General features: G+C 32.6%; 5 protein-coding genes across 17 annotated transcripts; 2 read left to right on the forward strand and 3 right to left on the reverse strand.

The window, feature by feature from the left end:
* Positions 1-5163: 5163 nt before the first annotated feature.
* Positions 5164-11579, forward strand: LOC132719285 (uncharacterized). Its single transcript, XM_060703040.1, has 2 exons — positions 5164-5670; positions 9972-11579. The coding sequence occupies exons 1-2, from the start codon at positions 5435-5437 to the stop codon at positions 11173-11175; spliced, it is 1440 nt and encodes a 479-aa protein (XP_060559023.1). The 5' UTR covers positions 5164-5434; the 3' UTR covers positions 11176-11579.
* Positions 11580-22623: 11044 nt separating this feature from the next.
* LOC132719291 (caspase-3-like) lies at positions 22624-29114 on the reverse strand. Of its 2 annotated transcripts, none has more exons than XM_060703048.1 (4): positions 29072-29114; positions 26322-26797; positions 25330-25379; positions 22624-23487 (listed from the first exon to the last, which is right to left on the reverse strand). In XM_060703048.1, exons 2-4 carry the CDS (start codon positions 26782-26784, stop codon positions 23026-23028), a joined length of 975 nt encoding a protein of 324 aa, XP_060559031.1. In that variant the 5' UTR covers positions 26785-26797; positions 29072-29114; the 3' UTR covers positions 22624-23025. The 2 variants fall into 2 exon arrangements, with proteins under 2 accessions (XP_060559031.1, XP_060559030.1); XM_060703047.1 differs by having other exon boundaries at positions 28987-29114.
* An 81-nt stretch (positions 29115-29195) lies between these two features.
* Positions 29196-48974, forward strand: LOC132719290 (uncharacterized). 2 transcript variants are annotated; one of them, XM_060703045.1, is made up of 11 exons: positions 29196-29468; positions 35259-35481; positions 36232-38818; positions 39993-40143; positions 40811-41000; positions 42065-42158; positions 43214-43369; positions 43809-43915; positions 44402-44584; positions 46937-47177; positions 47772-48974. In XM_060703045.1, exons 1-11 carry the CDS (start codon positions 29196-29198, stop codon positions 48016-48018), a joined length of 4452 nt encoding a protein of 1483 aa, XP_060559028.1. In that variant the 3' UTR covers positions 48019-48974. The 2 variants fall into 2 exon arrangements, with proteins under 2 accessions (XP_060559028.1, XP_060559029.1); XM_060703046.1 differs by having other exon boundaries at positions 35262-35481.
* A 4602-nt stretch (positions 48975-53576) lies between these two features.
* LOC132719292 (J domain-containing protein DDB_G0295729-like) lies at positions 53577-94303 on the reverse strand. Of its 6 annotated transcripts, none has more exons than XM_060703054.1 (6): positions 94225-94303; positions 77096-77184; positions 61630-63455; positions 60797-61375; positions 60144-60174; positions 53577-55496 (listed from the first exon to the last, which is right to left on the reverse strand). In XM_060703054.1, the coding sequence occupies exons 3-6, from the start codon at positions 62915-62917 to the stop codon at positions 55448-55450; spliced, it is 1947 nt and encodes a 648-aa protein (XP_060559037.1). In that variant the 5' UTR covers positions 62918-63455; positions 77096-77184; positions 94225-94303; the 3' UTR covers positions 53577-55447. The 6 variants fall into 6 exon arrangements, with proteins under 6 accessions (XP_060559037.1, XP_060559038.1, XP_060559032.1 ...); XM_060703055.1 differs by having other exon boundaries at positions 60140-60174; XM_060703049.1 differs by lacking the exon at positions 60144-60174 and having other exon boundaries at positions 94225-94302.
* Positions 94304-101403: 7100 nt separating this feature from the next.
* On the reverse strand, positions 101404-139530 carry LOC132719293 (splicing regulator ARVCF-like). 6 transcript variants are annotated; one of them, XM_060703059.1, is made up of 22 exons: positions 139492-139530; positions 137630-137760; positions 122790-122825; positions 118321-118480; positions 117722-117882; positions 114801-115025; positions 114385-114600; positions 113772-114067; positions 113305-113469; positions 112819-113075; positions 112118-112234; positions 111527-111678; positions 110118-110359; positions 109093-109168; positions 108411-108567; positions 107810-107960; positions 107236-107368; positions 105319-105412; positions 104798-104895; positions 104126-104313; positions 103486-103628; positions 101404-102687 (listed from the first exon to the last, which is right to left on the reverse strand). In XM_060703059.1, exons 1-22 carry the CDS (start codon positions 139513-139515, stop codon positions 102562-102564), a joined length of 3348 nt encoding a protein of 1115 aa, XP_060559042.1. In that variant the 5' UTR covers positions 139516-139530; the 3' UTR covers positions 101404-102561. The 6 variants fall into 6 exon arrangements, with proteins under 6 accessions (XP_060559042.1, XP_060559040.1, XP_060559039.1 ...); XM_060703057.1 differs by having other exon boundaries at positions 114400-114600; positions 117554-117882; XM_060703056.1 differs by having other exon boundaries at positions 117554-117882.
* Between the last annotated feature and the right edge of the window lie 4649 nt (positions 139531-144179).

A 144179-nucleotide genomic window follows, 5' to 3' on the forward strand; every position in this document is an offset into this window, starting at 1 on the left:
CATAATATGAAACCGGTATCCAAAAACTGGGCTTAAATTGGTGCCCAAAATGAGTTAATTTGTTTGGGGGCTAAAAGGCATTAACATAATGTATGTATTGGTATGCACATAAATATGTTGCTAATATATAAACATATTTAAGAAACCGTAATTTATCTTCTAAAGGCACTGACTGGTATATTTTCTTATTTTTTGTATTTGTTGTTGTTTTTATGGTAACGTTGTTCTTTGGGGTGTTTTTCTTTTGTTGTTTTTTTCGAGGGGGGTTTAGCTTAATTAGAGTGAGGGTTTTGGGCGAAGGGGTTCATTTTTACTCGTGTGACCAGTGAATGACTTCGAGACTTCATTATCTTTTTTTAAATTATTCCAATATAAAGGAAACTTGTTTATAACGAGACAGGAAAAATTTCTCGGCAGTAAAAATAATGTCTTTATATACAGTATATAAATGTATTTAGACAACATACAAAGCAAACAAAAAGTCAAATGTGATCCATAGTCCTTTTGAAATGTTTTACAGTTTACAGTGAAAAGAGGACCATTTTTTCTATTCAATAATAGAAATATTTTAAAAAAAAACAAATAATAAAAAAGAACGTTACAGACATTATTTAAAGCCAGCTAAAAAATAGAGAGAACACCGTTTTCAAATAAAAAAACATACATACGCAAGGTGAATTTTTTGTACTTGGTCAACAGTACGATTTTTGTTATAGACATATCTGCTTTGGATTAGAACAGGCCATTTGAAGTTTAAAGGATTTTAATTAAATAAAAGATTAGCAATCGACAAGCCTGGCCGAATGTGCATGCATGCTTGGTTCTATAGTGGTGGAAAATGCTTATCACTTTCTATTCAAGTAGCTTATTTGTAAAACAAAACATGTTTTTGTCTAAAGCAAAGCTATACATTTCTGCGTGCAATTTGCAAGCGTTATTTCATTTCTCTACCTAGTGTCGTAAAATTTTAAGCCCGATTCTATTTTAACAAACATCTGTACATCGAATCAAGACACAGAGAGGGGAAAAACAGGTCCGCGTGCTACTGTGATTGTTTTGTACCTAAAAGCCTAAATTAAATAAGCCATAAAAGCGTGTAAACTGTTTACTGAAATGACAATAATATATATTTCGCCCGATCGACGTTTGATTGATAGAGTTCCTAAACAATCTTTAATTATATAAAGGCAATACCGCAATTATAATTTGTAATAGTTCTCTTGTAAATAAATCTAAATCTAAATAAACGCTTACAAGTCAAATGTCCAGAATACCTTCTAACATAAATATATTAGAATATTTCCTCATGATTAAATGTTGATATTGAAAACTTAGTTAGATCTAGTCCATTACAGTTTTTCTCCCGCTTCACTTTTCATATATGTACATTTATTGCGAGCACCATGTCTCCGGCTAGGCCAAGTGTTTATTGCATTTCCTATCTCAATATCTATTGTTTTGCTGACTTACAATTTATCTTAATTTTCGTTAACACCGCCTCTGGTCACATGTCTCTATCATAAAACTTTTTATATTTCTTGTTAATACATTTTATCTCATCGCAGAAAGATAAAAAATATTTAAACTGAAAATAAAATTGCATTAAAACTTGCCAATGTTCTCCGATGATAGTAACATAGTACATGTTTTGGCTTTAGGCATTAAAAAAGATAAAGATCAGCAGTCAGGGTAGGCAAAGGTTCACGCATGTACCCTCATATAAGGTGAAACGACAAATAAAATATTGCATGTTCCCATGATGAAAAGTATGTACTCGAGATGAAAAGTGAACAAATGTCTTCCTGATGGCTTTTTATTTTACCATCTGTCAAATTCAAAACTCAAAGTACACAGTTACAGATTGGCTGTGACTATGTCATTATGTTTTGCATACATCAATACGAAAACTTAGAATGTCTTTAATAAAATACAATCAGATGGTTTTAGACATATAAATCAGACTGCAGAGAATGTAAAAGTTATTGTAGAATTGGCATCGGAACGGTATTTTAAATGACATATGACAATTTGTCAGTTTAGGTTGTACATACATTTTTTGGAATTAACAAACCTCAAATTTACCAAAATACGTTGTTTTTGTAACTTTCGGGAAAACAGAGATTCGCACATCACATGAACAGGCACACATCACCCTAATAGAAAATATTTCCCGGGCGATATTTCTTATATCACCCTTAGTGTGTAATTTTTTCAATAAATAAGAAACTTATGACTTTCTGACAAGTATACTGCATAATGTGTGTTATTTATAATATTAAAGAAACAGAGACGTTAGAGATTGTATGGACAGGTTTGTTCAAGAGGCTCACGTTATCACGTTATTTAAGCTTACAACCCTTTACAATGTGAAAAAGAAATAAAGCTTTATAACCAATAACAGCATACTAGATCCCAATATCAGTGAATAATCTGATATTTACCAATTGTTTAACAAGCAGACTAAGTCTAGGTTAAATAACAGTCCTACTAAATGACTTGTGTCTGAAACTGTTAAATGTACGGCAATATTACATATGATTAGAACAAATTATTCTTATGGAAAGTTTTAACACTGCTATCATGGTCATGATTATGTACATGTACAAATAAGTAATAAGCAGATAAGTTTATGTTACTTACCAAACTGTTCCTGTGTAAGGCAATGGTTTGTAGATAATCCAAAATGCACGAGTTTTCCGTGCAGTGACAACTATGCTATGATGTACTGTCAATTTACTGGTGCATAATTAATAGGTTAGTAAACATTTTTGATATCTCAATATCATGTAAAACCGGTTTGATTTTTATCAATGTGTATAACCATGCGGTCTATTGTTCGGGTAATAGTTGAGTTTGGGGAATTTGGCGAGTTTAATGGCGGCGCACATACGTTAAACAAGGTCCCAGTCAACATTACCGCTCGTCCAGTTATAACAGCTTCTTTTTCTTTTTGGTTATAGTACAGTTATAGTGATTTAGTATGAATGTCAAAATACTACTTTGTTTACATTTTGCTACTTTTACGACAATTTTTTTTAAGAATCTGCTCTACTTTTTCAGGCGATACGGTGCATCATTCATGAAATCGGCGAAACTTTGTCTTAGTCTTTATATATTCGTTATTGTATTATCACAACGACAACTCTCAAAAATTGAATAAATGCACCCGCCGGGTCATCAATTACATCATTTCACGAGTGATGTGGAAACATAATAGCTTGGAAATATCTTAATGAGGTTTAAAATATAATATGATACTGGTTCATTTACCTAGCGTGGGTTCGTTTCGGCCATAGACTTACACGAGTTTGCGTTCTTTTTCATTGTTTTCACATTCCTGTATTACTATGTACAGATGTACGCGCTTTCTGCATAAAGTCTAGTGGAACGGTAGAGAAAAAGTACATTAAATTCACGATATTTTACAGAAATGATAGAATATCAAACATGAAAGAAAATGTTAAGAAATTGACATAAAGAGATAAATAAATCGAACAAGCAACTTCTGCAGAATCCTTGTATTAACAGAATACTTATTCAATGATAATTTATCGAAGTTCTATATTAAAACATAAACATGGCTTTTTAACATAATATTTACGGTAGTTTGAACGTCTTTTTGATGCTGTATAATTTGACAGACATTTCAATTAAAGTAAATCTGTAAACTATCACTTGAAACAATCTTCTGTATAAAAAAATCAAACCAGTTTTTCAAGTTTTGTAAATACAGCTCGATGTCGTACATTATAAAGTAGATAAATAATTAACCGATATTTAAACCTTAATTATATTTTTTTCATAGTGAAATTCAATTTTAAACTGTACTTAACTTCTTTGGTATTTTAGTTAATGCGATATGTTCCGTTGACTAGTACATAAGTATTAAAACATAAGTATTATTCTACTTTCATCCTCTGGCCTCTTCTCTTATATCATATACATTAATTGTTCAAAATTTTCAATAATAAAAATCTCTTTCCATTTTAAATCTTCATTAATGATCGTGCTTTAAAATGTAATTTTAATTTTGTATTGCATATCAAAAGGATTTAAATGCCCATTTAGCCTCAAAATGCTCTAATTTTATTTCTGTAAAGCTTTTTACTTTTGGTGTTCTGTTACCATTTTCGTCATAGTTTGTAAAGCTTAACCATAGTTTGCTTCTTCTGTTCTCTGACAATAAGAACAGTTATAGTGATTTGGTATTTTGTATGGAAGTCAAAATATACCACTTTGTTAACATTTCACTATCTTTATTACAAATTATTTTACATTCAGCACTACTATCACCAGTGGTAAAACACGAAACACGCAATAAATACATTCCTTTATTAAAAAAATAATTAAATACATATGAGCCGTGTCACGACAAAACCAACATAATGCGTTTGCGATCAGCATGAATCCAGACCAGCCTGCGCATCCGCGCAGTCTGATCAGGAATCATGCTGTTCGCTATCAGTTTCTCTACTTGTAATAGAGTTGGTAAGCGAACAGCATGGATCCTGATCAGACTGCGCGGAAGCGCAGGCTGGTCTGGATCCATGTTGGTCGTAAACGCACTATGTTGGTTTTGTCGTGACGCGGCTCATATATGCCTCTTTTTATGAAGAAAAAGATGTATGTGTATAGCTAAAGTTTTGAGACATAATGTGCAATACGACCAGGTCACTTTTGCCGTAACTACTTTCTTTACAATCTATAAGTATTTAAACATCATTCAATAGTGCATCAAAATGTATCTTTGTTTAACATATTCGTACTAACCGCGCCTTTTTCCATTTCAGTGAAAACATCTGATAGAGAAATATTTGTATAAGGATAACTAAAAATTCATGGCTTTAATAGAATATAAATATTAAAAATTACATATCTCATTCATGTGAAAAAAGCTTATTTTATTATTATTTTTTTTTTGTATGCATTGGTCTATTTTTGACCTTTAATTCTTCTTTACTAAGATACGTTATTCAATTCATTACAAAATTAATTTGAAATTTTTTACCCAAAATATCCGCTTAATATATAGTTAATACAAAGGTATTAAAAGACCATAACTTAACAATGGGATTATTCGAATTAATCCGCAATGAAATACATGTCTCAAATATATTTCAATACCAGTATTTGATCATATCAAAAGTTCAGACTTTAAATTCGTCACGGGTTTTTTTCAAGAGACCATGATTATTTGCTTAACAAAGACTTAACAATCCGTGGATTTCGGCCAGCATCCTGAGAATATTTTTTCTTTTCGTGGGAAATCATGAAATATAATGGATAATATTGGAATATGAGTAAACATTCAATGTTCTGATATGTTTAAATGCAGACGATAATATAATGTGAAACCTGTTAAAAATGGATATTTATTAGATATTTGGCTGGAGGGATTATTTTTTTCGATTAGAGATATAAACATTTTATTAAAATGTCAGAGACGGATGTTCAACGGCTTTCACTCGTGGGAGTAAATCCGAACAGCCGCTCATTGAAGTTTCTTAACACAAAGAACAACATAGCGGCAATGTCGTTAAAGAAACAGATTGCTTTATACGAGAGACAGAAGACATTCAGCATCTCACTGATTGACTCAAAAAGACATGACGCACAGGCTTTACTAAAACAAGTGAAAAAGCTGGAACAAGATTCAGAAGAAAATCAAAGGTGTGTTGCTAAATCAAACGTCATAGCGAGAGTGATGGTGATAGAATTTAAATAAATACATAAATATCTCCCTTAAAGTAAAAAAAAGACAATATATATACTGAAAAATCACAGTATTCTTAAGAATCAGCTTTCACTGTTGTAGCATACGATATGCATGAACAACTAAATCACATTTTGTAGAAATATGAAAAAAAAATATTTTGTTATTAAGACAGCTTGATATTTTAACAATTTTATTTATTTCATGACTTTCATAAAAACATTCACAAGGTAAGATTATCAGATATATCTCACTGTGATGTTATTATTCTAAATATTATAAGTATCGTTGCTTCTATTGATGTGATGAAAAATGTAATCAAACTTCAACCAAGAACTGTCTAGCCCTGCCGTACAGAATTCAGGGTTGAGAATTTTTATTTAGTTCAATAGATCAGTTTAAAGCATAACCATTCCAGCTTATTTTATCAAATTTCAAAAAAAAATATTGTGCCAAATATCTTATCCATAAGCTTTGAAGTTTCTGATAAGAAGTCTTTTAGTTATTTCACTATATAAATTAAGTGATCCCCGGGTTGCAGCGAATTTTGCCACCATGTGTATGATTTATATAACTTTTGTAGAAGTCCGTTTGACTATGTTACAAACTAAATATTAAATCTTTATGCATTGCGGTTTTATAAAACAAGACTTAATGTGTATTCCTATATAACTCAAAGGGCATAATTTATATAAAGGGGACCACAAGGCAATGAATGATACATGTACAATATCTAAGCTTTTGTCATTTCAGTTTTCTAAGAAGAATTAACTTTTTTTTTTTGGTTAAAAATTTGGTCAAAATCCACTGGGTATTTTAGGCGGAGATGTTGTTTAAAGAAATTGTGGGTAAACGACGGACGATGAACGACGGACACAATTTCAATGCCATCACAGAAATAAAAAATTATCAAATTATTAAGCAATGTATCTCTATAGTCTCATTTGTAGAGAAATATCAGAAATCAATTTATAATATTCAATTACCTTCCTCAGCTGTAGAGATATCGGAAGCGTCGCCTTGTCTATTTCTCTAATATATATAGGTAAAATTCTTCTAAATTATTTATCATTTAAGGATTTTATATAACATTTGAAGTGCTTATCTTTATAAAAGCATTTCCTTTTACCTGACTCCACAAACACGAGGTTAACGTGTTACCTGACTCCACAAACACGAGGTTAACGTGTTACCTGACTCCACAAACACGAGGTTAACGTGTGTATGATAAGAGGCTGATACTAGACACTTTTAAACTAGCAAATTTTTGGTCACGCAAACAAATTTTCTCGAAAACTGTGTTAATAAAACACTGGAACTATATATATGTATAGTTTTCATCTTACATAACACAGCCATTCAGGGGAATTGACTGGATTGAATACTGACAATGTCTTGATATCTTTTATGAACAAATGTCGACAAATTATAAATTGTAATAGTTTTGAACGAGAATTTGACGAGGAATTCACCCACGTATGTAAGTGACGCGACATGCACAAGTAGTCCCTAAGGAACAATGTTAGACTTTTAATATCGTTTAACTAAAGTGATTTTATCATTGACATTGAACATTGAAACTATAGTAACATAAAATCATGGTTTGAAGCAGACAAGCTTAAACGTCGTAGTTCAATAAACTTGTAACACATTCAGTTCAATTACTTTTCAAAATATATTTGTATTACAATTACTGTCTGCTGTCTGATTCTAATTCTCATTAAGGGGAGCGGTGACCTAGTGGTTAAGGTGTCTGCCTATCAACCCAGGGATCATGGGTTCGAGTCCTAATCGGGTCACGACCATGTTTCTTCATATGATATCAGTACTGGTTGGTTCCAGGAAGGTCGAAAGTGATTAATATAAGTTGCAAGAACTTGTTTAGCAATCGAGCCTAAATAAATATGTTTAAACCATTCACATGATTATTGAATATAGAAATTATTTGTTATTTTCAACTGTATTAATGTTCACAGCAGCTTGCATAAATAGTAATTTTCTTTTTTTATTACTGTATTATTTTAATATTTATGGAACTATTCAATACGATATCGAATGTTTCTCTTGTAGCAACCGCATAAATCACAAATGAAAACTAAATCTCAGGAGTTAATCAGTGAGAAGGGATTATCATTTGGATTAGGATTTATAATCTAACATTTAATACAATCTTGAAGTATTACCAGGGTCTGTTTGATTTAACCGTGCCATGGGCACATGTCAGGGCTAAATGACGAAATCTTCTCATTACACGTTGGTTTTTGTTGTTATTTTTGAGTGTGTGTGTTTGTTGTTTTTGTTGTTGTTTTTGATATATCGTGACTTGATGATAATGATACATTTCCGATCCTAGAAGATCGTGCAGCACGACATTGTTGTCGTGTTTCTCCTATTTGAGTTTTTTATAGTCGGTGGTTGCAGTATTTTTTCTTGGATATTGTATAATCAGGATATGTTACCAGTTTTTTAAATGTGTCGTTTGACGTGTAATCTGTGATATTCAGGCTTCATAATCTCTGATGTCCTTTCAAAAGTTTCGCCAATTGTTTCTCGTTTGGGCCATACGCAATCTTTTACTCGTGGATCATGCGCCACTTTTCATGGTATGACACAAACTTGTCACACTGCTTGAAGGTTTTGCAACATTTTCAATTTTTCCGTTTTTGGCGTTTTTTATGGAATCTCTACATTTTTAGGTCAGAAAGTAGAAGGAAGCAAGTCCTTATAAGCATTAAAACTTTTGTTGTTGTTATGTTTTTTATGGTAACTTTAAATAATTTGCATAATGAGCAGATAAAACATTCATTATTTTATACCCCACACACACACATGCCTCTCATTTATTGATGTTTTTCTATCTATTTTACATCGGATATGTCGACTTTTAATGAAGTAATGTTATATAAGCAGTGGCGACGTCCTATTACCTCAAATGGTAAAGCGTTGGGGTGTTAATCGAATTTGGCAACACATGTTCTTTTACCAGACGGTGCAGGTCACTTTTGTTGTGATTTGTGATTGATCATGAAATCTTTTCTACTGTCATTCGAATTGTACCTCTGTCCTGGCAGATACAGAAATAATAATAGTTCTTGCAAAATTGAAGCATCCAGTACTGGCAAATGTCTTGACAGCCTGCCCATGAATGATCCAGTGGCCGAACTGTGCTCTGGTGAATTCAAAGTGGCCTACATCCGTAATCTGGAAGGTAAACTTCAAATACTACCACCGAAATGTTAGCAGTAATTTTTTGTCTGTTTTTAATGTATGCATTCTATCTATTTGGACATGAGATACCATTTAAAAACAAATCATTAGTTGTTGTTTTTTCAACAGCAGGTTATACTTTGATAAAAGTAAAACACACAAGCTAGGAAAGATATTTTTCTAACTTCATTGAACTAATTTCGTAAACTTGTTTGCAAATCAATTATCTGTCAAACATATCAAGAACAGAACTGAACAGAAGAGAAGTTTTATCAAAGACATTATTTTCATTTTTATTCAATGACATATTTTAATGTTGAATAATGCCTAAGCCGGTGCTAGGGGGCGTGGACGGTTCTTTACACTTACCACTACCGTCCATGAACAGGCTCAATCAAACTGAGCCTGCAACAGTTTAAATTCTGTCGTTTTGAGCGTTTTTTGAGGATTCTGTTTTTCTCCATCTTACAACAAGAAATTTCAAGACAGCAACATTACAAGTGACAAAAGTGGTTTTACCAATACTCTTATATAATACAGAAAAAGATGTATCATTAAATTCTTAAAACTTAAATTTCATGTAATAAATTAGAAGGAAATTGCTATAAATATAAACTAGTAAAAAACAGACCTTTCTTTGGAATGTCATTGATATAAGAAAATAAGCTAAAAATTTTAGTTTTTGGATATTTATCTACTTATAACATTAAGCCGAGAAATAGATACATATCTTCTAAATTGATACTGGTATATAATATTTGACTAGCAGCCTTTATGAAATGTATAATGAAATTGAATATTTGAATTAATATGTTTACATACAACAAAATGCATTGACTGGGAAAATAAAGACAACTGAAATTATATTTTTCTACCATGCATCTAAACATAATTATGAAACTTAAGGTATATAAAGTTATATAAAGTTAATAGTATTAGACAAGACTAAAAAATCCCTAATTCATAAGTTATTGGTCTATGACCGATTTTGCTGCGAATAATGTCTAGAGCAATGATTTATATTTTAAATGACACTTTTCTTTTATTGCAGGTTACTGGGTCGTGATTGCGGTTCTATCACTCCGCCACAAGTGACGAAGCAGCGACGACGACGAAAAATCCGTCTCGCACGGACTGCTCCGGCTAACATGCACCACTCCGATGATGAAATGCAGCACACGGCCTCAAACAGAAGACATCAAGAAATTAGATCCGGTCCAGAAACCCAGGCAGAAAAAGATCACGTGCTTAAACTAAACAGAAAACAATCCATGTTTTTACAACTACCTGGCAAAGGTAAACAAACGCATGCCTACTATGATATTGATGTACCTAAGAGACCAGAACTGCCTAAACCTAACCCTAAAACATTACTAGATGTAATGGTTGGACTCAATGCGTTTTCACATTTACCAAGAGCGCGAAGTAATTCCAATGAAATGAGCGATACGTACCGCGGTGATAGCCGGATGTCAATTATTGACGAGGATTCCATGTATGGAAGCCATGAAAATATTGCAAGATCTTTTATGACGCAGTGGAAAAATAAAGTAGCATCTCGAAAAATAAGTATAATAAATAAACTCGATACTCAAATGGCAGTCCCAACTTTACAACGATGCGACTCTATAGCTCTAAGCAGCGTACCGGAAGAGGACATATCATTACGCGGAAATTCGCGCGCACATCGGAAGTCAAAATGGACGTTGCGTCATCAGATGAAACAGCCATCTCTACCAGCTATTGATGATGAAGAGGAAAGAAAGGAGCAATTCATGGAATGGATGTCTGAGCAGAAAGCTAAGTTTAGAATAGAGAAGGAGTCAATATTTGCAAATTATCCGAAAGATAAACAGGCCCAGAGAAGAAGGTCGTTTACGTGTTGGCTACAAGAAAGACAAGAAAATAACCAGCAATATGAAAGTAGTGATGAAGAAGAAGACGAAGATATAGCTGATGGTCTGCAGGAATTTCTTAGAGAGGGAAATGATGATGATGATATTGGAAAACCTACAAATATCGGTGATTTAATGAAGACATTATTGAAAATAAAGACTAGATTTAAAGACCCTCTTGATGCACGCGTTAAACGATTCAATAAAGAAATCGATGCTAAAAAGGCAAAAGACGACGCTCTAAGAAATAAAGAACCGTCGGCGTCACAAAAACGCCGATGGAAAATGTTAATGTACGGAATTGATGCAGCCCTAGCAGATTCTAGCGACGATGACGATAATTACTACAACACTATATGATTGTTCTTCTTGGACATAATAACTTCATTTTCAAACGTCACTGTAAATATATCTTTTAAGACTTTAGAGTAAGGAAAGAAGAAGTGTAAGAAATTGGAAAAACAGGAACGTTTGTTTATATGTTCAAAATAAAATAAATAAATAAATAAATCGTCACATTTAATAGTTATAATAACTTTTAAAAAATAATTTTTAGTTGGTCATTTTAGATTTTTGAAATAACATGTATGTGATTCACTTATTCCGATCGGTCTGTCTTAAAAGCTTATTAAAATAATAACCTTGAAGGTTTGATGTTGTCATAATTATGACGTTGGCACTGTCAGTTTGATTTATCAAATACGACGTAAAAGAAAAAAAATGTTTAAATGCAAGTGAAAATTTCACGGTCATGTAGAGACATATTCGAAAATTAAAATACGATATTAACATTTGTGTTACGCTTGAATTCAATCCAAATAATAACTAGAACTGTATCCAAAGGACACGGATGCCCCCACTGTGCAGATGTGCTCGTAAACAAGAGCATGCATATCTGTATGTAAGGTTTTTATGTGGAACTTTTTATTAAAATCTGCCATCCGGTTTAAGAGGAGTTGCGTTCACAAAATTCTATATGGTATATAGTGAAAAAATCAACAAAGGGCCATAATTCTGTTAAATTTGGTCGCAGCAAAAATTCATTCCTTAACTACCATCTACACATTAAGGTTGTTCATCCCTGGAAGTTTAAGCAAAATCTGCCATCCGGTTTAAGAGGAGTTGCGTTCACAAGATTTCGGGACGTACGGACAGACGAACGGACGGACGTAATCTGGAGGGTCTGCAACGCTATAAATATAATAATAATAATAATAATAATAATAAAATCTTTTTTATTTATAGAAGGTAACATACAAAGTTTACACAGTAAGAAGTATACTTATTTTCAGTATGGCCTTCTGATTTAACAATAACAAACAATAAAAAAGTAGATCTATACAAAATTTAAAATCTTTTTGTATAAACAAAAAAAAAAAATAATATATATATATATATATATTATATTCTTGAATGTAAAGGTTAGATATTTTTATTTATTCATCCGACTGACACTCATTAATTATAGTAATTGTAGATAAACTCGTAGTGATTTATAAACAAGAGCGATCAGTGATCTCATGATGGCAAATTTTATGTTGACTTGGTGCTAATCATTCCTGTAAAGTTTGGATAAAATTGCACCAGTAGTTTATGAGGAGTAGTCCGGACAAGCTTTTGTGTACCTGGCAACACACAGAAAAAAACACCTTTTTATCAAAGGGCCATAACTCGGCCAAAAATCATTCAACCGGAAAACCCGTGCAATATGCGCAAGGACTTGAGCTACAGATCAATCCTGTAAAGTTTCATCGAAATTGCATTAGTGGTATAAGAGAAGTAGTCCGGACAAACTTTAAAAATAAAAATTATTAAAGGGCCATAACACTGACAAAAATCATTGAACCGGAAAATGCTGACAATATGCACAACTAGACTTGGTACTGATCATTCCTGTAAAGTTTGGATGAAATTGCACCAGTAATTTATGAGGAGTAGTCCGGACAAGCTTTTGTTTATCTGGCAACACACAGAAAAAAACACCTTTTTATCAAAGGGCCATAACTCGGCCAAAAATCATTCAACCGGAAAACTCGTGCAATATGCGCAATGACTTGAGCTACAAATCAATCCTGTAAAGTTTCATCGAAATTGCATTAGTGGTATAAGAGAAGTAGTCCGGACAAACTTTAAAAATAAAAATTATTAAAGGGCCATAACTCTGACAAAAATCACTGAACCGGAAAATGCTGACAATATGCACAACTAGACTTGGTACTGATCATTCCTGTAAAGTTTGGATGAAATTGCACCAGTAGTTTATGAGGAGTAGTCCGGACAAGTTTTGTGACGGACGGGCAGACGGACAGACAGACGGACAGACAGACGATCGGACAGACAGACGACGGAGAAGTGATCCCTATATGTGTTAACTACTCCGTAGAGGCGACACAAAAAAGGAGAAAAAAGAATCATATCAGCATTTACAACAATTAAAATATAAATTGGTTAATTTTCATCATGTATCTAACTGTAGACTTAGAAAATAAATTTTACAGGTGTTTTTGAAGGATTGTAAAGTCGAACATTGTTTGATAGTAATAGGTAATTTATTCCAAACGTCAATACTGAAATAAGAAAAAGAATCCTTTAAATAATTTGTATGAGGTATACTTTTCAGAACAAGATCTTTATGCGCGATTGAGCGTAAATTGTGTAATTTATTGTGAGAGAAACTAAAAATTTCACTCATATATAACGGTGCCAGATTGTTTAAAGATTTATACACCATAATTGCTGTGTGGTATTTCACTCTAAAATTGAACTTCAGCCATTTAAAAAGATCTAATGTTGGTGAACGTATTGGTCTATTAAGTGTAATTTTTGCAGCTCTTTTTTTAATTGAGTTTACTTTATGATGTATGAGTATGTGTCCTTTCCCCATACCGTACAACAATAGTCAAGCTCAGGAAGGATGTACGCCTTTTTACTTCGTAAGGTAAAAAGTGATATGTTTGAAGAGGGCAATTTTTGTATTTAGTTTTTTGCAAACAGAGTCTATTTGATAATGCCAGTTTAATGTATTATCTATATAAATGCCCAATAACTTATGAACTGTAACATTTTCAAGAGTTGTATCATTTACTTTCAGTAGGAGAGGATTACATTTTTTCACCTTTTTTGAAGAACCTATCATCATGCATTTTGTTTTTATTGGGTGCAAAGACATATTATTAAGGAAACACCAATCATTTATAAAATTTAATTCTTTTTGTAAATTATCTTGTATTTCCAGTAAATAGTCACCGGATTGGTAAAGTGTAGTCATCCGCATATAAGTCTATATTAAGATCATTACGGAGTATAGATATATCATTTATATTAGGTATTGTGGGTAAAAATGGCGGACGTGTTTTCAATTTTGGATCTATGTTGAAATATTTTTGGATTTATATTCAATATTATGGACATCAATTTTAGCACATTTCTAGCAAAATCAAGTATGATGCCGACAGACCGATATTCTAATAGGTTTGAGCCTCTCTCTGATAGTTATGAAGAGCAGCGCGGCAAGAGAGTTCGCCGCTCAACAGGTGGCGGATCATTACATGGACATCAGGTAGATACACCTGTTTTACAATCATTTGAAAACCTTGAAGAATTGAAGAAATTACCGAGTGACGAAAAATTAAATGTTATTCTCGAAGGTATGTCGAATATGGGTTTACTGAAATACAGACTAGATAGCATTGAATCTACAGTGTATATTAATTGTGCACGAAATGAGGTCACTGACCAACGTGTAAAACTTTTAGAATATAGGTCGATTGATTTGGAGGCCCGGGCAAGAGAACAAAACGTAATACTAACTGGTGTACCCGAAATAGCCCGAGAAAATTGTATAGATGTCGTTGCAGACGTTATTAAAAATAATCTAGATCTTGATCCTAAAACTTTTAATATTTATGACGCCTATAGATTAGGTAGAGTTTTCAAGCCACGTGCACCACATCTTTCACCAACGAAACCGCAACATAGATTTATACTTGTGTCACTTAGCCATAGAGTTGAAGCAGAAATTCTTATGCGGAATGCTCATAAACTAAAGGACACCAACATTGGTCTAACGCGTGACTTGCCTAGAGAAATCAGTGATGCGAGGAAAGCTCTGTGGCCTAAATTTAAAGCAGAGCGGGCAATACACGGTCCAAAGGAAGTACAGATAATATATCCAGCAGCACTTAAAGTCAAGGGCAAAATCATTCATGACATGTTTCCCGATTGGTATGAGACATTGAGAGGATCACGCCATACCAGCGTTCACAAACGGGTTGCAGAGACAGTAAAGCAAAACTCAGACACAATGCGCCAGGCCTTTGATACTCACTATAGAGATCAACATGTAGAGCCATGTGAATCTGAAACTATAGAGGATATATGCCCAGACACTGACCAGAATATCACCGCCACAGTACCTCCTTGCACAGAAGAGACCCAGACACGCGAACGCCCACTTATATCTGAACCTTATGTACATACTTCATGTGACAAAGAATCTAAGAAAGCAAGCCAAAATAATGGACAACCTCTGTTGAGCGACCGTTTAACAAACAGTCGCACGGACAAGAATAAGTCTCCGCGAGGCAAAGGTCCTTCGTTTCGAAAAAATGTTTCCGCATCTGATGGTTCCAATTCTACGGACGTTAACCGGATTAAATCAAGCAGATACGTGAATAACAATAAAGGTCGTACTAGTTAGCACGTGCCGGGGGCAGAGACAGAGACTATCGAACATGTACAAGCAAGTACTTTTTTAACATCTGAAGACTATGAAAGTGTCACATTCGAGAATAATGTTATTTATTTATGTGCAAAATGTATAAATTTACCTAGCACGTCAAAATTCAAAATTTGTGAACATTATAAGCCACACGTCTTATCTGACTTTGATAAAAGGAACACTGAAGATATAGCTTATAGCCCGAATATCTCGGAAGATTTTATATCTCATTGTGAAGGCTATTCTAAGCATACATCTGAAAGTTTTACATGCATTAAAGATTTAAATATTGGTAGTCTGAATGTTTGTGGTCTTAAACAAAGATGTAATTATCCTGATTTTTTAGATTTAGTGAGAAGCTATGACATTTTTTGTGTTCAAGAGTCAAAACTTGATATCTATGATGTTATAAATGTACCAGGATATAAATTTTATTCTAAACCTAGGTCTAAAGGATACTATAGGAAATCAGGAGGGCTCGGTATTTTTGTTAAAGACTGTATTTCTTTAAATGTTGAAGTGCTAGAATCCAATAGTGATTATGTTTTATGGATAAAAATTGATTGCATCATTTTTGATAAACAAGAGCACTTGATATTAGGAGCCGTCTATGTACCTCCACTACAATCTCGTTTTTTTAATGACGATGATTTTTTCAATTTTGAAAATGATGTTTCTGATAAATGTTCTTTGTATAAATATTGTATTCTCATCGGTGATGTTAATGGTCACACAGCATCTTTACCTGATTATGTAAGCTTTGATAACTTTTTAACAACATTTTTTGATTTAGATGAGTCTTTTCTCAGTGAATTTAACTGTATTGAATATTTAGAAGAAAATAATTTCCAAGCGAAAAGAAACTCTTCTGATAACAAAACGAATGCTACTGGTTTAAGATTTTTAGAACTGTGTAAAAGTAATAATCTTTTTATTGCAAACGGTCGTATGTGTGAAGATAAGGTTGTTGGTAAATGCACTTTTAGAGGAACTTCCGTTATTGACTACGTTGTTTTTTCGCACAATTGTTTTAGTCTTTTTTCTAATTTTCAAGTTCTTGATGTAGACAATTTATTTTCTGATGGCCATTCTGTACTAGCATTATCACTGACAATGTCCGTCAAAAATCAAGACTGTACTGCCGAAACCAATAAAACAAGTATGTCAAACTTAAGGCCTCCTAAATGGGAAAATGATAAAAAAATCGAGTTTATAGAAAATCTAAGCAAAAGCAAATTAGCAGAAATAAATGCAAAAATAAAACGGTTGACTATAAATATCACGAAATCAGAAATAAATGAAATCGCAGATGATATTGGCATATTATTTAACAATTCAGCTAAGGATACCTTTTCACGAAAACAATATACATGTACAAAAACAATGCGTAACTCTTCTTTTACAAAACCATGGTTTGGGCCTCAATGCAATAAAGCGAGACGGCGATATCATATCGCACGTAGAAATTATTTCATTCATAAAAACGACCAATACAGGTGTGAATTGAACCGCGCAAGTAAACACTATAAACAGACAATAAATACATATACATGTAAGCATAAAACAAGAAATGAGCGAAAACTTAGAGAATTGCATTCTAGACGCCCAAGAGATTTCTGGAAAATTCTAAATAATTTAAACGCAAATTCAACACCAGAAAACTCACCCGACGTCGAAACATTTTATAATTATTTTAAATCGGTAAATTCGGATAAAAATTATGATGACAGTGATAACTTTGACATGCCAGACGCCAATTTAAATCAAAACGAAATTTTGAACTGTAAAATCTCAAAGGAAGAAATAATAAAAATGATTGATAAAAGTAATAATTCAAAGGCAGCATCTCCTCAGGATTTTATATATAATGAATACCTTAAAAGTACAAAAGAGTTTATGGTTCCCATTTTGTGCGATTTTTTTAACAAAATTTTTGATTCGGGAATACTACCTGATTGTTGGCTAATCGGTACTATCGTCCCGTTATATAAAAAGAAAGGTTCGTCACGTGACCCTATGAATTATAGGCCAATAACTTTACTTAGTTGCTTAGGTAAAATTTTTACGGCGGTATTAAATGAAAGAATAAATAAGTATTTAACCAGCAATAACATTTTAAACGAGAACCAAGCCGGATTTAGGCAAAAGTATTCAACAACCGATCATGTGTTCACCTTAAAATTTCTCATTGATAAACTTAAAGCAAAAAAGAAAAAACTGTTTTGTTCATTTATTGATTTTTCAGCCGCTTTTGATAAAATATGGCGTATAGGCCTCTGGGGAAAATTGCTTAAAACGGGTATTAATGGCAAACTATTACAAATTATATATAATATGTACCAGGACATTAAATCTTGTGTATCTATTAACAATAGTATTTCTCCATTTTTCAAGAGTTACTGTGGGGTCCGTCAAGGGGAAAATTTGTCCCCAATTTTATTTTCTATATACCTTAATGACCTAGAAGAACATTTGTCTCGCAATAATCAAGGCATTGATATTGAAAACATTGACGACAATGGCCTTACATATTTAAAATTGTTTGTATTATTATATGCCGACGACACTGTCATTATAAGTGAAAACGAATCTGTTTTTCAAAATTTACTTAATGATTTTAATCTGTACTGTTTAGAATGGAAAATGACCGTGAATATTTCTAAAACTAAGATTATTGTGTTTGGAACTAATAAACCAGAAAACTTTAAATTTTATTTAGGAGGTTTAAATATTGAAATAGTTAAAGATTATAAGTATTTAGGTATTCTCTTTTCTTCATCGGGTAGTTTTCTAAATGCCCGTAAACTGATTGCAAGTCAGGCAAATAAAGCAATGCACCTTCTGTATACGCGAATCTTCAATTTGGATTTGCCACTTGATATTCAATTAAAACTATTCGATCAAACGATTCTTCCAATATTGACATATAATTGCGAGGTCTGGGGTCACGAAAATCTAGACATGATTGAAAGAATACATACCGATTTCCTTAGAAAAATTACTAAAAGTAAAAAGAGCACCCCACTTTACATGTTATATGGTGAACTTGGACGATATCCACTTGAAATTGTAATCAAATCGAGAATGATTCATTTTTGGAGTAAACTATTATCAAGTAATACAACGAAAATATCTCACATCTGTTATAATCATATGCTGAACTCTACTGTTAAATACAAGTGGTTAAACCACATAAAAACATATTAAACCAAACGGGCCATACATATATTTGGACATATCAAAACTCGCTCTTATTAACCAATACGTATAAGCATGTAAAAATGGTATTAATTGATCAATTCGTACAAAAATGGCACAGTCAGCTTGAAAACTCATCTAAAGGAATAAACTATAGGCTATTTAAAAATGATATATCATTTGAAGCATATCTAAATATACTACCAAATAATCTAAGGTTCACTCTTTTCCATTTTAGAACAGGAAATCATAAATTACCTGTTGAAATAGGAAGGTGGCGCAACTCACATCTTCCATATGAAGCGCGTAAATGCAATCTTTGTATGTTAAATGAAGTCGGTGATGAATTTCACTATATGTTAGTGTGTCCTTTTTTCTGTCTTCAAAGAAAGCGATACATCCCAACTTACTTTTTCAGTAGACCAAACGTGTTGAAATTTAAGGAATTATTATCAACAGAAAATTTTGATCTTCTTAAAAATATTGTATTTTTAGCACGTTCTATTATTGAACACTTTAAGACTAATAGCTAGAACAAGACAGGCCTAACGATTTTCTAAGTTAAATCCAAATGAATTCAAGTTCTTCATCATTTTCATATATTGCTCCCTGACTATCTTAGTAACGAACGATTTAATATTTATAGCCTTTCTTAGCGGTTGTAAATATTTGCAATATCGTAGTATTGTCTATGTACGTGAAAAGCGTGCACCTGTAGTGACGTATTAGTATTTTTCTCACGCCACCTGATATTACTTTGCATTAGTTTTCATTAGTATGTATGATAATTTGATAAATAACTATACAATTTATAGAAGAAATAATAACAAAATGTGTTAATTATTATATTTTTTTTAGTATCATAATGCTCTACTACTCTTTTGTTACACCTTTTCTAGAAGTAAACATATATATTGTATTACATACATGTATGTACATGTACTAACTATTTATCAGTTAATCATAAATGTATATTTGGAAACATAAACAACATTTCAGCAGTTTTGACAATATAATTACTGTCCCCATGTGATGAAAAAAGTTTAAAGTAGAATTTGTATTATGTATCATGTTACCCACTCTTTATTTTATGTTAATCAGTCATATTGTTACTATTGTGACGTGGCTTCTAATAAAAGTGATTGTTGTTGTTGTTGTTATATAAATCAAAATAGTAAGGGCCCAAGAATGGATCCTTGGGGAACTCCTGATTTTACCAGTAAAATGTCAAATTACCTACTTGAACTGTCTGTTTTCTGTTTGATAAATAGGAACGAAAAAAAAATACAGCTTTTTTTGAAAAATTATATAATTTCAATTTGTGTATTAAAATTTCATGATCGACAAGATCAAACGCTTTTCTTAAATCAAGGAAAATAGCACCTATCATTTTACCATTATCAATATCTTTGATCCAGGCATCAATTAATCTAAGTAATGCTGTATTACAAGAATGTTTTTTTCGAAACCCTGATTGTCTGTCATGTATAATTTTTTTTTTTTTTTTTTTTTAAAAATGCCTGAAGATGTGACGCAATATGTCGTTCAAATATTTTTGAGATGGAGGGTAGAATTGAAATTGGGCGATAATTTTCAGAAAAGTCTCTAATTCCTGATTTAAAATAGGTAAGACACGAGCTTCCTTAAGTTTATCAGGAAAAATACCCAAGTGAATACTCACTTTGTGAGGGCATAAAAATAGTACTGATGCGCCTGTCAAAAATATGTATATTTAGATGAATTTTAATGAATTTCTAAACAAATTACTTTTAAGGTCAATGTTATTGCCATCGTCATATTGAAATTTCCTAATTTTCAATATTTCTCGTTTATGGTAAGATCTATTAAGAACCAAAGGAAAAGCATGTAATGAAAAGTTGTCGTCCAAAAGCATCTTTTTTCCATGTATAAAAGCTCTAGCCTACATAGTGAAGATATCATATGTCCGCAGGCAGACGTATTTTATTTGTTTGTTTGTTTGTTTGATTTTACGCCTTTTTCAAACAGTATTTCAGTCATATAGGCGGGTAGTTTCCTAACCATCGTTCCTGTAGAGTTACACCAGTACTTGACTACCTTCCTCGTGCTAAACTACCAAATCATCTCCCGGGGATCGAACCCACGCCAGAGAGGTAACTGGATTAGAAGTCAACGACTCTAACCCCTCGACCACGGAGGCGGTACACAGACGTATTTAAAAGTATCAGTACCAACCTTGATTTGAAAATACCGTATAAAGCATCCATTTTAAATCATTCACGTTCCTTTGAGAAGGTGGAATAATGCTTACTAATAGCATATGCGATAAAGAATATTCTAGCAAATCCGTGGGTAAAAACAAACTGTTACAGTAACAACTTCGAAAATAAGCGCAGCGGCAGCTTTGAAAATTTTCGCGTAATGATGGGCAAAAAACTTTTTAATGCAAGATGCATGGTTAAAGTGGAAACGTGGTCAATCTTATTACCTGCCTTACTCTAAATGATACCGTTAAATAACAGAAATGAAAAATATCCCTTACCCTTTATATTTATAATGCACAAGTCTTTGTGAATATTCTGAAGTAAAGGTCCAACAACGTGATAGTTTGGCATAATTTATATATACATAATCATTATATACACATGTATTTCCGCTGTACATGCGAAATTGTATACATTTTATGATATATGTTAACAAATAAGAGACATTTGAAACTATGCAGTATAGGGGAAGCTGCGCAAGTCACGTCATTTCGACAACATGATTCACGACAGAAAAGCTATAATGGCATTCATTTAGTTTTTGATTAATGGCTGGGGCATCCAGCGTGCCGGATCCGTTCGCATTCAAAGAATGTATGTCAACATTCTACTCGCAGAACTTTGACAGATCCCTACTCTGTAAGATACTGTACACATTTTGTCCGTCTGTCTCTTTCTAGGGTCACAATTTCGCTATGAATTACTGATAGTCCTCCCGTTCGGAAATCGCCTGCATAACTTCATTCAACTTTGCAAACGGTACATAAATATTCACACCGTCCTTCACCTTCACTTTTTTATCATTTTGTCTCATCTGTTGACATTTCAAGAAAAACGCATAATTTTGTGATATTCCATTTTTCGTGAACGCCAAATAACATCATTTTAGTTTACTTTTTGTTTAGCGTGCTGAAAAAAACAAGTTTATGTTCATGTCAAAATTTTGAATGCACTACTCACATAAGCGGAAAATAATGCTTGGATTGAAAGTCAAAGTTTGTACGTGCGCCGGTTGGCAAAATTCCGATTTTATTAATAGTTATTTTTAAATAGAAATATAAAAAAGTAGTAGATCTATTGGTGAATTTTCATTTAAATTTTCCTTGTGGTTATATACCTCGATAATGAATACATATACTTTCTCAACATGCAAAATTACTTACTAATGTCTCACCTCACAAACTATATAGTGACACATATTTTATAACTTTCCTTTATAAAGTATGTCGCACAAGCACCTGTGATAAATGCCCGAAAACACGAGCGCATTTGTCTCACTAGGGATAACTGATTGTTTTTTTGTGTTTTTTTTTTGGGGGGGGGGGGGGGGGTTCGGTTTCACGTTGTACGAACACAGTAAATATTATATGGCGACTTTCCAGCTTTACCGGTAGAAGAAGACCTCAGGTGCCCCTCAGCGCATTATTTCAGGAACCACCGACGTTCCGTAAGCTAGCTGGATAGCTTTCTCACATGAAAAAAATCCAAAGTCCCTGGCATAATTACAGATCTTTCTATTTCATAAGTTTGTTACGCTAGAATAAGACATGCGCATCTGAAGTTTTTGTAAATCATTTGCATGCAATCAACCGGGGAAAACTGTACTATTGTCTGAATGACCGATGGTCAGTTATAACCATAACACTGTTAAATATATATAAGTTTTATTCTAAGTACTTGAGTATATGTTTACATGTTCTACACTGAGTTAAACTCACGTGACTAGAGAGTATATCATATTGCACAACAATGACAAATGGAGATTAAAAATATTCTCTGACTACGTATTTTCTACAAAAAATACTTTAACAGACGTTACAAATATAAACAAATAAACAATAAGTATGAAAATACATACTGTAAAACATATATAAAAATATTGAATATAAACAGTTGTAAATGTGAATATTGTAAATGTGACATTAGCTACAAATATACATGTGTTTATATTGCATTATTCAAAGTTAATGTTATTCCTCGTTCCTGATAAATACCATACATGATTATACATGTATATATATATATATAAATATGAAAATATATTTTGTTTTAAAGAGCCGGTATATCGGAGCTGGAGGGCCCTGCCATTTCATTGCTTTCTGGTGCTGCAAACAATAGTGGACATAGCAGCTTGTGTACAATACAAGGGGAATTCATAAACTTATCCTTTTTTGTTGTTCGCTTAGCTACTTGACCAGCAGTTTTGGTCAGAACTTTTAGGAAGTTCATAGTTGGTTCAGTTTTGAAGTCATGCTTGCAAATAACTTTATTTAAATCGTCTATCAGCCAAGAACCTTTTTTGATATTTCGTTTAGATCTCTTCCCAGCTGTTGTTGGGTACACTATCAGAAAATTATTAGGAATGGCGCATGTTGAATAAAATATGTCATCCTCAGGATCAGCATCAGACTCGTCTTCAGAAGAGTCGTCATTCCCAGCCTGGTTATCGTCATTCCCAGCCTGGTTATCGCCTTGGCCCTGTTCTGGTTCGCCATTGTCACCATTGATGCCCTACAAATTTAAGTTAAAATACACTTATGTTAAAGAGGACAATGTGAGATAACTTATAACGAAAAATTATTTAATCTACCAAACTGACGTCTTTTCGACAAGCTCACCACTCTAGAATTAGCAAAGGCGACTTTACTATTCAACTGTGAACGCTACAATGTTAAATAAATTTTAAAATATAGCAGAGGCAAGTTTGAACAACTATAGGGTTCATGCAAGTACAAAAGAATGTTGAAAAAAACTACCTTGATATTCAGTGTACGACCCCGCAGTTCTGAAAAGAGCGTATTGCCAAACCACCCAGCCCGCAAGTGGTGCTTTGACATTAGCCAAATTTTATTTATATTACAAACTAAACGCGTTAGCATGTGTTTGAGTGGTTATATAAGAGCACAGGAGATTGACATTCTATCAATTATTGAAAAATATAAGCAAATAATTAAAATACAACGGCAAATGTACCCCACTATACTATAAATTATTTATATATAGAGGGGTACATTTGCCGTTATTTTTTTTAATTTTTGCCTATAGAATGTCAATTTCCTGTGATAAGAACGAATTAAATCAACAAGTTATCGAAATAATGGTTTGTTTCGCAGCTTTCGTGCTTAGAAGTACGGTCTTGTTCCATGGTTTCATAAACCACACAAAATAACTGTTTATAAACCACACAAAAATAACTGTTTGTATTGGTATGTTTTCATGTATACAACAATATTGAAACAATGCGATGAAACAATGCGAAGGACTTGCTGTAATGTTGTTGTTAATTCTTTTCAAGACGAATAAAAGGTTTAAATAAATAATTTAGTTTCGAAGCGTAATATAATACAGCCACTGTTGGTCGTATCAGTTGTTATACTAATACAGTTTGACCCACGTCACTTTCTTTCCATTAGATCATAAATGTGGGCTAACAAATCGTATTTGCTTTCAGTCCCAATTTACAGATACGCATGCTAGAGAGATAAGCATGTAAATCACGCATCTTCTTCAGTTAGTTGCTTTATTCTACGACATATGTGCTATTACGGATCGACTTATTTCTCGGAGTTCTTCAGAGTTATAATAAGGAATCCATCTATATAAAATAATAATAATAATAATAATAATAATAATAATAATAATAATAATAATAATAATAATAGTAATTATAATAATAAATCAATCTTCCATGTGGCCTTCAACAAGGAACAATATGAATTTAACATATTCAAACTATTAAAATACATAAATGTAAAAACATAAAGGTGTATACATCAATGTGTGATAATACCTCAAGTATAAGGTTTTAAAATGGTTTACAGATGTAGCAGACTTGATATTATCAGCAAGGCCGATCCAAATACATTATCCAGAAGAAACAAAAGACTTACAAAATTATTAGTATGAACATCTGACGATAAAATGAAATTATTCAATAAATAGGAAGGCGCCTGATTACCCATCATTTTAAACATCATAATAGCTCATTTGATATAAACTTTATATCAAAAGAATATCATACATGTCACAAAACATACGTTGATTCTCAGTTTCGCAGTTTTGATGAATAGACAGAATTTCAGCACCACGCTGATTGGACATCATCAGTAATAATTGCACATGTTATAATGTATAAACCTATTTTTGTGAACCGCCATAATTCAGTCGGTATACAATAGTATTCTTTAACACTTTATGTATTTGTATCTGAAATGTTGATTGTTTTAATGCGAATACTACACGGGTCTTTTGAGATTCTAGTGAAATTGTATTAATTATGAAACATCCCTCGTATATATAAATGGATGTAAATGTACAAGTACTATATTAAGATGAAAATTTTAAAATACTTACGAGTTCTCCTATCCCAGCTGTAACTTCAACCCCTTGATCATCTCTTTGCCCTGAAGAATTCAAGGTATATTAATATTATTTACACATACAATATATAATCTTCTCAGGTATATTACGTTATCTAGTGGCAGCTATAATAATTATGACTAATAGAGATGCATTGAATCTATTTATCACCTTTGTTAGTGAGACTGATTTGCGTCTTAAGGTTCATTTTATTTTTACTGCTGTCTACATCCACTAAGCTCAATAGAAAGCTCATCGGATTTGAAATAAAGAGGTTCGATTCTCCGACTAGGCGAATTGATCTCGCACATTTAGTCCATTTGTCCTCAGTGCTTGTTCAGAAATCAAACCAAAAATGTGTTAAAACCGGCGCAAAAATTCCGCCAATCAAATTAACTCATTATAAACAGTTTACAGAAATGAGATTTTATCATTTTTATCATTTACTTAAACGTTCCTTATTTTTAGCACACACAGTGTAAAAATGTATAGTTACAGGCTACAGGAAAATACAGTCACTTTGGATTGGTAGGGCAGTGTCCATTTTTAGGTTTCAAAGTGCGTGCAGAAAGGATTATTTGTTTTACATGCAATCTATACTTCTTGCTTGACCTATATTTAATCTCAAATGTGACATGTTAATATGTAGTAAAAGTGTAAAAGAAAAGACACAGAAACGTACATTAGACGTTTGGTTACTATAGACCAAGATCGCATCAAAATTGTTCATTTTTAATGTACGTGAAAGACCATTTACCCTTATCTATGAATACACATCAAGTGTCAGTTCCGTCAAAAGTGTCCTTAAAACAATCAGACTGAACTTCTAAATGTGCAGTTGTATCAGATTTTAAACTGGAACGAATCTATAATAACATTTTACTTAAATAATTTCAGCTTTGTTTCAAATTTTGTCTGTAATAGCAATCGAATATTTCGATATGATAGTATCTTGATCAACACGTACATCACCTTGGCATCCTTACCTTCCGGTAATTCATTGTTCGTCCTGCAAACTTGTAATACCACAATTCTAGGTATTCCTACAAGAGACGGACATTTGTCATCACTTAAGGTATCAATCACGTCTGCTAGATAAATCTTCTTGCCATCACTAAATCTGATTATCTGTTGTCCTTTTTCCTCTCTTCCGTGTGTACTAATGACTAGTAGGAAACACTCGGACTTTGAATGGTCTGTTTTCTGAATCTTGCAGGTCAAACAATCGCATTCTTTCGGTGGATCTCCGGAATGAATCCACTGTGACTTTTTCAGATCCCTACTTTGACTTTGATTCAACCATTTAAAACCAAGTTTGTTACAGAAAGATGCTTGAATGAAATCCGAATCATTGGATGCACCTTTCCGTTCTTTAAAGCCGGACTTATCAACCTCTTTTTCATTTACAATAACAACAGCATAGCCCCGTATTTTGTTGCTTGTTGACATAGTGTCTAGTTATCTGAAAAATGTTTAAAAATATGTTGTTGAATGATTAGCTGATAAATGCTACATTCGGGTTGTCTAAAAATTAATTGAGCCGCGTCACGACAAAACCAACATAGTGGGTTTGCGACCAGCATGGATCCAGACCAGCCTGCGCAGCATCCGCGCAGTCTGATCAGGATCCATGCTGTTCGCTATCCGTTTCTCTACTTGTAATAGGGTTTGTAAGCGAACAGCATAAATCCTGATCAGACTGCGCGGATGCGCAGGCTGGTCTGGATCCATGCTGGTCGCAAACGCATTACGTTGGTTTTGTCGTGACGCGGCTCATATTTTTATTCTTTTCTCGTGTCCGTCTATTTATTTAAATACTCGCCAGTTACAACAATATTACTCAAATCCATATGTCTGTGTAGTAATACAATGTGACGATCAACCCTTATTCTTGCAAAAAAACGCAGATTGAAATTGTCGAAATTTTGTTATTATTGAATCAGAAATTACATAAATGAATAAAAACGTTTACTATAACAATGTTTACATGTATAACAATATGTTTCAATACTAGTGTATGGATGAGTAATTCATTATTGATACTTATTAGTAACCCAGACCAGGGTCTTTCAAACCCTGCCCAGTTCAAGGTTACCTTTTTCGTTGGATTCTAAATAAGGAAAATCTACTGAATTTAGTTTCAGGGTCCAATTATTTGCCGATGACACTGCTGTTTATATAGCAGTCAATTACAATTCCCAAGAAAGGATCTTACAACAAGACCTTGACAGGTTACAGCTATGGGAAAGCAAATGGGACATGAAGTTCAACCCTTCTAAGTGTACGGTGTTAAATATTACCAAGTCAAAACAACCATTCAAGTCAGTATATTCACTCCAAGTCCTAGAAAATGTCAATGACGCAAAGTACCTTGGTGTTACTTTCTACTCTGATCTAAGTTGGAACAAAGTCAATCATGTTACCTCTTAGGCTAGTAAAACTAACTTTCTTAAAAGAAATATCCCTTCTAAAAATTCAAGCGTAAGGGAATTTGCATACAAAACCTTGTTAGACCCCAGCTTGAATATGCCAGTTCTGTCTGGTGTCCTTACACTCAGCAGAACATCCACAAAGTTGAAATGGTCCAGCGCAGAGCTACGCGGTGTGTTACTAAGGACTATTCTACATACAATAGTGTCTCCCTTATGTTAGATAAGTTAGGTTGGCGTTCCCTGGAAAATACAAGTAGGAGAACTGATGTTAGACTCCGAATGTTTTCAAGATTGTGCATGGACTGGTTGCAGTGCGCATACCCACAGGCCTGGGAAGAAAATATGACCACATTGATAAAAAAAACTTAAATGTGTCAAAAACCAAAAGTGAAATATATGCCCCCTTATAAATATACTTTAAGTTAAGCCAAGGCAGGAAACTTCAGATTAGAGTCTGCGAGCAAGGGGTTAATTTCCCGGGACGTTGTGAATACAATTGTCCAGATAATTAAAATAAACTTTTATCACGAGTTCACGTTTGTATTAAGCTTCCAAATGAGACTGACCTCTAGTCTCTAGCCCTTCCCGTTCCTGAAAACTGAAACTCTTAACTTATAGTATATTTTTAAGGGGGCATATACATGTATATCACTTTTTTGACACAGAGGTTTTTATTTGTTTGGGTCGTCAGACCAAACAAATAATGTTAGCGAAAGTTCAGAGCCTAATGCTGTTAATTGCAAATGCCTAAAGTAGTCCACTTTTTTGAGGCGGTTACTTCCCTTTATATGTATAATAACACCGAAAAATTCAGGAGAGATCAATGCGTATTGTCAAATGACAGGCGCATTAATTTTCAAGCAAAGTAGTTCCCGAATGGTCGAAGATTTCTAATATTGTTTCATTCTTTATAGATATTTTCTTCCCAGGTCCGATACATGTACTCGTGCATGTGTAAGAAATCTGTGATGTTCTATCTTGACGGTCTTTCAACAACTTGATTCAATATGAGACAGGCCTGTCTTGGGGGGAGGAAACGATTATGGGGAGTAACTTGAAAGGGAGAGTTTGACCATTTGTTTGGCACTGGGATATACGATATAGATATGTCCCAGTTTGGCAGTAGGAAATGAGTCAAACGCCGAATTAATTAAGCTAAGATACATTAAATACATATTGATACTAATTAAATCTAATACAAAGAAGTTAAAATGATAACCTTATCAAGTTATGCGGATCCGTTTTCCAGAATATCTACTTTTGGGATACTAGTTAAACCTAACACAAAGAAGTTAAATGATAACCTTTTCCAGAAAATCTACTTTCGGTTTGTACTTTCGGTTTAACAGTTACAGACTGGTTCGAAAAATTTGGTATAAAAAATACGTAAGACTGACCTTGATTTTAAGTGCAGTCTACGCTTGCAAAATGGCTGACAGGGATCTGCAAGAACGAATTTTAAAGTTTTTAAATTCAAAATCTAAGAAGAAGGAAGCTGCTGCGAAAATTATTCAAGCTCTCAGAGTACCAAAAAAGTCTCTTAACAATCAGCTGTACAAATTACTACGTGAAGGACGTGTTGTCAAATGTGAAGAATCCCCGCCAGTTTGGGCTCTGCCTGGGAGTGGGGCTGTCTCTTCATTGCCAGTCGCAACACGACGTTCTAGGCGTGCTTCTGGGGATATTATCTCAAACAAAAAGGTTCTTTAACATATTGTATTTATAATGGGGGACATTAGTGAATAACCTCCCCTGAGTACTCCCTATAAATAGATAGGTCCTAAGCAATTGGATTACTCGGACTTTATCGCCTATTTCTTTGTAGCAAACTGAATTAATTAGGGCTAATTATTATCATTTGTAATATTCAGATTAAATATTGCGATAAGATGTAGAATCTGTTGACATAAATGAAACATTTTTTTCTTATTGTTTACATATTTGTTGATGCATGTGGAAATAATTGATTAAAACATATCAACCTGTCTTACATAAAACTCAACGATAAAACCAAAGGATTCCAAATATTTGGACCTACTTACATTTTGGTTAACCTTGGTTTTTATCAAGGGAAGATAATCCAATATTGTCCCTCATTCCATATCATATATGTTAGATAACACGTCACTTCGGACCATTGACATTTCGAACCCGACATCTGGACACTTTGGACCATTGATATAAGGCAATTAAAAACTTGATTTTTTTACATATCTATCGTCACTCGGGGCTGAATTGATTAATACATGTATAATGGTGTGAAGGGTCTATCTATCTTCCATTAATGTCAAATCCAAGCAAGGGTTTGACATTAAAGCAGCACGCCTCCAGATTCCTGTTAATGTTCATGAAAATTTTGAAAATGTATTCAAAAGTAAATATTGTAAAGCTGACAGAGAAAATAATATGCACATTTCAAACGGCACTAACAACCAATTTAAATTACAAAAAAGCGGTCAAAATATGCAAAATAAACCCTTACTGCGTTAGTAACGCATTAGAAATATGGTGAAAATTACTGAAAAATTGGCCATCAATCGCAAATAACATGGAAATTATTACCATTATATTAACCAATTCAGACCTGAGTGATGTTAGATGTTGATTTTTTCAAACATTTCAGGGTGTTATTTTGGTCGATTTGATGACCAATATTGGGTCAAAAAATTGAATAAGTAAAATTATTGTCATTTTTGTGTCGCCTTTACAGAGTAGTTGCGACATATAGGGATCACTTCTCCGTCTACTATCTGTCCGTCTGTCAGACCCTCACAAAACTTGTCCCGACTACTCCTCAAACTACTGACTCGTGCAATTTCATCCAAACAGGAATGATCAGTACCAATTTGAGATGTGCATATCGTCAGCATTTTCTAGTTCAATAATTTTAAACAGAGTTATGGCCTTTTGATAATTTAATTTTAATTTTTGAAGTTTGTCCGGACAACTCCTCTTATACCACTTATAAATGCAATTTTTCAATGAAACTTTACAGGATTGATATGTAGCTCAAGTCCTTGACATATTGCATAGGTTTTCCGGTTGAATGATTTTTGGCCCAGTTACGGCACTTGAATGAAAAGGGTGTTGATCAAGTTTGTCTGTAATACTCCCCATTATACCACTAATGCAATTTCCATGAAACTGTACATGATTGATTGGTAGGTTAAGTGCTTGTGCATAATACACACGTTTTGAATGATTTTTTACCTGAGTTATTGCCCTTGAATAAAAAAGGTGAGTTTAAGGATCGTTGAATGTCCATCGTCCATCCACACTTGTTCGTTAACACTCTAGCGGTCACATTTTTGCCTCAATCATCATCAAACTTTGTCAGGATGCTTATCTAGTAGGGGTGCCATCGATTCAATCGATATCGGTGTATCAACGATCTTTGTTATCCGATTCGATATCGATTCCATTTTTGAAATATCGGATATCGAATGCACATATATTTTTAGCTAAAGAAACTTCAGCAAACAGGTTTTATAGAACTAGTTTCAGCGAACAGGTTTTATAGAACTGGTAGATCTGTTTACTGTCGCAAAACGTCAAAATAAAAGCGACATATAAATTTCTAAAATGAAAACGGAAATCAATGCCAAAGTTACCTCCCAGTGTCTCTAACAAATGCTGCCTAATTTCGTTGTAATCTCGATCGTATGCTAAGTGGATGTCAAGACCCCTCAATTCAGATTTTAAAAAAGGAAAATGCCAAGAAAAAATTGTCAGTGTTTATTTGTAAAAATTATGAGTACAAATGTTAAACTTTAATAATTATTCAGGTTCTAAACACTATAATTTGCCAATTAAACCCGGCTTAATTGGAACAGCAAGGACGGGATTTAGCACGATGAGCAACTACGTAAAAGCAACAACAACAACTAAAGTAAAATGGAAAAGGCTTTAAACTTTATAGTTACTAGTCATTAGTTTTCATTTATAGCTATACAATAAAAAAAAGAAACAAATTGTTCAGTTTTCATAGTTTATCTTTTTTGCATTTGTCTAAATACAACTGCTTTGTCAGTGTCATTAGGAAATATTTAAAAAGACTTGAAAGCTAAAATTTATCCTGGCAATCAATATATCGCTGTATCGCCGATAATTCATTACCGATATATCGATACAAAAATCCTTATCGATGACACCTCTATTATCTAGTTGATAGCTCAGATGAGTTCGAACATGGGTCATCTTGGATGAAAAACTAGGTCACAGGAGCTAAAAATAGAAATACCTTGTTAACACTCTAGAGGTCACATTTTTGCCTCAATCATCATCAAACTTTGTCAGGATGCTTGTCTAGGTGATAGCTCGGATAAGTTTGAACATGGGTCATCTCGAATGAACAACTAGATCACCGGAGCTAAAATAGGAAAATCTTGTTAACACTCTAGCGGTTACATTTTTGACTCAATCATCATCAAACTTGGTCAAGATGCTTGTCTAGGTGATAGCTCGAATGAGTTCGAACATGTGTCATCTCTGATGAAAAACTAGGTCACAGGAGCTAAAAATAGAAAAATCTTGTTAACACTCTAGTGGCTACTGTTTTGATCCAAATATCCTGTAAATTGGTCTGAAAGTTTGTTTTGATGATTTCTAGGTCAAGTTCGAATATGGGTCACCTGGGTAAAAAACTAGGTCACACTGCTCAAATATGGATAATCCTTGTTAACACTCTAGTGGTCACATTTTTGACTCAATTATCATCAAACTTGGTCAGGATGCTTGTCTAGGTAATTGCTCCGATGAGTTTGATGGGTCAGGTGAGCGATCAAGGGCCATCATGGCCCTCTTGTTTTGTGTTGCCAGCTAACCAGAGGTTTGTCTGGAATACCTCTCAGAAACTGCTGGTGCAATTTCATTAAAACTTTAGGGGAATGATCAATACCATGTCTAGTTGTGCATCTCTTCAAAATTTTTGCTTCATTGATTTTTGTTACAGTTTTGACCTCTTCATAATTTTAATTTTGAAATTTGTCTGAACTACTTCTGTTATACCACTAACGCAATTTCAATGAAACTTTTCAGATCTGATCTTTACTCAAATTATTGTGCACATTACCCAGGTTTTTAGGTTGAATGATTTTTTGCTGAGATATGGCTAACATGAGGCTGCACATGTCATCACTGATGACCCTTGTGTTACATTTAACTGCACTGTGCCATAGAAAATTATAATCTTGTACTTCAAATAGAAATATGTTCCTATGTTCCTATGAGTGAAATATATAATGAGTATGGATACCCAAATATTTGATTTCTTTGTATTATATCACCAGACACTAGCCTAAAAAGCTTGTGGTTTTCTTGCCCTAAATTCTTTGACTGTTATACAGTTAACACAAACAAGTATGGGTTCAGATGTCAAACTTTCCAGTTAGTCATAAGCTTTCAAGATGGCAGCAGCTGTGACCCCATCCCAGTATCTTATAGTGTCTCCATGGCTCAGTCGTTCAACACCCCTCTTATTTCTTGTGTGTATAAATGACCTACCACATAACATCAATTTCATGGTTCTCCTGATTGCAGACGATACTGCAATATGCATTTAAAATACTTTGACATCTGAAATAAGTTCCCTGAGGCCTTTGAAATGACATACAGTCGACTCTCGTTATCTCAAAGTCATCGGGACCCTCAAAAATATTGAGATAACAAAATATCAAGATAAACTTATAAGTGTTTTACCCAGTCAAAAACTGATTTTTACTTGTTTTTTCAAATTATTATTAGCTTCCGACATTTTCCCACAATGTTGTGAAACAATATTGCAATGTTAAAGGAACTCCACTGGGATTTATAAGCCTAAACATGACATTTTAATTTTTCACATATATTATAAATATGAGCACTTTAAACAGAAATATAAATAAAATATAACTAAGAAATATACAAGAAATACATTGAAAATCATATGTTTGTGCTATTCTCAGTTTGATTAGAGTCAATTTTGGGTCATTTTTCACTATTATAATAATTATTCTGGAAAAAACGGAGCGAGCTAATGATCTGAAATTTTGCACATAAGTTATTAGTATAGATCTACATCAAATGGAGTAATAATCTGAAAAAATTATTTCCAGTCCTGTCATGTCAAAAAACCTCAGTGGAGTCTCTTTAAAGTCATAATGAATTAAATACCGTGTTAGAATATTTTTACATTACGGAAAATTCACTCATTTTAGACATGTTGATAAATAGCTAATTAGATTAACTAACAGCTCGACTTGTTACAAACATAATTATCATTGTGACACGCGCTAATGAGTGATTAACGTCTGCTTTGTGTTTTTCACACCTTTGGGAAACGGACGAAAAGTCGAGATAAACAAAAGATAATAGTGTGAAAATAACTGTTGGTGCTAAAATATAACATCAAGATACTGAAACTATCGAAAGAAAAAATATCGAGATAACAAATATATTCATTATAGATATAGAGGAAAGAAAATTGGGACTTTCAAAATTTCATCAAGATAACGAAATATGGAGAAAAGCGATGTTGAGATAACGATAGCTGACTGTAAATCATTTAGAAAATTGTGGTTGGAGTAGGACATTGGTTGAAAAGAAATTTTGTTTGAAAAGAAGCGTAGATATCTTTTTCTAAAAACCACTGTAAAATTTCTCATTGTAAAATTTAAATTATACCAATTATTTGTAAACCTTCTCCGCTGTTTCAATTGTTTTGTACATTTATGCTTTAGACTGTCTTGTCTTGCCATTTATAATGCAAAGTATATCCTCATGGGCTTTATGGCCTTATGGAATATTGTAATTAAACTTATCTTCAAACTTATTTTAGTAAATGAAAAATTTTTCAAAGAAGTGCAATCTGTTAGATTAAGCTGAACTATGGTCAGACCTCTAGGGCAACTAACATACTCCACTCATACTCCACTCCCTTAATCTCTGCTGACTTGAACTTGTATATAGTCTAATATAGAATTGAGCTGCGTCATGACAAAACCAACATAATGGGTTTGCGACCAGCATGGATCCAGACCAGCCTGCGCATGCACACAGTCTGATCAGGATCCATGCTTTTCGCTTACAGACCCTATAACAAGTAAAGAAATGGATGCGTAGGCTGGTCTGGATCCATGCTGGTCGCAAACCCATTATGTTAGTTTTGTCATGACTCGGCTCAGATGATCTGTTATCCTTTCTACATTAAGCATCTGTTCTGTACAAGTCATCTTATCTCAATTTTGGTAAGAACTGTTGCAGGGTCGTTTTTTGTGTTTTTTTCAGTGGGGGCAGGAGTGTATCATTACAAATTTATATATTACATTGGGCATTTTTAGCATTTTAGTCATTTGAGAACCTCTATTTCTACATTCAAAGAAATCACAGCTGATGAGGTTTTATTGGAAATATTAGAAGAATGAAAGGGTTTGTGAATGTTATATTCATTTTGTTACTCTTAAATCTCTAAAAAATTTGAGAATGTATAATAATGAGTTATATTGTTAATTTTAGCAGAAAGACGATGCAGATCTAAAATATAAGATACTAGAGTATCTAAATGGAAGATCTAAGCCAAGCAAATCTCTTGAAATTGCTAAGGGAACTGGTCGCTCACGAGCAAGTGAGGTTAACACCACTCTATATGGTATGTTAAAAGAGGGATTGATAAAGAAGATTTCAGAGAAACCACCAACATGGGCCTTGGTCACAGAAGTGAAACCTCAGTATAGTCAAGGTAGTTATTTTACTGTAATATACCAATCAGGGTGATTTATTGAGATCTTTCTGGTGTCAGTTATTCACCTGTGACCATTATAAAGATTTAGGATTAGCTGTCAACATAGACAGATACTCTGTTATCAACATTTCATTTATTATCTCAAAAACAATTAGACGATCTTCTAAAAGTTCAAATGAATAAAATGAGGTAAAAATTGTGAGATAAAATTATTTGCTAAAGCAAGAAAACATACTTTATTAAAAGCTGTCAGTCACTTTTTTCATGTTAAGAATATTTATTTTTAAATGTATTCAGATTTCAAATGGTTGTCTTTTCCATTATAGCATAGAAATTTCTGCAAATATTTTCTGTTTCACTTTCAATGACATGGTCACATGCATGTTATGTGATGGGAAAAATATTGGATATTCAAAAAATTGCTTTCATAGTACATGTATAACACAAAAATATATATAATGTATTAATATTATCATTGATTTTTGTTATAGTTTAGGCTTTCTTTTCTGAGTCCAGTATTTAATTAGTCAAGCGTACTTCTCTTACAGCTCTTATTTTTGGTAAGACTAATCTATTGAAAGGTTTAATTTTGTGAACAATAAAAGGGCTACCGTTATGTCCACTATCTTTTGTATATATTTTCATGTATTTAATGTAATTAGAAGTTAAAATATATATATTATCAGACAGGAGGCAATATTTCAGGTGTAGCTTAAATCTGAGATTTTCCTCATGATATAATTACAGGTGCAGAAGGCATTGGATTTGGTGCTTCAGCAGAGAATAACCAGTCTGGTAACTATTTCTCTCAAGGTCAAGGTATCCCAGAATTTCAGGAAAGAGAACTCTTCAAGACAGAGCCTCTTTTTGGATCTGAGACATTTTCAGGATGCGCACATTTGAAAGAAGAAAATGAAGCTGGCTGTAGTAATATAAAGAATGAACAAAGTGAAGGTTTTTTTCCTGCCGAAGATGATATGGATGTTTCATCACAAGGATCAAGTGAAATTAATGAAAGGTATGAAGACAATAACATTTCTGAAGGGACTGGTAACTATGGTGATCTTGATGATGATGCTGTTGAATGTGATGGAGATACATTTGACAAACAAGAGCAAGATGCTGAACAAAGAATGGATATGTTGAATTTTGATGGAAAATTGTCGGCCATTAAAACAGAGAATTCTGGAGGAATGATTGGGTGTACAGGTAATTCTGGAACTGGTCTAGTTAATGAAAATGTTTGTGCAAAGAAACATGCTTGGAATGTTGTAAGAAACCAGAATGATGAAAGTCTTGAAGATGATCATGAGTATGATAGTATAAAGAAACCAAAGACATTTAGGGATGTGTTTAATCTAGATGATCCAATATCTGAGGATTCAAATAATTCTTTCAAAAGTGGACAAGATATTGACAGTGAACTTCCATCAGAACATGATGTTACTGCAAGTCAAGCTGTTAAATCATTAACATCATGTAAGAGTGAATCCAGCATCTCTGAATATACAGAAAACCAAGACACACCAAAACTATCTGCAAGTTCTTCTGAAGTAGATACACCAGTGCAGAAGAATGTTCAGGGTTCATGGAGTACTCCCCAAATACTTGATATTGCCCTTGATTTAAGTGAGATCTCGGGTTCACCTGTAGTTCAGGCATCTCAAGATAGTAAGTCAGATGATCTTAATGATTCACCGGAACAGGAAACTATGGTAAATACTGAACATGATTTAGAAGCAAAGGATGAGATAAGTCAAGTAGAGATGGATGAGGATACTTTTGGAGATCAATTGACGGATGATGTTCAAAATGATATGAAATCTGATGATCTTGATATGGAGGACTGTGATAAAGTTTTAAAAGTTCTTCAAGAACTAAAAGCTATTGCCCAATTTGTTCTAAAAAGAAAAACAGATATTCCTCCTGAACACTTAGATGAAGTTTTGCAAAAATGCTTATCATTGAAGTATGTGTCAGGCAGTTCAAAATTGTGGAAAATAACAGATGAAGGTGTTACTTACATTAGTAAGAAAACAGGGAAAAATAATATTCAAAAGAAATTTGAGCAGAATATTCAGACAGAAAAGAAACTTAAACCTAATTTTAAAGGCCCACCACCATCACCAATGGCACTTTTAAATAAAGAAGGGGCTGATTTAAGTGGAAATAATGGGGTTGGAAATGACTTGAGACAAAATATAAGACCATCTTGTGAGACATTAACTTCTCATAGTCCCAACTCTTTGTTCAAGCCACCTCCAGTTAGAAATGGCAATTCTTCAACCCGTACTGAAAACAGTGGCCCTCAGTCCCTCATGTCCATTAAGTTTGATTCTAATCCATTAGATAGGTCAGATAAGAGAAATTTGTCGAACCAAGGACCATTTAGTCAGGAAATACCTCAACCTTTGATGTCTCTTCAATTTGAACCAAATTTGATAAATACAACAAAACTGATTCCCTCACAGAAACAGGAAAGTGACAAGTCAAGTTACATGGAAATTAATTTTCAAACTGCTTGCAAACCACAGTTGACTTTATCACAAACTTCTATGAGAACAACTCCAGTTACTCAAGAACTTACTAAACGTGATATACCAGATAAATATGCAGACTATCCAAATCGTTCAGCAAGTATGCAATGCCTTAAAACTAAGACACAGTCTCAATCTTCCGACAGGTCAAGTAGTAGTAGAAACCAAAGTAAAAGTGCATTTAATAAAGGTCCGCCACCTTCACCATTAGATATTTTATCTAAGAGTTTGAAAAAGACAGAAATTTCACCTCCAAGTAGTTTTAAGGATAAGATATCTGTAAGTCAGTCAAGTGGACTATTTTCTACAACGTCTTATACTATGTCAAACAAAACTTTAACTCAACCTATAGAGAATAAGTCTATGTTTTCATTAGGACAGTTTGCCTCTCAAAGTCGTAGCTCAGACAGTAAAATTGAACATTCTGTTAACCAGTCTAGTCTCATGCAGACTGGTTCTTTGTTTGGGAGTGAAAATAGACAGACTGTGTTCAAAAAATCAGATCAGATGATGTTGCAGTCTTCTACACAAAGTTTAGAAGGTAAACCAAAATCTAAAGGACCACCACCCCCACCAGCTGTGAAATTAGGGCTACAGTTGCCTCAGTCCACACCCGCACTTGTACCAAAACAAGCCCAAAATTTCCCAAAACCAAATCTTGGTCTTGTGCTCAATACTGAAAGTTTTAATGCTTTAAACAAGAATCCAGTTAGTGCTCTGATGGAATATGCCCAGTCACGAAAAATGGTTGCTACAGTTGAAGTTTTAAACAGGAAGGGATCTTCACATAAGCCAACGTAAGAATAATATTACATTTGTATGTACAATGTTGTTTATTTTTATTGACACCCAATAATCTTAATACACCATATAGTCTGTTAACTTTACATAAATATTATCTCTACTTTAAAAATGTAAAACTTTTCTAAGATTGCTTATATTTCACATGTCAATAATATATACCAGTGATTGTAGAGAGATTATATTTAACATTATTTTCCACAATTCTATCCTAAAATGCATGTTTTAAATCTTTATAAAGCTATGATTAGACTGATATCTATAAAAACATTTAGAAATTATCTTTAATTTTGATTTAAAGAACAAAAGATTATGAGGTCATTGTTACAGGAAAGTAACTTAAAGGGTACTAAAGACGAAAGACCTCAGAAAAGTCAATGACTAAAATTTTATTTCTGCTTGACCTAAATCCAAGTCTCATTTGCTTAGCCTAATAGGATAGAGCTTGTTTCTATCTTGGTTAGACCCAAACTAAAGGTGGGGAGGGGGCATCCGTGGCCAAGTGGTTAAGGTCGTTGACTTCAAACCACATGCCCCTCACCGCTGTGGGTTCGAATCCTGACAGGGACTATGGATTCTTTCAAGTGAGGAAGCTATCCAACAAGCTTACGGAACGTCCGTGGTTCTACTCAGGTGCCCGTTCTTCTTGAAATAATGCACGGAAGGGCACCTGAGGTCATCCTCCACCAATAAAGCTGGAACGTTGCGATATGACCTATACTGTGTCGGTGTGACGTAAAACCCAAACAAACAAACAAAGGTGGGGAGCCCATGGCAGAGTGGTTAAGGTCTTCAAACCACTTGCCCCTCACCACTGTAGGTTTGAATTCCACTATGTACTTTAGATCTTTTCATGTGTGGAAGCTATCCAACAAGCTCACGTAATGTAGGTGGTTCTACTGAGGTGCCCGTTTATGTACTTAATATTACACTGAGAGGCACTTTAGGTCTTCCTCCACCACTGAAGCTGGAAAGCTGCCATATATCCTCTGTTATTTTGGTGTGATGTAAAACCCAACAGAAAAAGAAACCCAAAGGTTTCTTGACATTGGATAATGTAACAGATTCCAGCAATTTATTCAGTTTACATATTTTATTTTCTAATAATATGGTTTATCTCTAGATATTTCTCTTGTTAAACTTTATACTTTGAGTGTTTGTCATTGACAGTTTTGAGATGGCAGCATTTGTAGGGAAGCGTAAGTTCCCATCAGTCACCTGCCATAACAAGAAAGATGGGAGAAAAGAAGCGTGTGATATTGCTATGAGGCAACTGGTAGCAGAGGGACAGTTCCAGGCAGAAAATGCAGCATCTAATGCAGTAATAACTGCATGTTTTGATTATTATCCTAAATTAATACATTTAATGAATTACAATTTTAAATAATGTAAACATAACACAGGATGTCTTTGGAATAAACTTGTCAGGACAAACTCGGAAGTCCTCTTACTTTTATTAGCTATTTTTAGTGGAGGTTCACACCTTGCAATTATGAAATGGTAGATCTTAAACCTACATATTTCCTGCATATCAGACAGGATTCACAACTGTTTACACTGGTACAAGAAAATACTGTAACCCCCTGTGTAAAACAAGTGGGGTGCTGTAAATAATGTCATTGCCATAGTCAATCAAGTGCTTCAGACGAATTTATTTCGCTGTTATGAATGAATTAATAAATTCAAAATATGCTATAAGAAAAAAGAGCTAAATGAAAAAAGTAGTTTTCATAATTTCTTCCAAAATATGTTTAAAACATAATATGCAAGAAAAAAAATCAAACACAGGCTGTTGTCATAGACAAAAATATTTAGCTCTTGCATAACTTTAAATTGTTAAATGGAAACTCGGCTGAGTCTCGTTATGTCTGTAAACAATTACACTTTAGCTGGATATTCCAGTCTATATCGGAAGGTGCTATAAGATGCTTATAGTTTTTCAAATTTAGTTTGTACAAAAATTATATTTATTTATGTGTATATTTCAGGGCTCTATCCCTCCAGTGCCTGCTGCCAATATGACACATTTTGACACAGTTGCTGCGCTCACTCACCGTGGGTTCACTGCCCTTGTATCCCAGATTACCGCTGAATCTTTTGCTGGACGTAAAGTTATAGCTGGACTAGTTATGAAAAGATCAGCAGACGATGTTGGTGTCTTAGTCAGTCTAGGAACAGGTGTGTATTTAAATTTGACTTGTGAATTGTGAAATGTATTTGAACTATTTTCAACATATGGTGTTAATGGTTTAAAAACAATCAAGTTTGGAAAAATGTCAAAAACTGGATGATACAGGTTTGGCAAAAAATTTCAATTATTACCTTATAATAGGAAACACTTCAAGAGATCATGGCAAGGTGACATTTTGAAGGTGATCTCTTCAAATAAAACGAAAGGAATAAAGAAATATACCAACATAAGGTTATTATACATTTAGTGCACAACTGAATTCTATTTGACGTGTATGTTGCTTATAAACCTAAATTGGATGAGATGCTGAGTCCAATATGGGTTTTGCAGCTGTGTACGAGTCCAAAAGTATCAGTACTCAGTAGGATGCTAAACAGTTTATAATGAACTCTTATTTCACACCACTAATTCTTAAGGAAATTTATATTAAATAAAAGAAAACCTCAAAATCAACAGTGTTTTGAATTATATTAAAGAACAATTACTTCAAGTACAATATGGATTTGATATAGGGCATTTGGACTCAGAAAATAAAAATAAGGTTACATATGGAACAATCTGGATTTGATAATTTTGACTTGAGATATTAAAATGAGGCTAGATGGTGTACACTCAATATCAATTTTTAACAGCTTTTCTAGAATTCTTGAAGTGAATACAAAGAATTTAATTCAAACATCAGAACTTGCAGAATGCTGGAAGTTCATTGATGTGAAATAAAAAGAATTATAGAAATCAGTAATGTATTTATGATATAATTACAGTAGAACTTCGGTAAGTCGAAGTTCAAGGGACTTACGTAAAAAGTTCGACACATCGGGACTTCGACTCATATATAGGTCCGAATTTTGCGACAAAATTTCGCCATGACACAACGTTTACAAATGACATTACAAATGGCGTTACAAAGAAAAGGGGCGATAAGTAAATCATCTTATAGTACGTACCAGATACAATACTGTTTCGTGCGTGTTTAAAACAGAACAAGAATATTTTTTTTAACAAAATTTATTTATTTATTCATTCATTTATTTTGTATATAATGTTACAGGTAACAGGTGTATCACAGGGCAACAATTGAGTCTCCAAGGTAACACAGTGAATGACTCGCATGCTGAGATCATAACTAGGCGTGGATTTTTGAGGTAATTTAACTTTGTTAATGTTTATTATATATATATCAAATTCAATTTGGATGAAAATGCTGCTATCTCACCTTGGCAAAAGCATTAATGTCACATTTGTTGAAGGTTATAGATGTATTGCTATATCTCATTAACTATTAAAGGTATCCATTGAAACTTCAAAGATGTCCTTTGGATCCAAACTAAATCATAAAATTAAAGTAAAGTAGGTAACTTTTCAGGAGGTATAACTCTGGCCTGGAATTTTAGTGAATTACACCCTTTTGAACTTTGAAATGCCCTTGTTTATATTTTACATGCATGCAAGTTCTTTTACAAGAACAATTGAAAATATTCACTTGAAACTTCTCAAAAGTCATCAGAATCATAACTGTTCAAGATCATAACACCAGAATGAATTTATAATGTAAAACACCCTTTGTTGAACCTGAAAACTTTCCAATGTAAAGGTTGGTTTTGTATTCATGCTTTGTTTCACCCACCAACTTGTATGAAAGGCCTTCAAGGTCATAATTTTAGGCCATCTACCAAGACTCATAACTATCAGTAATTAATTTAGATGGTAAAGTTTAAAATAACCTTACAAGATCATCAATCTCTGAGAACAGTGGATACTTTTCATAATTTTGGCTATTATCTTGGACGCCATCTTAGATTTCTCTGTTCGCCACCATTTATGCCAATTTATGCCAGCAGATTTGGAAACTACAAACATTTGTGAACAATTTTTGTATTTAAAAAATGGGTCCGGATAGCACTTATAAATAGGTTAGTTTTTTCGTAATTGTCACCCTACCATGTCTGTCTGTCAGTTTTAATTGCATACTGGCACATGATATGTAGTGAAGGAAAAACAAAAGTGAGAAAGTTGCAGCAGTTGTACGCAAGATTTTGTTTTGTATAATTAAAACCATTGTAATATTCTTTTGAATAAAAATGGTAAGAACCATATGTTGCTTGCACAAAACTTTTAATGTTTTAGGATGAATGTGCTTATTTACATTTATTGACACTTCTTTGTCTAGATGACTGATATGGTTTTATTTGTTGTTCAGGTTTTTGTATAAACGGCTTATGGAGTTTGACCCTAATAGACCCCATCCGATGCTGGAGAAATCTCCCAGGGGTAAATTACAAATAAGACCAAATATATCCTTCCATCTGTACATCTCTACAGCACCTTGTGGTGATGGAGCTTTATTTTCACCAAGGTAAGTTTTGTTTAATCTAAACACATTTCAGCTTCATTGTTCTGAAAACTTGTAACTAAACTTATTTGGACCTCTCTTTAGTCGACTACTTGGATTTTTAAGTACAAGTGTCATATGAAATTATTGGACTTTAGGACTTTCAAGTCCACTTCCTGGTGTTGAATGCGGAAACATGGTTGTAACACCATTTGGACTGGAACCCAATACCCCTGTTGTTAAGATGGTCAATGTTAATACATTCATTGTGAGAACACATCTCTCTCTCTCTCCCTGTCTCTAGACCCACCGGCCCACTGCGACTTTTCAAAAAGAATAAGAGACATAAAAAGCTAAATGTATGAATAAGTCTTTCTTCAGAAAAAACATAAAAAACTCAAACTTACATTCACAAAAAAGAGAAATTAATGTGTTTACTGTTATTTTCTTGTTATATCTGCAGGGATGTTGAGTCAGCTAAAGCGCCGTTAGATACCCGTATACGACCCCCACATGAACCTACATTCTCTAGCAATGTACAGGGACTACTGAGAACTAAAGTTGAAGGAGGTATGATATTTGTAACATTACTGTATTGAATGATAACTTAACAAAACATTCTGACAATTCGTAAATTCTTACCAACATGACTGATTTGAATCTAAAAAACTGAAGGACAATACGTAAAATTTTACATTCATTACTGATTTGAATCTACAAACTTAGGGAGAAGAATTCAATAAGACTTGTTATTCGTTTTCATCCTTTTCAGTTTGTAAAAATATTTGTTTGTTGATTATTTGTATGTACATTATATGTACTATTCAGAATAAATATGTTTAAACCAATTTACAAACTGTAATATGTTGGTTGATCAATGAACTAACTGATGTAAAAAAAAACAACATACATTTCAATGGTGCAAATTCCATTGTATACCACATTTGAGATGAAAAACTTATTCACTTTACTTGGAAGTTAAGTATTTTACTTCAAATCTGGTGAAATGTTACTTTATACTATATTTCTAACTGTATGTTTGGATTTTCATTGTAGGTGAGGGCACAATTCCTGTAGAGCCAGGGTTCAAAGTTCAAACATTTGATGGTATACAGAGGGGTGAAAGGTTACGAACAATGTCCTGTACAGATAAAGTTTGTAGGTGGAATGTTGTGGGTTTGCAAGGGGCATTACTAAGTCATTTCCTGGAACCTATATATTTGGATTCTCTCACTTTAGGTATTGTTTACCTTTTATAGCCAACTAGAGCTGTTAATAGACAGAATTAGTAGTTATTATTATTTTTTTTTTTTATTGATTATCAATACATTTTAAAAAAAAATCAAATGTTGACTTGTCAAAAAAATGTATAAAATTCATAAAAACTCAATCAAAATATTAATGTAATTAGGTGCTGTGTCAAAAAATTATGCTGCTGTTACTGTATTGTCATAATTCCTAGCAGTGATGACAAAGGATAGTGAGAAAAAAACATTTAGAAGGCAATTATTGAACATTAAATACAGATGAATAATACTAGATATATTGATGTACATGTAGGGTGGATATTTGTAATTATCCCCCGCCGATGGAATCGGGAGGGGGATATAGTTTTGGCGTTGTTCCGTCCGTCCGAATTTCGTTTCCGGACTAGTTCTCTGCAACTACTGGCTGGAATTCAACGAAACTTTATGGGAATCAACAATATCAAGAGGAGATGCGCATATCGCTAGCTTGTTCCGGTCCGACCCTTTAACTCAGAGTTATGGCCCTTGATTAGTTATGTACCTGTATGCATATAGAGTAAAAATCATTTCCGGAGTAGTTCTCTGCAACTACTGGCTGGAATTCAACAAAACTTTATGGGAATCATCAATATCAAGAGGAGATGCGCATATCGTCGGCTTGTTCCGGTCAGACACTTTAACTCAGAGTTATGGCCCTTGATTAGTTATGTAGTATGCAAATAGAGTAAAAATTGTTTCCGCACTACTTCTCTGCAACTACTGGCTGGAATTCAACAAAACTTTATGGGAACCTTCAATATTAACGGGAGATGCGCATATCATCGGCTTGTTCCGGTCAGACACTTTAACTCAGAGTTATGGCCCTTGATTAGTTATGCAGTATGCATATGGAGTAAAAATCTTTTCCGCGCTACTTCTCTGCAACTACTGGCTGGAATTCAACGAAACTTTATGGGAACCTTCAATACCAAGAGGAGATGTGCATATCGTCGGCTTGTTCCGGTCAGACACTTTAACTCAGAGTTATGGCCCTTGATTAGTTATGCAATATGCATATGGAGTAAAAATCGTTTCCGGAGTAGTTCTCTGCAACTACTGGCTGGAATTCAACGAAACTTTATGGGAATCATCAATATCAAGAGGAGATGCGCATATCGTCGGCTTGTTCCGGTCAGACCCTTTAACTCAGATTTATGGACCTTGATTAGTTATGTAGTATGCATACATCTCATTGGCATTTCCAGATTTTACTTTTTAACTCGAAGTTATGGCTCTGTTATTGCCCTGAATATTTATCAAGTTCAAAGAATATTACTGTTTATGCCATGATTAATATATAAATAAAGCCTTATGTCTTCAGTTGTTGTGTTAATAACAACCAGTACTCGGCGGGGGATATAAATTCAACGAATTTGCTTGTTTGGACTGAATCAATGACAGCTTTATAGACAACAAGTAATTTTTAGGTGATTTCCATAGCCAAATGGTGATAGCCACTTACAGGGAAACACTTTTGCCTCTATTCACTGCTAGTTTGGTTCTGCTATGGACTTCGAATTGTTTCATTTGATGAAGCTCTCTGGAACTTATGGAAGGTTAGTGGTTCTACTCAGGTGCCTATTTCTGTCTGAAATAATGCTTAGAGGGGCAACTGAGGTATTCTTCATTTAGAAAAACTGAAATGTTTTAAGGAATCTGGAATCAAGGATCAAAGTATGTTATGAGAATCATAAAATGACTATTTAAAAACATATAAACTGTTTGTCTGTGGTACATTTGAATTTAAAAACAGTGCCCTATAAAAGGAAGACTTGAATGGAAAATTTGATAATATTTTCTTGATTTTACATTGCAGTTTAAACTATTTTTAGAATTTAGAAATACAGATGTAATAAGCAGCATACTAGTATATGCAATTTGTATTAAAGAGTTTTTTTTCCCATGGAAGAGTAATCTGCCTTGGATACTCTTAAAAAATGTCTGTTATGTTGTCAATATAACAGTAAGTTACAATAATTCATAAATAAGTCATATTTTTGCCACTGATTGAAAAGGTGAAAATAACACACAACAGTACAAAAGCTATACATTTTGGACTAAAAGGGCAAAAAAATGTTGCCAAGGAAAAATTCTAAAGTATTATACAACTCGGTTTATATCAATGAATATAACACTCAATAAACTTGATGTATTTGTCAGTTAGTATGAAATTTATAAATAGTCTATTGTGAATATGGAATATTTACCGGTAAGTAAATATGTTAATGTGAATATGGAATATTTACCGGTAAAATCCTCCTTTTCGCTACATGCTTAACCTTTTGCTATGTTTTTGTTGTAACAGGTTTATTATATGATCATGGACATTTATGTCGGGCGGTGTGTTGTAGAGTGGGCCGTGGTAACAGGGATGTAAACAGTGAGCTACCGCCAGGTTTCAAGCTGAATCACCCATGGTTAGGCAGAGTGACTGCGTGTGATCCTCCTAGAGAAGTACAGAAAACTAAAGCTCTCAGTATAAATTGGTGTTTTGGAGACAATGCACCGGAAGTCACTGATGGTACACAGGGACTTTGTTTCACTAGGTTTGTAACTATAATAATATCTTCATGCATGCTAGCTAGTATCTTAAATAATGAACAAAAGGGCATTTGAGGTTTCCCTCCACCAGTAAACATTGAAAGATGAAAAAAAAAATGAAAAACAAGAAAACCAAACTTTACCTGCATCTATAATGAAGTGTTGAGCATAATTATTGCTTTTCAATTTTTGTTACAAGAAATTTCTATAATAGAACATAAACACTTACAAATCAGCTGTTGTGCAGTCATCTCAAAATTGAGATTATTATAACCTGTTTTAGTAAATTCACCTAAGTCCTTGTAAAGGTAGTGTTTATGCCCCAACTTAGGAGGGAGGGTACATAAAGATTTGCACTTGTCCATCCTCATGCTGTGTTGCTGACACACTGTCCATAGACTAGGGGCTATGGACACATTTCTAGTTTTCCTTTATTTCCAGTTGCTTTTAGGTTAGCAGGGTTAAATGTGATTGAAAAGGTGAATTATAAGGAATTCAAAGTTTGTGTTGTTAAATGTAAACCAAATAATTGTTAAATTTAGTTTTTTGTAATGAATTTTTTTTTTCAAATACAAACTACATTTATGTTTTTATTTCAGCATAGAGAAGGGTTTTTTCTCACGTTGTTCCAAGCATAATTTATTCACAAGTTTCAAGTCATTATGTGAGAAGTTTGGTCGGCAAGATTTACTCTCTGTAAACTCTTATAACGAGGCTAAGATGGCAGCACAAGATTTTGTGTCGGCAAAAGAGACAATGTTGAGACGATTTAAAGAGAATGGATTTGGTAAATGGGTTTCTAAACCAGTGGAGGAAGAAATGTTTGGATATGATGAAAAGAATTGATATGATGGTAAAAAGCTATGGACAAATGTTCTTGGAAATCTATAGACTTACAAACAGTTATTTTTTTAACCATCCAAAGCAATATATTTTTTTACTAAAATGTTGCAATGCTGTACAAGTCATTAGAAAAGAAAAGCTTGCTATGAATCACATTTTATATTTAAATGCTGCAGTGTTACATGGCATGTTTGCAAATACATGTATAGATTGATTTCAAAAGTATTACAGTGATAACAAGTTTTATTGTCCTTTGAAACACATTTTTGTTGAATAAGTAATTAATCATGAATGACAAATCTTTACAGGTAGAAATTTTATAGGTTATCTATGAATAATGTTTGAAAATATGTAGCTGTAAGCTTTCCAGTTTTTAAAATTGATTAATACATACACTAGTAAGTCTGCCAAAATGAAAACAGGATAAATACGGAGCTTAGCGTGGTGGAGTTCTCTCAGCATTTAGGGGCATTGAGCAAGCTGAACTGTATTATTATAGCCTAATAAATATTACAGAATTTAATATATGTAAATAGATATAAGTGCAATAATTATTTTGTTAAGGCAAGTTCTAGGTTGTCAGTACAAGTTTTATATTGTTCAGAAATTATTTGATAATGCATATTAATTCATGTATATATTACTTTGTTGCTGTTTTTGTTATGTTGTGGGTTTTGAGAAACTAAAATTCTTCTTACAGTAGTTGGTTTTTTTGTGTTTTGCTCTCGTGCAGGCACTAAGTGCTCAAAGGTGCGTTTAAGTGATATCATGATGTCTATTATCACATTATCCACAATTTCTATAAACAATATATCCCTTTAACCCATTACCCCATGAGCATTTTGTGAAAAATGGCTGTTTTCATTGAAAAGTGTCCTGTTTCAAGTTCAACTTGCTATGAAACTATAAAAACTGCTTCAATACTAATCAAACTTTGCACAAATGTTGACTGGACCATTGCCTTTCACGGCTTTGTAACAACATGCTTAGTCTGAAATTTCCTGTTACCATGGCAACTAGGGGACATCTCAAAATTGCCAAAAATCACTATTTTGCGTTGATTTTTTCCATCAAAATTGATTTCAAAGTGCTGCCACTTCTCAATGGATTGAGATAGAGTCAAAGGCTTTTCAGTATTGGTTACACGTTACCTTATGATTGACCTGGGGCCATTTTTAGCCTCCCACAAGTCCAAAATTTTCTTGAAAAAGTGGTCAATTTTTTAAACAACATTTCTCAAACAAAAACAAGTGTTTGGGGGCCTAAATAAGGCATTTTTTCACCAGTTGAGAACGCAAAAAGGGGGGGGGGTGAAAAAGGCGTAGAAAGGCGTATATATCTGGTAATGGGTTAACACTGCTAGATTTAAACCAAACTTCACTTGAATGCTCCTTAGAGTTACATAAACGCCTCCAGTCTAATACCAAAATAGGTATAGTAGCTGTTGTAGGTCACTAAGTTTACACAGAGTAAAACGTATGTAAACCTTTTCTTCGACTACATCTTCAAGAGCTTAGATATTTGGCACCAAAGTTAGCCTTGCCTTGTAGACTTCTACCAAAGTTACATAATTCATGCCTTGTTAAAAAACAACAACAAAAATTCATGTCTTGTTAAAAAACAACAGGACATGTCCCAGATTGGCTTATTTTACAATAGCTTTTATACGAAATAGCTAACAACAGAGCTTAGATATTTGGCATGTTGCATCACCTTGTCGTCCTCTACAAAAGTTGCATAAATCATGGCCTCTGTTCAATATTAGTCACTTAATTTACATAGACCTTTGTAGGGAAAATACATTTTAAATTTAATTCTCTGAAACTACATGTCCTAGAGCATTGCCTGTTGCACTTCTACAAAAGTGAGGACTAAGAGTATATGAAATATGTCTCAGGGCTCAAAAATGGCCCTGACCTGGGTACACTGTACATAATACTTAAATTTACTTGCAAGGAAAACAAACTTTCAAAAACTTGTAAAATCTTTTCTTTACAAAATGCAACTTTCAAATTTAGATATTTGGTGTGTAGCACCACTTTCTTGCACTACAAATGTTACATAATTCATGCTCCTAAAGTCAAAATTGGCGAAATGGTCACTTATTTTACATAGCCGTTTAAAGGGAAATACATTTAAATCTTTTTATGTAAACTACATGGCCTTTACCTTAGATACTTTGCATGAAGCATTGCCTAGTGACTTCTACATACTCGTATAAATCATGGCACAATGCTATAAATGTCCTCACCTGATTGTGACTCAATAACTTTCTGCATTACAGAAATTATGACATTTTCTAGCAATGGAACTTAGATGAGCAATCAAGGGTTGTCACGGCTCTCTTGTTTGTATGAACGTGTGTTTTGTTGTTATTGTTGTTGTTGTTACACATGTTCAGAGGGTAATCCTAATTGTAGAAGATTAAATATTTCCAGGACAAATGTTATGCATAATGAAATATTCCACTTGTTAAAAAAATTTCAGTTATCATCAGTGTTTGCTTTCATAAATCATTTTAGTGTGTTTTAGCACTCCATTATATAATCTGTATACCTTACCCCAACTAAATAATTGGATAAGATGTACAATGTATATGTCTCTTATACTTATTAATGAGATATAAATTTTCACCAGTGAGATATTTTTGTATCACTCATCACTTATTGTCAAAACTTATTGTCAATCAAAAAGCATGAAATAAATTTGATTTTTTTTTGTGTGTTTAACCTTGCTTCATAGTGTGGTTCTAAAGTGTCACCAATTTTTAAATACCAGGCCGAAATTGCCTTTCAATTATTCTAAAAAAAGGAACATTTAATAACTTAAAAGTAAACATACACGGTTCCATTATCTCAATTTAGAAGTATGCTGTATAGTACATGTAGTAGATAACATAACTGTAACAATGGTTTGATTGGAGTGGTTTTGAATATAGCTTTAACAGCAAGCTTTTTATATTCCGTTATTTAATTTCTATTTAGCCCAAAGTGTTCAAACTTCAAAAGGATGATTGTCCATATTGGGTAGAAGACCCCTATTGATTTTGGGGTCACAAGGTCAAAGTTCAAGGTCACTATTACCTCAAAACTGAAAACAGTTTCCAGAGCATAACTTATGTTCCATTTGGCCCACAATGTTCAAACTTTATAGGAGGATTGCTATTTGAAGGAGGTAATACTTTATTTAATTTATGTAATGTTTTACAAATGCTTCATCCTTACTCAAAAAAAAAGCATTTTCGGGCATATAATGCTCCGCCTAGCGGTGCTCTTGTTTGAAGTATGTATTCTACCCAGATGCCGAGACAATGCATTTAAGGGGCATTTAAGCTTGACTGGTAGAAGCAAAGTAACTATACTATGACTAAATGTGCGAGTGTGAATGTGTAATTAAATTGCATCCCTCGCCCTCTTGAATAAAACTGATTTATTTATTGTTTTCATGACTCAGATTAGAAAGTTTAACTTATTTGTTGTGACTTGGATATTTTATTTTTATGAAGGAACACAATGTTCTATGTATATATTTGTTTTTGACATAAATCAGTTTAAGTAATGGGAAAAATGTTTGTTAATATTATTATTATTGTATTTTGTTTAAAACATGTTTGAATGTGAATTTTTATCATTTTAACTGATTTGGGCATAGAAAATGCTAAGAATATTGTAAATGTTAAACTATAAACAATAAAAAGATCTCAAATAACCTGCTCTATTTATCTATGTTGTCTGGTGAAAGTGAAGCTGACGTTACAGACCTCCAACAAATTTATCCGACAGGAAGATGGATTCATCAAGCTTGAAACCGTTTTAAGCTAGGGATCTTGAAGACTTGTTCTCAGTATCAAGTTTATGTAGAGAGGGTAAATTGGTATACTGACATAAGTAATGAGGCATATGTAATAAATTTGTAGTGAAATAGACATGGTAGTTTCTGTAGTAATGATTATAGCCTCATTGTAGGATATGCCTCTTGGTGCAGTGTAGTATTGATGATATGAAGAAGTTAGTCTATTGCTGCTCTTGCCACTCATTGCTGTGTGCTCAATCTCAACAGGGAATTGGGGCCCTTGGTTCCATTTATGAGTAGAAACTATCCAGCAATGGTACAGAAGGGTAGAAGGTGTTTATTGTCTGTTTGACTAAAAACAATAACAAATTTATTTGTCAATTTACTCAATATAGAGATCTAACTGTAAGCTTCACCAACTTGTTACACCAATGTAAAGTTTGACAACCCAGCATGTCTCTACAGACTGATCAGCTCTCAAATTTCATTATTTTGTTATTTATACCAAATAAGTTCCAAAGTCAGTGACCAACAGTACGTAATGTTGGAACTTCATTATAAATACATATTTGCATTTTTAGACAAACAAAATAGAAAATACAACAAACAAATCTCACATTTACATAAATATATTTTAACATGGCAAAATTGCACAGACCCTTGACAAAATACAAAAAAAAACAATGATGATGATGTTGTTACAGTATTCACAGATAATGACTGTGTTTCCATGGAGACAAATTTACCATCATATCAGCATACTTACTTATCACAGGATATGAAATATTTCTAATTTGGGGAAAAAGAAATTAGAAAAATTCAACCTTTGCAGTAATGTTGCCATTAAAATACAGCAAATGAACATAGACATTTTGTAAAGCCAAACTTTGCTGAGTTTTAAATTTAGGCAAGTAATTTAGGCTTGTTCAGTGCAGAAAATGGTTTGTAATTTTCATTTAACAGACTGACAAATAATTAATACCATAACAAAATTCAGAGAAAGGAAAATGAATAAAATCAACTACAACATTTTTGTGGCTTTTCTGAAGTAGATTCAGTATGGGGTAAGCTAGATGTAATGGTAAACCTGTCTGCAGGGAAAATCTACTAATATCTGTACACTAATGACTGTATTGTGAATCTCTGAATAAAAGATTCTAGATATTATATGTTAACTTCCATAAAATATATGTTAACTTAGATAAATAAACCTGCATAATTTATTCTGTAATCTGATGACTTCGAGAATATAGAAATATACTTGTATGAATTCAACACATACAATCACTAGATTATGTTTCGAGTCCTGTTAATGGAATGTTGTTTTTGTTTTTCTTGTCATAAAATGATGATGCTATTATGTTAAACCATTTACAATGCTGAAATGGCTTCTATACAAGTGTAATGAGAAGAAAATATAACATGGTAAGGGAAGTAACTCTGTCACGTATATATAAGTATATATAGAAGAAAAAAAGGCACATTCTATATAAGAAGTTATATGACTATAATGTAAAAACTATAAATAGTAAAAGGTTATACCATTACAGGTAGATTATATGCAGTAAATAAAATATAAAGAATGTAATAGAATAAAATATATCTATAATATAAAGATTAAGCCAGCATTTTAAAAAAAGCACATAAAATAAGATCAAAAATGTTTGAGTTGATACTAGCATTATCTTTCTCTACTGTAAATAACAAGACCTCTATATTCAATCTCATTAGAGAATTCAGACAGAAACATCAGTAAAAGTCCTTTAGTGTAAACAATTAACAGAAAGTCAAAGAAACAGAAATGCTAGAACAAGCTTGGTAGTACAGTTTGCCAAAATCGACTGGACTCCATTTTTCTACAAACAAATAATATCTGGATTTCTTATATTAAAGAAATATGACCCCCAAAAAAACATTGATTATTTAATCTTCACTTTGTGCTGCTTAAGAGGCAGTAAATTAAAGATTTTGTACAAGAAAAGCCAGAAACAAAATTAAAATAATCATGTATTTTGTTAATTAGCAGATAGAAGTTAACTGTGGCTGAGGTTTGCTTTACTTAATGTGGAATCAATATAAACAATATTAAAGAATATTCCTTTTGAAATATTTCAATTCATGTTACAAACTTTTACCACACTTGTTCATAAAACGTTGAACACTGAATCATGCTGCATTGTGTAATTGATCTGGCTTGGATTAGTATATACATACATGTAATAATTTTAACTTGATTGCGAAACAAGTTTTGTAACTCATATTAATCATGTTTGAGTGTGCTTACTGGAACTAACCAGTGCTGGTATCATATCAGGAAGCATGGTTGTGACCCTAGTAGGGCTCGAAACCATGATCCATTGTTTGAGAGACTGACACCTTAGCCACTAGGCCACCACTCTGGCTTCGATTACAATGGTGCCTTCTAAATTTTCCATTTCATCCAAATAAAAATGTTACCGCTCTATCACTCTGCCCTTAAAAATAAAATAATTATTATGTGGAGAGAACGGGATATAAATATATCATAAAATACTTTTCTTCTTATATTACTTCAAAATTTGTCGCAAATCAGAGGACCTCTCTTCCTCATTTAATATACGCCACCTGTTATACATTATAATATTACATAATTATACATAACATTTTTGTAAAAATGTAAATCTATTTCATACCTTGACAATTATAAAACAATTAAAATACCTGTCTTATAGAAGTGTCGGAAATAAAAACTTGTGTGGATGACAAATAGATACAGAAAAATAAAACATTAACATGTGGTTATTTACAGTGATGGTAACTGTCATGAACAAGTTCCTTACTGGTCACATGACTTGAGGTAATTTAATACAAGATGTATAATCTTAACATATTTCATCATTTTACCTTTCCAAACTGTGTAAAATATATTAACATCTTATGAAAGGGAGACAAACTATAGTAAAAACTAATTAATTCTATCTCCTTGAATCAAATCTACAAAAATGTGAATTCCTCAGAACATAAGTTATATCTTGTAAAAAATAAGATCGAAAATTATTTTGTTCAAGATCAACGAAAAATAGAATAACTACTTCACAGTTGGAAAGGTATTTTAGTACAATTTAGTTGGTACTGTAAACTGTGCCTGGTAACAAAGTTCTTCTCACTTTGATTGATCCAATCCCTTGATGTATTAGATCAAGTGTAACGTTAAGTTGCAGGGATTTATTTGGGCTAGATGTTTGATTTCACAACCTATAAATGCAGAGCACATATTATGATCGTCAACCAATACAAAGTAGATTTGGAAGGTATTGTTAAGTTATCTGCCCATGTATAGTTGTCTAGAAACACTGATATGCCATTCTTCTGATGTGCTGTACTTGAATGTCTATTTCACAGATTTAGATTGTGATGTCCAACTTTCTTCACCAAAATATCTTAAGACGAAAGGGTCCTAATTAACATTCAATGCAACTAATCTTAAAAATCTAGCCATTGATTTGATTGTTTCTTGACCATCATTTGAAGTTGACCAATGACAAGGCTTCATTTGTTTGACTGGTGCATAAAGTCTAATTGCATAGATATACATCAGACCCATACTCCTGTTTCTTTTTTGGTCATCTCTAGAACAGCAAGGGGACTAGGGGTTACCCGATTACGTTTCAACTTTGGTGTGACACTTCCCTCCAGGACCTTGATGACTGCTGTAAATAAACAAACAAAACAGAGTTTGAATATCATTGTGGATTTTTTTCTTCAGAAAAAAATTGCAGAAAAAAATTGATATGCCATGAGATGGCGCAATATATATAATAAGTGTCTAGCTGTTTTAGTAAATGTTTAAGATAATATAAATATATGTGATGTGATACATTTGAGTAAAAATATTTTTTTGCGTTACAAAGTTAAAGAAAATGTTTTTCCTTTTTTTAATAACTAGCTATATTTACATAATACATATTTACTATAATAATTGTTTTGATGAACACAACATATAAGGTCTATCCAAGCTATGGAACTATACTAAGAAACCTCTCAAGATTTTCTCTCAAAATGAATTTGGTGCAGTTTTGATTTTTTTTAGTTGTCTAACTAATTCAAAACAACTACATGTACTTGACACACTTTAATACTACCTCACACAAAAAATACCATTAGTGAACACTACTTTTCTCTCTAACATGTTAAAGATTCTTGAACGAAAATCATTTGAAACATTGAACAAAAAAACAATTTCAACAGTTCATTGCAAAAGATTTTTTTATCAGAAAAACCTTTTACAAGAATTTACAATGTTGTTTGCAGGTGAGAAACTAAATCTATCACAAATAACACACTATCACATCACTATCTTCTATACATTAAAATAACAACAAAACAAACTTTTGTGAGTTACTATTGTTCTAAATGTTTGTGTTGCCCATGACAACTGTGTGCCAGCAGCCATCCAGTCACCTGACAGAACTCTATACTGCTGGCTGCTTCATATTGAACTCTCTCTAACTTACAATAGAAGACATACTATGTTAGCTGGGCAATGCTTCAGTCATTAGTATACCTGCTCACCAAACCCCAGGTGCTGTGTACTGAATAGCAGGAAAACTTGGACAAGTTTTTACTCTGTCTGTTGGCTGAGACAAAGAGAGGTGGTTATTTCCAAGTCACAATGTCTGGTATTCCAATGGGATTTTACCATGTGACTAATGTAACCAACTACAGGGTAGGGCATCTTGAGGGGATTTTACCATGTGACTAATGTAACCAACTACAGGTAGGGCATCTTGAGAGGGATTTTACCATGTGACTAATGTAACCAACTACAGGGTAGGGCATCTTGAGGAGATTTTACCATGTGACTAATGTAACCAAACTACAGGGTAGGGCATCTTGAGGGGATTTTACCATGTGACTAATGTAACCAACTACAGGGTAGGGCATCTTGAGGGGATTTTACCAATGTGACTAATGTAACCAACTACAGGGTAGGGCATCTTGAGGAGATTTTACCATGTGACTAATGTAACCAACTACAGGGTAGGGCATCTTGAGGGATTTTACCATGTGACTAATGTAACCAACTACAGGGTAGGGCATCTTGAGGGGATTTTACCATGTGACTAATGTAACCAACTACAGGGTAGGGCATCTTGAGGGGATTTTACCATGTGACTAATGTAACCAACTAAGGGTAGGGCATCTTGAGGGGATTTTACCATGTGACTAATGTAACCAAACTACAGGGTAGGGCATCTTGAGGAGATTTTACCATGTGACTAATGTAACCAACTACAGGGTAGGGCATCTTTGAGGAGATTTTACCATGTGACTAATGTAACCAACTACAGGGTAGGGCATCTTGAGGGGATTTTACCATGTGACTATGTAACCAACTACAGGGTAGGGCATCTTGAGAGGATTTTACCATGTGACTATGTTAACCAACTAACAGGTAGGGCATCTTAAACCAACTACAGGGTAGGGCATCTTGAGGGATTTACCATGTGACTAAATGTAACCAACTACATGGTAGGGCATCTTGAGGGGATTTTACGCATGTGACTAATGTAACCAACTACAGGGTAGGGCATCTTAACCAAAACTACAGGGTAGGGCATCTTGAGGGGATTTTACCATGTGACTAATGTAACCAACTACAGGGTAGGCATCTTGAGGAGATTTTACCATGTGACAATGTAACCAACTACAGGGTAGGGCATCTTGAGGGGAATTTTAACCATGTGACTAATGTAACCAACTACAGGGTAGGGCATCTTAAACGCAACTACAGGGTAGGGCATCTTGAGGGGATTTACCATGTGACTAATGTAACCAACTACAGGGTAGGGCATCTTGAGGGGATTTTACCATGTGACTAATGTAACCAACTACAGGGTAGGGCATCTTAACCAACTACAGGGTAGGGCATCTTGAGGGGATTTTACCATGTGACTAATGTAACCAACTACAGGGTAGGGCATCTTGAGGAGATTTTACCATGTGACTAATGTAACCAACTACAGGGTAGGGCATCTTGAGGGGATTTTACCATGTGACTAATGTAACCAACTACAGGGTAGGGCATCTTAACCAACTACAGGGTAGGGCATCTTGAGGGGATTTTACTATGCCCTCATTGTGCTTTACAGCACAGGGGGTCTGATAATCATAAAGTCAATGTCCCTGCTATTTCATAGGAAATGTGAACTGGAATTACAAATGACTGGAGCATAACTGCTGAACTATTCTTAGGCATTTTGAGAAAAAAAATAATGGTGTGTATACTTCAAGGAAAGGGAAGATTATGATAAAATAATAGCAGCTTATTTCATTAACCAAACAATAAAGTTGTGCAGGCCTTGTTATGTTCAAACATTGTAATGTCTCTATATACCATCATGTTGCTACATGGGAACATTGAAATCCTGACCACTTCAAAAGGTTGCAAATAAAATTTTGAGAGTAAACATTGTATAAATACACCAGACACACAAAAGATCAAAGAAAAAATCATGTTTATATAGATAAATAAAAAGTGAAAAATATGCAGTACATTTATTGTATAGTAAAAATCCACCATCAAAGAAAATATATAATTTGTGTACCAATGTTTCATTATGCAGACGGTGAAAATAGTGTTACAATATCACAATGGTAGGAATGTAAATTGACCACCAATATTGGAAAAAAATCAATTATCCATTATAGAATACAAAATATAATTTATATGTATATAATTTTAATAATATCAGTGCTATAGAAAATGAATAACTAAAAATCAGCCATTTCTATTAACTGGTAAATGTAAGCCCAGTAACCGAAATGAGAGAGAAAAAAAATCAAATACTTCCACATTTTATGTGCTTTAAATCTATCTCACAGTCTTCAGTTAAATGTTTCATCCATTTTTGAATTTATTAAATTAGTAAAATTTATTTTAATTTGTTTACTCTGGATGCTTGCTGTTTTTAGCATTTGGCAACTATTAAAACAATGGTCTTTACAGAAAGGTGGTCTTTAGATTACAGGTTTGGCTGAATTTTATTCATGAAATCTGTGATTTTATTTAAAGCAACATAAAAGTGGTAAATTACCAAAAGCCCTAGAAAAAACCAAACACTATAAAACACATATATCATTAAAGCGACAAACTCACATTCCTTCTGACGGTATTAGCTCTATGGTTATAGTGCGGATAATTATACCAAACATTCGTATCTGCAAAATTACGAGTTAAACATGAGTCAAACATTTACTGTCGCCTCTTTTAAAAAGACAAAAAGCAATAAAAACACAAAATTGATGTCATCACATTCAACCCAAAATTAGCATGAGCCTCAACAAACATATAGAGCCTGGTCTTGTAAAACATGTTACATGTATTTCACATTAAAGTTGCCCCAAAAATACAAAATAAATGACTGCATTCACCGCCTTTATCAGTTGAAGCAGAAAACATGATATGTAAAATGGCTGTTTTTCCCATGCAGCAAAAAAGAGAGCTTTTTTCATGCTGTTATTGACAAATATTTTTTAATGTAAATTAAAGTTTTTATTTATTATTTAATATCAAACATTTCCGCAGCCATTATAGAGCATTTTATACTTTACTGATCTAAGATGACGTAGAAATATCAGAGTCATAGTGAAGTAACATTTCAAATTGTCTATAAACATCTGTAAATTATCAAAATAAATCGTACAAATTAATAATTTTTTTGTCCTATTAAATCAAGAGAAGTCTAATTTATAATAGGATTTACTTGTCAATCCTAAGCTCAGTACTTAAAATTTGCAAGTAAATGCAAACGTTGCATAGCAGCAGCATCATTCATTATTACATAGTAAAACATGGAGAATTTGCATGTAATATAATTTACTATGCTGGAAGTAATATAGAATGTCACAGGGGACATAACTCAATCAAAATCAAGGATTACTTTACAACAAAGCTATAATAAAATCACTGATGATCATCAAAATTTTAGCAATGGCTCAGAGATCGTAATATGTCTTTACTCTGCTGAATATCTTAAATGGACTTGTCCATCTTATAATATGGACAAGTCCATTCATTTAAAGGCAAATTTTCAAAATACCATTATGATGAAAATATAACATTTGCATAAAGGTTGAACTCAAAATTTGAGTTTCAAATTATGTAACAAATTCCTAAAGGAAAAAAAAAAAATTTCTATTAAATCTTATCTCGACTGATGTAACTTAAAGTTCTTTCAAATTCAGATGTATGCAAATTCCCCATGTTTTACAGTAATAAAAAGTATTTAATTTTGCAGTAAGCTGTAACACAGTCTAACAATGCTATACTATTGCAGTAAAACATGCATACCTACAGTTTATACATCACCAATAACTTGATGCATTCTTTAATTACAAAACAAGACAGAAATAACATACATAGTTACTGCATGAACATACTCAACATATCACAGACTTTATACCAGTTATAAATACAATACTTGGCATGAGACTAAAGCATATCTTAATTCCCGAAAGCTAAATTGTATGTGCTTACCAAGCATATAGCACTGAGGATGCCTTCCTGAACATAGCTAGCCATTTATTATTATCAAATATTGATATCTCAATAAAACTTACTCTTGGACATATCCTGAAAACTAATATAAGCACTCAGCCTGTCTAGTATAACATAGTTTTCAGCCTAGACCATTGCTTATTTTTACAATATTTGACAATAAACAAGTATTATAATTTATAAATCAATGAGAAATTTCTTCACCTAATAAATCAAGCTTTAAATAGCTGAGCAGGCAGAGAAAAACCTCATGTGCCTGTTGCAAGTTTATCTGGCAAAAGCAAGTATAGAGGCAGAACCATCTACCATACAAAGCTTTTCAATAGATGAATTTAGCATTCCTGGCTGAACCTATAGAAGGAAAAAGTCCAAGTCTGAGACCTTTACCATACTACTATAGAGATCCCCTTAAAAATAAGAGAAAAAAAATTAGTAAAAGTTTATACTAACCTTCCCCTTCTGTTTTGTTGGAATTTGTCACTGAGGAATTTTCCGTACTTTGTGGATGCTGAAAAAACTTGAGATTTTCACGCTGAAGTTCCTTCTCTGTGGATGTTAAATCTTCAGTTTTCTGATTCAACTGTTCACTTACATCTTTAAGCTCACTCTCTACACTATCATACAGCTTGGTCTTCTCTTCCACCTCTCTAGATCTTACATCTACTTCTTTTCTAAGTTCAGAAATCTCAGCTTCTAATTTTACCTCTTCTTCTCTACGTCGTTTCTCGTCTGCCTTAAGCACTTCTTGTTCATTTTCTAAATCTTTACCACAAGTCTGAACCTTGGACTGAAACTGATGTAAATCGTTTTCACATTTTACAAGTCTTGATCTCAAGGCAGATATTTCATTTCTAATCTCACGTTCCACTTGTTTTTCATGTTCTATTTCATCTATCAAAGTTCCGTTGTCAAGTTTATATAATTCTTCCTCTTTAAGTTTACTGAGTTCTGAAAGTTTGGCCAGTTCCTCTGTAACATGGTTAATTTCAAGTTTTAAATCTTCATGCTTTTGTTCCCTTGAGCTTATTTCTGAAAAAGATAAGTATAACTTAAAAGGCACAAAGAAAGTAACTACCAAGTATATAACATAATCTAATATTATAAACTTATTTTCTTAACCAACTTGCATTCATGTAAATTTTTTCAATTTATAAACACAACTTAGTAACTGATATGTACATGTACTAGTATTTCGATCAACACAGCTACATCAACATTTACTGCAACAATTATTAGTACGTAACACATACATTTATTGAATTGATCTAGAATGATAAACAAACCTGTGTCAATGATTTCAAGTTGAGAGTCTTGCATTTTAATTCTTTCATTTTGCATCGTCACCAAACGAAGTAATTTCACTCTTTCCTCTTCTTCCCTGCTCATTAAGTTCCTATGTTGCCCTTGACTAGGGCCGCCTGGCATTCGAAACTCTTCAATGAGGCGATCTTGTCCAGTTTCCTTGACAACATCAGGAAAATTACTATCTAAATCATATTCTTCAAGGTCATGTTTATGACTAGATTTTCTATGGTCAGTATATATAGGAATATCCATATTAGAGATTCTTGGAGATTCACTTTTACCCTCGAAACTGTTTTTATGTGGCTGCACTGGAGAAAATGCTGATGAATGAATAGGTCCATTAGTTACAGGTCTAGTCAATGGTTTTACTGGTCCATTTGATAATGGCACATTATTTGTGTATTTAGGTTGATTATGAATGGAATGTTTATGGTTTTGTTGAGTTGAGTTGCTCGGAATTGAAGAATTATTTACAGGAATGGGGTTATGGCTTGGATGCCTCTGATTTGTTACTTGATGGAATTGTGGTCCTTGGTTTGAAAACTGTGGCACATTCTGTGGTAACTGTGGAATTTGTTGAGTATTTTGGTGTCCGTATCCACCATACTGTACAGTTTGATTAGGCTGTAATGATGGTGAAGGTCTTTGACGATCATGTGATGTCACACGGTCATGTGATGATGATCTCCGTCGTTGTTGTTGTTGTTGTGCTGATGCAGAGTTTTGAGATGACAAAGATGACGAACTTGACCACGAATTTCCATCACTGGTAACTTTCTCCGGAACTTGTAACAGTCTACCTTGTCTACCATTACCTACAGGCTCCGGATTAATTTGTCTTTGAAACTGAATTCCCTCAGGTCTTCTATATAAACCAGAGTCTTGTTTTAAACCACCACTGAAGGTCAATGACCTTCGAATCACAGCTTCACTTGTTTTCACTGGTGGTGTAAAATTATGTGTGAACCTATCAGGAGGTTTCTGAACATTTTCCTTCTCAGATTGTTTTTGTTTTCTTCTTGTACCTGATTCATACAACATAAGTTTCACCTCACTAGCAAACTCGCCCCACTTCTGTAACACTAAAAGCGGACATTCGGTTGGTGCAAGTGGCCTCTCATTTTCCCGCCATTTTTCAATCAGTGTAAACCTTCCCGTCCTGCCCATTGCTTGAGCTAGAGCTATGACTATATCCTGACAGGTTGTATGATCAGTTACCCCACACACCACTCGCTTTATACCATCTACCCATATCTTCAACTCCATTTTTATATTCTATGTTTTAAAATATACTTGTAAAATCTTAAAAGTCAAATACCTTAAAATATTCTTGCAGTCTAAAAAACTCATGACTATCTTCTATATCCAGTTTTACCTCTCTATCTCTCCATGTTAAAAAACACTAAAATCACTTTTTTAAAAGCCAAATAAAGAAATGAGACACTTGTAGCAATGAATTTTACATTTCTTTTTCTGTCCTTCAAAAACTGCTCGTTTAACGTGACTGTGCTAGGGTTTTATGAAGGGGAGATATTTTCCTGGTTGAGACAGTGTTATCTCCGCACTAATTGATGTAAGCAATGTAAACTGATTCTGTTATCAGCAATGAGGTTAAACAATTGAATCACTTCAACTAATTTTATCTCATAAATGGATAATTGAACATTTCACTCTCACTGTATTACTTGTATAATGTCTGATTCTCCATCAGTGAATAACAATGACTGTAAAGACCATAGATCCGACAGATGCTGGGAACCAGAACGAAATCTCTCTGCTGATATGGAAGGCCTGGTATTATCACCTGAAATAATTAAAAAACAATTTTTATTATAATTGTAATATCTAATCGCACTAAAATCTTCCGATATGAAAACCAGTAAGTCCAATATAATCTAAAATATATCTATAAGTCTAAATTCTATAAAATTTCATTTTTTCATCACCTTTCCTCACTATACAATTTAACCATGATTTGTATCATTAACTAAACAGCATGCACTTTTCATTTCTTATTCCATTCAGCACAACAATTCACACAATGACATTTCCAATATTCAATATTACTTTGCTTTAAAAATCTGACCTAATTCACATTGTACAAAAACTTTAAAAAAATATTTAAAGAAGTTACAGTACAATCACTTATTGTCACACGTATAATATCAATCTATCAACCCTAAAAAAATCTCCGCAATTTATAACACTTGCGTGAACCAATTTGTCAAATACAATGTTTTCCGACTCTATACCCATCACTATTAAAGCTAGTTTATACTAGTTTATAAATCTACAAACAAGACCTTTAAATAATATACATTACTATAAGTATGTACAGTTTACCATTTAAAACTGCACAAATACACTAACAGAATGCCTGTGATCAGATGTATTGTTTTTTTTTACTATTATATACCTATATGATATAGTAGCTCGTGTTGAATACATTGTGTTCACAATGTCCTCGACTAATGTTCCGCTAATATTCACGATACTTAACAAGATAATTTGGTATTAATTAACCTCATATTGTCAGATATTGTTAGAGATCTTAGCAGTATTGTCATCTAAAAAAACTTGTATACAAAAATCAACAAACACAAGTAAACTAAATACTACAAAAATATTTCAGCTATTTCTACATTATTCGTTCAATGTAATATCATCATAACTCTATACAAACTGAAATAAACAGTTACAACATTATTACAATAGTTTACAATCAAAATGTATATAAATGTCTTTAAAAAAAAAAATGTTAATTGTACCTTTATACAAACACCTGTGACTGTGGTCCTACCTTACTGTATACTATATTAAATCAATTACATCTATAGTGAAACACTTTATCAAAATGAAACCAATAATAAAGCTATCATCATCATTGAATGATAACACTGAATCATCATAACAATATTATCAAAATATTATTATGACGAGGGTTATCAAATCATAATAGTTATCACCTTTTAAGAGATATATAAGATATATTTACAAATGACCCAATAAATATCTTCCACCTGGAAAACCATAAACTAATGATAATCTTGAATTAATTACCTCGTTTTTATGATACAATAAATTAATATTTCAAAGTTTGAATATCATCCTTTATTACTTTCATTTAATAAATTTCATATTCTTTAATATGTCCTGCTTTAATTTTAAGCTAGTTTTAAAGAAATTGAGACAAAAAAATAAATTTAATAACAGAACAGACAAAAAATTAAATGATTAAATATTCATTCCTGTAAACTATGTAACTAATTGTCATCTTATTTAAATTTTAATTTTCTAGGTAAAATAATACTCTCTCATTTATTCCATGATACTCAAGAACATACAACAGTATGTACAAATGGTAAATATTGTAATGATTAACTCCTCCTCCTCCCATAGATATGTTCCCATATAGAGGACAGTTTTAGCTCCAATTAAAACAATCCAATGATTGTAATGATAACATTAGCCTATGCCACAAGTGAAGTCAGAGCAACTTGCCTTTCTGTGCAGTCGGACCAAGCTCTAAACCATTTGCTGCTATATTTCTTGTATTTTCATATGGTTTATGGTTCATCTGAAGAGATTTGCAGAAAGAAAATGTTACCTATCTGATAAAAAGAGCCTAATTTACTCCTTAGTTTAAAGACCTAATCAGACATATGCCCAAGTTTAATCACCTTTTCCCACAATAAACATTATTTACCTACCACCCCAGATTTCACAACCATAATTAGCTTGATATAAAAGTATCTTTGACTATGTACCCAGGCCGCTCTATGATGATGTAATAAGCATTTTTCACAGCTTTCATTCTAACCTCTATTAAAAACCAAATATATTGTCTCCTTAGTGCAGTAATGGGTTAAATCCTTATATAATTTAATAGCAGTTAACCCTTTACTGCACTATGGTAACAATATAATATTATAATATATAATTGTGTTTTATTCTAGTTTCTTCTGTAAATTTAAGGGTCAGAGGTAAAATTGATGCAAGGTTAGAAAACAAGAAACAAAAATAGAAGTGTGCTTGTTGTTTTTACCCGAGACCATAAACAATTACATCTTTGTGAAAATGACCAGACTATAGAAGATTTAAACTGGTCAAAAAGGGAAAGAGAGTAATTATATAGTTATTTCTTAAAAAGAAGGATGATGAAAAGTGTAATGTCTATCATGATTGACTGTTACTGACATATTTATTAAATTTAACATTTCTTTCTTTTAATTCTCCTTATAAATCCCTTGAGCTATAACTGTTATATTTACAGTTCAATGTTAATTTTTACGCATCGGAGTCCATGAGCTAGAACAGTTTTTCAATAAATATTCATGATAAAATCAGTTATGGTTATGCTTTAAATTGTTAAATATCTTTATTCTCTGTAAATAGTTAATTTGCTCATTAAATAAATATATCATACAAGGTAGAAAGGTTGTCAGGACAAAAAAGACATCATCCTTAATTTAGGTTTTAGAGAAATGGCTTTGTTAAGTCAAGTGGTTGATAACGTTAGTAAGTAAGTTATTTGGTATAAATCACATGTCCCTCACTGCTTTAAGTTTGAATCCCATCAGAGGTTGCAGTCATGTTAGAAAGCAGTTCAGCCAACTTATAGAAGTTCACTGTGGTTCTACGCAAAGACCTACTAGTACTTAAATAGATGTATGAAGAGACAACTGAGGAATTTCTTGACCAATAAATATAGTACAAAATGTAGTTCTTTTATGACCTTTGATAAATTGTTGTTATGACTTTGATTTTCCTGATGTATACATAAGTTAAAGTTATTAAATGAAGTGGTGGATCTATGAGAAAAAAAGAAGACAAATGCATTTGTTGCTATATCAACCATGACACCAGAATCATGCATTATCCATATTGACCAAAAATTTACATACCAATTTTCTTGACCATCAAATGAGAATTTATATAACAAGAAAAGATAGAGTGTAATATCACTGCAGAAATATGTTCAAAGATAGTTAAAGATAATTTGATGAGACAAAAAAAACAGCTTATGTTGAACTCTGAAACAGCTGGGAATTAATTATATATATTTATAAAACTGATACATAATGAGTCATTTATTGATTTTTTTTCAAAATGTCAAAGTCATATTTATTTCATTCAGGCTACATTTTCCTATATATCCTGTCAGCAACTTGTATAACAAAATGTATAAAAATCAAATGTAAGATAGATTATTTGTAGATTAAAATGTATAAAAAAAACCATTACCTTTTAACTTATATGATTAATCTCTCCAGTATATACTTGTATATTGTAATTTACTTCCACAGTAAAATATATAATAAATTCAACACTGACACTTCAAGAACTGATAACAATTTAATAAAACTTCAAGTTTTAATAATACTTCAGGAAAAAAACTACTTAAATCTCACTTAAGTAAAGGATAGGTCTTAAAACTTGTTGAAAAGTTGTTTATTTGCACAAAAACTTGCAAAATATCAATTTTCCCCTGAAAATTTTAAGCCCAAACATATTATATGATTATAAAAGACTATATTTAAGTAAAGTTGGAAAGGTGTGTTAAAGGAATGCTTGTATTATATAACACAAAAATACCAATAATACTTTGAAGGAAAACAGCATTACCTTGTACAAATATCCTTTAATGGACTTAACCCACTTATTTAAGAGATTTGTAAATATATTTTGGACAAAAATCAAGTCTTTGTTGAAAGAAAATGTACCATATATTTATAGATGGAATCGTTGTATTAAATAATGTATTATTTCTAATACCAAATAGACAAATTTTTTATGCATGATGATATGATTATCCTTACAGCTCTGTTTTCTACTGCTAATTAATCCTTCAAAACATTTATAACAGGCTTGTTTTGATATATATTTTTAACTATCTATAGTATTTTATATTTGGCTATCCGGTCACATCAGGCTGCATGCAGCAATCATAACTAACAGAGTCAAGGTATATTGCAATTTTTCCTCTCAATTCTTATTTCTGAATTCTAACTCTTTTTTATTAATAAAAATATTCTACATATAATTACTTAATAAGAGCGATCAGGATCACATGTGTCGCCTCATGATGACCAATTTCATGTTGGGACAAGTTTTGTGACAGACGGACAGACAGACGGATAGTGCACAACTAGACTTGGTACTTATCATTCCTGTAAAGTTTGGATAAAATTGCACCAGTAGTTTATGAGGAGTAGTCCGGACAAGCTTTTAATTGTGTATCTGGCAACACACAGAAAAAAACACCTTTTTGTCAAAGGGCCATAACTCGGCCAAAAATCATTCAACCGGAAAACCCGTGCAATATGCTCAAGGACTTGAGCTACAGATCAATCCTGTAAAGTTTCATTGAAATTGCATTAGTGGTATAAGAGAAGTAGTCCGGACAAACTTTAAAAATAACAAGAACTGTCGGAGGACAGTAACGCTCGACTATTCGAAAAGTTGTCACAAGGGTGTTTCATTGAGTATAATACATAAAATTGTCCAAAAAGGTAAAAACCCTTCAGTAGTTATGGAGATACCAGCTTACATGCAAAAATTAACCTAGAATTTCTAAGTCGAAAAAAGGGCATAATTATGCAAAAAAGTAAATAGATAATCACAGAAAACAAGTGTGTGAAGTTTCAATCCATTCCTTTCAGTAGTAATGGAGATACCAGCTTACACGCAAAAACTTAACCAAGAATTTCTATGCCGAAAAAGGGGCATAATTATGTAAACTAGAAATGTGTCAAATAGGACACGGATGCCCACACACGCCACTGTTCTGTCAATCTTTTGACTCTAGGTCAAATATTTTTTGGACTACATCTGCCACAAGTTAAAAACTAAAAATCAACAAAGGGCCATAATTCTGTTAAATTTGGTCGCAGCAAAAATTCCTTCCTTTACTGCCATCTACACATTAAGGTTGTTAATCCCTGGAAGTTTAAGCAAAATCTGCCATCCGGTTTAATAGGAGTTGCGTTCACAAAATTTCTACATAGTATATAGTGAAAAAATCAACAAAGGGCCATAATTCTGTTAAATTTGGTCGCAGCAAAAATTCCTTCCTTTACTACCATCTACACATTAAGGTTGTTCATCCCTGGCAGTTTAAGCAAAATCTGCCATCCAGTTTAAGAGGAGTTGCGTTCACAAGATTTCGGGACGTACAGTGGACGGACAGACAGACAGACGGACAGACGGACATACGGACAAGTGCAACGCTATATGCTCCCACATTGTGGGGGCATAAAAAGCAAATCAGAGTTATGGGACTTTTGCCAATCATCTTAGATAATCACAGACAACAAGAGTGTGAAGTTTCAATCCATTCCCTTCAGTAGTTATGGAGATACCAGCTTACATGCAAAAACTTAACCAAGAATTTCTAAGTTGAAAAAGGGGCATAATTATGTAAAAGAGCAATCAGAATTATGGGACTTGTGCCAATCATCTTAGATAATCACAGAGAACAAGTGTGTGAAGTTTCAATCCATTCCCTTCAGTAGTTATGGAGATACCAGCTTACACGCAAAAACTTAACCAAGAATTTCAAAGTCGAAAAAGGGGCATAATTATGTAAAAAAGCAAATCAGAGTTATGGGACTTGTGCCAATCATCTTAGATAATCACAGAGAACAAGTGTGTGAAGTTTCAATCCATTCCCTTCAGTAGTTATGGAGATACCAGCTTACATGCAAAAACTTAACCAAGAATTTTCTTAGTCGAAAAAGGGGCATAATTATGTAAAAAAGCAAATCAGAGTTATGGGACTTGTGCCAATTATCTAAGCTAATCACAGAGAACAAGTGTGTGAAGTTTCAATCCATTCCCTTCAGTAGTTATGGAGATACCAGCTTACATACAAAAACTTAACCACAGGGACGCCGACGCCGACAAATGGGTGACTGCATTAGCTCGATTATTCTGCGAAAAATCGAGCTAAAAATTATAAAAGGGCCATAACTCTGACAAAAATCATTGAACCTGAAAATGCTGACAATATGCACAACTAGACTTGGTACTGATCATTCCTGTAAAGTTTGGATGAAATTGCACCAGTAGTTTATGAGGAGTAGTCCGGACAAGCTTTTGTGTATCTGGCAACACACAGAAAAAAACACCTTTTTATCAAATGGCAATAACTCGCCAAAAATCATTCAACCGGAAACTGTGCGATATGCGCAAGGACTTTAGCTACAAATCAATCCTGTAAAGTTTCATTGAAATTGCATTAGTGGTATAAGAGAAGTAGTCCAGACAAACTTTAAAAATAAAAATTATTAAAGGGCCATAACTCTGACAAAAATCATTGAACCGGAAAATGCTGACAATATGCACAACTTGACTTGGTACTGATCATTCCTGTAAGGTTTGGATGAAATTGCACCAGTAGTTTATGAGGTGTAGTCCGGACAAGTTTTGTGACGGACGGACAGACGGACGGACAGACGGAGAGAAAGACGGACGACGGAGAAGTGATCCCTATATGTCGCCACTACTCCGTAGAGGCGACACAAAAATGCAACTCTCTAAAACTATCATTATTTGTTTCATTTTGATGGAATGGCATTTCTATAATAACATCTGTAAATGTTTCATTACAATCAATATATTACCATGGAAACATGATTTTGCATTCTATATCTTTTAAAATTAATAATAATACCATCAACATAATTTAAATGAAATTTAGATGTTAAAACTTATGCTTAAAGATGAAATTTGCTATTTTAAATATGTATCATGTAGCCTATTCAATACAAAAAAAAGATTTTATTATAAAAGATCATCTTCATTTTCATTTGTGTCATACCTGAACTAATTTACAACCTTTATAAGTAAAGCATTATACTGCTAAACTAATGTGACACTTACTGAGCAGCATCACCACAAGGTAGTTTACACAGCACAAATTTTACTGTTGATAACCAATGGCATGAACCTCATATTTTACTGTTGATGACCGATGGCATGAACCTCAATTTTTACTGTTGATAACCAATGGCATGCAGCACAAATTTTACCCGTTGATAACCAATGGCATGCAGCATAAATTTTACTGTTGATAACCAATGGCATGCAGCACAATTTTACTGTTGATAACCAATGGCATGCAGCACAATTTTTACTGTTGATAACCAATGGCATGCAGCACAATTTTACTGTTGATAATCAATGGCATGCAGCACAATTTTACTGTTGATAACAAATGGCATGCAGCATAAATTTTACTGTTGATAATCATTGGCATGCAGCATAAATTTTACTGTTGATAACCAATGGCATGCAGCATAAATTTTACTGTTGATAACCATTGGCATGCAGCATAAATTTTACTGTTGATAACCATTGGCATGCAGCACAAGTGTTATTGTTGAAAACCAATGGCATGTAACACAATTTTTACTGTGTTGATAACCAATGGCATGAAGCACAATTTTTACTGTTGATAACCAATGGCATGCAGTACAACTTTTACTGTTGATAACCAATGGCATGAAGCACAATTTTACTGTTGATAACCAATGGCATGAAGCACAATTTTTACTGTTGATAACCAATGGCATGAAGCACAATTTTTACTGTTGATAACCAATGGCATGAAGCACAACTTTTACTGTTGATAACCAATGGCATGCAGCACAATTTTTACTGTTGATAACCAATGGCATGAAGCACAATTTTTACTGTTGATAACCAATGGCGTGCAACACAATTTTTACTGTTGATAACCAATGGCATGAAGCACAATTTTTACTGTTGATAACCAATGGCATGAAGCACAATTTGTACTGTTGATAACCAATGGCATGAAGCACAATTTGTACTGTTGATAACCAATGGCATGAAGCACAATTTTTACTGTATACAGTTCCAAAAATAATTCATTTGGTGTCAGACAGCCTATAGATTTTTATCTTTAGGATATGATATCCATTGTCCTGCTGAAACCACTGCCTGCCTGTCAGATGTGGTCCCATATACACCCTTTTGAATTTTTTTCTTTTTTTAAATCTGCCCCAATTCTCATCGAATACCTCATATACCTTTCACACTAAACAATCCAAATATGTTAAATGTATACATTTCAAGTTATGTTAACACATAAACACTAGAATAATTGTGTTGTTACTAGCTGTAGAATTCCTATTATCTTAGGAAAGAAAATATTTTGGACATTGTGGGTGTAACAACTTAATGACAACAAACTAACTACTTTAAATACACAAAAATTGCAGCATCATTTTATAAAAGATATACAACTCAAATAATACATGATTGTCCCCTTTTCACCTTTCATTTCCAGTAAAAAATAAAAGTAATATTCATACAGTAGCAGATGAAATATATATGATTGTTAAACAAGAGCCCGGTTTGAGCCGGGTGATGCTCCCCGAATATGTTTTGGACACAGGAAAGTACACCTCTTGTAGTTTCAGAGTTATGTCCGTGGAAAAAGTTCAAAGTGCAATAATTCCAAAATTAGGCAAGGCTGTTACAGTTCTTTGCACTGCACTTCTAATCAATGTGATCTATCAACCTACAAAGTTTCTTGATAATATCTCTTATGATTTCCGAGTTATGTCCTGGACAATTCAAAAAGTAAAAATAAACAAAGGGCAATAACTCCAGAATTAGGCTAGGTAGAGTTATGATTCTTGTGCACTGCACATCTACCAATTGAGATTTATCTACCTACAAAGTTTCATGTTGATATCTCTTATAGTTTTACAGCTATGTCCTGGACAAGATTTTTCTAAAAGGGGAGATTATTAAAAAATAAGGCTTAACAGAGTTATAGCTCTTTTGCACTGCACATCTATCCATTGAGATCTATTCACCTACAAAGTTTCATGTTGATATCTCTTATGGTTTTAGAGTTATGCCCCGGACAAGATTTTTCTATAAGGGGAGATAATTCAAAAACCGGGCAAAATAGAGTTATGGTTCTTTGACACTGCACTCCCCCTCCATGCCCTCTACCACTGTATGAAGTTTCAACAAATTATCTCCAAGGGTTTTCAAGTTATGTTCCGGACAAAGTTCAAAGTATTAAAATTAACAAAGGGCAATAACTCCAAAATTAGGACAAAAAGAGTTATTGTTCTTATGCACTGCACATCTACGCATTGAGATCTATTCACCTACAAAGTTTCATGTTGATATCTCTAATAGTTTTAGAGTTATGCCCCGGACAAGATTTTTCTATAAGGGGAGATAATTCAAAAACCGGGCAAAATAGAGTTATGGTTCTTTGACACTGCACTCCCCCTCCATGCCCTCTACCACTGTATGAAGTTTCAACAAATTATCTCCAAGGGTTTTCAAGTTATGTTCCGGACAAAGTTCAAAGTATTAAAATTAACAAAGGGCAATAACTCCAAAATTAGGACAAAAAGAGTTATTGTTCTTATGCACTGCACATCTACCCATTGAGATCTATTCACCTACAAAGTTTCATGTTGATATCTCTTATAGTTTTACAGCTATGTCCTGGACAAGATTTTTCTAAAAGGGGAGATTATTAAAAAATAAGGCTTAACAGAGTTATAGCTCTTTTGCACTGCACATCTATCCATTGAGATCTATTCACCTACAAAGTTTCATGTTGATATCTCTTATGGTTTTAGAGTTATGCCCCGGACAAGATTTTTCTATAAGGGGAGATAATTCAAAAACCGGGCAAAATAGAGTTATGGTTCTTTGACACTGCACTCCCCCTCCATGCCCTCTACCACTGTATGAAGTTTCAACAAATTATCTCCAAGGGTTTTCAAGTTATGTTCCGGACAAAGTTCAAAGTATTAAAATTAACAAAGGGCAATAACTCCAAAATTAGGACAAAAAGAGTTATTGTTCTTATGCACTGCACATCTACCCATTGAGATCTATTCACCTACAAAGTTTCATGTTGATATCTCTTATACTTTTAGAGTTATGCCCCGGACAAGATTTTTCTATTAGGGGAGATAATTCAAAAACCGGGCAAAATAGAGTTATGGTTCTTTGACACTGCACTCCCCCTCGATGCCCTCTACCACTGTATGAAGTTTCAACAAATTATCTCCAAGGGTTTTCAAGTTATGCTCCGGACAAGACAACGGACGGACAGACGGACAGACGGACGGACGGACAGACGGACGGACGGACAGACGGACAGACGGACAAGGCGCCGACTATATGCTCCCCCGAAATTTTTCGGGGAGCATAAAAAAAAGTGAAATAAAAAAGAAATGACATTTTAACAGCAATTATACAATTTCTTTTAGAATTTTATTCAACCAAGTTGTCTTTACCTGTTATGGTCAGTAATAATATTATATGCTTTCCTCCTAATTTGCGTAACCTAGCTACTATCCTCTTATATAAATCCAAACAAAATAACCTATCCAATATTTCAGACACTTCAACACTTGTGCTGGTTAAGGTTATAACTTATTTATTCATTTCAGGTTTTGGTTCCTCAAAACTTCATCAGGATCAATATTTCAGAAAAAAACACACAATAAATATAGTAAAACACACAAAAAAGTAGTCCTCAAAAAACTTAAGTAACACTTGCACTATAAATGTTCACTGCATTAGAACACTATTTCCCCTGTTCTTTGTCTAAACACCTTGTAACCTGGAGAATATTTGCATTGTTTTAATTAGAATTTCATTTGTAATCTGACTCTACACATTGCCCACAAACTGTAATAAGATCATTATGGTGAATCATTAACTGAACCAGTAATTATGTTAGTCATCCCACCCATACTGCATTGTACATACAATACAACATGTTGCTTGACCCTTGTTAACCTTTACTATCTCCAATTAGAAACAGTATAATTTTACATACAACTTTATAACAGGTCTTTGACTAATGACTTTTGATTGATCTATCTCACTAGAATTAGGATCACTTGTCAATCTTTGTTTGTCTAATTGTATATGAACTGTAAAAGTTATACAGCAACTTGCAAGCTTTACTGCTGGAGGAAGACCTCAGGTGCCCCTTCAATCACTTAAGGTGCAAGTGGGCATCTTAGTAGAACCATCAACCTAACACAAGCTAACTGGACAGCTCACTCACAAAATGAAAGAATCTAAAGCTTATGCAAACTATAAAGCTAAGGCAATCATTTATTAAAATAATTAAAAGACATATCAATCTGTTCTTAATGCTTTTACCTTTTATGCACATTTAATTCAGACATAAGATGTCCAGTTTAATTAATCCAGCAAAATATTGAAATTTGAAGCTTCAAAATAAACTCTTAACTGTTCACTTTAAAACCGTGATATTTAAACGCCTGTAATTTTAAGCGGAGTAAATTGTCCCTTTAGTAAAATTGCTATGAGGAAATCACTATAAACTGTTCAATAGTAAGAAACGAACATCTGCGGATAACCTATAATTTGTCACAAATTACTGCTTTATAATAAATATATATCCATTCAAATACATGGTTTAGGTCAACCTACACTTATAAGGTATACACCCTAGTGGGAAAATCCGAGCATTATAGCTCTTCAGAAATCCTATTCTCTATGCTCAACTGATGCTGTAGCGCACAACACAATTTAACATAAATTCCCCATTCATTTATCTTGTATATAACACACATATTGTCATGATAAACTTTAAAATGTTCTGTAAATGATTGTTTTGAGTTAGGTAACAAATTACTTTTACACTTTGCACCTACATGACCTTTGCCAATATGACGCATGTGACCGGTCATGTGACCCCAGCAGAGCAATATATGACAAGTGTTGCACAGTTTATGTTAAGTTACAACATTTTTGTAGATAATAATGTGAATAAAACATGCCATAAATATGACAAAAATTACTATAAATTATCCTTAAATTACACACTACACTAAAATGCATTATGCAATAGATACCATCAAAGTTTGCATTATTGAGGGGAAAAATGTAACATTTCTTTTTATTAAATATCTCCCGCAAAGTATTAGTATGTTATATTAGGCATTTATTAAAACAAGAGCTGTCCGTAAGACAGCGCGCTCGACTTTTTTATTGCTTGCCAATAAAAAAAGTTTTTGCAGTAATAGGCGAGATAAAATGTGAAATATGCATATACTACTGATTTTAATTTCAAGTACAAAAAGAGAAAAATAACTAGTTGTTTGATACCCTTGAATATTACAGCAATGTTTATATGACATAATTTATGGTAAAGTGAACAAGTGGATAGGAATGAATTTTTTTAGATTTTTTAAGTTTTTTAGTGCTTGCCTATAATACAAAACATTGACAGTTAAGGGCCATAATTCAAATAAAATCTTTGACAGAATTACCTTCTCCTGGACATGTTTGGGAATCATGATTGTAAACAAGTATTCCAACTTTCAAATTAATATCTCAAACAGTTCAGTCAAAAAGTGGACTGGTACTAAAAACTTAACCAAGATTCTAAGTCGATAAAAGGCCTTAATTTTAAAACAAATCCTTGACAGAGTTACCTTCTCTTGCGTACAGATGGGGGTAATGATGTGAAATAGCATTAAAAGTTTCAAAGCAATATCTCAAAGGGTTAAGGCAATAAGTGGATTTTACCCATATTCAATGTATTTTCTAAGTCAAAAAGGGGCATAATTCTGTCAAAAACCTTGACAGAGTTATGTCCTCTTGTCTGTTGATGAAGGTCGTGATGGTAAACAAGTATGGTCAGTTTCAAAGCAATACCTCCAATGGTTTTGAAATAAAGTGAGGTGGTACAAAAAACTTAACCAAGCTCAATACACTTTCTAAGTCAAAAAAGGGCCATAATTCTGTCAAAAACCTTGACAGAGTTATGTACTCTTGTCTGTAGATGGAGGTTATGATGGTGAACAAGTATGGTAAGTTTCAAAGCCATACTTGTAATACTTCTGAAATAAAGTGGGGTGGTACGAAAAACTTAACCAAGGTGTGACGCCAACGCCGACGCCGACGCCGGGGCGAGTAGGATAGCTCCCCTTTTCATAGAAAAGTCGAGCTAAAAATTAGAAATGAAGTTTAAAGTTCATTAAAATATGTGTAAAATGTTTTTATTTATAGCTACCACTCGGAAAACCCTTAGTCCAACTAACTGTACTGCGCGACGAGATATTTTGCTATTTTTGTGTCTGGGCAATACCTCGCGAGATACTGCCCCAGAACGAAAATATCTCAGAATCAAGCTTTGGCATGTCAATATATTTTGACTAGGAAAACCCCATACCTGGGCTGTAACATAATAAATTCATTCAATCTATTGCAGAAATGATTTTTTAAAATGATACAACTTTCAAGTCCTGCATGTAATCCAAACTAAGATATTATGTTGTTTTATAAACATGGGCATTTTATCAATGTGGATTTTAACCAAAACAGAAGTATCTCAGAATCTGTAGAAGATCTCAAAATATGTTCACTAAAGTAAATTAAGGTAAAACATACCTTAAACATTATAATTCCTCCATATTATATATCAATAGCATCTAATGTTCCATCAAAAGTCAGTCACTATAAAATTACCTCTGACACACCTGAAATACATGTAAAAATACCTTTACATATAATGCATATGGTAATACATTCATCAATAAAATTCTAAAACATAATGAAGCCAAACATGACAACATCAGATTTATTCTTAAGTTAATATATTTTAATTCAAAGAAAAATGCTGATTTTACTGTAACATACAATATTTAATATGATAAAAAATTATTTAATTACCAATTAAGATATCATAGTAATGCAAACATTCTAGTACAAATGCACAAGTTAATAAGAATATCCAGAGGAGAGACTGTGACACTATCTAGACTAGAATACCTCTGTAAATACATTAACATATCACAGAAACCTTATACCAGTCTATCAGTTTCAGCTAGTTTATTACTTTATAATTAGTTTATGTCTGACCAAGCTTCACATCAAAGTGTTCCTCATAATAATAACATAACTTGTGCTTTAATGTCTTAACAGTTAAAACATTATTGAGGTGAACCCGCTACATACCAGTTAAATATTAACATCTTCATATATATGGTAAACAGCACCAATTAAAAATAAATTACAGGCTTCCAGATGATAATGTCTTTTAAAAACACTGTACAGACTACAGAATCGTATTTAAACATAAACACTATCTTGGTCATGCACCAGCTGGGAATTACTAACAACATTTTTCCATATATTGTATTGTTTCAAATCTTAATAATTATAAATGTCATAAAACATTTCCTAATAAAATAGTTGCCCCATCAACTCTTGTTCTTAATGGTATACAGACTACCAAAATAAGTTTTAAAAGGTAAATATCTGCAAGCTCCCAAAGTACACTTTCTGTTTGCATGGGAAAGTGTGCCTTAAATGGGTCATTTCAACAGGAAACACTGGGTGTGGAGCTCCAAATGCTTTAAGCACAATTTTAAACATATGTTTTGAAAAAATATCTTTCAACCTTAATAATATTATTATAGACGTTTAAACATGAAATAGGAAATGTCAAATCAAAAATACATCCACATTCCACCATTGTAAATGGAAACTGGCATAAAATTAAGCAAAAAGATTTTCAGGGTTACCTGTCTCTTTGAAAATAAATCTAATTTGATAGTAAACCAGTGTTTCCAGTTTTTGAGAAAAATAGCAGAACAAATAGGATAGCCAAGGCAAAAAATAGTCAAGTTATAAAAGAGGCAAAATTTTGCTAAAAAGATAGGATTATGTACCCTTTTGATATATGCTAACTAGTATACCCCGTTTGAAGTGAAAAGTTCTTTGTAGTTTATGAGAAAAGGACCATAACAAATGCTGATGCCTGCCAACAAGTTAGTCATGACAATAGTTGTGTCCCAGAACTTGGCAAATGTGGGGTTTTCCAAGCTTATCCCCCCCCCACCCTGTCACAAACAAACAATCATTTACTGTTACAGTTTCATGGTGCTTTACATCGTAAAGCTATGGTCTCATTTTCAAAGTTGTAACTATAAAAGTTTGTTTGTAACCCCAACCCATCCCAACCCCACCCACGGATTAGCCAGAGTAAGTCTATAACTCCTTTTTATTTTCGAAAAGTTCGGCTAAAATTGAGTGAGAGTGTATCAATATATGACGGTTGATTTGATTCACAAGTGTGTTCAAACATGACCCTATTAAAATATTTCCTTCATGTATAAAATTAATTAGTAATTCAGTGAAATATGTGGTCAGTTATGCATGAGAAATAAGTCTATCAAATATTCATTAAGTGTCAATCCATCAACCAATGTCCAGAGGGTATGTAGATTATAATTGTAAACAAAATATCCCAGAGTCTGTACTCAAATGTTGACTTATACTTAAATGTATAGTATATCATTACACTTAACGAATAAATTGAGAAGTGATAAATAAATGAACTGTAAAAATCATTGGTTAGTTCAGTCATAAATAATAAATTTTTATATTTGTTCCTTAAACTATATTAATTAAATAAAATTTTACAGTGTATTTGATAATAACAAGTATACATATTAATTTTACAATCATATATAATTATATTATTATGAGCTAAGTGTTATACTCTGAATTAAAGTTCTGTTTTAGTGTAAGATTGTAAATCAATGTGGGAAAGACATTATGTTTTACATCTGTTGGCTTGACCGCTGGCTTTTAGACTTTTAACATATTTATAGTCATATCTAAATGGTTGATCCACTTAGCTGGCTTTCCTGGATAACCAACCAATTTTCCCACACGTTATCATCTACAAAATTATCCCACATATTTTTGAATCAGCAGTGACAGATAAATGACCATTATACTAAATGTGTTGAGATCAAGTTTTAGATAATCATTTAAATTATAAAAAATTCATGCTGTTCATTATTATTATTATTAAAAAAAATAAAAAAATTGAATATATTATTGCACATTACCTAGAAAAAATATAACCCTAAAAATTAGCAGTATTATTTTGTCACATTTTGATACAGACTGATGCATGCCCGGACAATGACTGGTCATTAGTAAGTCACAACAAATGATCAGTGCTAATTAGTCAGCTCAGAGCCTTGAGCTGTGAGACAGCCGCTAGATGGACTTGTTATATAGAAGACCTATTAGCCATGTCTCATTGCTGTACTGACTTAAGTTGTTCCTTGATTTCATTCAAGTTACACCAGTGATGCATTGAACTATGATATACTAAGGAAAGTGTAGGGCTGGCAATCTGATAAATGTCACATGACTATGTAAGTGTCAACAATGTGAGACTGTTATCAGATTCCATCATTGTACTAGTAAATTGCCCTCAAACCGTGTGATTCATTTATGATTTAACACTGATCACCCCTGTATTATATTGTCTACAAATAAACCACCCACTACAACATTATTTTTACATTTAATAATATTTACATAATCTTTAGACTTTACTTAATCTTGTCTCAGTGATGGTATAATCTAATTCATACAAGTAAGTTGACAAGAAAAGATAAAATATACACTGGCATTTCACCCAGGTAAAATAAAGACAGAAAAAAGAAAAGAAAAATTTGGTTAAAAAAGTAAAGCTAGAATTAGATTCATCACTTATACACTTATTTTAGCAATATAAAAACTATTTATACAGCTTTAAATTTAATATTGAAGTCTAAAACACACTCATTTGATTACTGTTTCTCTCCTTCCAAGGACCTTTACACATATTGCCCTCTAAAATTCTTTATAAAAGAGACTTTTTAATTCACGTTTTTGAATGGTTCTGTCTCAAAGCAACAAATTTTCATCAACAGTAGTTTCCAAGTCTTTAACCATCAACACCTTGTATAATATAGCAGAATGGTTTTGAGTGTAAGTGGTCATGTGACTGTGTCCAGCATTACTTGTCAATGTTCCTAAATCTCTCAGAATTTAACATTTAAGTTTAAAAAAGTAGATTTTCTAAATGAAATATGTATACAAACATTATTTATGCTTACTTGTCCCCCTATTCTTCTTCAAGTTTGACTTTGTTCACCAACAACACTTTATTAATCTCCATCATATTATTTAATTTTCAATAACAAACACTCCTTAGTCTAAAGATCTATTCAAATATAACTGTATTAGTATTTTGTACCTCTAGTTTACTAGTATAATCACAAAGTCATGTTTTATTATTATACATAATTATATACATTATATTTTTACTAAACTATCTGACAATAACAGAGAGATAACTGACTATCCCCGGGGATATATGATAAAATATTATGACATAGAACACTTTCATCTTAATACATCAGTTAAATTCAATTATGATTTTCTTCAAAAGTAATGTTCAAATAAAACCTATTGACTTTGTTTTTTAATCATTATTATCAAAAAGCCAAAATAATAAACTTTCTTGACTGCAATAAATTACCTAAATAATATGATGACTTATTAGTATGCTTGTTGGACATATACTGATTTCTTATATTAGTGTTTGAATACAAACATACATTTTGGAATGCATTTAAATCATAAGACTTAGCCTAATATGAGCTGTAAAACAAAAACTAATATTTTTTAGGCTGAAATTTAGAGAAATAGAGGATATTGAATGAGTGTGAGTTCAATACTGTATTTATAAATTCAGTTATAAACCAACACAAATATAATATTCTATTTATCACATACCCAAAATAAAAAACTGTTTAATGTGAAAAAACGCCATTTTCCATTGATGCGTCTATAGTGCAATGCTAACATTTAGTGCCTCTTTGTAACACTATGTTTGTATAAAGCGAATGACATCATGTCAAAATATATGCACGGCCGTGCCATAGCATTTTTAAGGAGTCCCAAAAGTGGCATGGGTATGTGATAATTTCATTTGTGACTTTGTAAGAACTTAATATTGAAGATCAATTTATAAAATAACAACATCTTTGAACATATTATACACAATCCTTTCATATATTTATTTCTTAAGCAAATTAAAGTTGTCATGGACTTTCTATAACAACTTTTATTATTTACTACAATGAGGCATGACCATGTTGTCATACAATAGTAAAATACGTTCCATGACAACTGACATGTATCAAATTATAAACTCTACAATTTGTTCTGATTTGTCTTAATGAATAAAAACAATAGGGGGGACCACCCGATTATATTATCTGTGTAGAAAAGATAGGTTCAAATACCGCCTTTATCTGGTTAGTAAACAAAGGGAGAATTGAAATATTTTTTAAACTTGATTAAATATATTGAATGTTATCTGATGACCTTATATAGAAAATGTAACAAATTATAGCTACCTGAATACCTGATTATACAGCAAGTACTGATTAATGCATTAGAAAACCAAACAAATTTGTATGTATTATAGAGAATGCCAAACTTATAAATCCAGTTTGCTGTAGGTGCATTGCATTGTCACTTAGTATTTCCCAATGGATTGCTTTTATCACCAGTTATTACAATGCATTATCTGAGTGATAAAGCCAATTCAAATCTAGTAAAAGTATAATATCAAAGTGACATTTTTATTACAAATATTTTCAAATAATTTTATACCAGACAATGATGGCCGGGGCACCAGACTATGTCCTTAGCTATATAGCTGTGTAATACAATATAATTATTTACTTTGTGTGCGGCAAATTTAACTTTGCAAAATTCATATTTCATCTTGTATAATAAGTGTTCTTCATACTTTATCAAATAAATAACAAAGAAGGAAGTCTCTTATTTCATTAAATAAAGACATGTAAGATATACTGTGAAACTAGAGTACTTGTCACATGTGATGTTAAGTATTTTTTAGTCCATTTTCTTTTTTAACCTGGAACTAACAAGTACTGCATGCTGTCATATGAGGACTAGGGTGAATTTTTATTGACATTAAAAACAGAAAAAAGAATAATTACACTGTAATGATATACAGTATACTTTTCATTATCAAAAATATACGTCAGGATTTTCTTGCTGTTGTAAAATAGGTCCCAAAACTTGATAAAGTGAACAAGTTAAATTTTAGAAATTGAACTTAAATAAAAGGTCAACCAGCACCAACCAAGAAGGGACCTCATGACAATTTGTTAGTTAGCCGACACATTTGTCTTCCTAAAAAATATTCAGCTAAAATAATTTTAACTGAAATGTGTACAACATGATAACATAACATTTCGTGGAGGATCCAAATTGAATAATTTGCATAAAATTCAAGGACATAACTCTTTTGCAATTTTATGATTTTTTAATATATCATATTTAAATAATAATGTAATGCATTGAAATGGTTACACAAAGGAAGGTTTCCTGTTCACATGAATTAAGTCTAACCCCTTCTCATGCTCTCACCTTACCAAAACACCGGAAATAAAGTACACCTTCAAAATATTCCCCTTGCTTTGTAGATTACACATTAAAATCTAATTATAATCAAAAATATCTTTATTAAATCTCAAAAATAAAATTTCTCAACAAAAGAGATAAAAATCTTTAAAATACCTGATTTTTTGTCAATTTTCAAATAATTTGCAATCATCATAATTACTCTACAAACTAACATCAGTTTTAGATAAAAACTCACACAGTATTTATAACCTTCCAAGGATATTACAAGCTTTTCAGAACTGTGAAATGAATTTTGCATTAACTATATAGATGCTAATCAGACAGCATATCTGTGTTCAGTGCACTCTATTTTGTTGGGTGTACAATATTGAAATTCCTCGATTTTATATTTGAATATTCCAAATAAAAAGCCGGGTATTTATTACAATTTTTTTTAAATACATGTTAAATGTAACTACATTGTGTTTTAACTTGACATCTCTTAAATAGACAATGCACAATTCCAACTTCACATGAGAAAAACCTCAGATCTTGTAATAAAAGTATACCACACATTTACAGAAAGAAGATAAATGGAAGTCATTTTAGATAAAGTAATTGCTTTCAGGTCCTGAACTTCCTCTAACTGCCAACTCCAATACTTTTTTATCAGACAACAGGCAATAAAAATATTGTTCTGGCAAAAAACACTGATAATTTGTGTACATCAACAAGTAAATGTGATTTTGAAGTACGCCTGACACAGTAACATGTCAACTATAAATCACATCACTTCACAAGGTTGACAGATCTAAACTAGGTTTGTCATTTCTATAACCAATCATAAAAAAACAATAACCACTAAATCGCAACAGGTTCAAATCTTGCTTTCGGATGTAAAAAAATTATATATATAAATAAAAAGATTGTTTATGTTAGTGACATCAACCCTGTATAATGGTGTTTTGTTTTTGCTTCAGGAAAATCTCATGTTCCCCTCTGTTCATTATTTCTGTAACAAGCCATAACTGGATAACTTCCTCACATCAAGTAAATGTCACTGAGAGGAGATGAAACCTACAGTATTGAGGGGAATGGTGGTGACCTTAACAAACTTAGCCTTTGAGGTCCCAATTGTCTTACATGAAGAAGCCAATGAACTATCTACCAGAAGGCTGAGGTTTCTACTATATCAAGTTGCCTGAATAAAATGGTGCATGCTGTGACAAAGAAACTTTCTAAACAACAATCATTCAAAGTACCTATTTATCCTGCGTAACTAAATTGTGACATAAAACTAAAAAACCCTTTTTCATCAAACAAAAAATGCATGCATTGTTGTTAATTTTGACAAAACAAAACACCTTCTGTCGTAATTTAAAGATTCATGTCTCTAGATGAGTCAACAAATACAGCATAAGTAAAATACATGTAATTTAGTTATCTAAATGTAGAAATGTTTTTATATTCACAATCAAATGGATATTTTGCATGTTCTAAGCAAAAACATTACAAAATTTACTATTTCCATCATCAAATATGGGTTATTTCATCATATTCTGGTTTTTGTGAACAGTAATATACATGATGATATATCACTTTATTTGTACACAAGTCTGGAAGAATCTTTTCTAACAACAATATATATCAAGCTAAACATGAATCTGGTGATGTGCTGTTTTAAACTGCACACTCCAATATATTGTCAACAATTAGAGAGGAAAATAACATATATATTTACCTTGCAGGCTTTTATTCCTTCATTTAAAGAGCTTAAACTATTGTTATTTCCATAACAAAGATCAATCAGAAATAAAATAAATATTTTCACTTAGTTTCCACAAATGTAACATTTTTCAATCAACGTAGCTTTGTAGGCAGATACTGTTCCATGTTGTATGGTATACACTGAAGAAACAAGATCCGTTTAAGGTAATTTACATGTATCATATAGCTGTAAAGCTCCCCCCTTGATCTACAACCTATAGAAAATCATATGGCGCATCCATACAAATTATTGCCCTAAATCTATTTTCACATAAATACTGGAATGTGACATAAAAACTGTACACTCTATTCTACAATACATACTTTATGTTGTCAAACATTTTTTATGACCTACAATTTCATGTTTATTGATATGTTATATAGGTTCGAAAATATCATAAATGTCTTCTATATTACTTTGTTGAGGAACTTTGAAAACCTATTTGTAAAACTCTTTGGTTCATTAACAGACACTGAATTATTAATTTAAGTATGTGATAGTAGAAGAAGATTATCAAACCTAAAATTGTATCAAATATTTTTATACATGAAGTTTGTAACAATTTGTTAGACAATGAAAGGTCATTACATAATTATAATAACAAAATTTTAACCAGAGCCTCCCACATACCCTTCCTTTGTCCCCCTTGAATGGGAGTGTATGCGAAATGAGTGCTCCTTTTGCAAAGATTTTGTTTTGGCACCTTGCAGTGCAGACACATTTAACAGACACATAAGGAGAAATATTCCCATCTAACTTGTGTGTATTATAGTAGGAAGTGACGGTACATTAATTATATAAGCAAAAGAGACCTTACATGACATTGCATCAAATTTATAATAGATTTGCAGGCTAACAACATTGCTAAAGTCAGATAACATACACAGTACATATAACAGACTTAAGTCAGATAACATACACAGTACCATATAACAGACTCAAGTCAGATAACTGACACAGTACCATATAACAGACTCTAGTCAGATAACTGACACAGTACCATATAACAGACTCATGTCAGATAACTGACACAGTACCATATAACAGACTCATTTCAGATAACATACACAGTACCATATAACAGACTCATTTCAGATAACATACACAGTACCATATAACAGACTCAAGTCAGATAACTGACACAGTACCATTTAACAGACTTAAGTCAGATAACTGACACAGTACCATATAACAGACTTAAGTCAGATAACATACACAGTACCATATAACAGACTCAAGTCAGATAACTGACACAGTACCATATAACAGACTCAAGTCAGATAACTGACACAGTGCCATATAACAGACTCAAGTCAGATAACTGACACAGTACCATATAACAGACTCAAGTCAGATAACATACACAGTACCATATAACAGACTCAAGTCAGATAACATACACAGTACCATATAACAGACTCAAGTCAGATAACTGACACAGTACCTATATAACAGACTAAAGTCAGAAAACTGACACAGTACCATATAACAGTCTCAAGTCAGATAACATGTCATGAGTACCATATAACAGACTCAAGTCAGATAACATACACAGTACCATATAACAGACTCATGTCAGATAACATGACACAGTACCATATAATAGACTCAAGTCAGATAACATACACAGTACCATATAACAGACTCAAGTCAGATAATTGACACAGTACCATATAACAGACTCAAGTCATAACTGTCACAGTGTCATATAACAAACTCTAGTCAGATAACTGACATAGTACCATATAAAAAACTCATGTCAGATAACATACACAGTGCCATATAACAGACTCAAGTCAGATAACATACAAAGTACCATATAATAGACTCAAGTCAGAAAACTGACACAGTGCCATATAACAGACTCAAGTCAGATAACTGACACAGTACCATATAACAGACTCAAGTCAGATAACTGACACAGTGCCATATAACAGACTCAAGTCAGATAATTGACACAGTACTATATAACAGACTCTAGTCAGATAACATACACAGTGCTATATAACAGACTCAAGTCAGATAACTGACACAGTACCATATAACAGACTTAAGTCAGATAACATACACAGGACCATATAACAGACTTAAGTCAGATAACATACACAGTACCACATAACAGACTCAAGTCAGATAACTGACACAGTACCATATAACAGCCTCTAGTCAGATAAATGACACAGTGTCATATAACAGACTCAAGTCAGATAACTGACACGGTACCATATAACAGACTCAAGTCAGATAACTGACACAGTGCTATAGAACAGAATCAAGTCAGATAACTGACACAGTGCCATATAACAGACTCAAGTCAGATAACTGACATGGTACCATATAGCAAACTCAATTCAGATAATTGACACAGTACCATTTAACAGACTCACAATCAGGTCAACATGGAAGGTTCACACATTATAAGTTCCTCACAATTTTACAATCACAATGGAGATCATTTCAGAACAATAAAAGCAAAAACAAATTAATTTTGTTACACTTAATACATGATGTGGGATGCTTATCATTCTGTTTGTTTTTCTGTTGTTTTTAAGCTGATTATAACACATTTAATTTGTCCATTAAATGGCAGTCTAACAACTTAATTGGCTTTCCTGGATAACAACTAGTTATTACCAGTTCAGACCAGACTTTTAATCCCACATTATTTCGAATCAGCCATGAGATACAAAATAACCATATATACCGGTAGACACAGAAAAATACACTTCTCCGAAGGATCAAACTATCAACCCTGGATTACTCATCCAATGATCTCCCTATTCAGCTACATGTTAGTGGGCCGACTATTTGAAGACATACATTAGGTTTAGCTCCTTTATATAAGAGCATGGTAAAGTATGGAAACAGCTCAACTTTTACTAAATTTGGGAGATATTGCTGGATCTCAGGATACTTGACTTGTCATGTGAAGTGTTTAAACTAAGATAATACATAAAATAAACCCTTGACTTCCTGACAAAATCCTGGTAACCTCTGACCCCTAATGACACAATATTTACTATAACCAACATAATCTTATCATCTTGTTTACATGCTTCATACTTAAATGCAAGCTATAAATTTCATATATAGACATTAATGGTCAACATACTTAACAGTTAATGACCGGAAGAATTATAAAACTGTCAAAAGCTGGATTAATAACCCACAATAAGGAATTTTAAACTGCTCTTAATAAGATAAATCAGCTGTTCTAAGACTTTTTCTACAGGAGAGAAATTTATAAAGAACAATTTTACAACTAATTTCTAAAAACATTTCAATTTAAAAAAATAACCCAAGCACTTTTTATAAACAATATTTTAATTTTCATTACAAACTGGAAAATATTTACTAAGAGATTTTAAAATAAAAACACTTATACTCTCTAAATTTTGGACAAGTTCTCTAAATTTTTGCCCAGTACCAACAATTCTATTGTACAGTATTAATTAGCGCTCTACCTTCTTAAATCCGGACCACTATCCCTCTAAATTTTGGACCAGTATTTCTCTAAATTTTGGACCAGTATTAAGCATACTACCCGACCAACATTCAGTATTCTACTCTTGTTTCACTCATCTACGAACAGTATTCCCCTGAATTTTGTACTAATATTAAGCATCTTCCCTCCAAATTCTTTGACCAGTAATTGACCTTGTACAGCCTGAATGAGACAACTATCAAAAACCTCATATACATAATTCTGTCTTCTATCAAAGACAGTGAAATCATATCCTATCTTAGAATGATTAAAATGACAACCATGCTATCTCTTAACAAAGTGGTTCAGTTGATTATCTAAACCTTTATTTAGAGTACAGGAAATTTGTATTACTAATATAAAACAAAACACATAAAATGATTAGACAAAACAAACAAAGATAGTATAAACAAACATGACTTGTTTATACCAACATTACTCTTTTACCATCCATACATCCAAACAATAGCCTACACTTATCATAATTAACTTATCAGAAAAAATGAAAACATAAACATTAGTGAGGGAAATGTGTATGCTACATAATTTATACATGGCAATTTCTGTCTATTTCAGTGTTACAATGAACCCAGTACCTAATGTCATTTTTACACCCCAAAAATGTTGATGTGGCCAAAGAAAGCAAAAATTAAAAGTTAAAAATACATGAATTATCTAAAATTTATGTTAATGTTACATACATTTAGGTTTGGAAAAAGAGACATCTGAAATTTAATATTTTATAAATATAATGATACCTTTTCCAGATCCAGAATAAATCTGCATTACTTTTCAATATCAAAACTCTTAAATAGAAGCATCACAAAATCCAAGATTTAACTGGTTCCCAACAATATTAGACAATGTACAAAGTTCTAGAAATGAGACAATTAGTACTTGAGACAGCAATATCTGATTACATGCACAATCCAGAATAATTCCAAACTGTTCTTAATTACAGAAAAATCAAAACTTTTGTTGCTTAGCACTTTTCTGCATAATTTTCACACTACATAACCCTTTGTTTGATGACTCAATAGAAAATCATGAAATTTATAAAAGTCGTGTGTAAATCTGCGTGCGTGCTCCTTACGTAGCCAGACTCATGTTGGAGACACAATATCGCCCACAATCAAATCTTGTTGATTCCTGCCCATTTAAAACAATGACTGTCATATAAGGACTATATCATATAGATCTTTTGTCACTTTCTATCTTTAATACAGTATGACAAAAGCTTTTGTTTTAAGGGTGTTACTCAATCTATCGTGAGACATAACAAATTCAATGACGTCTTTTTAAACAGTTAGTAAGATACGATCAAAATAAATCAGTCACAAACTGCAATGATATCAGCCTTGTTCAAGGTGACTGACTGTATTATACAATATTTCAACACTACAAAACTATTATATAAACTAAAAAAAAAACAGGTTTGAAAAGAATTTCACAACATTATGGTATTTTTAGTAAAAATGAAGACTGCATAAACATAATATAACTGAGCTGTAGCATGGGAAAACAAAGTGATAGCTGCTTGTCATAACTATATGTTCATATTTTTAGAGTAAAATTAATGGTATTGCATAAATTTGCATGTTAATGTTGATTTTAACACTGATAAAAATATTGCAAAACTATCTATTAGAAGGGAGTCAAATGACAAATGTAGATGACAGATTGATAAACAGATGTTTATGTTACAATCCACATAGAATAATCACACAATAAAACTGTTTAACCGTTAACTTGTTGGAACACAAGCTGGCCGAATTCATTAGCCTTTGCAACCAGTATACAGCCATTAAGCCAGTCTGCACATATTTATAGTCGCTAAATCTTTGTATTTTGATATTGAAATCCCTAAAACTTGGGAGTGGACTGTCCCAAATTCAAAGCAGGGCAAATTCATTGCACAAATTTAGCAGGATAAGTGTTAAAACCTGTTCAACATCAGCACAAAAAGGCAGCTGGTCAGCTGAAAACTTCAAGATTGTTTAAAAATAGAAACATGTAATTTGTCTTGCCTTTATCTAAAATATCATTATTAAACATAGATATGTACATAGTTTACCTTTTCTAAAGTATTTTTCTTGAAAAGATTTTCAGTTTATTCATTTTTCTAAGACAATGGTAATTCAAATAAGAATGTTAATAATCAGATACATCTAACTTATTATAGGAAAAAAGCAAGCAACATAACTAATAATGTTTATTACATGAATGTTTAAACTTTTCAAGTAACACTGCATAGCTGGCATTTGAATTGTGCATGCAGCTGTTGTTTGCATTCTATGCAGATTAACTGTCAAATTGCTGTTGAATATATCAACGTTAAACTTTTAATGTAAACAATAAGTATGTCATTTCATCTATATATTTTTACATATCTTTTTTTATTTCAATTCATTGTTGATGTGTAAGTATTCTGTGAATGTCGCCTTGCTTGTTGATCTTAAATTTCTTTGTTCTCGTTTTTTTGTCTAACTAAAGAATAATATAAAAACCACAGTGATTTACTTTCATCTTTCTGTTGGCATCATGAATTCATATGTGACGCTCACAATGTCTGTACTACATAATTATGTCTATGATAAATTTCAATATATCAACAAGTGACATATTCAAAGTCATGAAAACTGTAGGATTCTTCATACTTGTCTGACAGATAAAATGCACCGTTATTGCTGTCTCCTACACACTTGCTGTCTTCTACACACACTACGCAACAGAAATCATAAGTAAGTAATTATCATAATTAAGGATACTTGAATCATGAGATATTAGCTATCAAAATATCATGTATGTTGGTATGCATATTGTCCACACTGTAGAATTATTGTATCAGTCATAACCATTTAAGTGGCATAAAATAATCAATCTATAATATACACAAAGGCTTCTCATATAAAATTAGAAATATGTCCATACGACATGACTTTTGTCCATAGGACATGATTGAGTGCAAAACATTGGTACAAAATTAATACTAGTGCATATAAACATAATAGATATATGTTTGGAGTTACACAATCAAAACTGCTATGTTTCTTGCTTAATTAATCAGGGGCTAAAACTCTACTGGGCTTCAATACATTTGTGTAAAAAAACACAGGTGTGAAGTTCACATGGTCAAAGATTCCATGGCTGTAGCATGTTATACTTTAAGAGCTTACATGCAACACAATGTGACAAGTCTAAAATGTTATTTTTTGCTTAATCAGAGGATTTAACTCTGGTTATCTTATATTATCTTACATACATTTGTGTAAAAAATCCTGGTGCATAAGTTCACATGCTGGCAATTATTCTCCGAAAGTTCCTTGGCTCTTGAGAGTTTAGAAATGCTATATTTTTGCTTAATCAGGAACCATAACTCTGTCAAGCTCCAATAAAATGCAGTGAAATACACATGTGCATAAGTTCAAAAATGCTGAAAACAATTCTCAGAAAGTTTTTTATGGCTCTAGTGGTGATACATTTGGAGTTACATGCGAAACAAGTCTAAAAAAAAAAAAAAATAACAAGGGGGCATAACTCTGCAGATCTAAAACTTGTGTCAAAATACACACAATTATGTGTAAGTTCAAATGCCGACAACTATAATAGTTATAAAAAGTGTCCTGACTATAGTACTTACATATTTTTATTTAAATGCAACACAAACCAGCCTGCATACAGACAATGGAAATCTACATGCACTCATATGAAAATTCCTTGATTATGTACAGAAGATATGTCCTAAAAACGATTTACTGACAGTTCACCCCTCTGTAGCCTTGTGTAACCCTTGTATCACTTATCATAAGTGACTGCTGTATATATATATTCAACAGTGGTATTTATTATAAAGCTCAGCAGGGCCGGCAAAATCAATTGTCCGAGTTGCCCGAGTCGTAAAATTGTTGGTCCGGGCAAGTAAAATTCTGCAGTTCACTTGTCCGTGGACAAGTAAATTTCGGCGGCTAAAAGAGGAATTCTGTAGAAAAAAATCTAGTTATTTTCTAATAGATCTAAATCAGAAGGAAAATCACACATTAAATACGAAAACTAGTGTCATTCATGAGGGCATTCCGTGCATATTAGGGTGTTACTATTTTAAGTGTTTACATAAATAGCGACCAACCAGGCTTGGGGTTTTCCTTACGTCATGCAGTAACTGCATGCGCGCGGCAATTAACTAATTATTGAGGGTACATGTTTGTTTTGGTTTATGTCTGCCGACTTAGCCTCTGCAATAAAATATTTTCGGTAGCAACGGGGTTCTGCCATAAAATTGAATTGGAAGCTGTGGTCTTTTCAAGCGCATTTATTGTTTAGATAGCAGACACAGCATCAATCCCGCAACAATTGTCTTCCTGTGTTATTTAAGAAAATTAAATACATTGTATAGCTTTTCCAGGTCATTCGGGAATATTTACGCTCATATCGGCAATTTGACTGCTTGACTTTATGTGGACAAAGTCATTTTATAATTTATTTTATGTAAAGATTTCTTGTGAAAATGCCTTTGTTTTTGAATGTCTAATACTGGTGTTAATGTATACATGTCAGTTTCATCGTCGCCGATGGTAATGATGTCAAAATTTTCACAATTCATCTGCTGCAACCAAGCGTATATACGTATATGATATTACATTCTGTGGCAATCATAATTATATCGTTAAAAAAAGCCAGGTGTCATCAATTTGACAAATCTAACTCAAGAGTATATATGATTTTTTAACAGGATTCAAATGAATATTATATAGATGAATAGAATAAGGAGTGAATAAATAAGAAATGGTACCAGACGTCCAGAGTGCAAAATAATGAAGACAATATTTTAAAGCAATTTGGGTGCAAGGAAAACTGAAAAAGTGCTGGCAAAAGACCAATGCTCCTTCCAGTAAAATATACACATTTGTCCATCACTGTCGTCCTACTTTAATCTACTGCTGTTAACATTTTATAAATATATTATATCATAATCATAATATTTTATATTATTAAACATATGGCATAGAATGTTTGATAAAATTGAAAGAAAGTTCATAATCATATTGCTCTTCTTTATTGACATTTGCAGTAAATATTAAATATAAATACGGACAAGTGAACATTGAGTACGGACAAGTAAATTTCTTAGGTTACTTGTCCGTGGACAAGTACAATTTTCTGAGATTTTGCCGGCCCTGAGCTGGTTGAAGATTTTGAGATATTATACTATATTACTTATGTTCAATATAATATGAAATTAGGCAAAGCCTATGAACGGGGAAGTCGGTAAAAAATCCTTTCATTTTTCCGTTTTAAAGGTGTCATTCGGTATTATATGTACCCACTTCCGTTTTCACTCGGAACACTCGACGATTATTATTAATCCGAAAAGTTGAGATTTGTTACGTTATCGGAATACACCGCCTTTTATCATTGAGTTACATTGTAAATGGCGGCGCCTAACTAGAACTGACACTGAAAATTTCATTGATAGGTATAGAATTCTATATATTTTTTAATTGTTTTTTATTTTAATTTTCTTTTAAATATGCACGTGTAGTCTATAGCCGGGCAAGCCCCGTATTATATATATTGCAAAACTAATGTTATCTCGATCAGAATCTGCTAAAGATATCAAATTACTTTGACGTTTTTAAACCTTTCAAAAATTTCTCTTTTTTGATATCATTGAAAATATTATATAATGATGTTGGCACTTCAACAAATGTCTATCTGTCTATATCTAATCAACATATGACATACACAACGTAATGATGACTCGTCAAGTTGTACTCATGGTTTAAACATCTTTTATAGGGAAAAAACTTTTTAAAAGATATAATCACTGATAACTTTACTACATTTAGGACAGAAAAATTAAATTGCCAAATTTACTAATGCTTACCTTAAAATACTCCTAAATTACCCGAATTTTGTGTGTTAAACCTGATTCGTTAATTCCCAGAGAGATATTTCAGCATAAACTTTGAATTCAAATCAACAAATGTGTATTTAGTTATGACACAAACAGAATTTAATGACAATTTAACTCACCTGTACAGGTAAATGTAAATATACGAAGCTGTCAATTTTTGACGGTGTCGTGTAAACAGCGTTTCGTGAAAATTGACAGGTTTTTTTGGTATCACGCCACTAATTGTATGAAAACATTTTGTGAACAGTCAATGAACTGAGAGGTGCATTGATTAGGTGATAATTTCTTGTGAATGATAGTGTCAAAGTTATGTAAATTTGTTCTGTTATTTGTTTGATTGTGTTTCCTTTATACTAGAGAACCAAAAATGTGAGGTTGTTTTTTAAGTACTCTAGCTATCACTGTTAAATGCTTAAAAGTCTTTACCCTGCTTATTGCGAGTTCCTATGGTTTATTGATAGATAGACTTACTATTTTATGGAAACTGATATATTAGATTGGTTTATGAAGAAATTAGCCAATTAACAGATTCACTTAATTAATTTCTTATTGTCATCTTTGCAATACTAACAGCATAATTTGGATATAATACTAATTTTGTCCTTATTCCTTCTCTTCCATTGATCTATGTACAAAATTTCTCATAACGCTATAGTTCAAAATGTTAGGAAACTTTATTCTGTGTGCCTGTTCAATAGATGCCTATGTTAATTACCGTTCTGTAACCCAAGATGAAATTTTCATGCCTGATTGAACAAAAGGTGATTAGTCTTTGCCACCAGTAGATCTGTTAGATCCAAGCCAGCAGGCACATCTGTGCAATCGGATGAGGCTCAATACTGTTGGTAGCTATGATATTTAAAGCCTTTTAACTTACTTTTCTTTTCCAAATTTAAAGCACAGCGAGGGCATGTCCAACATCCTGCAGGTTAAGGGCTATATTATGGCTTAGATCTCATGTCTGTTTCTGTCATTTACACCAGGATTTTATTTTGGGGGTATTGCAGCAAGGTGTTGTTTTCATCTGGGGAATGTGTTGTTTTTAATTTACTATAAGTATCTTTCAAAAAGAGCTCTAATTCAAATTCAGACTTTTCAACTGGAAAAACTTGTTTTTAAGGATTTCTACTGTTTTCTTTAACAGGTTTCACCAACTATTTTTTTTTTCATACTGATGAATGTTATATAAAACCAAAACCAGCAGAAAATAAATCCAGCATTGGTATTGATGTGTTGTATTTCTTCATTTTCCTCTTATTTTTACTAATTTGGCATTTTTCTTGTGGTATTTTTCTTGTATTTACCAAACAATGGACCTTTTTTTTTTTTTTTAATGCGTTTATTTAAGGTCACCGCCGCAAAGCCCATATGGGCGACCGTATACTCAAGTCGGGCCATCTTAGAGCGTCCCGCTGAGATTTTTTCGTCGATTTTTTTCCAGCTTTATTGGTGGAGGAAGACCCCAGGTGCCCCTTCGGGCATTATTTCAGGCACTAGCGGGCACCTGGGTAGAACCACCGACCTTCCGTAATTCAGCTGGATGGCTTCCTCACATTAACGATTTTGACCCGAATGAGGATCGAACCTACAGCGGTGAGGGACCAGTGATTTCAAGTCAGCGACCTTAACCACTCGGCCACGGAGGCCCCCAAAAAACAAAAGAATGGACCTTTCTGGTGTTTACAGTTTTATGTAAATTGGCTAACTTGTTATCCAATCGCTACACTGAGATAATACATAGTCACTGGTTGACCCGGTTTGCACAAAAGAACACATGCTTATGTTTGTGATACTGTTTGTGAGCAGTTGACCTAGCAATGAATGGAAAAGGTGTGGCTAAATGTTCCGCTACGAAAAAACGAAAAGGTCCATGGCTTTCACGGTGTAATAATTGTGTGGTTGTGTTGTCTGCAGCCTTTTTTTTAGTTTACCTGATATCATGAAATTGTCACCATTGTATTACATGGTTGTCTTTAATGTACCATGACATTTTCCTTTATATAACAATGGCTTTGTTTGTTATCCCACAGCTTTATATTTATTACAGCAAAGTTTTGTCTGTGAAGTATCATGTTTGTTTTAAGTGTAATACTATAGCTTAATCTTATGGTAACAATTAGTGCAATGGCTTTATAAACTTGTCACTTTATTTCCATAGTATTATTGCTTTTTCCTGTATTGTTTCATGGCCGCTGGCTGTCTCTTCATGGTACTGAAGCTTTGTCTATAAAGTAGCATGTCCTATAAAATACCATGGCTCTGTCTTAACTGTACTTATGCTTTGTCTTTAAAATACCATGGCTTTATTTTTATAGAATACAATAACTCTGTCTTTGTTTGTACTAATGCTTTATCTATAAAATATCATAGCTTTTTCTTTATTGTATTTATGTTTTGTCTATAAAATACTATGGTTTGCTTTTACAATACTTATGCTTTGTATATAGAATACCATGACTCTGTCTTTATAGTTCTAACACTGTCTATGAAATGCCATTATAGCTTTGACTTTTTAGTACTAAATCTTTGTACCGTATATAAAATATCATGGGTTTTCCTTTTTGCACCAAGACTAATCATTCTCTACTGACCACAGCTTTCTTTCACAGTACTTTAGATTTTCTTGTTAAATTTAAACAATATGAAACCTTATAGAGCCATTGTGGTTAAAAAAAACAAGAGCTGTCAGTAGGACAGCATGCTCTACTATTCTAAGTGCTCGATAGTAAAGTAGTCTTGATAATGTAAAAAAATTTAAGTTCACAAAAGGGCCATTTTTTTTTCAAATCCATGATACAGTTATAGGCCTTGGAGAGAATCCTATTATGCTCTCAAAGAAGTGTATGAAATTTCAATTTGTTTTAAAGCAAGATGTCAATGAATATAAAATATCTGAGGTAGTATGTGTGAAAATATCTGAGGTAGTACGCAAACATTAATGTAAATTTTAAGTCGAAAAAGGGGCTTAATTCTGTCAAAATACTTGATAGTTACCTCCTCCTGCCTACAGGTCGAGGGCATGATGGTTAACAAGTGTGCAAAGTTTCAAAGCCATATGTCAATAGACTTTGAAAATATTAAGAGGTGGTACACAAACTTTAATGTAAATTCTATGTCGAAGAAGGGGCATAATTCTGTCAAAATGCTTGATAGTTACCTCCTTCTGTCTACAGGTTGGGGGCATGATGGTTAACATTAACAAGTGTGCAAAGTTTCAAAGCCAAATGTCAATGGACTCTAAAAATATTTGAGGTGTTACAAAAATTTTAATATAAGTGGTTACAAGGACGCTCAGGTGACAATGATAGCTCTACTTATTCTTATCAAATAGTTGAGCTAACAATGTCAATACTGACTTTCATAAATTATTCAAGGGCAAAGCAGGTCTCCCATGACAATAGTGCCAATTTGCTAAAGAAAAAAAGTGGTACATTAGACCAAGTCTGCCAATGATTTAGACTGAGAACTTGTTCAAAGGTTTTTCACTTTTGTGGTGGTACCTTAATGTGGCTCAAGTAGTTGGGAGGCAATCCAATGATTTTAATAATGCAGTTTGGTAATGATGCACTTATTAGTGAGATGCTTAAAGTTTTTATAATTCAAATGTGATGAACTCTAATACGAGTCTAGCCAGTTTTTATGAACAAATTTTAAAAGAGGACTATTCAAGGACATTATACATACATGTCGTAGGCATCGGTTAAGGTATAAAGTACATTTATCCAAGATTTTCAATGGTTTTATTTTTTTTTTGAGTCCAAGCATTTTAATGAACAAATTTTAAAGATAATCACTTAAAAAAAATTGCATTTGTGCCCAATGCTATGCCACTGCATTATTCAACATTAAATAGCTAGAACAGAAATAGTACACTTTTTCTTTCTGAAACTTTGTGATAATGCAGTAGAATTTACTGACTTTGAAATTAGGTCACTAGTTCAAAATATAGGTCAACTATTATTGCGATCTATTCTTAAAATGTACACATGGTCCAAGATGTATATTATTTGATTATTATTTTGGTTCAAATTTTATAGCTGTATGTCAAATAACAAACTTTTTACCTAGTGCATATAAGGAAATCACAATGTACCAACCAGATGATTCACTCTGTCTTAAAAGCTTATCCTGATCAGCAGATTCTCGTGAGCTAATAAAAACAAACCAAGTATTTCATGTTTTCCCTCTCTTTTATTAATTTAGAACATGGTGTATATATAATATGTTATCAAAAAATGTATGATATGATATATATGTTATAGCTATGAGTAAAGAAAGGGCATTCTTTTAATTACTTTTACAAATACAGCGTCTAATTTTTTAAAACATTTACATAGAAAAATATACAAACACCAACAATTTGTAGTATGTTCTAAAAAGATCTGATGAGCTAGATATAGATTATTTACATAATTTACACGAAAAATACATGACCTAAGATTACCGTAAACAACAATTATAATATAAGCCGTGTCATGACAAAACCAACATAGTGCGCTTGCGACCAGCATGGATCCAGACCAGCCTGCACATCTGCGCAGTCTGATCAGGATCCATGCTGTTTGCTTACAAAGTCTATAACAAGTAGAGAAACTGACAGCGAACAGCATGGATCCTGATCAGACTGCGCGGATGCGCAGGCTGGTCTGGATCCATGCTGGTCGCAAACCCATTATGTTGGTTTTGTCATGACGTGGCTCATATAAGCTATTGTGTGATCATAATAAAGTTTGTAAAATAATGTCAACCTTGAAACTGAATAAATAAAATAAACAAGAAAATCTGGAAATTACATTCATATAATTGGTATGTATACTTTTCTTAGTTACTTCAACTTTAAAATTTCTCACAACATTTTGAAATACTCCACAACCCTGGAAATTAAATGTTAAAACAATATTTAATCTGTAAAAAATTCACTAAAAAAATGGCACAACCAAAATCATTTATGAATTGAGCACAGACAGTTAAAATAAAGATCTACACACATAGGCCAAATTGATGTGAATTTGTCAGAGAATAAAGTAAATGTTTTCTTGATTAAAAAGTTTAACAAAAAGTCATTTATACATACAAGAGTTTGTCTTATACATATTTTCAACAATATTATTTTTTCATGTCAAAAAATACCCTAAAACTTTAATGGTTTTAGAATACACTTTATTTTCTGAATAAACCATACATGCAACTGAGTAAGAGCATTTTACTTCACACTTGTAAACTTATGGTACTATACAGATTTAAAATATTATTGCCTTCCACATTTAAGCTAGTATGATTGATTAACTATAAGCAACATCATGTGCCAAACAAATGCCTTTAAATATTTCAATCTACTTTATACACCTTGTGTAAACCATAACCTGGATGTTTCCTTCTTGTACTCTAATTTCTTATTTTTTTTGTTTTCTGTATATTACTAGTTACAATATCACTGAGAATAGTTTTTTTAAATTATAAAATACGTAATTTTAAGTCACATCAACACCGAAAAGACCATGTAACAAGAGCTGTCCGTAAGACAGCGCGCTCAACTTTTTTATTGCTTGCCAATAAAAAAAGTTTTTGCAGTAAAAGGCAATACAAGAATCTCTGTATTTTTAAAGTGAACAATGGCCATGGAGTATTAAGATATTTTAGTGAAAAGAATTATTTTTACCTGAATTGTGTGATACCCTGAAACACTGCAGCAAAGTTTGAAATGTGAAGTCAAAAGAGGGCTGCGTAAGAAAGAAAAAAAAAAACGTGAGTGAGCCTTAAATAATTAATAGTTAATTAACCCATCTTGAGAGAATCAAGGTATTATACGTCATCAGAACACCTTGATAAATGACTAAAACATAAATTTTTCAAAGACAATCGTATGCCCAAGGAAGCAGTACTATTTTTGATACAATCAGCATAATATATAGACTTGACTTTGTATGTCAAATATTTAGTTACCTTATAATACAAGTAATAGAATAAATTTAATCCAAGCTTTTTTTTAGATGTTGTCAAGTTGGTCACAAGTGGATCTCTTTCAACACAGGCTGGTGAGGTGGATTGGTTACTTTTCGGTGGTCCACTGTAGTAATAAATGCGTTGTTAACATATTTGAATTACATGAAGGAAGTTCGAATTCATTATTATTGCATGCTTAAATGTGCATGAAATCGTGACATTGAGTATATTTTTTACCAATGGGGGCATCTCGTTGAACAGCATCATTCTACTATCTTCGGAATGCCCCTCCCCTAATTCCTGTATGGTAAGCAAACAGTGTAGTCACGAAATGAAATAAGTTATATTCTTAAGTCGATTAAAAACGGCCTTAATTTTAAACAAATCCCTTGACAGGAGTAACTTCTCTTGCTACAGCATGGGTAATGATTGACAATAGCATTAAAAAGTTTCAAAGCAATATCTCAAAGGGTTTAAGGCAATTAAGTGGATTTTACCCATATTCAATGTATTTTCTAAGTCAAAAAGGGCATAATTCTGTCAAAAACCTTGACAGAGTTATGTCCTCTTGTCTGTTGATGAAGGTCGTGATGGTAAACAAGTATGGTCAGTTTTCAAAGCAATACCTCCAATGGTTTTTGAAATAAAGTGAGGTGGTACAAAAAACTTAACCAAGCTCAATACACTTTCTAAGTCAAAAAAGGGCCATAATTCTGTCAAAAACCTTGACAGAGTTATGTACTCTTGTCTGTAGATGGAGGTTATGATGGTGAACAAGTATGGTAAGTTTCAAAGCCATACTTGTAATACTTCTGAAATAAAGTGGGGTGGTACGAAAAACTTAACCAAGGTGTGACGCCAACGCCGACGCCGGGGCGAGTAGGATAGCTCCCCTTTTCATAGAAAAGTCGAGCTAAAAAGGATTTAAAGAGCATGAACTCTTCACTGAACATACCTGTAAGAGCTGTCTCAAATTGTTTAATATGTATTAGAAGGAATAAATACCACACATGGCTCTAGATAATATCTATTATCTCTTCTTATCTCATAGATTCTGGTACAATATTTCCCTCAACAGAAGATTTAACTTCCAGTTGAAAATAGAAACCCATCTAGCATAAAGCAGACTACATATTAATATTATATAAAATACACATTTCTGTACTCTAGTGTACAATACTATGGTAGGGTATATATATAAAATATTTTAGAGTTGTGTGAGCTGTAAGCCTCTTGCATGCTGTATCTGATTACTGTATCAAAATCTCCTCTATAGTTATCATGATGGAGATATAATATATACGTAACATATACAAAGAAAAGCAGCTTGACAACGGTTTTAAAAATAACAAATCTAAGAAGAATCACTATGGATATAAACTGCTTTGGGAGAGAAAAAAATGCTCATACACAACTATACAGTTACTGCATAACAATAATATTTAGGTATGTATTATATAAAAATTGCTCACACATCCCAGATGATTTTAGTTAGTGAACGAAATGACGAAAACAAATAAAAATAAAACGAAATGTACAAAAATTGGTTCACAATAACTCATATTTCTCTCATGATCACAAATATTTTAAGTATTCACACTTCACAATCATTATTTAATCTACTTTTCTTAAAAATATACAAAATTCATAGCCACTTATGCCATATGAACTTTGTTTTTGCATAATTATAATGTTAAATATCACCATACTGGTAAATACAATGCGTCACATGTTATATGGAATGTAAAAAAAACAACTTTTAGGCCATAACTGCATCACTGCCTCCTAACATCAACATACATTCAAAATGTAAAGGAATAACACCCAACCATGTCCTTTATGTAGAACATCATTGTTTAATCCTCCTTAAGCTTGTCTGATAGATGTTACCTATTCAACTCAACAACCTTTATGGTTTATAAAACCAATACTCAAGGTACCCCACAGTTGATTACAGCTTGTCATGCAATAGCAGTCTACCCACAATCCTTCCACCATACCATCTCCTCTCACCCGAAAAGCACAAGCATATATTTGTGTCAACACATTCATTCAAGGTTAAAAATAATGTTGTGTAGTATCAACACATAGGGATTTGTTTATTGTATCTCATAAACATTATACAACACTGAATTTACAGTCATGTATTGAATTATTTGTCTTTCATAGTTGGCACAACAGTTTTATTTCCTAAGGAAATGCACTAAAGTTAATAGAAAGTTTCAATGTGTATAAGTAATACAAAGGCTTTTTTATCAGTCCTTCAAGTATTACCTACAAAACACTTAGGCCAAAAAAGTGATAAACAATTCTGTTGACTCCATCATCAACACAGATAAGGAGACGGTTTCCTCCAGACAGATTATCACTGCCTGAACATCAGGATACCGTATTTGAGCTTCCCTATTATTGGCCAATGTTGTGTTGACCTATGTTGTGTTGACTTATGTTGTGTTAGCCTATTGAGAGTTGTTCACAATAAATCAATCCTCTCTGTTTTATCACAATGTTCGCTATACCCATGAATCTGCTCCTTCCGCCTGTTCCTGTCCCAACATAACCTGACTCGGACTGACTGGTCTTTTCTTGTTCACCCTTGCATACAGTGGTTCCTGGGTAGGACTCCCTTGTGGCTGACCCTACAAAAGTCAGAGGAAATTATCAGAATTATACTAACACTATCAATTTTAACCAGCTTTAAACCTTAAAGGTCGTCTTAAGACATACCTGCATGCAATCTATTCATACACAATCTGAAATATGCTTGGAACTGTTAAACTTCTGACTGCTCGCTAGAATAAAGTCTTCTAAATCAATATACTTAGTTATAAAGGCATTTATTTAATAGACTTCTTAAACAGTGATATAAATTTTGAAACTGAACTACTAATAAATGTATTTAAAAATTTTGAAAACAAGATTGATTACAACCTTTTAGTATTCGTGTGTTAAAAAGATCAAGAAAGAAATGCAATTATGTCAGATCATATAAAAATCATTTATAATACATGTAATACTCTGAAAGAATTCATTTTTCATTAGGTGGGTTCTACATTGCACCCACACATAGATCATAAGCGACTTTCTGTAAAGTTTTACTGGTGAAGGAAGAACCCTGGTGCCCTTTCTATGCATTATTTCAGGCGCCAACGGAATATTCTTGGAACTGTTAAACTTCTGACTGCTAGATAGAATAATGTCGTCTAAATAAATTAACTATAGACTTCTTAAACAGTTTAACTTTTTTGAAACTGAACTGCTAATAATTGTATTTGAAACTTTTGAAAAAAAAATATGAATTACAACCCTTTTGATATTAGAGTGTTGAAATGAATGATGCAATAATGTCAGATCATATTAAAACAATATATAATATACATGTGTTCTCTGAAAGAATTCAACTGTCTGTTAAAATCATATCCTCAATAATCACTTACCGGCATCATATTTGGGAAGAGAGGTACTGCCCCAGCTGGAGGTTTATTTCGTGGGTTTCTTTGTTCGTCAATGGGGGCGTAACCTGGACCAATATCATTCATAGGTACAGCATCCAGTCGACCCTGTTTACTTCCATACATGTCTAAAATAAAAACACTTGAATCAAATATTAAGTTTAAATAGTCCTTAAAAAACCAGAATTTTGATTACATTTGCTTACAGACATTGGCACAATTAAATCCATACCATCTATGGAAGATCAATATAAGTTTACAAGTCAATAACTTAAGTTAAAATTTATTTTCAGTTAAGGCCGTACAGCAATGAAAGCTTAGAGCATAATTTAACCAGTCTTTATTCTACTTCCTGGTCTAACCAGTACCAACAATTTACCAGTCAGTGACGTCTAACATTGTGAACAGATTCTTTCATGTACTTCTGTTCAACTATAAAGTAGTCATGTATTTAAAATGCAGGACTATCATATAAGTACAATAATAACAGCAGTGTTGCCTAAAATCAAAAGAAGCATCTCCACCAAAAGGTTTGATATAAAACAAAAGAAAAATGAAAGTTTAGGTAAAATATGATTATTACAAGGAAGACTTCAAAAATTATTCAATTATATCAGAAAGTTACCATGTTGATCAAGTGCAGGATTACTGTGACCCTGTACAAGCCTTGGATTACTTCCCATCACGGCTTGATTCCCTGTGTAACCATTGCCACGCCGTGATGCCAATGTGGTATCATCATAACCCTGACTGTAAGCTGGTCGACTAATGGTGTTATATGGTGTTGAGAAGTTACTGTTTGGTTGACCAACACTGTAAACATTAACACAATTATATACATATAACAAAATAACAGCCATTTTAATAGATCCTTTTTCCTCTGCTATTTGTGAGATCTTAAATCAAAACAATATTACTTTCAAGTTTTATTAAGAGGCATTTATTATTGAGGCATGTACTTGCAATTATTATAATAACCTGCAACTGTTGATCCTTTTGGTTTTTTAATGATTGGATTTTATGTCACATAGAAACAGTATAGGTTGTACCGTTACTTTCCAGTTTTACAGGTGGAGGTACCCTTCTATGCATTATTTCAGGCATGAACAGGCCCCAAAGTAGAACCATCGACGAACTGAAGCTACCTGAAAAGATTCCTCCCATGAAAAAGTCATTGTGGGGATTCGAACACATAGCAGTGTTGGGCAAGTGGTTTGAAGAAAACAACTTTAACCACTTTGTCATGGATACCAATATTACCCTTTCAAATTTTAAATAAGACTGACTAGAAACTTACATTGATACAGGTACTACTGGTTTGAAATCTTTTTCTGTATATCCCTGTCCTAAATACATTTTATGTAATACTTTTACTTCCCACAAACTTTGACACACCTGTAATACAATATTTTAACAATATACCAAATTGCTTTTGAAACTTTGTTACTCTATTTATTTACCATACAAAGTATATTAGTAAAAATATCAACTTGAAATCCTGGGCATTACACATATTTCTATGACAAGTTTGGATAAAGATGAGATCTTGTCTAATGTTACATTACTTGTTCTTCACTATTGATTCAATGTTTTTATATAGGAATTTGATTAATTATACACAGCAACAGAAAAGTTCTTTGACTAAATCCAAGACTATTTGTCAGGTACTTTGCAACATATATATGAAATGCTGTTTAAAGTCATGCCAACTGAAAGAATCAGCATAGGGGAGTGATGCTTAAATTCATCCATAAAGAAATTGTAAGTCATTATATTGATTGACTAACTGATAAAGTAATCATAAGTTTTTATACTTACAGAAGCAGCATATTTCTTGGTTTTTGCGTTATATGTTTCATGTACCCTCGTTAAATACATCAGTCGAGGCAAGCCTCCATCTGTACAAAATGATCTGAAATATTCAAAATAATCTATCATTAAAGCACTCTGTACATTGAATAAGATTCTTTATACAAGTAACTACATATTCATTGACTCGGAGACTCCAATAACAAAACTTTTAGCAACTTCTGTGGAGTTTTTTAAAGTCAAATTTCAATTAGTTGTAGTTTTTAAGCTAGTCCCTCCAACTTTGTCTTACAACTAGAAATGTGTCCATAGGACACGGGTGCCCCCACCGCGCAACTGTTCTGTCAATCTTTTTACAAAGTCAAGGGAAGTAACTCTACAACTACTGGATAAATCCACAAGCAAAACCCCAGGTGCAAATCTAAATATGCTGAGCAACCTGCCCATAAGGTTTAATGACTATGTCAAATCCTTTTTGAGTAACTTGCGACACAAGTTGAAAATTGCAAAAATTTTCTAAGTCAAGGGCAATAACTCTGAAAATACTAAATAAATCCAAACGAAAATACCTGGTGCACAACTGCACAAACTGATCAATATTCCGGTAAAGTTACATGACTCTAGGTCAAATACTTTTTGAGTTATGTGCGACACATACTGAAAATTGCAAAATTTTACTAAGTCAAGGGCAATAACTCTTAAAATACTAAAAATATCCAGACGAAAATACCCAGGTGCACAACTACACATGCTGATCAACATTCCTGTAAAGTTTCATGACTCTAGGTCAAATACTTTTTGAGTTACGTGCGACTGAAGTTGAAAATTGCAAAATTTTACTAAGTCAAGGGCAATAACTCTGAAAATACTAAATATATCCACATGAAAATACCCAGGTGCACAACTACACATGCTGATCAACATTCCTGTAAAGTTTCATGACTCTAGGTCAAATACTTTTTGAGTTACGATCGACACAAGTTGAAAATTGCAAAATTTTACTAAGTCAAGGGCAATAACTCTGAAAATAATAAAAATATCCAGATGAAAATACCCAGGTGCACAACAACACATGTTGATCAACATTCCTGTAAAGTTTCATGACTCTAGGTCAAATACTTTTTGAGTTACATGCGACACAAGTTGAAAATTGCAAAATTTTACTAAGTCAAGGGCAATAACTCTGAAAATACTAAAAATATCTAGACAAAAATACCCAGGTGCACAACTACACATGCTGATCAACATTCCTGTAAAGTTTCATGACTTTAGGTCAAATACTTTTTGAGTTACGTGCGACACAAAAGTGAACGGACGGACGGACGGAAGGATGGACGGACAAGGGTAAATATAAATGCCCGCCACTAATGTGGGGGCACAAAAAGTCCTATTGTACTACTTTTAACTTGACAGAAAAAAAAAATGCAACACAAATTTTATGCAACACGAATTTTAAGAATTCTTTATTTATGTAGAGGTTGAGCCCATTTTTTTTTAAGTGTTGTATGAATGAATTTAAAATAGATAACTTTACAAATAAAGTCTATGTGCACAATGTGTACAAACAAAGCTAACTTCAAAAGGCCAATGAAGTGTATTAAGTATTAATATACAAGCAACATGGCTTTGGATAAACAAATCACATCAAAATTGTTACTTATGTCTGGTGACTTTCAAGATTATATAGTTGGAGAAGCCCATATGTTTTGTTATGCATTTTTAAGACAGATGCATACACCTAGGCAAAACATCTGTAAATGACCTGTTTAACGCCTTCACTCAAAAGAAATTCAAGATACTAGGAGGGATTTGAACCCACAACAATGAAAATATAGGTTGATAAAAAAAAAACTTTAAAATTATGAAATGCATACAGGTATAGCTGCCAACTGCAATGTCTTGTAAAAGAGTAAATGATTAACTTACTTTGCAAACTCTTGATTATGCTGTATAACTTCATTGAGACAAGCCAGAACTGCACACACAGTTTCATCTGTTAATTCTTTTGGTCTGTTTTCTTGTGGTAAATTGCTTATTAACTGTTTCATGGCATATTTACCTGAAAGTAATAGAGTAGATATCTAATTTACCTTTTAATCTTATGTTCAAATTGTACTTGGTGACTTCCACTCTTTGACAGTTTTCAATTAGTTACATGAGGTATTCTGATAATCTTCCTTTGCGTATTATTTTTCAGTATTGAATTAAAAATTTTCTTTACTACAAGTAAAGTGGGAGCAATGAAATAACCTGACACGATAGCTTTAAGTTTATTTATCTAAACTGGAACTAGATTACAATTTCAATGAAACCAACTACTAAGGTAACTGTTTCAAATTAAGCCACCAGCAGAAAAGTAACTCAGTTTGCTGAAGGACTTCTAGTCATCTTCAAGGTCAATTATCAGTTTACATCCTAGGCATGGCCAAGTTTTGTAAAAACTTCACTGACACACCAAAATTTTTCTACTTTATTTCCACTGACAGTTTTGAATACATACCAACAAGTTCTTTATTTCTCTCATCGATAGAGAGGTTCCGTAATGCTGTAGCGGAGGCTCCTACAACACGTTCTACCTCGTATGTTAACAGATCAACCAGACTTGGCAACCCTTTCTCTTTCCGCACCAATGCTCGAATCTCAACCGCTGGCTGTTTATATAAGAGATAAAACAGTTCAATATTCGTAAATATTCCTGGTATCTTTCATACAAAATATCTGATAAATATAGCAAAAATCTAGATGATTTAGAGATCTAATAAACGGTGTATTGCATCTTTTCAAATTTATAACATGAGGATAATTTAAACAGAGATCATACATTGCATTTTTATAAATGAGTAAGGGTGTTAATAACATATAAGATAGAGGTTTTGCTTAACTGTATGAGTAGTGTAAATGTAAATAAACTGAATTTATAATGCCTTATAGTAGTAAGTAGTTTTAAAGTATAATAATGTGATTAAGCAACAGAAACCACCACAAAATTGGTGAATAGAAAATTGGAACAAAGTAGAACATTAAATATGTAATAGAAAATAAAGAAAACTTTAAACTTATATTGAAAATGGTAACCAGGAAAATGTTACTAAGTAACAAACCTTCCAATCACAAGCAGCCAGATTTTGTATTGCCCCACATGCAGCCTCTAGTGTGACAGGATTTGAGCCCGATAATAATGTGAGGAAATACCGTACTGCATCAACGCCCCATAATCCTCGGTATTCATTTGAAGAGGGAGGTAACCTTGGCATTTCCCTATATATATGAATATGCAAATAATTTTAATTATATGCTAAAATGTTGGCAAATTATGCAAAACATTATTAAATTTATGTTTCAACTATTATCATTTTATTTCCTTATAAAATTAAGGTAATAAAAAGCAAAAACAAAAGAAGTATAAATTACAAATTTTTTTCCTTGTTAACAAGGAAGAAATTGTTCTAAATATTTTTAATTTTCATAAACATAGCTAGAAATGGGGAAAACAATAATGATTCTCATATCATGTAACATGAAAATGAAAAGTGAGTATTTCTAATCACAGACCTAGTTAATATTCCCATATATAATCCCCTTGAAAAGCTGGCCTTTCTGCCAAATGGCAGGTTTAATAAAGAAATAATTATACTTTTACAAATCACAGACTAAATTTTTTTTAAATTTACTGCGTTTTTGGCATTTGTGTCGTAAAAAAAGAAAAACAATATTACTAAGTATCAATCAATCAATCAATTAACCAGTCAATCAATTAATCAAACAATCAACATGTTTACTTACATGCTGTCTACATTTTGACTTCCTTTTCCTTTTGTGCCCTTCTTTTTTGATCCACCCCCAAAACACCCAGTTGTTTCTACAAAAAACAACATTTTATTGAATGTGAATACAGTGTCATTTTACTAGTTCAACTAGGTTTTTCAACTATAATTATTACATCAACATTTAAGAAATAATGCTTGAGTTTACCAAGCAAACTTGCATGAATCCTAAACCTACTAGAAACTATAGTGATTCTATGAACAGTAATTTTATTTTCAATCAAAAACTTGCACAAACCACAACATATTATTTAAAAGTTATAACAATCATATAGAATTTTCCCAAATAAAAACTAAGTTTTCATTAAATTCCTAAAATTTTTAACACAAAAGCCTTGTATAAAACTCAATAATATTATCATAAATAAATGAAGCTGGTGACATGAAATACCATATCAGAGAGAATAACTATTAATGTGTACATAATTCATGGATGCCCTAGCATTTCAAAGTTTTATCAGTCTGTGGAGGGTCGTGACAGCGGGATGGACATGGGCAAATTTATGAGGGGCATAATTTTTTTTTCTTCTTATGTTTCAATATACCCATTAGTTTAAGTACATAAAAATTTATGTTTGAAGATGCACGCCTCCAAACCTGAGAAAAATGTACTAAGATTTTATAAAAAGTATTAAGATTCAAAGTTCAAGTAATAATTTACATGTTATGTGCGATTAATGACCGATTTTTCAGTATTTATTTCTATATTTCTACTGCGTTACTAATGCAGTAAGGGCTATTTTTGCACATTTTGACCTCTTTATGGTAATTTACTTGGGTTGTAAGTGCCATTGATAATGTGCAAATTGCATTCTTCTGGTAACTTCACAATATTATACTGTTAAAAACATTTTCAAATTTTCATGAAAATTAGCATGAATCTGGAGGCGCGCTGCTTTAAAAACAAACGTTTTATGATTACAAACTGTCTATTCACAATAACTTCTTATTTTCACATAAAAACAAATATCTCGAGGCATTTACCTCCCTTTCCTTGCTGTTTTTGTTTCTTTAATGTTGCCATGCGTTTTTTATAAAAATCTGGATCTTCGACTTCTTGTATCCGGAATGATAGGTTACGTAATGTACAAACACAGTTTTCTATAGGTTTATTATCCACATTATTTTGATCTATAGCAGTCCGTAATGTATGAATTAATGATTCTACAAGTCCATGACACTCGCGTAACTTTTTTCTAGCTTCCATACCAGCTGAACTTACATTCCTGAAATAAATATCAATCCTGTATTATTGTTTATTCATTAACTCCTGGCTAAGATACCTTTTACACACTATTTGCCTTTAGTGTGTTATGAAGTTTCATGCTGATTACAATATGTTTTTGAGTTTTGTCTCATACAAACAAATCACAATGTCATAACAGATGGAAAAGCTGCTTCTAGTATAACTTACTTGTTGTGTAAAGAGTAAAATAATATGTTCTCTGTCAATATCATTGTTTATTTAATTTTACCCATGAAATATGGTGCTATATCAGTCAAATATATTTCATATTTTTTTTAAATAAATATGAAATATAAATATGAAAGTGGGCGGAGTCAAAACTCATATTTATTTTATGGGACTTCTTTCGCCATTTTGTTTGAAAAATCTGATAAATACAAAACAACTTTTTGCTGAAATTTGTTTTGAAAACTATCTAGAATGATAGAAAATGGTCTAACTAAGAAAATTAATCTGAACACCAATATCTTTAATTCAGTCATTAACGCTGTACAGACGTTTTAAGAGTTGTTTACGTGACGTCACAACGTAGCGCTAAATATCGCGTGCAAAACAAGACAATGATTTTTACTGCGCGCTGTACAATTATAGTTGAGTAGCAAGCAAGGGGGTTCGAAACCATTTTTCTTTGATAATGAAATTAAATAAAAAGGTTATTTTTTCGTTTTTCGTGAAATATGGTATATATTTTCACTCAACATGATAAAATGCCACATATTTTCACTCGCCGTCCCGGCTCGTGAAAATATGTGGCATTTTATCATGTTTCGTGAAAATATATTCCATATTTCACTCAAACGAAAAAATATCCTCTTAATATTCTTTAAACAATATATATCCTTTTAACAATATATAACTTGGACGAAAAACTTTAGACTGTTAACTTTAGTCTGTTATCAAATCATGAATAGGAAACAAACATTTCAACTCTACTGATGGAAGAAAACAAAATTATTCTGCCATGTATTATATAATGAGAAAGTAGAATACCTTCTGTAAGCCGACTCAACAGTTTTTTCCCTAACATGTAAGAATTTACCAGCTCTATTAAAGCTTGAACATGATTTGCAGTCAGTTAAACTTTAACACTTAGACACAAGACATTAGTTTTTTTATTATTATGCTGTAAATTTTCTGTTACTGATACCTTAGAACACCTGTGGCATTTCTGAAAACTGTGGTCCAGGGTTCCTGGGCTTGGAATGGTGCTAGGCCCCGCTTCTCTAAACCCGAATGTGGAATTATAACAACATTAACAAGCACGGCCAGACCATCATCTATGATAGGTTTCTTCAGATCCTGGAATAAGAAACAAGTCTAATTTTGTCTAATTTGTTGCAAAGCTTGGGTATTTCATGTTTAATAACTTGCAGAAGTTTAACTAATGCCGATTTCAGTACCCAACACTTCTTAAAGAACATATCTTTGTTATTCAAAGGCATATCATCTATAAAATGACAACTTTTTCACGTCTAAAACTAGCTCTTACTCTAACTATCTTAACCCTTTCTATGCTGGATCTGAAAATGATTAGCCTTTGCAGCCATCAGAATAGAGTCAGGCCAGCTTGCCCTTCCATGTAGTCTGAATAACTATAAATTTTCATCTTGATACACCCAAAATTGATAATGGATAGTTCCAAAACAAAAGCAGGACCAGTCCATTTAAGAAATTCAGTAGGTTAAAGGTTAAACAGGCTGTACATGAATTAATTGTAATATATATATAAATTATTTACATCATTAGAGGAGAGATTCCAGAGGACACCAGTCACCGAGTCTTTAACATCTTCATCTTGAGTCTTCCTTAACAACCGTACCAATGCTGGAATTCCACCTGCATTCTTTATTGCTTTCTAAAATCATGGAAATAATAATAATAATAAATTATTCATTTAAATTGTTTGTTAAACCACAAAGAAAAGCATTAACTATATAAGGTCTAAGACTATTGTCAAGAAAAACAATACCGCAATTATTCACTAGACATTGCAGTTCAGTGCAATATATCTATATTTAAATATACATACATTGATTTACCATTCATAAAAACTGACATTTTTACAGTGCCACACAAAAGCTTTATAATTTACATATATCAAAGGACTAACTTTTCATTATATTGAGTCATATTTAATGTATACAGTGTATACTGTAAGGTAAGTTGGCCTTGTAAACATTTACAGAAATGTTAACATATAAAGATATCAGATTTTGAGTAACAATACTGCTGTATCATATGGCCAAAAATAAAAATGTTTTAGAATTAGAATAATATAACACACACCTCTATTATAACATTAGAGAATTATTTTGTAAGTTCTGACAACTACTTCATGAATTATAATCCACAGTTAAGCTTCATACTAAAGGTTGACATTAAAATATGAGCAATGTAATGATATATATGTATTAAATTATAGAAAGATCTCTAACATACCTTATTTTCATCATTGTTCCTGCCATAGGAGAGATTTTTCAGAGCTCCACATGCATTTTTATGTACCTCAGGGAACTCACTGTTCAATAGGTCAACTAGTAGTGGAATTCCATCAAGACCTCGTACTTTCTGTTTAATGCTATCATCCATGTAACTGAGATGTGTAATGTAACCAGCCGCATTGGCTTTTATCATATCACTAGGGTGGCTTAGAAAATCTATCACTTCCTGAAGGTCTGGAGATCTCCATCTCATAGCTGATAATGTAATAGGTTATAAAATTAATTGTCATACAACTTGTCAAACAAATCTTCAATAACTTCAATTTCAATGTTAAATGTAAATCATGTATTTAAAAGGTTTAATGGCAACTTTTTAGCTATAACTGGTTTAGGAAGGAAGACAGGTTCTCTTCAATGCAAAACGTTTATATTCAGGCAAGCAAATAGAAATAAATGATAAAACTAAAATAATATTAATACTTACTTCCACCATTTGTTGAGGGTGTCCGGCGCCCATCATCAGGATAGCTATCAATATGTGGTTGAGAGCCCATTGGTGGTCCCATACCTTCATCAAAATATCGTCCCGGTGGTTCCTGACCATCCATGTGGTCATACTGAGGTGGTCGATCTGTGTAACTACCGGGACCTGTATAATACCGAGCATAATTTACCAACATTGTCTCCTAAATTTCTTACAGGGATCAATTTCTTGTTTGAGCTTTTATGTATGAGAAATTATCTATTATAATTACTGAATGAGGGAAGTTAAGCATTGCATAATGAGGAAATAAAAACATGTATAAACATGGTTTGTTTTATCATTATGAAAGATTAATCAAAACAGTGGTAATAATTTAAATGCTACAAAGTTAATATTTTTATGAAGGAATATAGCATTTACATTACTCTATATTCCACGCGCTGACAACAGAAAATCACTAAACTTACCCATTCTATCACTCCCTGCAGCAGGTGAAGGTCCCCTGGGGTAAGGATCCTCCCCTTGTAACTGTAACAAACTTCTCTGCTTTTGTCTGAATGGATCGTCGGCAAATGGATCATCTTGTACCTGGGGTAGACCTTCGTGCCGCCTGTCTGGTTCCTGCTGGTATGAGTCGTCACCGTAATCACGTGGCATGTTGTCAGGGTAACCGTTACCATGAGGATCATGCTGGAAATTCGGATTGGATGGCTGGTCATCATAATTATCCCCTCTATAACCGTCGTCATTCAAATCTCTATACCTGTAAATCATCAGTATTTAGTATTATAATGATCTATATTCATATATTTGTCCACATCTTCAGGATACTTCATTTTACCCTGAAAGCAATGACATATAGGCAAGCGCTAGTGACTAGTGGTATAATAATATAAATTTAATTTAATTTGTCACAAAAACAAAGTAAAACACTGGAGAAACTTCTATTCTCTCTGATGAGTAATGTTGAATATTGAATATATATATAATTTTTGAGATATATCAAACTGTACAAGGTAACAGGTTCCACGTCATACAAACACATGTCTACATCTATTTTGCTTCATTTATAAATCTTACAATGTGGGTATAGACCTGTCATCCTGTGGAACTGGGCCTCTGAAGCTGTCATCCTGAGGCCCTCTGTAACTGTCATCCTGAGGGCCAGGATAACCCTCATCCTGAGGGCCTCTATAGCTGTCATCCATATTATCCCTGTATCTGTCATCAGGGTGGGGCACCTCTTCTTGGGGCATCATACCAGCTGGATATCCATTCTCAATTGGCTGACCATACCTAAAAAGTATGTTTGAAAATAATGATCAGATAAAAAGAAAACTAACTCAAAAGGTTTATAACCCATAAAATTATCTTATTAATTATACCTCTTCAATATATCCTTCCAAGGTGATTTGTAGTTATGATTAAGAAATTTAGTTGATAAATTTGTCACAAAAACTGTGTTATGAGAGAATAATGTACTCAATAAAACCTACCTATCTAGTTGTGGCTGGCTAGAATAATTTGGTTGCCCTTGGAAACTGTTGTCAGGATGACCTTGAAAACTGTCTTCACCACGGTAACCACCCCTGGGACTGTCCATATAATTGTCCCGAGGGTCATCAGGAGGTGCTCCACCTCCGTATCTGTTATCTAGCATAGGTGACTGTCTATAGAAGCTGTCCTCAGGTGGACCACCATATCTGTCATCCTGCCCTCCCCTGAAATACACCCATTAAATACCTATATCTCTAAGGAACTTCAATTACAAAAGACAGCAATAAAAGTAATGTTATTTAAAAAGCATGAAAGAAAATAATTTTTAATTCTTTCATGAAGATGGTAAATATCTTACACTTCTTTTGTTCACATTTTAGGCACTTAAATTTAATACAAACTTTCTCAATATCTCTCTGCACTAAAAACATACAAATATCTGTATTTTAATTAAAAACATCATATAAGACACAAAAGATATATCATAAATATCACCATTTCCTGTATTATCAAAATCACTAAGATTAACAACAAAATTTTTAATATCATTTCTCCAAAATTCATTATTCAGAAAGAGTGTAAGATTTATGTTACAGATAATATCAAGGAGTCATAAATAGCAGAAATAACCGAGAGAGTAAATATACAACAAAATGAACCAAAGATAACAAAACATTAATACCAAACAGAACACAGTTCACTTGAAAAAAAAGAAAGAATATAAATATAGAAGACTATCACCATATTCTCTGTTTATAGTTAATTGATCTAGTGTACCAGTCTTGTTAAATAAATATACTTGTTCATCATTTAAGTAAATCAGTATACAGTACCAGTCAGGTTAACCAGTATAGATGGTAACATTCTAGTAAATTACGAGTCTAGTATACCAGTCTAGCAAACTACTTGCAACAATTAAACTCTTTTCTTATTAGATTGATCTTTGCGCAAAAGTTAATTAAGCAAATGTGTGTTGCCAAAACATAAAATCAATATTTGATTTTGAGCATGAGTAACTAAAAATACACATTTTGATAATCTAATTAAATATGGGAAGAAAGTGAACTTTAACTTATCCAATTTCAGCTATGAATCTCTTTATTTATTTACTTATATCAATGTATTGTTTATTTTAACTTTCTTTCAATAACATGTTGAATATGCAACAGTGTCTTAACAAAGAGCATTGTTAAATAAATCATGCTTGAAAGGGAAAACATACAAGTTGATTAATTTTTGTTTTCCAAGAAAGTTACAGAAACGCTAGACACCTAGACTTAACCCTAGATTCTTTCATAGACCAATCTTACGCATAATAAATCTTTTGTCTAAAATGGAGACTTTCACCAATAATCCCATAAAAAAAACTCTGTTTTTTTTTTAAGGTCATAATTACTTTCATGAATTACTAGAGTAAGAGAGCCTGTAACATGCAAATTCTGTGCTATATAAAGTGCCATAACTGAGCTTAAGGATACAATTAAATTTCAAAAAAGAAAATATGTGTATTATAGCACAGTTAAAAAGGTAAATTTCTGAAACAATCTTGACATTGTTCATATCTGATCGGGAAACAAAAATTTACTAAGACAGGTTCATATACTTTCCTTATATGAAACAAAAACTACCTTTAGAAAACCCATAAATCTTGTGTTTTAGAAACAAATTAATTCCTATAAAGAGATAAATATAATTTTATTTTTCTTATTATAAAATAATTTTCCTTTTGTTTTAAGCTTCCTAGATATAAACTACAGGATAATTAATTAGCTGACACTAATCTCTGTGTTCTACAATGATCGGAGTCTTATTAAAACATTTAAACGTCTAGCCAAATTTATTTACAAACACACATTAACATCCATGCATGCATCAACAGTTTAAGGCAATCTTAGTAAATATTACTACAACCAAAATAAACCACTTTAAAAAAAGTATAAAATGAGCCGCGTCATAACAAAACCAACATAATGTGTTTGCGACCAGCATGGATCCAGACCAGCCTGCGCAGTCTGATCAGGATCCATGCTGTTCGCTATCAGTTTCTCTACTTGTTATAGAGTTGGTAAGTGAACAGCATGGATCCTGATCAGACTGCGCGGATGCGCAGGCTGGTCTGGATCCATGCTGGTCACAAACGCACTATGTTGGTTTTGTCGTGGCGCGGCTCAAATGTTTTCAACAAATTAACCAGTGTATGTTATCTATACTATGAGTACTTTTGAAATAAATTAATTTCAAATCTGAAATCTACATACCAAAACACATCAATTTAATGTAAACACGTTAAAAGGTCTTGAAAAATATTTTTCCCAGGATTTACGAACATCAAGTTAACAAAGAAATATACTTTAATGTGAAGTTCAACACTCCATGGACCGTAACAAATGACATACACTGACTAAACTATGTTGTTTCTTTTTTTAGTAAATATTCAATAAAACTGCCTATTGTACAAACCCAATGCAGCATTTTGTTTCATACCAGAATAATAAAATTACCTACATAGATTAGAATTTATTTCAAACAGACAAAATTCTCTCAAATAACAGACATTCAACAAGGCAAATGTATAGTAAAGTTACTATTTAAGGTGTTTGCTACATTTTAAATCAATTAAAACACACTTTGTAAACATTCATGAGAGATGAAAAAATCAGACAGTTAATTTCCAGTAGGGTGGGATAAACATAAATTAAGGAACTCTTTTTTGGAGGAGGTAAGATCAGTCTATGATATAAAATGAATCTACCTAAAAGAATCATTGTGATTGGCTGATTCTGGATGTTGGAAGTATTGTTGCTGCATGGGATTTTCATCATAATAATCTGGCTCCCCATATCCCTGAGAGGGATTAGCTTGATAAGCTACAGGACTATTACGATAATTATCTTGATAATCATCGTAATTGTTATTAAACCTTGTAGGTGTGCCCGGTCCCCGTGGGGACCCATTTGAGGGGACTGGAGATCCTTGATAATCATTCCTCTGTAGACTAGAATAGGGGGCGTAGTTGTCCTGGTTATACTGATCCTGGGGTATTGACCTCTGACTGCCCAGGTTGTGGTTGCTAAGTTTCATCTGAAAATAAAATTACACAAATAATGTTACTACTGAACAAAAAAGATATTTTGTTAAAAGTTACAGCCATGTCAGAAAAGAATGAAATGTGGCTCAATTATGACTTAAGAAAACATTTCAGGTGAAAAATGAAACAATCATGTGTCAGACAAAGCTATAAAATGAAACTCAATTTATGATACATAATTATCAAAAATGTATTATGTTATATTATATAAACAGTCAGGATGATTCATTAGCACCTGCATTTTGCTTCCTTAGTTTACTTTTGAAAACTTTGTTTAGTCTTTCTCCTTTATAGCATACAAGATAATTGATAAAGTTCTCATTATTTAAGTTTCAACTTACATTGGTTTTAATATCTAATTATAAGCTCCACACTTGGACATAAAAGGTAACCTACCTTTATTTAGATTGAGGCAAAAGATTAAAACATACCTGTGCTCTGTTTCTGTTACTGCCTGTACTTTGTAATGATACATGTGATGAATGTAGGGATGTGTCATGGTGTGGCCCTCCGTTATATGAGTTATAATCTCCACTGTATGGGCCATGCCCACCATACTGATCTTCATGCATGTAGTTCATGTTGTCTTCACTATAAATAAATAAACAAAACACAGTTTATTAACTCTCTGATCGCAAGTTATTGGCCTTAACGAGATCATTTTAACATCAGTATAAAAGCTAGCCAGACTTCACATCCATACAAATGACAAGATATCTGATGCAGTTTACATCTAAGCAGTGCAACAGGCCATCTAAACAATTTAACAAGGCATCTATACTATCTTGACAAAGGCATCTTAGTTTGAGTCTGCCCAAAGAAATTCTCAGATAGGCTCCAACAAGACATATCTGGCGTCATCTTTGGCCGAATGTAGTGGTTAATCGTCAGACATTCATAAAGCAATCTCTCCCCTAAACGGAAAAAGTAGTTGATATCTTTTGCAGTTGAACAAGCAGTTATATCTATGCGTCTGCAAGAATTTAATGCTTTTAAGAAAAACCTTGCCGTGCATCTGTACACTGAATATATGTAGTTGGACAAAAATTTATGCTGTCAGACATGTCATCTAAAATTGCAGTCTGACAATACATTTATGCAGTCTGACAATACATTTATGCAGTCTGACAATACATGTATGCAGTCTGACAATACATGTATGCAGTCTGACAACACATGTATGCAGTCTGACAACACATGTATGCAGTCTGACAATATATGTATGCCGTCTGACAATACATGTATGCAGTCTGACAATACATGTATGCAGTCTGACAATACATGTATGCAGTCTGACAATACATTTATGCAGTCTGACAATACATGTATGCAGTCTGACAATACATGTATGCAGTCTGACAATACATGTATGCAGTCTGACAATACATGTATGCAGTCTGACAATACATGTATGCAGTCTGACAACACATGTATGCAGTCTGACAACACATGTATGCAGTCTGACAACACATGTATGCAGTCTGACAATACATGTATGCAGTCTGACAACACATGTATGCAGTCTGACAACACATGTATGCAGTCTGACAATACATGTATGCAGTCTGACTATGCAGTCTGACAATACATGTATGCAGTCTGACAACACATGTATGCAGTCTGACAACACATGTATGCAGCCTGACAATACATGTATTCAGTCTGACAACACATGTATTCAGTCTGACAATACATGTATGCAGTCTGACAATACATGTATGCAATCTGACAATGAAGGCATCTTTCTAGCCTTAACTCAATGTATATCTATAGCACCATCAAAACTTCACTTCAAATCAGGTGTGCCATTTGTGATGATCTTGCTGTAATTCTTTCTAATTCTTAGAAAATACAAGGTAGGTGTTTTTCTGATGATTTAGATCAATACAATCAAATATTTTCCAAACTGAAAACCATGTTCAACATTTCTTCTATTATATCACATGAACCAGTATTTATTTTCTCAACTCACTAAAATATATTTTTAACAGTGGGCATCTTGATAAAAATATTCCATTTTATACATCAAAGTCCTTTTACCTTTTAAGTTTGATAAAAAACTATGTGTATTACTTATCTAGTGTCAAAGATTTAATACAAAATACATGTGTGCTATTTTCATTCAGTTCTGCAGATGTGTGCATAGTGCTACAGGTGCGCCCCATATTTTAACAGTATGTTAAGCGTTTGCTTTGAAACAATTTCAAAATATATTAGAAAAGTAGTAACTGTTGACAGTCACTTACATTTAACATATCTGATCAAAAAGCAAAGAACTCTATAGTAAACTGTTGTACATGAAAGGTTAAAATGTCTAGCTATCAATATATATGTTTAAGCACAAAAAGATCTGACACTTTGTTTTGTGTTAATTTCTTATGTCTCATTCCTACCAGAATGCATATGGGACAAGTGTTAGTTTACAAAGAGCCATATTTAATGAATCTTGAAAATTGGGACTAACCAAACTTTACATAAGGGGTCCTGACCGAGCACACTGCGGTTAAATAGCTCGTCTATTATTTTATCGAATAGTCACTAAAAATACAGCTTTCAGAATTATGCCCCTTGTCAAACTATGGTGCTTAGCCTTGTCATGATAAGCAAGAATCCAAGTTTAATATTGATACTTTTAAAATTGTTGCATAATGGGCTACATTAAAGTTTTTGCGCAACCATAATGCAGCTATCATAATAGCTCAACTTTTTCTCCGACACAGACAAGCTAAAAAAATCATTTACTCATGGTTATAGCTAAAGCCCATGGTGACCTTGACCTTTGACTTACTGACATTAAAATCAATGCGGTCATGGGCAAAAACTATACCACATTTCACAAACTCGGCCTTATTAAAGTATGGTGCCTGTTTTTTAAGTAGGGGCATAAGATTACTACTTTTGGTAAGCAATAGGTAGTTTATTAAGAATTATACCCTGTATGCAGGATAGTATAAGCTACTAATACAGTTAACAAGGGGAAAATATCCATGCCAATAAGAAAGCAGGAAAATTTCTTTGTAAAAGTGCAATTAAAATATTTATGACCATCCCTAGCTTTAGGCTCCTACATAGACACACATAAACATGAAATAAGTCCAGACATGACAAAAATATTGATTGATGTAAAATATTTGAGCTGGTGAAAATATGAAGAGATATAAACAACATGTTCAGATATACTTGTTATAAGTACTCCAATATCAGTTTTTGTGTGCATTTCTTATCTTAAATATGGCTTACACAGCTGATCAATGTGTTTCAAACAGATCAAATAAATAATAAAATTAGGATTGTGAATACTTTGCAAAATTAACCATTTGAAAGAACTGTTTAGAAGTTTGATGATACATGTATTGATGTATGACTCACTAGATTACGATCATAAAATTATTGTACATCATCATACCAAATTTTTATTCTCAGTTAAAAAAAAAACCAACAATATTTACAATGTTGCAATTGTCCAGACGAAAAATATATGTAATGAGAAAAGTAAACTTTTCTGTTTACTTAACTAATTTACAGAACAAGCTGAACACTAAACATGTATGTGTGAATTTGAGTTAATGTTTTATTGGTTTTAGAAACCTGCCTTTCAGAGTATCAAACTGTTTACTCTAAGCCCCTTACAATAGATATACCCATTCTGGCTGTTTTAACAACTAAATAATTCAGAATCAAGTCCAAGTTCAACAATTTTTTCACTGGGGATTTTTTTTTTAACAACACATTATGGGAAAAATTAGGATCTCTAGTGATTGAGGAGGAACCCTTCTACAGGATGAAAACACAGATATTCCTTCAACTTTCAACCCTACATTTCATTTTGTTTCAGCTTAAACAACCAAAACATTTCCAGTACTGTCAGTCACATCTAAGGTGTTATTCTTTTTTCCCTAATCTTTACATAAACCAAAAATATACCAACTACATTGTGCATGTATTAAATGTACACCTCCCTAAAATAGTTTCTTTTGTCTTCTTAGTTTCACCATGATACATTAAACATACTTAATGTATGAATCATGCACTGTGTACAGAAAACCACACAATAATTACACTATTACATGACAAGCTTTGTTAAATACAGGTGCAATATCATTTAATTCCTAATAGGTGATAAAAAAAGAAATAATTGCCCCTTTCACATTTTCAAATTTCTTTGGCCTTTTCTCTCAATAACACAAACATGCACTCTCTCAATTGTATATATTACATTAAATGTTTGATCTAACATCATACAAAGTAGAATGTACTGCATGTTACTGGGTCTGTGACTTGAATCAATTTAAATCTAATTTCCTCAGAAAGTTGTATAAAGCTTATAGCTAATTATCTATCTTTTGTAGATTTCTTCTGCTGCAGATACAGTTTTGTCAGACTGTGCATTTATCTTTTATCAATGTAACTATATATAAATTTTTTGTTCTGGTACAGATCATTTTACATTGAATTTTGGGATATAAAGATCATTTTACATTGCATTTATTTATTGTGCTCTTATAAATGCACATAAAAAGCCACTTTTTAAAGGTACTTCGGCTCCTGGGATAAGATGGGAAAACTACATTTGTCAAGATCAGGCAATGTTACTTTCTTGCTTTCCTTCTTGTCTGAAACTGAAACCTGAACAAGATTTTAAAAGTCCCAGGGTTTAGTTTTATAAAATACTTTTCAGATTTCAGAAGCACTTGCATGTACTAACAGTTCTTTAATCTTAACACAACACCCCTTTTCTCTATGATTTGGGAGTGCTTTAAGATCATACCTGTAATGACTGTGTAGCAGCAGCTGGACAATTTAAGCATTTGATGAAAATTGATGATGCTTAAAATCTTAATATGTAGCACTTTAATTGGGATTTTTAATATAGATATAGTAGTAAAAACTTAAAACTTACCCAAAGTTCATAGTACCACGATGCTCTAGTTCTTGTCTGAAAATAGAAAAATAAATCTTTATAAACACTGCCTACATAAAAACTATAAAACTATGGAAATACAGACAACAGTTTCCCTATAATGTTATAGTTCTCCTGTCTGTTGAATTCCATGAATTATTCAGTCTACAACAGACAGTATTCTTGTCTTTCAATACAAATTACTTGCACATACTGTCAGTCCCTCTCTTAAAGAGAATTTTTCCTTAGATCAAAAAACCTAATACTTCATCAGATAGATATCAAATAAACACTACAATACATGTACAATCATTCTTATGAGGAAACAAAAAGATATATACCTTTTCCCTTCTCTCTTAAATCACCAAGTTCTGACAAACATAAAACATACAGTAAAGAACTAGAAAATACAAAAATAGTCCCATTTGCTATAAATGACAAAACTTAAAATCCTCCTGATATTTCCAACAATTAAAGTTCTGTAAAATTTTCTGTTATGTTTTATATAATATCACTATATCACAATAAAGCAAGAATTAAGACAAAAACAGTGCAATTATGAGTAGAATGTTACGGTAAACACTATGAGGTTTCTGGGCTATGGTATACTTGTGAGCTAATTATTAGATAATCTGGGGTCTCACAAACATTTATTGCCCCGCTCCAGTTGCAAGGAGGCCTGCAGGAATGCAGGGAAAAAAAGAAAAAAAGAATAAAGTATGTTAAATACATCATCATAATAACTAAGCCACCCTTCACAGATGTTCAACTTTTCATTTGCTAAGTATTTTTGTATTTTTCCCCATGAAAAACATCTGCTTTCGTAAGCTTTTTTCCAACCCAGTTGCAAATGAGTTCATTCTTTCCGCACAATCAATCCATTAAAAACAAGTTTTAACATATTTTTTGCTAAGCATCTTTAATGACTTAGATCTGGTAAAGCTCATATCCAGTAAATGAACACCCCCCTGTTACCTGACATTTGTAAATCTACAGAATTACCTGCAGTTTGTACAGATATATGCAGTCAATAACTTATGCAGTCTCTAAGTAACATGTCACTTTATGTGTTTCCTATCTATTTTTATAATATCAGTGTTTAACAATATAATATGATCAACACCACTTTTATACCTGACTTTGTTTCCTGTTAAAAATAAATAAATAAACAAGATTGCATTTGAGAAAAATGCTATGCCACCACATTAATACAACACTAAATAGTAGTGTAGGAACAGATTTTCTTTGTTTCTATACAATTTTGAAGATTGTCATAATGCATAGATCCCTGACCTATCTAATTCTTATTATCAGATTAGTGGTTAAATCTGTTGTTAACTCAATAAAAGATCAGAGTAGGAATATATCAATGCACTTGAGTCTAGTGAATTTGGTGGTGAAGGTCATATTTCACACAGCCTAAATTTCATGACTACATCAAAGGACAACATAGTAAGACACTTTGTCAAAATCTAGGTCAGCTGAAATCAAAGTTCACTTAACATCTTAATCTGTACACATGGTTCAAATTTCATAGCTGTACATCAAAGGACAAGGAAGTAGGTCACATCATCAAAATCTAGTTCACCTGATATCAAAGTTCAGTTTTACAACTAAAACTGTGCACATGGTCAAAATTGCATTGCTGTACATCAAAGGACAAGAAAGTAGGTCACTGTCCCCTTGGGCAAGGCAAAATTTTGGACCCAAGGGTTTAATTCAAAACAATCTTGATACAGGTCCACCAAACAACATTTCAAGTCAAATATCTAAGCTGTAGCTTTCTCCTATTCAGAAAAGATTTGTTTTATTTTCTGTTTTTACTATGTGAACATAATGAGAATCACTGCCCCTGGGCAGGGCCAATTTTAACACTAGGGGCATAATTAAAACAACTTTAGTAGAGAACCCATAGAATATATTATAGAGCAAACATCAAAGCTCTATGCCTTGTACCTTCAGACAAAAATATTTCTTTTTTTTTTACTATATGTACATAGTGAAAATCAATGACTCCTGGGGGTGGGGCCAATTTTGACCCCAGGGCTATAATGTGTACAATCTTGCTAGAGGTTCACTACATAATGTTTCATGCAAAATATCTTAACTCTAGCCTTTGTAAATTTAGAGAAGATGATTTTTTAAGTTTTTACTATATACATATAAGGAAAACCTATGGCCCATGGGGCGGGGCTAATTTTGACACAAGAGGCAAAATTTGACAAAACTTTGGTAGAGTACCTATAGATGATATCATTTAACAAATATTCAAGCTCTAAGCCTTGTACCTTTATGTATATATTGAAAATCAATGACCCTGGGGCAGGGGCAATTTTGACCCCAGGGCTATAATTTGAACAATCTCGCTAGAAGTTCACTTCACAATGTTTCATGCAAAATATCTAACCTCTAGCATTTGCTAGAAGAAATTTTTTTACTATAAAGTTTTTACTATATACATATAAGGAAAACCCATAACCCCCGGGGCAGGGCCGATTTTGACCCCAGGGCTATAATTTGAACAATCTGAGTAGAGGTCTACCAGACAATGCCTTATGCAAAATATCTAAGCTCTAGGCCTTTTGGGTCTTTACAAGAAGGTATTTTAAGTTTTTACTATATGTACATATAGTGAAAATCAATGACCCCCGGGGCCGGGGTGATTTTGACCCCAGGGCTATAATTTGAACAATCTTGGTAAGGGTCTATCAGACAATGCCTTATGCAAAATATCTAAGCTCTAGGCCTTTTGGGTCTTTACAAGAAGTTATTTTAAGTTTTTACTATATATGTACATATAGTGAAAATCAATGACCCCCGGTGCTGGGCCGATTTTGACCCCAGGGTTATAATTTGAATAATCTTGGTAGAGGTCTACCAGGCAATGCCTTATGCAAAATATCTAAGCTCTAAGCCTTTTGGGTCTTTACAAGAAGATTTTTTAAATTTATTCTTATAATTCCTTTTGGTTGCCATGGCAACCAGATTTCTGCATGGAATGAAATTCTTTGAACAACTTTGGAAGCCCTTCACCCAAGGATCAATCCTGCCAAGTTTGGTTAAAATTGGACAAGTGGTTTTTCACAAGAAGATTTTTTAAGTTCACTATATAATCTATATAACACACACACACACAAACAAACACACACACAGGTGAATTGCTATATGCCACCGCATCGCAGATGCTGCGGTGGCATAAAAACCTTATTTTAATCATTGGAAGATATTCATAGGTGCCGGTCTCGATTTAGGTTTTTTCCCTTTCAATATAGTAAATATGGAACCAAAATACCCAAAACATAACTTCTTGTCGAGAACATGTCACATAAACTTAACTGTAGAATAATAATACAGTTAAAACAGAATCAAAGGAATTCAAAAATAGTTTTTAATTTAAGAATCCTTAAAAGAAGTACTGATTTAAAACACCAGTACTCTGTAGACAACTTATCTCATTTTCTTGAATTAAAAGACATTTTAACCATTATTCTTGTTCCATATAAGACATCAGCAATATACTATGATGTAGCAAAATATAGGTAATAAGAGAAATCTAAATGATAAAGCATTATAGAAATTGAAATTATTTCCTCTGTAATTGTGAAGAATTGCAAACTACATAATAATTTTCAACAAATAACTTGTGAATAATTTGCTATTCAATGTTATTTTCCACAAGAAGATTTGACCAATTTGAATGAAAAGTAGCGAGAAAATAGATCCACAATTAGATTTCAAAACCCTATATTTTACTGGTATAATTGTCAAATAGGTCTATGCCTTTCGTGAGAAACTTCTTTCAATAGATTTATAGATCTTTCGCCTATTATAAGACAATTTTATGCTGTTTCAAATTTACGACTTCCCTTTTCACATGAAATTAAGATATATTTTGGATAGTATTTGTTTTCGTTTCAAATATTGATTTTAGAATAAGTTTACAATGCATATAAGACAGCTGCATTAGCATCATTGAAACATGCCTGTTGGTAACTGCTGTATTATTAAGGATGAATATTCTAAATTTAAAATCATTTGCTTTGCTTCTGGTAGACAGGTGCATTCTTATGGAAGAAAAATAGTCCTTCAGAATGCCGAGTTGAGCCAATAGGACCACAAACATAACAGCAACATGTCCAGTTGTTGTGTGCTGCATTCTGATAAAAGTTAAACACAACTGTGCAATAAAATTTACAATGGCACATAAATGAATTTGGAAGGTCAAAGTGCAAATCCTGCCTTATAAGCCCAGTGGAAGGGCAGTGTGATTGCCTTGAAAGCACTTAGAATACAGGTGATGCACTGTGCACAGGCACAGACAATAGCTAATAAATGCAATACAATGCCATGGAAGATTCAAAGCATTGTTTTAGTCGAAAATATTAAGTTGGCTGTTCAGTTTTGATAATTGAGATTAAAATCTTGTACATTATTCTATAAAAAGATCAATTCCATATTTAAACAAGGTAACTCCATTACACAAATTCAATAGGAAACAAACTACAAAAATATTGGCAGTTTAGATATGTAATACCTGTATACCAGGAAGAATAAGGCCAGATAGGAATTCAATATTAAAAATCACTAATATACAATAATAATCATGTTAGGACCATGTTTGTATTCTGTTCATTCATTAATACAGCAATGTTGACCTGGCTGGGACAGGCCAGTAAAGTGTAATTAACACATTAAATGATCAATCTTTTGTCCACTTAAGTTGTGCACTTTCCCCTACATTGATCTCAGGTTATTGATGGAACATGACACTTGGGAAAGCATTTAACAAACAACAAATGTGTTAACTTCTCTATTAAATGGCACACAGTCTGTACAACAGCTAGATTATTGTTGTTGTTCATGATGTTGTTATATCATGTAGAATGTGTTGCTCCAAAAAGCCATAACAAAGAATACACTGTTTGCAAAAGCAGTTGAGCATTTTAAAACAGTTTAGATAATGTTTCATGATGCTTTGTTAATTGTTTTTCCTATTTATATGTACAACTGTTGCTTGTACATCTAATTTCCTAAAATTCATGAAAGAAATGAAATGAAATATTCTGCATATTCATAAAGTGTAAACAAACATTTGCCTCTATTTGCACTTTGAATGCATAAGAAATCAGAGTAAAACAGATGGTTGAAAGACTTGTAGGTGCCAGGTAATAAATCATATCTTGTTTCATTGTGCACTGAATAACAAAGAAATGTAATAGTTCCCATGGTTAAGTAAGAAAATTGTTCAGAAAATCAGATGTTTTAAGACCTTCACTTAGCAGGTAAAATATTCTGATTTTTCGTTATTACATCATGAGAAGAAACCATTATGTTTTCTTAGATTTTCAATGTCTTGTATCATCTCTTCACAGTGACTGCAATATTGAGTGCAAGGTTTTCTTACTTTAATAAGAGACACAAGTCTATGTTACCCATTTTTCTTAAAATTATTACAACAAGCCTTGGTATAAATGAGGAAAAGTTTTTAACAAAAAACTAATTAAATACAGGAGGAAATTCTCACTGGTTAAGTAATTAACCAAATTGTGTTTGCATTTTGCACATGTTATAACTTCCTACTACAGGAAGCAATATTTAAACTATTAAATTTGTGCCATCTTGAACAAGCAATGTTTTGCAAAAACTTCAAATATCACTAGCTTCCAATATCAGTTCAGTAAAACAAATGTCTTAAGAAAGAAACAGTCAGCATTTCATCTGAAGATTTAAATTGCAAAAATTCTTCAAACTTTTCATAAGTTACCAAATTACTATGAAAAATTGTGATGTACAAACTCAAAAGGTCTGCCATTGAGGTAATAAAACTTTATTCTGGGTTTTGTCTCAAATCTCAGGATTTTCATTGGTCATGACAGTATCAATTCTATGATAGTTTCTGTCAGTAATCAAATATCTGAGACTTGAGTTGGTGCTTGGAGAATTTCTTTATAACCTCGGGGCCTGGCCTTTGGTATGTAAGAGGAATTGTCTTGAGATGAGTTCCAACTACAGCAATCATTTCTTACAAAAGGTTTTACTCAATATCAAATGTTCAGAACAGTGTGTAGTTTTAAGATGTTGACATCAAGTATAAGACTGTCAAAGGTTAATAAAAATTAAGCCTGAAGAATTGATAATTTACACCCCTGTTTAGCATTAAAAATCCATTAATTTCCTTCCTGAAGAACAATCATTTCAAATTTAATTAAAAAACAGTATGAGGACATAAAAACTGTTACACTGAGTGTTAGCTATATATCATGCGTATAGTGTTGTATAATTATATTGTATATTATAAAATGATTATCAAGTGTGTAAATTGCCGGTCTCACTCTAATGATTATATAGCTACAAAATCTTTGCCTGGACCATTAAATAATACAAAGACCAGATCATGAATTTTGATCTGATTTTATCTAATGGTGTAAGCTTTATTCATACAGTAATTACAACTGATAAACTGTCAACCTCAGACATTTTGTCCTACCATTCAAACAAAAACAAGCATGTAAACATTTGAACATCATGACTGCTGTATTTCATGCCGCAGCACACACATGAAAACTGACACTTTATCATGCATTCAGTATAAATTAATGGTTTGCAGCAAGTGTTCAACAACTGAACTAAAATGAACTTATAGTGTACTGAAAATATTATATTATTTATATCACAGGTAAAACAAAAGATTATAAGTTTATGTAGTAAATGTTTTGGTTGGCATAATGCTTTACTATAACCTCGCCTGATAATCATTTCTTCTCTGATAAAAAAAGATTTAGAGCATTGCTCAAATAGCTTAATTTGTAGGGCGATGGTCTTTTAATCAGAGACTGAGGCGACTCATGACTGATTCCAAGACAGTGCCCTACGAAATCCTTCCTACGAAATACTTCCTATGGTCATTCTCACTGTACAGCTGCCCTGACATGTACACAAGTAACTAGCAGTTCTTTAAGAAAGTGAAGGAATCTGGTACTGCTTTGCAGCTTGCCAATGGCCTAAATTGTGCTCTGTCTTGCTGCCATGATCCAGGGTAAACTTCTACCACAAAAATCACCAACTCCAACCAGTCAGGCTAATCTTAACATCCATGCAGTACTGTAACTTGACTATATTCCTTATCAGCTTTATTTTAACATTTTGATTTTTTTAAATATACAATGGACTGTTCTGATAGCTCATAATAAATACAAATCAAGTAGGCTAAATGGTAACAGCAAATATGTCTCTTTGATTACAATGCTTTTGGAACCTAAGTCCCAGTTAAAAAAGTTCAGCAAAACTGGACACGACCGACCGTTGAATCACAGTTTTTTCTATATATATCCAATGTGGATTAAATCTCTATTCTAAACTGGTCTTTCAAACTTGACCATTGAAAGGAAAAGCTGTTTAGTTTTTGACTGGCGTACAAGGTCAATTACTTTTAAAGTTTGAGGAGAATGTACTATCACAAGTTGTAGATGAATACTTGTCAATCTATGCTGATAAACTTGGTAAGCAAACAAAAATGTGTGGCTAACATTACCCTGTAACTTCAGGTTAATGGATTTTTATACCCCAGACAGGTAATATACTCTACATATAAAACAATGTAGACAAAAGAAAAATTTGCACAACATCAGACAAAGGAAGAATATTTTCTTTCAAATATATATGTTTATATATTATTCATAAAAAGTTTCAGGTCTTACATATGCTAAAAACAACCTCTTTGCTGTTTATAAAGGAAAATGCTTAAAACAAAACTATTAAAAAAAGAAAATGATCCTGTATTGTGAAATTTTGAATCATTAATACGCATTGTTCTTAAGCATCAATGGAAAGGTTTTCTAGCATAATAAATATCTTTGCCATAAAGACTGTAATTATGTTATTATAACCATTATACAGTGTATATTTCACAATGTTATGATCTCACTTACTTTCAATGTTATTACCCTAATATATATCTATACATTTACACCCTTTCAATAATATATCATAAACCATATTTCAAGTTACTTGGTGCATGAGATGTGTTTTACAAAATGTCAAGTCACATTATGTTGTTGTTTTTCTGGCTTAACATATATGATTATCATTACATAAAACCACATGTAGCGCAGCCACTCTCAATTCATTTTGACTTGCTGCAGGTTAATAGCTCTGTTAGTGATTTTAATAGACAAATATGCAATATATCAACTTATGTACACTGTATACTGGTACATTCAAAAGTAATTTACATAATACATTACTTTACTGAAACCACTTTGTATATAATATTCATACTTTGAAAATGTCACAAATCCTTCCTGACTAAAATATAAACAATCCTCACCATATTTTCCCTCCTAATTCCAATACACTGATCTTAGAAATGACTCTTTAATTATTTTCATACACAATATATCATAATGAATATTTTCCCTCCTAATTCCAATACACTGATCTTAGAAATGACTCTTTAATTATTTTCATACACAATATATCATAATGAAAAAGAAATTTTTCACTCAGGCACTAAAGCAAAAATAATGGCATTCTAAACTCCAGGCTCAATGTAAACACTGCAGGGTGAAATACTCCTACCGCTGGAGTATAAAAACCTTTCACATTCCGATGTCACTGGTACACATATTCTACAAACACGGAGTGATAACGAAATTCAAAACATTACAATCCTAAATCCTGCTCTCTATTCTTATTCAGAATTTCTATGCACTTCACAAAAATACCAATATCTTTACTGTATAAATAGAAATCAATACAAAACTTGGCCAAGTTTTATACACTGGCAAGTTTATCTTTTTGTTCTGTCAAATAAATGTCAAATTAATGATCACATGACTTCAGGGTCATGAGGTCACTAAGTCACATGATCATAAGGTGCAGAAACAATCAGATCTTCAATAACAAACTATTGTTCAAATTACATATAGTTAATTAACTTCAACATTTGTCTTTTCTAAGAAAGTGGATCATTATATTTTATGTACATGTTGATCCATATACTTCCATGTTAATTTATTTTTTTAAGATCACTAATTGACAAACTATAAGAGGTAACAAATTATATATGACATTGATGACTATTTACCTCAACAACCATCAGGTCAAATACAGGTGTTACAACTATATAATTCACAGATACATGGTTTAAAATACAGCAGTAATCAGCACTTTGACAGACATAAATGACAACTTTAATCTAATTTAATAGCTACAATTAACACTTACATTTATAGCTGTCATAAAGTGTAATAAGGAAAAGTTTATTTGTTTTTTTTCTTTGACCAAGTGTGTTACATTTATACTGTCAGATAAGTCATACGGCAACTTCCAGCTTAACGGAACAGATGAAAATTTGTTTCAAAACTGTGTTGGCCATATAGCAACTTTTCAGCTTTATGGTGGAGGAAGACCTTCAGTGAAGCTCTGAGCATTTTTCGAGCACCTGTGCACAACCAACAACTTCCATAAAAAATCCAAAGACGCTAGCCCAGCCCGAACCTACAGCGGTAAAAGGCAAGTGGTTTGAAGCCAACAACCATAAACACTTGGCAAAGAATGCCGCACCAACTAGTATTGAAACCTAAATTGAAAAGCCATTTCTATAATGCAACAACTAAAATTTTATATTGTCTTTCAGCCTTCCCAACAAACTGAGTTTATAAACAACATATTTGAACCTTTTTAATAATACATGTATATGTAATAGTTATTTGGTAAAAACCAGTCAGACCAAGCTGCTTGAGAACAATTTGAGCCTTCATATAGGTAAAGGTAACTTATAAAGTATAATGTACATGAAGAGTGAGTTAAAATGCTATACATTGAATCCATTCAAGTTTCAAATTGCAAATAGCCCATCATAGCCGGGGATAAAATGATACAAATTACACCAATGTTCATTGTGTTGACTGTTACCTGAACAGAAGATCTGATGAGGTAGACAAGTAGAACAAGCCTCTATCAGCCATACAGGGAGGGCATTCACCAAACATACGCATTATTTCAACATAATTATCATCAACAATGACGGAGGGATTTTCTACAGTATCAGATACATGAGAAGTTATTACTAGCTGCTGGCAAATTATATTATAATATTAGATTATAAATCTATTCTTTATTTTACCACAAACAATGCTCTAGGCTGGAGCAACATTCTCATATTGTTATGTTCAGTATCGATCATCACAAAATTATTTTGTGTAACACAAATGTATTTATTTGGAGTGGCTAATTTCTGAACTCCTGGTCGGAGTGAGATTCATCTCATTTTTAAAATGTGAATTTTGTAAATTAAAACGATAAGACTGAATATATTTTAGCTTATTACAGTTTAATACGAAAGTTTTCAGACATGACCAAAGATATTCTTTAGCAATGGGGCAAGTATTTTATTATTTTATACAAGTAAAATACAAGTCTAAACTTTGTAAAGATAAAAAATTCTAAGGTAGAAGGCCAAAGTATTTGTTTGACCACTTTGAAAAACAACAACAACAAAAACACAGCTATAATTACAATAACAAAGAAGAAAACACCCAGTAATAGATAAAATCATGCAAGCACCCACAATTGTTGCACATCTTTTAAAACATAAAATAGACACCGCAATTGCACTTGGAAAGCATGATTTAAAGCCACATTGTTTCTTTGTACCAAAAACAGATAACGAAATGGAATGACCAAAATATGTCACCAATCTGTATGCTGCATCTGCAGATATAAATGCACAAAAAAATGATTAATTAACTAATATCAGACAATATATGACACATACGGTAAGTTCTACATGTTCAAGTATTCCCTAAACAGTGATGTCTACATCAACACAACATCAAGTCTCAAGTTTCCCTCTTGGGTAAAGGATATTTCCCTTACAAAACATGTGATTAAAATTGAATGCATACAATTCAATGAAAATGAAACTCTTCCAATATCTTAAATAAATTTGCAATGACGAAGCCTTTCCTTACTGATAAAAACAGTGAGTAATATGTAACTTAAATTTGTTTAAGCACTTCAAACTTTACTCTAGGTATCAATCGTTAAATGTGTTTGTATCAAAATGCATAATAAATGGCTGTAAAGGGGATGCACCATTGCTTCTTAAATGCTTTATCGATAAGAGAAAAATCTTTAGTCATACAATTAACAGAGATATGTAGGTCAACACAAATCCTGAATTCATAACGATAATCATCAACCTACCATTATGGTAAACTGTCGTAATTAATTCCAATATTAAATAAATCCCATATTTCACTGTTTCAATACCTTTGAAAGTAGTCCAATGTTTGAACACTGATAGCTTTATTACACAAAAAATCGTTGTAAATTACGCTCAAGAATGTTTCGAAAAATGCAAAATGTCAAACGTTGTGTTTATAGCCTGACGTTCCCCTCGTCTGCAATGACAAGTCTACTCGAGTATGACCGAATCTAAAAATACCTTCAGTACATACACCAAAACATTGCATAGCCGTGTATCTACCTTTTACCTTAAACCCGTCTTTGTAAATATTGAACATTTCATTACTATCAAAGCCGATCAAATATATTCAAACATGTATACATAATTTATAAATAATCCGTGTTTGGACAAAAATCCTTTTGAAAATGGCCTTGCATGCTGTTTGAAGTAAGAGTCGCTTAACATGCAACTGGGACTTGTTTGATGTGACACTGACATTATACGACGTGTGACACCTAAAGTGCAAGGAGACGGCAATTATGATTCTGCATTTGGCCTTAAGGCAATTTCTTACAATTAAAAGCCCAAGAGACTCAAATCTGTTTCGGACAGAATATCTGAGAGAAATCAATTGACTAAGAAAGCAGATTTAATAGACATTGAGCCAGAATATGTCAGTACAGCAACTTAGAAAGCAGATTTAATAGACATTGAGCCAGAATATGTCAGTACAGCAACTTAATATTTATCATGCATGAAAACAGTTATATCCTAGAAGAAAGGCCTCCAATTAAGTTTTCTTGACATTACAAGAATGGTAATATTTTTTCAATATTTGTGTACCATTTGATGTAGGTCTGGACCAATAACTAAATGCGAGCAACTATTTCAGATCATTTGCTTAAGAATCATTATTATTTATATGCAAAATGACTCAAAAATGAAATGCTTTTCACTCTGACTAATAATGACATTAATCATTTATTTAAGATTTATTATTAAATTTTAAAACTGGATGTTACAGTATATTGCATTATTGTTTGCATAATTCATAATTCTGTTTTAAATATGTATGTTTTAGGCTTTCAGTACTAATTTTTTAAACAAGGCTTATTGTACAGATATTTTTTCAGAAGTTTAATTGTTTTATACTTAATTACATGTAAGGCATAAACAAATTCTTCAGTGATTTTACTTATTACTTATCAATATATCTTAAAATAACTTATGATATCCAATTAACACCAGGCATATTTTCAATTATTGACAGAAGGCCAGACCGGATAGAATGTCAATCAAAATTCCTTAGATTAAATGAGCCATCGTGTCAACCCTCGTTCATAATTCACACATTCTACCAAAACACGCACTGGACAGCTCGAAATTTGACAATTATAGTAAACTTGTGTGGTCAGAATACCAATAAGCCAGTATTGTGAATTTTAATATATTACTTTTATCAAACTTTTATATACGTTAAACAAATAAAACATTATAATATCTATGACACATCATGTCACCATTTGTTGAAAATATGCAGTGACCTAATCAAAGGAGTGTCAAATAAACTCTAGTTTATATTATGACAGTAAAAATGTCAAAATAACATGGCTTTAAGTACCTACTAAAACTTCAACTTTATTTAAATTTATAAAAACAAAAGTTTATGAATGAATGAATTATATAAGATATTTTTATACATACCGGTAGATTAAAGATTTGTAACATAATTTTTTGGACTGTTAAGGTCAATGTGTTGACTTTCCAGCTTTAACTGGGATGAGGTTAACTCGAGACACCAGTTTAATGTACAAATTGGAAACCCTTGTAGAACCTACAACTTTCTGCATTCTACATTTAGTATGAGTTATCTTTAAAAAAAATTATATTGTCTTCGGCAATATGCAAACCTAAAAGTGAAAGGCAAGTCTGTGAACTGATTTACATGTTCTATGGTGATCTTCACACTTTAGGCCTGATCATAATTTAGCAAAATTTTAAAAGTTAAGATGTATCACACTAAATGTGTCTGGTAAAACCACACAAGTTAATGTAAGTGTTAATAGCTCGAGCATAAAGCATTATAAAATATATTTTAAGTCATTTTATGTGTATTGATAAACCACAGAAGCTGTTTCTTTGTGCCATTCATGCATCAGTTGTAACAATTTTACATGCATTAAAACAGCAAGCAATCTTGCAACAAGTGCTTCCAGATTTTATACCAGTACTAAACCACCAGATCCCTGCATGGATCAACCTTTCAACTTAGAATTAACGGAAAACTTAGTGTAACACTTATTGCCTCACACCATATAACCTTGACAAATGCCTGCCGTACCTAAAGGATTAGGTTCAATATCATTTCATAATAAATATAACCTATTCTCCTTATAAGGCAAATCCCTTAATTTAACATGGAGGATATTACAAGAAGGTTAAGAAAACTGATTAAAACAATTAACCTTTAGTCTGCTGACGACAAAAGAGTCTACCCGTGCAACCAATGCAGACTAAGATCAGCCTGCACAGCCATGCCATCTGATCTGTGCTGTCTGCTATTCTTAGCCAGTACTTATTTTGAAAGTTTCCTCAACAATGTTGAATGGTTATGTCTAGATTGGTCCATTCAATATATTAAGCATGGTACAGGTGAAGAAACCTTTATAATGTAATAAATACAAATAATCTACTCTACATCACAAAAACTGTCTAACTAAATCACACAGGGAAGGATTAATGTCAAAGCAACCAGCACACAGCACATTATAACAGACATGTATACATATTTTCTACAGAAAATTTCATTATGACCTTTACACATAACACTCCTATAAATATGTGAGACTAAAATTAATATATATCACATACAACAACATTACAGCAGTATCACTTTACTTTCACTCAACAATGCTTTAACAACCTGTTCCAAAAGAACACCTTGAATGAAATATAGCAAGAAAATGTGGCATGACAATGAATTGACGAAAATCATTGTTGTCAATAATATATGAATTTTTTCTTTAAGAACATGAAAATGCTATAAAGAATCTTGTAGAAGTGTATACAGTTGTTCGAAGAATGGTTAAGCATAATAAGAAATGTAAAATATGTATGTTGGCTATGATAACAGTAAGCTTAAAGATTGTCATGCAATATAAATGAAAATTACCAAATTGCCATGCTTTATATGCATTATTATTTATGTTAATGAAATCAAACAAAATGTAAACTGAGTTGCATTTTGATATATTTCAATGTGCAAAAAAGATGAATGTGAAATTTAACCCTTACCCTGCTAGAGAACCTAAAAAGTGACAAGCCTTTAATTGCCACCAGTAAAGAGCCAGGCCATACAGGAGGACTTGTGGCTATATACATTTTTCACTTTTAAATTTTCATCTTAGTAACCCAAAAATTGATAATAAACATTTCCATCAATGAAAGCTAGTCAAGTTTAGCTTTATCAAATGTAGCAGGTTAAGGGTTTATAATAATGTAAGGAACTGCCGGCATCCTTCAATGATGGTCATCTTGCCATCACTCTGAAATACAATCATGTGTTAATGTTAGGCACACAAAGCATGCTCAAGCACAGGGAGTATGTTGTTAATAATGGTTATATGTCTCGCTCTGAATAAATACTCACAAGCACGAGTCCATGAGCCCGTGCGACTCGTCTCCGTAACGTAACGAGTCGTCCTGGGGCCCTCCCCATTGAAACGTGTCATCTGTACTACTAATACTATTCATACTTTCGGTCTCTGAACCTATTCTATACTGTAATGGAATAAGAAAGAGGCGTGGTGATTAACAGTGAAACTGCTGGCGTGAATGATGAATGAATAATAAAGAAGCAAAAGATAAGAAAATATGGAAAAGCCACAAAACCAGGAACAGTGCATGATGATGGTATTATGTCTTTAAACATGATTCTAAACTTGAGTAGAGCAACATCACAATGCTTGTAAAGAAATGTCTATATGGGTAATGATGTACATCACTTTTTTCTTACTCTCTACTTGTCTTACCGATTTTATGTTTATCAAGATGTTCTTAACAATTATGCTCTATTATATTTTAAAGATCTTTGGGGAAAAAAACATCTGTGAATACAAAAATGTATTATATCCATAGATATAACTAGAAAGGAAAGAAAAAAATACTGCTACATGTTTGTATTCAGAACTCTTGCCAAAAAACCATGTATTCAAACAGAGCTATAATTATTTTCCCATTTCATTAAATCAGGAATTCTCCATGGGGTATTATTATATATATTAGACCCAAATATTATAAGACATTCAACATAATTACAAAACAGACATGCTCAAATTCGATTTATTATTGTGAAAAAAAGCAACCAACAACAAACATACAAAATACAACATGCAATAATATTCTGAATAGTTTTTCCTTGTGATTTAATAGATCTTTAAAGACTGTTTCAACATTATGACTTCTAGAATGTATTTTCGTAGTTTTCTCTGATACAATCAAGGAAGAAAGGTGCATGTAGTAAAACAAAAAGTTAAATATATAGAAAACAGCTGCTCAATATTGGAGGGGATATATTTTACAGGTGTGTTAACAATAAAATTCAGTGAAGCACCTGCTGACAGTAGATAATTAAATTGACATATAAAATCTGTTTGGTTTATTGTTTTCCTACCAAACTCTAATATAATGTTTCACTTTTTATCAATAAAAAATCTATAGTCTTGAAGATGACAAAAACAAACAAATAACCTTATCCCACTTTGCATGTATGGAAACCTATTTTCAATTTGTATTTTTTTGCTCACAAAGTATATAATTACAGGCAGGCAAATTAAGAAGGCTGGCTAGGCTATGTACATGTGATACAGAGCTGAATCATCATTGTCAATAAGACTTAAGTATTAAAGTGTCATTGATTTTAATTGCCTTTGATATTACATTTAAACTATTATGATGAAAAAAATACTGCTCTATTGGAAGGGAGATAATTCAAGCAAGAGTTATGAAACTTGATCAGACATGACTGTGAGGTCCAGAGGACACCTTCAATCAATGGTTATGGAGACAGATTATTTACTCAAAACCTGAACACTTAATTATTAGTTCATATTCACATTACATTATTCAGGTCTTATGCAGTTTCAATCAAATGCATTCAGTGGGTAATGAGATGCTGGAAATGACGACAATTCAAAGATATGTTGATATATTATAAATTTGTCGACAACATAAAATCATTTTTAAAACAATCATGCTGTTTTCATTTGACAACATAATCATTATTGTTATAGGAAAACAATTGTTCAAATACATGCAATAAATTACAACCAAATTCCAACAAAATCATGCTATGTTAAACTTTCTTATGTTACCATGACCATGCATTTTTTCATATTCACCAAAATACCCAAACACTGTTAATGTTGTGTTGATTTATCATTTACCCATACATGCAATATTAAAATATTTTCTAGTTAATTTACAGATGAAATTTGTTCACAGCAAATTTACCTCATTATAAGGTTTCTCTTTCATCGAGGACTCTGTGTAAAATGACTCCTTAAAAACACCACAATGACAGGTACTGTATTTAAAGTGAATGACTCAAAATCTAATTGTGGTCTATAACCTCTATATACAATAATCTTATTCTGTAAGCAGTGTGACCTGAGGTTTCAACTTTACTTATTCACCCCGGCTTAAGATTTTGAAATTATTCAAAAGACGTGAAGATTTAGTTTTTTTTCTCTAAGACACAGTAACAAACTTAACAGAAAAAAATCTCTTTCAGATAATCTTATACTCAGAACAAGCAATTATAAAAAGTTTTTTTCATAAAAAGTACTAATTCTTTGAGCTCCGATGTGATTTGTTTTCAAAAGCGATATAAAGTAATTTTACTTGGGCAGCAAATGATGTTTTATATAGGAGGGCTAGTATCAGACTACACCTTCCAGACTCACAGTTGTAGAATAGACCCGTCATTATCAGAATTAAGATTTCAAAGGTTAAATCATTTTCTACAAAGATCCCTATCAATTCATCAATGGACACGAATATTAAATGTTATTCACCAATAGAGTCACTCAATAGATCATCCTTATACATTATGTAAATAATCTTGCAGCAGCACTACAAAATTTTAATGAACATTACTTTGATTCAAGGTTTTACTTTATATACTCATACACACAAATCTTTGTAACAGCAATTATTTGTAACAAAAGCATTTAAGAAAACATACAAGCTTAACTAAAAATATTTTCATGTAGGCATACCTGTTTACATGCTATAGTCCATGTAATAATTCCGATATATATTTATATGTTAAATGAGTCAGAAATTTTAAATCCAATTATTGTTCTAGTAATCCTCTTTTACAAAATCGAATAAAAACACTTTACTTTCAATTTTACACTATACAACAACATGAAAACATGTATTTTTATCTAGGATAAGTCAGTATCTATACAAATTGACAATTAACTAGACACTTCGTCGCCTCAGGTCATGTCAACTATATATCACACAACAGTAAGGGATATTGGTATAGTTTTAAACCAGGAATCTTAAATCTATTATCAATATATAGATGGTAAATTATTTTAATTTTTCTCTGTATCGGCCAAAGCAAAAATATATATACATATAATCAGTATTAGGTATGTAGATTTGGCGGAAATCCTGTAACGGTTCAGCAGTTTTGACCGAATCACCTGTTAAGTATGCTCTACCTACGTAATGTAATTTTGACGGCCTTCAGGGTGTTTATACACAAACTAGTGAAGGGTGAACGCAATGTAAAAATTGTCTTCAATTTCATTCCAAAAATTTATATATAAGCTGAGGTGAGAAAATACCAGGTGACAGGTTGATGTAGGAGTCCAGTCTGTAATGTGTGTCATTTCTACATAATGTATGGTGAAATAATATGATCTTATCACTAAATGAAATAACACAAACTACTTTTTTAAATGATTTAAGAAAGAAGAAAAAAAATGAACAAAAAAAAGTATAAAGCTTATTCGGTCTGAAAAAAATGACTTAATCACAGAAAATGAAAGTTAAATAAACAAACAGAACCTTATGATTGTGATACCACTATGATCTTGAGACCTGTTAATCTTCGGGTTTCATGTCAAACCCTTACATAGAACAGAACACCCTCTTATTTGCAGCAGTGTATAAAAGGTATCATATTTTATAATTTGCTATTGAATTAATACAAGTATCAAAGGGATTAATTGAGAAAGTAAGATGTATTGGTGAAATGCACAAATGCTTTCAGACAATAGTGAAAAATTACGGAGGGTTAAGACAGATGTTAGTATAGCATGATAAGACGCCATCACTCAAGTCTCTGTTTCAGACATAAAACAAACACTCATTTACAAATTATGACTCAATAATAAAAAAAAAACAATATCTTGGGCAATATTTCTCTTATATGGAATATCATAATTTATATAAATACAACATTGATCAAAATAAACAATGGTTAAGTTTTCTCAACTCTCCAGGGTTTAGAAATAGTTATAGAATTGTTACTTTAAGGCAAAATTTAGGGAACAGAATGAAAGATGAAGATTAAATATAAACAAGAAATGTTCAGTTTCGTTGTTGCTTTGTTGGTATATTTCAAACAAAAGCCATAACAATATACTGCGTTAATATGACTTAATAAACAAGAAATGTTCAGTTTCGTTGGTGCTTTGTTGGTATATTTCAAACAAAAGCCATAACAATATACTGCGTTAATATGACTTAATTTCATGCCATACAAAATACAGTGATTAACTAGACTACTTAAAACCAGTGATCATCTTCTACATCTTTAATTCTTTAATCAGAAAATCCATATAAGCCAATTAAATCCTTTCTTCATTAGAAGATACTGTTTTCCAGTAATTTATCAATTCTAACTGCTGTAAAAACTAATTTAAGGTATACAGAAAATTTCAAATCAGTATCAACAATTAGAATACCTTCGTCTTATTTTAACATGACATATCGACAGACACTGTATAACTGAGTACAGTACTTCGAATGATCAAAGATATTTTGTAAACAACATTTTAATAATGTTGAATAAAGAAAACAATGTTGTTAACAAGGACACAAGATATAAAATTTGCTTCAGTGCAACAGATGAAAGAATGTATTGCTTGCCATGAACTAAGAGCAAAACTAGCTTTCAAAACTGAAGAGCTTTGAAAAAGTATAAAATTATTTAAAAGATATACAAACAAACCTTTTCAAATCACTGCTGCAATACAGTATTCATAAAGGTGTAATTAAATGCTTTAAGTATGGGGTGCAAAATAAGGTTTAAAGTATAATCCATGGTAAAATTTCAACTCTTAATCCCCCCCTACTCATTTCCTGCTTTGTCATCACCTCAGGTTTATAAAATAAAATATTGGCAAGTTATATTCTAAAGCTAGACATACAAGATTTACCTGCTCACAGATACACAAAGACATTAGGTTATATGACAGGTATTGACTCAGGTAACCATGCATCAGGAGACTGGTTAATTGAGACCTGCAGAACCAATTATGGTAATTATAATTACAGAGTATCTTAAGGTACACCAGGCATTAAACAACATCTGAGAGGTCGACCAAATCTTATAATTAGCCTTGAACCAGAGAAAATCACCTTATAATCTGTCTTTGTTATGGTTTTAAATGACACTATAACTCTGCAATATAGAGAATGGTTGGAGAGACACAGAACAGAAGAGAACATTTATTTCACTTGTACAACATGTACATTGTGTACATAAATAACATATTTACACAACACAATTAAAGTCACACAATCTATATTAAACAAAACAAAATGTTATATTAACCAATGAGTTATAATAGATGATTATGATTATATATCTTGACTCATTGACAAGAGTGAGACATGAGCATCTACCTGGAAAAGAGCTTTATCAATAAAACAAGTCCTTGATTAAATCAGAACCTATACCAGCTAGAAACAAGATTCATTCAGCCAGTTGTACCCCTACATTGAAGATAATGAAAAACATTCATGCAAAAAGTGACATATTTAGGCTTGGTCAGATGTCTTGTATTTTTACAAGGCAGTATGTATCAAGAGTGAAACTGCAACAAAATAGAGAAAATATAAAATCCATAAAGAGGGCCCAACACGGCAAAGTTGAAAATGTTGCAGGCTCGGTTTGATCAAGTCTGTTGGCCTAAAATCAGTGCTGTAGACAGTAAAAAAGACTTCTTTTTCTCTTTTTCACAGCTAATAGCCCCACACATTCAACCTGTCCAGCGATATGTTTTATTCACTGACTGAACCCATTTTAAAACCATTTAGAGGACAAATCTTTTCAAAAACAAAAATAATGACCTCAGTGGGGAGATGAAATAGGGAAGAAAACATTTTACATGAGGCAAGGTTTATTTAACCTAGATAAGGTAAAATCTATTTCAATGCTTACTAATACACAATGTTATCAATCTATCTCAGCTATCTAATCTTACTCCACTACATAATATTGTTGACTAAATCTGCTTTTCAAAGTGTTCACAATATTTACAAACGGTCACAAATTTGCAAAGGCGTTGTTTACATTATGGTTTATATATTTAACTGTCAATAATGCAAAATTTAACATTGTTTGTAAAACAAGGGAGATAAATCTTCATTATATATATAAAGAAGTCTTGTGAAGGTACTATAGTTAAATATTTCAAGAATATGTTAAGATTTACCAATATTGTATATAAATCAAGAAATATCTGTTTAAGACTCTTACAAAACTAGTAATATTAATTATTTCTAGAAAGGCTGAAATTATCTTGAATTGTGAAAAATTTATTTGATTTAAGTGATTTTCATTGCTATTACGTTATATATAACCACAGAATACTTTAACAATTATGGTTGTTACAAGACTAGAATTGAGTAGAACTTCCACAAAAAAAGAGAATAGAACATCCTTAGATGAACTTTAATCTGGAGCAATAAGGGGCAAGTGACTCTGTATCAGCTACCATAATAGGACTCCACTGAAGATGTTTTCTTTCACATGATGGCAAAGAAATATTTTTCTGAGTTTATGTTAAAAAAATTGGAAATTTAAAATAACGAACAAAAATTTTAGACCCTTTTCCCCAATCTGTTCTTAAAAATTATGCCAGGAAACCCCCAAAACCGCTTTAAAAAATTGC

The sequence above is a fragment of the Ruditapes philippinarum genome, unplaced genomic scaffold (genome assembly GCF_026571515.1).
Source record: "Ruditapes philippinarum isolate M1 unplaced genomic scaffold, ASM2657151v2 ctg1306_1_1_1_1, whole genome shotgun sequence".
NCBI classification, from domain to species: Eukaryota; Metazoa; Mollusca; class Bivalvia; order Venerida; family Veneridae; genus Ruditapes; species Ruditapes philippinarum.

Excerpts from the sequence above, each read along its gene's own strand:
- LOC132719292 (XM_060703049.1), bottom strand. The coding sequence starts at position 62,917 with ATGGAGTTGAAGATATGGGTAGATGGTATAAAGCGAGTGGTGTGTGGG. Across the intron at positions 61,376-61,629 it reads ACTTGAAATCATTGACACAG|AAATAAGCTCAAGGGAACAA; the intron begins GTTTGTTTATCA and ends TATCTTTTTCAG. Across the intron at positions 55,497-60,796 it reads CAACAAAACAGAAGGGGAAG|CAGTCATCAAGGTCCTGGAG; the intron begins GTTAGTATAAAC and ends GTTTATTTACAG.
- LOC132719285 (XM_060703040.1), top strand. The coding sequence starts at position 5,435 with ATGTCAGAGACGGATGTTCAACGGCTTTCACTCGTGGGAGTAAATCCG. Across the intron at positions 5,671-9,971 it reads GATTCAGAAGAAAATCAAAG|GTTACTGGGTCGTGATTGCG; the intron begins GTGTGTTGCTAA and ends CTTTTATTGCAG.
- LOC132719293 (XM_060703056.1), bottom strand. The coding sequence starts at position 139,515 with ATGAAAGAGAAACCTTATAATGAG. Across the intron at positions 137,761-139,491 it reads AAGAGAAACCTTATAATGAG|TATAGAATAGGTTCAGAGAC; the intron begins GTAAATTTGCTG and ends ATTCCATTACAG. Across the intron at positions 114,601-114,800 it reads AGCCAGCCACAACTAGATAG|GTATGGTCAGCCAATTGAGA; the intron begins GTAGGTTTTATT and ends CATACTTTTTAG.
- LOC132719290 (XM_060703045.1), top strand. The coding sequence starts at position 29,196 with ATGGCTGACAGGGATCTGCAAGAACGAATTTTAAAGTTTTTAAATTCA. Across the intron at positions 38,819-39,992 it reads GGATCTTCACATAAGCCAAC|TTTTGAGATGGCAGCATTTG; the intron begins GTAAGAATAATA and ends TGTCATTGACAG. Across the intron at positions 43,370-43,808 it reads GGAGCTTTATTTTCACCAAG|GGATGTTGAGTCAGCTAAAG; the intron begins GTAAGTTTTGTT and ends TTATATCTGCAG.
- LOC132719291 (XM_060703048.1), bottom strand. The coding sequence starts at position 26,784 with ATGTCAACAAGCAACAAAATACGGGGCTATGCTGTTGTTATTGTAAAT. Across the intron at positions 25,380-26,321 it reads GAACAATGAATTACCGGAAG|GGCAAAGAGATGATCAAGGG; the intron begins GTAAGGATGCCA and ends TGAATTCTTCAG. Across the intron at positions 23,488-25,329 it reads CAGCTGGGATAGGAGAACTC|GGCATCAATGGTGACAATGG; the intron begins GTAAGTATTTTA and ends TTAAATTTGTAG.